General features: G+C 39.9%; 1 protein-coding gene and 1 long non-coding RNA gene across 2 annotated transcripts; one reads left to right on the forward strand and one right to left on the reverse strand.

Moving 5' to 3' along the window:
- Positions 1-6,272: 6,272 nt before the first annotated feature.
- LOC117826292 (vertebrate ancient opsin-like) lies at positions 6,273-100,593 on the forward strand. The gene is made up of 4 exons (XM_034702243.1): positions 6,273-6,645; positions 22,121-22,449; positions 74,886-75,119; positions 98,039-100,593. The coding sequence occupies exons 1-4, from the start codon at positions 6,273-6,275 to the stop codon at positions 98,321-98,323; spliced, it is 1,221 nt and encodes a 406-aa protein (XP_034558134.1). The 3' UTR covers positions 98,324-100,593.
- A 24,033-nt stretch (positions 100,594-124,626) lies between these two features.
- LOC117827384 lies at positions 124,627-125,533 on the reverse strand. The gene is made up of 3 exons (XR_004634200.1): positions 125,210-125,533; positions 125,006-125,109; positions 124,627-124,761 (listed from the first exon to the last, which is right to left on the reverse strand). It is a non-coding gene; the product is annotated as an uncharacterized LOC117827384 (long non-coding RNA).
- Positions 125,534-144,179: the final 18,646 nt, after the last annotated feature.

The raw sequence follows: 144,179 nt of genomic DNA on the forward strand, positions 1-144,179 counted from the left end.
AGTTTGCGGTATATCTCCTGAGTTATTATCCTCATTTTCTTTTCTTATGAATGTAACTGTTTGCAGCACTGTTAACTGAATATGGCTGTTCTTTTGAGTTTATGTGAATGTGCTGTGCATGTTGTCTCCTGTAAAAGCTGTTTGTTATCCAACTGTACTGAACACTAAAGTAGAGACACCCAGCTGCTCTGTCCAGCTGGTCAGGCCTGAGCTTCTCTTCAGTAAACTCACTTTTTAAAAACCTAAATGTCACCAGCATGCTGTTCATGTATAAATCTGTTGATGGTACTGTGTGTGACGTTAGTGGAGATGTGTTCCTGCCAGTTATATATAACAAAGGATTAGAGGGGGATTTCATTCTTTAACATCTGTGTTCATCCCTCTAATGGCTACTTTCTTCACAATTTAGTAGATTGACCTCGTTTTGCCTCTCAATTGTGGTTTAGAGGGAAACAATAGAGACACAGGTATAGCTGCAGTACAAAAGGGTTGGAGGGAACTCGACAAATGTGACAACATCTGCAGAATCAACATTAGATAATATTTGCTGGACCCCAACTTGTAATTATTGTCAGTAAGTCAGATAGAGTACAACATGAAATTAACTCAAATGTCTCAACACAGCAGATACTGTATACGTCTGGTTACTTGAATTCAGTGCTACATATCAAATTTAAGCAAACTAACTCATACAACTAAGAAGGTAAACATGAACCACATGTAGCATTGTAAGTGTTGGCAAGTCTGCATGCAGAAGGACAGTTATTCACAATTATCATCATTGCAAAGCAATAAGAAGAAAAGTAAACAGTCAACATGCTTAATGCTTGCCACCTAAATGTTGGGATCAGCCATGAGCATCAGGCAAAGACTTTGGGCATAGAGAAATTGTAAATCCACCTCAGTATCCCGGCATGCCTTGTTGTGGTTTACAACTAAGTGTGAAATGTTTCATTCATTGGATGAGACCTAGGGGAAACTGCAGATGGTTCCCCCGTGATGCAGACAAAGAGAAAAATACCCCTACAAATGTCTCCCTCTCCCCTTTCCAAAGCTGCTGGTGGGGCAACTGCATGCTAGAGGTACCTTCTCATAAAATAATCATGTTGATTTTCATTATTTATATTTTAATTAGTAACCCAATTCACTTCAAGAGTTCCCCAACAAAAATGAAATAATGACAAAATTAAATAGTCTGATCCCACAAGTCAAATCCAATGATTCCAGGAAAAATAACCAAGTCACATTTCATTACCGCCTTTTAACACTGTGGTAAAAACAAGTTTCAATTATCACTGTAAATTTGTAAACAACATGGAGGACATTTTTAACATTACTTGTAGTTAATTTGGAGAGCACAAAAGATTGATATGTGGTTAATAGCTGATAAGTCACCAGCAAAGAAAAGAAGAAGAGAGGAGTTAAAGCAGCACAGAATCCCTTCCAGATAGAGTGAGACAAGACCCCCCCTCACCCTATCAGTATTCTAATCAGCATTACCAGCCCATTGTGTTGTCTATAACATCGTGGGTCCATATTGAACCCCCAGGAGAAAGGCTGCTGCTGTGACCTTGGTAGCAACCGACAGATGATGTGAGGGAGTCAGTGGGGCCTGTGCCCATGGCACTGTCCACCTGGAGACAGGACACACAACAATTTTCTTTTTGATGGTAGGTCAATTGAAAGAGACTGACAAGTGATTCCAAGTGGTTCTCAAACTTTTTTTGCAGGGCCTCCCTTTGGTGGATGAAAGCATATTCAAGCCCTCCTCCTCCTCGCCATACATATCAAACACATTAACATGTATCCATACACTCAGCCCTAAGGGGGACAAAACCCTGTCACTTAAAGTTAGGGTTGGCAACTTTGGAAAACCTTTAATGAGTTAGCTAGATTTTAAAAGTATCCAATCAGAAAAAATGCATTAGCCACTTTCCCAAAATAGATGGAGGTTCATTGTTCCAGTAACACTGCTGGAGGAGAATTGTGTGTATCTGTCACTGCTTCCTTTTACTGCCATTGTTATGCAACTAGGTTGTAGCTTTATGAGCAGTAAGTGCATAGGCAAAGTGCAGGAATACAGGAAGGTAGATATGTCGAAAACCAGCTAATCCTTCATATTATTTCCCTTGGTCCAGTTCAGAGATTGTAAAAAGGATGAACGGCATCACAGCTCCCCAAAAGGGAGGCCAAAACATTCAGTGCTGGCCTTCTCCTTGTTAACATATGGGAAGTGGGCCAAACTTCAAAATCAAAATGCATGTAGAATACATTTTTTCCTCTAGGCTGGTGGCCTAGCGGTCTAAGCGCCCCACATACAGAGGCTACAGTCCTCGTTGCAGAGGTTGCCAGTTTGATTCCCAGCCGGTCGACCATTTCCTGCATGACTTCCCCCACTTTCTACTCCCCCCATTTCCTGGCTCTCTTCAGCTGTCCTATCAAATAAAGGCAAAAAAGGCCAAAAATATAACTTTAAAGAAAAAAAAATGAACTGTCACCTGAAACCCTGAGGGGGTAACAAGATGGAAGCAGCGTGAGCTGGTCCCGGAGCCGTGCATGGTGTCCTGGAAAGAAGTTGCAACAGGTAAGGTCCGCCTTTTCCCTTTGCCTTTTGCAGGACAGCCACCAGATTCCTTCCTTTATTAAGGCACGGGCAGCCAACGCTTGGATGCCCTAGACCGAGCTAGTGCCAGGGTTTTGTTGCCGTGCCACTAAATAAAAGTCTAGCCTACCCTAGCTTTAAATTAGCTAATAAAAATTTACAATTATCTTTTTCTTATTGTGGTTAAGAGTGGGCAGCTTTTTTAAGATAAAATCAAAAGCAAGTTTGCTAATATGCTAATAATGTTTCATAAGTGAACAAATAGCTGGGATAATCATCTTAGAACAGGAGTCTGGTTGCACCTTTTCTCTGAGTTACATACATCACTATGTTGGCCTTCTCACCCCGTTTGTAGTTTATATTCCTGAACATCTCCCCAGAGTGCAGCCAAAGTTGACCCAGAAATCCTCTTAAATACCAACTGCCCAGTCCCACTGAGATGATTAAATAGGGGTGGTATTCACGACAGAACCCAAGTGTCTTAATTCAACCCAATTACAGGTAGGACTGTATGTGTGGAGGGTGTCAGAGTAAATGTCACTGTACAGTTCTCACGGATAATTACCTTACTCCTGTGTGTGTATGTGAGGGTTTTTTTTTGGTGGGAAGGGATAAGACCAGAATGTGGAGGGGGAGAATAAGTTTCCCATCTTATTCTGGAACTTTACATTATCCAAGAAAGTGTCGCAGAGGGCACATTTTACCCGCTTAATTAAGATCACTGCTTTTACACCAAATGCCACTGCTTGACCACAGGGGTTGACTTTTAATCACCAAGTAATTGCTGACATTTTGAACTTGCGCTTGACTTCTTTTGGGTGGATCTCATTCAGGGCGTCTGTGTTGAGCGTGGCAGCAGTTGACACACACAGAAACCTTCCAAATAATACTTGAACTTCGGCATGTCATGTTTCCAGATGCAAACTGCTCTCCCAGGAAGTCATTAGAGCACCTTTTCATCTGCTTACTGTCACTTTAAAAATTGAACAGCATATTTTTTATTTTAGTCTGCCTAATTAAAATAAGAACATGCTGTTCTTTCCTCCAAAATCTGTAAGTGCCTCCATGTGGTAGCACTTTATCTGTCAGCCATGTAAAGCAGCTAACAGATGAGTGGATAGTTAAGCACTGCAGTGGACCTGGTAGTTGTTCCAGATTAGGTTTGTTTGACTCGGGAGGGAGTCAAGGTAGCAGAGTGTGTGCTGTCTGCAAACAAGGATCGCTGCTTCTCTCAGGCTGTGGTGGTGATGCAAACGGACATGGTGAGCAGAGATGCCTGACACTCATCATGTTTTAGCATTTTCACTGCTCCTCATTATTCCAGCCTGCAACTGCATGTCTGTGGAGGGTATGTATATGCAGAGCTGACAGGTGGAGACATAAAGGTTTAATTTCCCAGACAGAATCAAGCAAAACAGAAAGGACAGACAAAAGCCATCGGACAATGGAAATGTAGGTACATTCTATTCCTATCCAAAGATCTGAACATAAGTGACAGCCCAGAGTCTTATAGGCGTTTTTGATTCTTTACTGTGTGCCACGCACTGGTCAAAATGTGGTACCATCAACATTCACTGGTCTAGCACATCTCCACATTGAGTCACTCATGGATCTCTTCACTGGTGCAGGTCTTTTAACTTATTTTGTGCAACTAAATTAATTCATTGCTTTGTTTCCTCGTGTTTCCCTTCAGTAGAGCGACACAATGATCCCAAGACTTACTTCTGTGCTGAAACTAAAATAAGTAATTCATCAATGGAAGAATGTCAAATCTGAGGTTGTTCTCTTCGGTTTACCTAATGTCAGAGTCGCCAACAACCTACAGTGTTGAAAATGCTTTTTTAAATCTTACTGTGCAGCACTCTGGTATACATAGCTGTTATTTAATCTTAATTTTCTTCTCCTGTGTCACAATGATGAATAGACCTGATTTGTGCTTTGACCCAGCCAGTCATGGTGTCATGTATAAGCCCATGCAGGCTGGGTATGAAAATGTATGTAACACAATAATAAAATAAAAATTTACAAGTTTTACAAAATAAAGTGATGCATTTATTTCATCATGTGAGACTATTGAAATTCTCTATGCCCATCCCTTCCAAAAGTCTCCCCATTGTCTGCAACCTGTAGCTGCAGCTGTCGTTTTAACCAGTTCCACAAATTATATTAGATTAATTTAAGTTGTTTACAATTTATATGTTGTCTACTCGTGTCTGTTGAAACCATTTTGATATACTTTTAAGATCTTTATCTGTCTTTGTGTCTTTTAATCTCTCTAAGCTGCTATTTCTTTATGACTAAACACACAACAAGAGAGCAGAAAAATGTGCTACCTGGTCCAAAGTAAGGTCTAAAATCTAAAGTTGAGCAGAAATAATGTCTGCCCATTTTATATACACTTTAATAAACACCTGTATACAACTGCTATTTAATCTTGAGCCCTATGATTTTCTCTTTGATTGATTTGGTTTTTAATTTATTTGCTTTCCTCCTTTTCTTTATTGATTGCATTGTTTTTACTCTCACATTCTCCACGTCATATATCACTTTGTTCTCCTCTGTGCATACAAAACACTTTGTTTTCTTCTGAAAAAGTGCCAAATAAATAAAAGTTATTAAATTGAAGCGAGGTTGTGTGACTATAACTCAAAAGTAATCATTTTTTGTACACCTTTGTATCATTAACCCACATAATGCTTTTATTAATCACACCATGTAGTCGTTAGTATATTAAATGGTTCTGAGATCATCTTTCAGCGCTGTTTAGGGATCAATTGATGCTCGGAGCTTTCTCCTTTTAGATCAATTTGATTTACTTCCGTTTATACAAACAACAGAGCAGAGTGAACTGTTGTGAATGGAGTTTGTGCTGACGAGATGTCGCTCCTTTGAGACCTAGTTCAGGACCATGGACAGCGCCGCGCACCAGCCCGTGCTTGGACGCATGAAGAGCAGGACGAGAGAAAGGGAGAAAGAGAGAAAAAGAGAAAAAGAGAGCGAGCAGATAATGAAAGTTAAAAGTCGACTCCCCCTCTTTTATTCTTCTTCTTCTTTTTTCTTTTTAATCTTCGTTTCTTGATGATAAAGCTTTTGGAACAGTGGGGTGACTTAAGCACGGTCCTGTCTTTGAACCGCACTATTGCCGTCTGCTCGATCTGCATGCTGCTCGTGCTCCGCCTTCATCCTCCTCCTCCTCCTCCTCCTCCTCCTCCTCACCCCCTTACTCCCCCCTCCGCTCAGACGTCAGCCGCTGGAGAGTGGGCTTCAGTGATTTAAATCCGGACAGAGAGGGAAGGTGTCTGTGAGAGAGGCAGGAGCGTCTCCGGAAACAGTTAGAGTGTGCATTACGAGCTGCCACACGGTGGAGCAAAGACTATCTAAACTTTATTTTTACATTTTCAAACACCCCCCTCCCCTTGAACTGAGACACAAAGTTTGACATCCCGAACAAACAAACTTTTTAAATATCCCTCATTTTTGTTTGGTTCAACTTTTTTGACATGACATTTCTTTTCCAGCAACAAGTGCTGCTCCTGGTCACCAGGCACAGCATGTCTATATGATATTTTTCCACACACAGAGGAAAAAAAGACAGATGCCAACGACACATTAGCCGCCGCTCAGTGCACCGTGGCCGCCCAGTGTGCCACTGCCGTGACACCGGACTGCGATGATCGTGTCCAACGTGAGCCTGAGCGGCTGCGCGGGGGTCAACAGCGCTCTGTGTGCCGGAGCCGGGGAAGGGCACCCGGGGGGCGGCTCGTACCGGACCACCCTCACCCCGACGGGGAACGTGGTGGTGGCCGTGTGCCTCGGCTTCATCGGCACGTTCGGACTTTTGAACAACCTGCTGGTGCTCGTGCTCTTCTGCCGTTACAAAATGCTGCGGTCTCCCATCAACCTGCTGCTGATTAACATTTCCATCAGCGACCTGCTGGTGTGCGTACTGGGGACTCCGTTCAGCTTCGCGGCCAGCACGCAGGGACGGTGGCTCATAGGAGATGGGGGCTGCGTGTGGTACGGATTCGCAAACTCGCTCTTTGGTGAGTAGGAATGTAAAAATCTGAGAGTGAAGATTCATTTGTTTGATTCGATGGTATGTCTGTGTTCCAGATGTAGACTTGAGTGTATTTTATTTTAGATCTGGCTGAGTGTCGGTTTGCTGCGTGTTTGGATCGCTGCGCTCGTTTGATTCGATGTTAAGCTTCATATGGGGAAAAGTAATGTTTTTGCAAAACTAGATGATTATTCGGCTCCATTTTTGGTGATTGCAGTGATTTGCATGTTCATCTTTAATTTCATACTGAACTCATACAAAAAGCCTATATAGGCTTTGTTATAACAATCCGCGTAACATGTATTCGTGGAAAAGATTGGAGAAAATGCTTTTGCACCAACTTGTGTGAGACCTTTTATTTGGCAAATTATGTCATAGGTTCCCTGCCTCCGTATCAATGCAAAAATAATGCAAAAGTGTAGATTGTCAAAGAAAGCAAGATATAGAAAATAATTCAGCAGAGAAAGTAGTGCGTTGCAACGGATCAAAGCGTGCATGTCTACTATCAATGTCTCAGATAATGCCTTCACGTGCGGTTAGAAGTGAGTCAGATCATGAGTTCTTAAAAGCAGTCTTGCGTGGCTCATCATGCCGCGCAAGACCACACACGGTGCCATTTCAATCATTATTTCTAACTGGAGCTGCAACATATGTGCACATGTATGCATTTCCATTGCATCGGTGTATATACATCGGAGAGTATTTGGTGCATCCCAGTCATTTGCACAAATCTCATCACATATACCCGAAAACCTGTCACACAGGATGTCAGAGGGTTATATGAGCTATGCGCGCTGTATTCTGCATGAAGCAGTGTGCAGCCTGCTATTAAGTGGTCGTTAAACGCCTGTTAGCGTACAGTGTCGATGCCGTGCCTGAGGCGAGGGAAGCCTCATCACTGTTCATTTAGCTGCAAGAAGAGCAGGTCCACGCGGGAATGTGTCCGCGAGCCAGACTGTGGCAGATGCATCACCAGCATTTGTGGTAGAGTAAAGTCACCCGTGGGAAATCTGTTTCGTGAAAGTGTAACGCTGGTCTAGTTTTGCTCAGGAGGGCTCATATTGATGCAAATGGGGCACAATGATGCAACTGAGGATAAGGCAGTTACTCACACACCTGGAGCTCGGCCAGGCAGGAGGCTGAACCAAAAGTAGGCTTAGTGTTCATCTCTCTACACGCAAGGGGTGCTGTGGAAGAGTTGCAGCGCAGTTTGTTTTAAACTAAGGGAGCACAGATGATCAATTTGTCCTGACTGATACATCAATACAATATCTGGCGTATAGCATATGTTTGAGCTCTTTGGATAAAATTGCTTTGATAGTATGTAAAAAAGAAGACCAAAAACTGCTCTTCTGTCATTAGTTGTTACCCTGATGTCTGATTTTAAAGGTCTTTAATGAACAGGCTTTCTTGCTATCAGTCCCACTAATTGCTCTAAAAGCTTTCCAAGCCTTCCAAACAACCTTTGAAGACCACACAGCTGCTGTTATTGGGTAGTAAAAACACTCATTTCTCTGCTCTTTGACATGATCACCACTAGTGCTCCGCTGGATATAACACAAGTCCCCTTTCACTGTCCAATCAAAGCATGTTTCAGAATAAATGTGCATGCTGCCTTGCCTTTTTGAATAAAATTTGCAGAACTTTGGTATAGACAGCAGACAAGAAAAGAGATATAGCTGTAACGAATCATTTCAGATCTTTGACTTTTGTTTGCATTCTGGCTCAGAAGCCCTCAGAGGACCAACCATCCTGCCTGACTGAACAATCGGATATGAAAAAACTCCATCTATATGCATATCATATTGAATCTATTGCATTCAAAGTAGTTCAATTTGTCAAAATCTATCCAATAACTGTCACTCCTCTCGTCATGTTTGAATAATTGATCATGTTTTCATTACTTTTTCGATCAATACAGCCCTCATCAATTAATCATCGCCACTTATATACATTCATGGTCCGCTTCTTTTAGAAACAAATTCCAAAAGTTCATTGGTCAGTGGATTCAAATAATGCAAACATTGAAAAAGGCATTTCATATGATTGAAAAAATAGTGTTATGAAATATTGACAGCTTTCTGGAATATAGACCTCCGCCCTCCTCCTTTTCCACATTGACTGCATATTGCATCCTGAACCTCCTCAGTCCGCTGCTATAGTCTAAGTCTGATGAGGTTCGACAGAAAAGCTCATAAATCTTTCAAAAAAGGCCTCTCCTCATTCACCTCTGTGCATCTGATCTCCTGATGTAAAGTCCTTCTTAATAAAAAGAAGCCGCTATCAATATCCATCCATAATCTGACAAACACACCCACCAGAAGCCAGAGCTTCTCTTTCCTCTTTTGGCAAAAGAATTCAGATGTTTTCCTCTTTCTCCATTGGGATATTCATCTGCTCAGCCACCTCCTTGACAGCCGCATTAATGTTACGCAACAAAGAGGTGTAGCAATAAATCATCTGAGATTGAAAATGTGGCTGAATTCATGTTATTGTTAATTGTCTGCACCTCTGTGACTCGTGGGACTGTGTATTTTCACACTGAGGAAAGCGCACGGATGGATTGTGAGACAACAATAGTGTCCTGAACAAAGACATGTAAATTTACCTCCATCGCATGCATACAGGAGCAAGACGACCAGACTGAGGAGGGAAAATGACTCTGTGTCTTTGTAGTAATTTTGTGTCTTTTTTGTGTTGATTACGCAACTCTTAGGGCCCGATCTACTAAAGGTTTGCGTGTATAAAAACACGTGCAAACTTGATAGCGCACGCAAAGCTGACGTACTAACCGGGAGCACCGAGGATTGCGTCTTTCAAATGAGCAAAATAGCACTCGCAAAACATTTAGCGTGTTTGCCTTCATGAATATGCACAATACATGTAGATCATCAGAACGCGCAAAATACTGGGAGGAGGAGATGCAAATGTAATCAATTAGCACACGCAATGTGATCTATCAAACCTGAAGCAGATAGCGCGCGCTGTATTTGCGTCTATATTTAGCACGTTTGAAAGGCAGGTGCAAAATGGCACAGCGTTACGCACGCATGGCTGCGGTCACTGTAACGCTCATCATACCATCGCTTTACAACATGCCCGCAAAAGCTGGGCTTACAAGCATTACTACATGTTTTAGTCAATCAAACCAAGAGTACACAAAAATAATAATAATAAAACAACACAAATTCAAAGCAGTTCAGCACCACGGATAGCGACCGCATCATTCTGACACCCACTTTAACTTTTCCATATAATGAGAGCACAGTAGGTCACTGTATCAACAGATATAAAGTTTAGTAAAATTGGCACAGCGGCCCACATGTTCACATACAAACAAAAAAATCAATATGAAGTACTCGGCCTACTCACCACTGTCTGGACGAGCCTTAAGCTCCGCGGACTTGTCCACGATGCACTGTATGTCCATTTTCTTTGATCTGTCATTCTCAATAGATAACATGACATGTCCACTCAGTCTATTCTGTCCCATCGTGCTCATCAAGGGGTTTTTAGTTAGTTTTAACTTGGAGAATGAGCGCTCACTGAGCTGTGCTAGGCAGCTCTGCGTAACTCCTCATCTCGTGCTTGCAGCAGTGTGTTGGGGTGAATTGCCTTAAACATGTTCACAGTTGCATTTAAGCTGGTGAATCTTTGGGACAGTTGCTGGATGATGATATCAGGCATTAAAAACGTTCACCCGAAAGTTGCTCCCTGGGACAGTGAGGCGACTGTCTTCATCCAAGTAACGCATAACTTTTCTTGAGCAAGAGTGGCAGACTAAGCCTCATCAAATCGCTCTCTAAACTCCATCAAAACACTGATTGCGTTTTGGAGTAGAGTAGATGCGTTTATTTCATCGGCAGATCTTCTGTTTTTTCTCACATCATTCACCCTTTCACAGATGGCCTCCCAAATCGTGTTTCTAACGCTGAGATGTCTCTGCTGGAGTTCACCGATTTGTTTATTTCCCTCCTCCACAAAGACCTCCAACTCCATGGCTTCAAACTTCATTTATCGCTTAAGACCACTCTGCTCTCTCAAACTCTCCATGGGGACAGCCGATAGGACACGCGAAATCCTCGTAAAATAGGGCGGTCCACTTTTGCACTCGTTATCATTTGCGCACGCAGTCAGTAGATCACCCGCAACACGCCCAGAAATAGTACGTGCAAAATTATTATTGGCACACGCGCTCGTTATTTGGGATCTTAGTAGATCAGGCCCTTATTGCCTCGTGTTGTGGTGTCTTTGAAATATGTCTATCAATTTGAGCCATGACCATTTTCATCTTCAAGAATTTTCCACTACTTGTCATCTGTTAAATTCATTAAATCTGGGTTTTGTGAAACTCCAACACAGATTTTGAGCATTCATCACCAAATTTTGAATAGAACTACTCCGTCTAATCAAATCAACGAATAAACCTGCTTGGATAGGATAATGCATGGTAAGCAGGACCCTGATGTGAAGCAGAAAGGTTTTGTCTTTTTGAATTCTAATTTGCATAGCCACCTGCTCACTACATTACCCTGTTTATAACTTAAATACCAACAAAAAACCCCCATGTTGATTCAAATCAGATCAGATCATTTCATTAATTGAAATAATATTTCTGTATCTTTAAAGCTTAAAAGAAATGTCTTTCTGATTCCAAGGTCACATTAAGTCACTTGGTGTTACTTTAATTCACATCAAACTGAACATTTCTATTGACGATAAAGCTAAACAAGGTGAGCAGGACTTCTGCAGGAATTTAGGATTTTCCGTCCCCTTTCAGCTCTCCTTTTTCTGGGGCTTTGCTGTTGACACATATTTAAATATAAATATGTCAGATTTCACAACTTTTAACACTTCCTCTGATAGTTTACGTTACTTTGTAGAGTACTGCAACTTTGAGAAGGTCTAACTAGCTCTGCTGCTGTTGCCTGGATTGCAGGACAGGATGTTTCTCCACTCTTTTCTATCATCTATGCTGAGGTCCAATATTTCCTATGGCTGCTCTCACATCTGTGTCCAGTATCTGTCATTATTTTCCGACTTGCAAGACTCTCTGAGACGAGACCATAGACTGTATAAAATATGGACGTAGTATCCGTGACGTCACCCATCTGTTTCTGAAGCACTGTTTTGAGGCCAATCGGCGGCGGCAGCCATATTGCTGCTGTCGAGTGATTGTGACGTAAAGAGGCGGGCTTTGAGCCTCCTAGCCAACAGCTACAGTGTTCCCGCCTGTCAATCAAGTCAGCTGTGCCTCTCATTGGAAGACTCGTAATCTCAATATGTTCAAAATTGCAGCGTTAGAAAAAAAATTCACCCCCCGTACAGTGTGTGCCGATCAAGAAATGAGCTATCCAGACTACACTCGTCTTTTGTACCAGGCTGTAAACATGTTTATTTCTGCTGTAAAGAACGTTTTTTTTAAATTGGTGTGTATGTGGTTTTCGAACTGCAGTTTTAAGCACTTCTGCATTGGACTCATATCTTTAGACCGGAGGTTGCTGCTTGGCAAACTCAAGTTTTTACCATAGCGTCAACAGGCAGAGGTGAAATGTGCCGGACTCCTCTCAACAGATTGCTTTAATATAACATGTGGGGTCAGGTTGTGCTTGGTGTTGTATTAAAACATCTTTAAATTATGGTTGATTCGGTAGTGACCAATCAGGTTAAAGTATTTAACACTGTCTGGTGATGAGTAAAAAAAGCCGGTAATTGTAGACGTCTAATGTCCTGAGCACTTGTTGCATTAGCAACCACATTTGGTTAACATATGTCAGTATGCTATCTGACACAATGTTCACACATATACAATCTGCTCTATGTACATTCAACGGCTTGCATTTACACTCAGAGAACAGATGATATAAAGGAAATTAAAGAAGAGGACTTGGTCTATTTGTATGCATATGTCAGTTCACGTATGATAAGAAATGTTGAACCAGTCTGATTCATAATTGGGTGTATTGCTGGGGACTCGGAGAGTGTACTGTCATATGTAAAAAATAATTGAATGGTTCTCAAGAAAGCTGCAAGCAACACTTCCAGCATTGCACATCCCTCCTGCTCCAAACATGAGCTGCACTTGTAACATTCAATACATCAGGTTTATGCAGCACGGAAGAATCGGCAGGCTCTTCTCTTCTCCCGGGGCTTTTGTCATCATGCTGCCTTGAAACTTTCCCCAATCTACTTCGAAAAGTTCGGTTAACTTAACTAAATTGAATCTTCCTTCGCTGAAGAGCCACTTGAATCTATCAAACTTTGAAATTGAAAACAGACTTCTGAACACTGGTTCCACTTCCTCTAGGACAAAAGTTGGCAATTGACTTTAATCTAGTCATATTGTGTAGAACAAAGTGAGCCTGCAATGCTTCTCAGCATGTGGATGTACCCTGATTGTATCCCTTGTTTCGCTAACACGAGTGTTATAGTGAGATTAAGCACCATGTGAAGATGTGTAGCGCTGACATCTACGAGGAGCCAATTTATTAAAATGTGCCTGACAGGCGTTTGGCTTTACAAGCTAAAACAGAGTGGAGAGGAAGGCAGTCCGTGTGGGTGTGGGTGTGTGTGTCTGTGTGTGTGTGAGGGAGAGGGATGGCTCGCAGACATCATTAGAGCTCCATTGGATATGGATGAGTGATTCCTCAACGGCCTCATAAAAACAGAGTGAAGGAAAGAGTGAGGGAGGGTCAGAGAGAGGAAAAGTGAAATTGATTGTTTGGATGAATAACGTTGCATGCTGCTTTGACAAAGGGACTGTGTCTGTCTTCACCAAATCTGGGTAAAGCTCCTCTGAATGATCCATACCCATTAAAATTAGAAGGCGTCACTATGAATGACAAGAGACATGTTTAGCTTGGCGTGCGCACGTTGAGTTCCTGCTCCCTTTTCGCATTGATTTCTACTTTTTACTCGCTTGTATTTCGCCTGAAACATCTCTAAGAACTTTGAGTGACTGCACAGCTGAAATTCCTATGCTTTGACTTTACGCCAAGAGCACCAAGTGAAGACAATTTGTGGAGACGCATGCGTGTGTGTGCATGAAACACACTCACACTCTGTACTTTGTCCTTTGCCATCAGCCTCCTGGCACCCATTTAGCCGCTTCACCTCTTCTGCCCAGCTTTTTTGCGTCTTCTTCTCTTTTTTACTGAACTTTTATTGTCTGCTGTGGTGCACTGGAGGAAGACGACTGGATCTTTGTTTGCCACAAGGCCTGCATACTGCATACTGCTTCTGCCGCAAGCAGACTCTTCACACAGTCACTGGATTAACCTTGCACTCCCTGCATACTTAAGTCAGAAGTCCTTCCTGCAGACACATACAAAGCAGCAGATATATGTTGTGAGGAAGATAAATGGACGAACATGTAGGCAAAAGTGGAACTGCATGTGAATGCGCATCCCAGGCACAGACGATACCTGACATGAGTGATGGTAATTTGTGCGAGAGGTAAGAAGAAAGTCTCAGCAGGGAGAAAACAAAGCAGAACAATGCTGCTCCGCCATAAAGGTTACAGAGGCAGCTAATGAGCCTCTGTGATAAATAGTGAATCAAGGAATCTAAAGCAGACACAAAATGAGAATTGTGGGTGACAGATGTCTGGTTTGACTCAGAGATTACTGTGAACAGCAAGAGAAAAACAGACACTCTTTCCTGATAGAAGTACAGATACGTGTTTAAGCACACCACTTTAAAGTACACATACTCATCATGTGACAGGTTGTTGTGTCAGATAGGACTAATCTATTTGACTTAATTCTCCCGTATTGCAACATTTACATGTGGTTCTTTTCCTTAAAGAATGTTTAATTATCTGTTATTAATATGCACTAGCATTTTTTTCTGTTAAAAGAGTTTTGGCTAATTCAGCCAGCCTCAAGCGGATCCTCAATGAACTACAGTTTTTAGCACTTCCGCATTGAACTCATATTTTTAGACCGGAGGTTGCCGCTTTTTCTCAACACAGGATCATGTGCTGGTAATCAATGTCAAATTGGTTTGCTGAGTGTGGATAATGCTAGCCGAGTCAGCATCACCAGCCTTCTGCCCACATGCCTGTGCTGGCTTCAGTTGCTCCAGTTAAGTGGTGTCAGGTCAACCAGATACAATCTACATGCAACTTTATCTCCATTTCCTAGATCAAAATACTGACAAACAATGCCATGTTAGGAGATGCCATCTGTGCCTATTTACACTCAGACGGGGGAAACAACCTTCATTGCTTGATAATGTTCACCTCCTCTGCTTCAGGCATCTTTGAAAAAACAGTTTCAATAAGGCAGTATGTTGCCACCTTTTTATGGACATTAATTATTCATACCCTGGTGTTTCATGATATGATTGTCTTGCAATTAATCAACTATAGAAGAATTGCTTAATCCTGATATAATCATTATCATGGTCCATGTATCATGTATCTAAACCAGTCTCTGCAATCTGAATACAAATAACACAACATTGCACTTTCAAATTATCTGCACTGCATGCATCCAAATTATGTGATGCAAAACACTGAAAACAACTAAACCCAACCTAACTACGCCATGATTTAAATTTTCAAAGGACTGTTTCTCATGCTTACTGGTTTGGAGATTTTTTGCACAGCAGAACTGAACATGCCCCTGGTGACATCACGATGGTTTAAGGTGACGTGTGTATTTGAAGAGAAGTTGCTGAGAGGAAATTGGTGTATTAACTGCACGACAAATTGTAATTTGGTATATGCATTTATTAGAAAGTGTAATGTCTTGCAGCTGTTTGAATGAAGAGACCAGGTTGCAGATGTTGTATTGTGGGTTACCCTGCATTTCTAACCTCCATGCTGACACAATAGATCCCTCTCCATCACAATAAAGCATCTTTTGCAACATATGCAATGCCTCCTCATATCGAGGTGACGATGAGTTTTCCAATGACTGTGCTGCCCCTGTAAGAAATCTAAAGTACATGTATTTGGAAAAAAAAAAGGGGGTAGAAGTAAAAAGTTGACCGAAAATAAATACTCAAGCTCTTACAAAGTGTCACCTCTCAGTTTGGATCATCATATTTGTTCACAGTGACATCTGCATTCTGATGTTCTTGTGATTTCTGTTCCACGAAGATGTGTCACGGTAGACCCGTACACCTGTGCTGACTGAGAGAAGAGACACCAGGATGAGATTTGTGAAGCAAAAACAGCTTTATCATATCCTATGTTTTTCATTCAAACTGCCTTTTCCTGGATATCCGGACAGGTGATACGGATTCAGACACTTCTAACAGACATATAAGACAGATGCTGTGAGGGAGCGGTGCACAGACAGCAGCAGCAGAGATTTGTTTTATTACAGACATTATCAGATCAGGGGATGTTTCATTTTGGAATATTAGATTCTGCTGCTGTCATTGATCCTGACGGAGAACATGGAGATGGATGGGGGGGGGGGGGGGGGGGGGTGATTTCAGATGCTATGAAGTTACAAAGTTGTTTGGGTGTCTCTAAATGTGATGTTACATGAACATGAATAAAGATCTCCCTGTCATCCATTTACTGTGTGATGAGAGACAGGGCTGCTTTCCTGTGATGGGATCAGCTGATTTCATCACGATATTATAATCACAGTCGACAAAAGTTTTGTAGGTCTTAGGGTAAAGCGTTGCTGTGTCTTTGCTCATCCTGTTCTAAATTTAAAGTGAGTCATGGAGCAAAGCTGCTAATTGGCCTTTGCATTTTGAGAAAGTGTGATGTGATTTGGCTCCTCATTTAAAGCTGGTTAATGGGCTTTAGCAACACTGACAATAGATATGTTTCTTATTTCAAGGATGTCCTACAACATTAGCTCCAAACTCAGCATTTGGAATTTAAGGTCTCACTGAGGTAACTGTGAAGAGCTTGAATCAGGCTCTATTTGTTGTGGTATTTCTCATTTGTTCTATCAGCATATCTAGTGTGTATTATCTTGCTAGCACCACTACAAAGCTAAAGACATAATCAAGTTAACTGATACTTGATGATGGAAACACCACCAGTGTTGGGGTAGTATTGTACGTACAAAACCATAGACTATATAAAACATGGACATAGTCTCCGTGACATCACACGTTGGTTTCTGAAGGAGAGTTTTGCTTATTGTTGGCAGTCGCCATATTGGAAATGCTGACTCAACCTAACGTTTGATCAACCTAAAAAGAGGCAGAGGTGGACTTTAGAATAACTTTTAGCCTCCTCACTAACATCTGGACTTCCCACCTGTTAGTTAAGTCAGACATGCCCCTCATTATGCAAACTCATAACCTTGCCGTGTCCACTGCTGCCGTTTTTTTGCGCTGGGAGTGCCCATGACCTAAATTTTTCAGAGCACTTCTCACCAGTATTTACTGTTGCTATGTTATTAAAGTAGTCATGGGGTACTTCCGCTTCCCTAAGAAGTGACTGTTGGGTCTGTTTTAAAATGCTCTGTATGCTTGATACTTTCTTTCATCAATGGCAATTCATCAATAAACTGTAAAAACTATTGATAGAAATCATATCATCGCATTAGCAGCAGCTCTAAACTTGGAAACTGTACCTTCAAAAACGAGTGTGATAATTTTTCTCCTATGCACAGACCTCCGCCGTTGTTGTTGACAAAGTTGATTTCATAAGTCCACCCCCCTTCTTGATTCTGATTGGCAAGGGATCAAGAATTGACATTGATGAGTGCGACTGTGTTTGAAAAGTTGAACTGTTTTCAACTGAGAGAGCTGCGACAAAAGTCAGCTGAATTGCACTGGGTTCGAATGGAAAATAGGCGCTACCAGCACAAAAAACGGCAGCAATGTACATGGCACCTAATACCTTAAAAACTAAAATTACAAAACATTCACCCCATGTACAGTGTGAGTGAATAGAAAAATCAGCTATTTACATGAAAGTAGAACCAGGCTGTAAGCATGTTTACTCTTGCTGTATAGATTGGCTGTGTTGAATGGGTGTGTATGTGGTTTCTGGTGCTTTTGGAGCCAGCCTCAAGCTGACGCTCAATAAACCACAATTTTTAAGCACATCTGCATCAGCTTAATTTCTTAACTTGTACAAAACATGAATACGATATAGTATATAAGGTTGTGTAGCTTGACAATTGGCAAACAAATATACAGTACTTCACTCATGATTGACCAGTACACCTGAAATCACAACAGACCCCTCTGGTCTCAATATACACTTTGAACTTCAGAGTGCACATAATACCCAGGATGCAATATTCAGCTGGTTGACAAGCTCTCTGGACTTTTCCACTCTGCACTTTATTGAGCTTTGTACTTGATATTCCTCGTACGTATAAATGCAACGCTTTAATAATGTATTTTTAATGACTGTATTCTGTTTATTATGCACTGTCCTGTCTAGTTGTTGATATCTCTGTCGTTTATGTTTTTATGATCTTGGTGCAAAGCAAGTTCCCTTAAGGGAAAAAAAGGTTTCATCCATTCCTTCAAATACCAGAGCATCCAATAATGAGCATAAGAAAAGATTCTGATATCAGCAAAAATTAATGATCCATTTTGTATAGAGTTTTTCCTGATATACAATCAATCTCATTTTCAAATGTTAGTTTATTGGCTCTCTCACATACAGTCCTACAGTTATGTCAGGGTGCCAACAGAAAGTAAGCCTCTGAGACTCACTTTACAGGAAAACTAACCCAAAGAGATGAGGAGTAACTAGAGATTTTACATTTAGCAAACAGTACTTATATCAGCCTTGTTTTGGTATCAAGCAAAGTAGTGGTTGAGGTATCTGTATCTGTATCAAGAGAGAGAACATTTGATAAATCACTCTGTGCCACGGCAGCTTATCACAGGCGGACTCAGAAACTGTATCGATCCATTTTCACAAACCTATCTACATTCAATAACAAAACACGTCAGTTTTCTTTCTCTCTAAAAACAACACACAAATCATCATAACATCAGATATCCCTATCAGCTGAAAGACATCCTTTGAGAGTTCAAACAAAAAACTTAACAAATCACTGGGAATACAAATTCATACTTTATGACCCTTTGATCAGCTGCAGTCACTGCTGTGAAGGTTTGATATATGTGACGCTACATTTAGATAACAAATGATTGTTATTTCTGTCACGGGGAGAAACGTTCAGACAGTTCTGAAGGCTCATGACTGGCAGGGGACCTGAAATATATTAGAACATTTGTGGTAATGAGATGGTAAGGCCCGATGCGATACATTTTCACTTCCTTGGCCACAACCCTGGTTTCTTTAGACAAAAATTATATTAAGGGGTCAGTCGCCACTTAAGGACCCTTGTGTAGAGCTTTTGATAATGTCACAAAGTACCAGGGTCTCTGAAGATTTAGTTTTCAGATTTAGTTTAGATCTTTAGATATAGCGACCACTTTAAAGGAAAACAATTAGTTAGCCAACAAGGATGGACAAACTTAATCTGTACAGCAAATATGTTGATCATGATTGACAGCTCTTTTGACTAAAACAGCAATATGTACAAACTACAATCTTTTCTTTCACAGCAATGCAATTTTGTAGCTTTAACTTTGTTTGACTGCAGATTATGAAGTGGAGAATCAGCTTTAAGATGTTCTTTTAGGGTTTGTGAAAGTCCAGGTCATGGTTAAAGGATGAATATTTGGCTGATAAGATGCAGCATACTAACAGACTTTTCATTTACCCACTTCACCGACTTTCTTGACCCTCCATTAACCCTGTCCTCCTCTCCAAGATGTCATGATGCTTCAACTTTTGCTCCAAAGAGATACCAATTATAACCATCTCTTTTAGAGTCTGTCTTTAAAACTTTCTTTTATTTTAGATTATCTAATTCTCAAGTCCACTGAATTAGGGAAATAAGATAAGATAAGATAAGATATTACTTTAATGATCCCCCGGGGGGGAAATTCAGTTGTTACAGCAACCCAGACTTGGTACCTATAACCTCCTTGCAAGTTAACTGTAGAGTTAAAGTGAGCAGTGGTTTAAGGTTACAAGTTTTGCCATGGCACTAAACCAGTGTACACTTATGACACCTGGCTGTAAATCATGGATGGTATAAATAATGGACATAGACACGTGACATCATCTGTTGGTTTCTCAACTGGGTTTATAGAGCCTCAGGTTCAGCAAATGGCTTCTGTCATGTTGGTTTTCTGGAATCAGAAATCACCATATCTGTAGGAGAAAGAGCTGGAGAGGAGGATGGGGTGGCAAATATGACATTATCAAAGCTAAACAGTTAACATCTTGTCTCTTTCTAGTCAATGCTCATAATTACACAGGGAGTGCGTCTCAGCTCTGTCTCAGGAGCGTACCCCAACGCTTCTCTGCTAAAGATACGCACCAAGTCTATTTTCGACACAGCCCGTGCCCAGCAGGCGTCAAGCTCAACAGAGAAGATCGACTTGGACAGGAAGTCAGGCATGAGGATCGCATGTAACATCTGCTCAATTTCAAAATGAAACACCACATATGAACTCCACACCGTTTAAAAGATCATATAGGTCAGAAATACTAATCGATTATGGCTGTAATTGTTAACTGTTGTAAACTTAAAGCTAGGGTTGGTAGTCACGGAAAACTAGCATGAATTTGAATATAGCGTTTCCTCAGGACTCCATCTAACCCCTCCCCCCATCCCCTCGGAGCTTCTCCAAAATGACGCCCCCGCTCACATGCACGAGCGCCGCTGCAGATCGTGACTGATTCAGAACCGGTCCTCAGCACATCGTTGGTGTTTTGCACTACGTCAACTCATGTCTCACTCAGCGGTAAGAAAACACCAAAACATTACCATAGTGAAAGTTAAAAACACAAACGAACATGAAATGTACGCGCAGGAGGCGGGCAGAACGGCAGGACGGGATTTGATTGGTTTCATCATATGGCTCCTGATGGCTGGGATTGGTTAGTGTTTTCCTCGGTTTACTCTGGCTGTAGATAGCAGCTTGTTTCCGCTCTTTTTAAAGAACACATTTTGTATTGATTGCCATCGGGACATAAAGATCATTTTAACCAGTATAACAAAAAGTGTATCTAAATCTGACTACCAACCCCAGCTTTAAAGTCCTGTGGGAACACTGTTCACAAAAACAGTTTGCAAAATATCAGTTCATTCTTTTTTAAATGTGTGTGCACAGACTTTCAGTTTGCCAGTTATCCTATTTTAATTGTAGCTTAACAGGAGTTGGACAAAGCAAAGTGATTATGACTTGCAGAATGAGATAGGGTGGAAATGAACAGTGTTTAAAGCCTCTTTAGTCAGAATATACCCTAAGTCTGTTTGGGATTGGTTGTTATGAGTCATGAGCCCCAGTCAAACAGAATTATGGGTGGGTTGTTGTAAAACTGTGTTGACTTTGTAATATTGCTGTTGCAGAGCTAATAAAAGTGCAGGAAAAGCAACATGAGCACTTTATCTGGGGGGAACAGATGTGCATCATGCCTGGCTGTGCCAAAGAGACTGTGCAGGCAGGGGTATATGCAGTTCAGTGGATGTATTCACACACTGATAGACACAAACATATTCTGTCAAACTATCATCCTCAATCAAAGAGATGCAACGTGTATCTATCTGTTTCTATAACTTTTCCCCCTCCTACTCTCCCCTCCTCACTTTTCCCCTTCATTTAATAACACTGCTGCTTTCGGAGAACCGTGAAAGGCCTGGACTGCCTTTTTCGAAGAAGAAGCAACGAGGGAAACTCTGCTTCACAGCCAGTGGAATCAATGGGCATGAAGGATGGCCTCGTGGATCATAACAGCTTAAAAACAAATACCGAACAGGATAAAAAGGCTAAAGGGTCAGACTCTAACACTGAGCTTCAAACTCCTGCTGCTCTGCCTGGAAAACTTTGACAGAGCGATGAAGACATATTAAGATAAAGCGTGGGTGTGTGTGTGTTTGAAGGTTACAGAAGGATAAGAAAGCTTCTTAAAGTCTTTTGTAATGCATTTCACTGCGGAGGCACCACAGGTACTGCTGCTGTTACTGATGTACAGCAGTGTGGATCTGCTGCAGGACCCGGCATGAGAGCCATAAATTAGCTGAATCCACAACCACATCGTTTTTATTATGCTGCACTTTTCACTCTGGCAATTATTTTTTAAAGGCAGAACTCGCTGTCCCTCTGAGGCTGTAAACCATAAAGCTCATTTTAGCTGCACTTTTGATTTCAGAGAGAGCTGCAAAGCTTTAAATCACGACGACTCTGGATGTTTTCCTCTAGAGTAGATAACGTTTGGACAGGCGCTGTGTTTCTGTCTTTATGTGATGGCCCCATTAAATGTGAAGTACAATAACCAGGTTGTGAAAAGGAACAACACACCTGTGCATGCTGTCTGCAGTGTTATCATACTTCAATATGGGACTTAACTCCTTGTGTTAGCTGTGATTTGTTCCTATATGACGCTTCTTAATATGTCAGGTTTACCTTTGTATTTATGTGTCCAATTTTCCCTGTAGGCATCGTCTCCCTGATCTCCCTGGCTGTCCTCTCCTATGAGCGCTACAGCACCATGATGACCCCCACGGAGGCAGACTCCTCCAACTACTGTAAGATCTCCTTGGGCATCACCCTGTCATGGGTCTACTCCCTCATCTGGACCTTGCCGCCACTCTTTGGCTGGAGCAGCTACGGCCCCGAGGGTCCCGGGACCACCTGCTCTGTTGACTGGTCAGCCAAGTCGGCCAACAACATCTCTTACATAATCTGCCTGTTTGTGTTCTGCCTCATCGTGCCCTTCCTGGTCATCGTGTTCTGCTATGGGAAACTCCTGTGTGCCATCAGACAGGTGAGTGAAAAAGGGGAGTGGGGAGAATTCCACTGAATCTGTGACACCATGAGACAGAGCCAAGGTGCACCCTCAACATATCCACATCCCATAAGCCCTTATATTTTAGGAGACAGAATGATAAGTTATTGGTGTCACTAGCTCACACAGAGTCTGTCAAGGTAAGTAGACAGATAGGACATTAGAAATGAAAATGTATTCCCTGTATTTACTTCTGCAGCCTCATAAAAAGTAGTCTCCTTTTTCAAAAACTATCCCTCTTTTGCCATGAAGAAACTCAGAGTGATGAATGGTTGAAAGATGCTTTTATATGACGGCCCGAAAGCATCAGTTTTTCACCATTTACTTCAGTCTGGCTGTGAACCCTAGGACACTTTGACATGTGGACAGAAGGAGGTATTTATCAAACCAATGACACTGTGAACAACATCCACCCAGTGGAACATCACACAATTAAATGTGTCTTTGTTTACTGTAATGATATTGACAGCACATCAAATGACTGTGTTCTTGAAAGGTTTTGCGACCCAAGAGATTGATGACCCAGCTGTTCAGCTTCCCTCTTTGTATTGTTTTGGTTTGAAACTAGACATGCACAGTGTGGGTTTTTTTGAACCAATACCAATAACCGATAATAACCTGCTCCAGACGGCTGATACCTGTAAGATCACAGATAGTTTTTTTCCTAACTCTTACCTAAGGGTAAGATAGGCTAAGATCTAGTGAGAAAGGATGCACTTAAAATTTAATTAAATAAACATTCTAGCTGGAAACACATACCAATAACAACAAAAAACACAACAGTTCAGATCTTACTTTTTCAGTCCTCAGCCAGACACTGGGCCTTTAAACTAAGCATCCTCACTGGACTAACATCAGAAGTTTATTTATTCATTGTAAAACTGTTGTTGTTGTCAATGAGACTGTAAATATGTGTAGAAAACATATCATACAGGGCAGTCATGAATTGTTGGCGACTCAGGATACTGTTTTGTTCCAAATTCTTGGTCTTCTACATCAGAGAGGTGGCTCATTAACAGCTGTACACGCTTTGGGTTGACTTCAAGCGGCAACCTCCAGTCTCAAACAATGAAGCCCATGCAGAAGTGTTATAAACTGCAATTCATTGAGAATTAGCTTGAAGCTGGCTGCAGAAAGACCGGAAACCACGTAGACCCCAATTAAAAATAAGACGATATTTGCAGCATTAATAAACATGTTTAAAGCCTGGTTCAAAAAACGGCTTGGCTCTACGTAGCTAATCTCTCTATCAGCACACACTGTACGGGGATGATTCTTTTTCTAACGCAACGGATCAGAAAATATTAAGATTATGAGTTTTTGCCCAAATAAGGACATGACTGACTTGACTCCCGGACAGGAACACATAGCTGTTGGCTAAGAGGCTCAAACTACGCCCCTTTACGTCATACTGTGCCTGTTTGAGTTCCGTATTTCCAATATAGCTGCCACCGTCGATTGGCTTCAAAACAGCGCTCAGGAACAGATGGGCGCTGTCACGGATACTACGTCCATATTTTATACAGTCTATGGTTGTCTCTGGTGATTTTCTACAGTTCTCAAATAAGCAATCCAGCCCTTGCCATTTTATTGATTGTCTGTACTTGTGTTCCAGTAAAGACAGGTGCTTTAGACCGCCTGATAAAGAGTGCTGCTTGAGCAGTTATCATTAAACATTATCATTACAGTCAAGTTGCTCCTGTGAGAAAAACTGACTTCAAACTGAGAACCAAAAACTGTAATAGAATTTTTCAGGGTATTCATTAAAACTAGATCTGCTGCTGCTTTGCCCATCTCTCTAAACAGACTGACTAATATTTACAGAGGTGAGTACACGCTTATCTAAAGTCTCTGTTGCGTAAATCTATCATCTAAAAATCCATAGTGTTTTCGTCACTCTGTTATTCAGCCATTTTCAGGCAGTTGATCAAATAGTTTTCACAGCTTTCTCCCAGAGCTGCGAGCCAGGGAGCTAAAATCTGCTGCTTAACTTCATGAACCCTTTTTTATTCCAGCTGGGTTGAGACTTTATTACACTATTCCTTAACAACCTTCGGTTCCAATGACTGTTTTAAAGCAGAGATAATTAGGAATCACAAATTGTAGTAGAAATACTGCGATGCTGTCAATGTTAGTCCATAAAGTCCACCTCTGGGTCTTTTACACCAGAGCTGCATTTCATTGGGTCACACGTCATTTAGCTTACACATTGAAATATAACACCTCAAGCAACACTGAAGGGACTGATGTGTTTAATAGACTGGGTTCATATTCAGAATGAGATAAGCAGAGCACTTGTCTAAAAAGCCTCTGAGTAGGAAGTCAGTTTTACCTGCTCAAATTGACATCATTTGAGTTCTACTTTATGAGCTCGGAGTCAACACTTTTATAAGTTAGTATATCAGCTGTATATATGATAACATTCAGGAAAGTTCTGGAGGTTTCCTGACAAGACAGGAGACACCAGGAGACGGAGACAGAGTTAAGGCAGAGACATGTAATTACTGAAGCGTTGTTCATTGTTCACCGAGAACTTATTAAATAAAGTTTCTGTAAAAATCAAATATTTTTGACAGACCTGACAACCAAGTGGTGACGGGTAAATGTAACTTTGAAAAAGTAATGGTTTGAGTCTGTTATAGCTGACTGTTTCTACAGTAACAAATTTTACTTTGGACACACCAGCAACCCTCACATAATGCACGTCATTCACTTTGCACCATGCAGTGTGAAGGTGTGTGAGCTTTTACATAACAAGTCTTTTGTTTTCTTTCACATAACTGGGAAACATAATAGAAACAACCTGTTTTTCAGGAGATGCAGTTAGACAGATAGTTGAACAGCTGACACTGTTTACGTTCAGCCCGTTCACATACCCAAGTCAATGGCCCAAAATATGACTCTGTAGGTACCACAGTTAGTGAGGTGTCATAAACTGCCTTGTTTCATACCAATGTGACCTCCAGCCAGGAGAAAACAAGGCTAAGATCCAGAAAATGTTGTGCTGTTTAAGAGGGCTGCACGGACATGCAGTGGTTAGCGCTGTTCTCTGGCTTTATACAACAGTCCAAAGACATGCTTGCAAGGCAGTGGTGACTCAATAATGCATGAGTGGCTATTTGCGGTGGCTATGGCTCATTTGAAGAGTCGGTCATCTCTCAATTGGAAGGTCAGGAGTTCGATCCAAGGTCCCACTGTGCACATGCTGAAATTATTTGGTAAGACACTTGACCCCAGTGGTCATTGGTGTGTGAATGGGGTGAGTTAATACTGAGCAGCCTCTGCCATCAGTGGGTGAATGTGGTGTAAATGAATGAACGTGACTAGCAATGTAAAAGCACTTTGAGTGGCCAGAAGACCAGTGAAAGTGCTACATAAACACTTTGCATTTGTCTCAATTTGTCGGCTCTGTGATTCACTAGTGAGCAGTAGTACAGGTTGTACTCTGTCTCTCACCCTGAGACAGCTGGGATTGGCTTTAGGCTGCCTGTTACCCTAATTGTGATATGTGGTACTGATAATGGATACATGGATGGATGGATGTACATCTTTAGGTTACGTAACATATTTATATACGATGTGTCCTTAATGTGTGTAAATTAGAGGTATAGCCAAACATAAACCATCATGTTGTTCACAACTTACATCCAGATATTTTGACACCTTGACATAACTAAATTTGAACTGAATTTAAGATCTATCATTGGGGAAGTAATAATAACAGTATCTTGTGTTATGATTATATTGCAATATCAAATCCACAGTACAATATTTATTGAAAACAAAGACAAATAAAGGTTTGGGGGAAAAATAATTATTTCTTTAGCACTGAGTAGCTTGTGATGTCCACTCATCCATGGAGAGTGAGATGCACTCTGCTTGGTTGAGGCTTTGTGTAACTTTGGCCTTCATCTCTTTGTAAGAGATGGTAATGGGGAAGTACAGGAATCAAACGTTGGCTTTACCATTTCCATGAAACTTGTATGTCCGTCAGTTTTACTCCTTTCTCATTTCTTGACACGAGGAAACTGACAATACTTCCTCATATCAGATTTAAAAGCTGGAGGATCCACAATTTCAAGATTTTCATTCTCATAAAAAAATATATATTGTAAAGGCAGCCTTTTATTGGTAAACGCCTAATTGTATGATTTTTAAAGACAATTTGTTGCTGTTTTCTTAGTTGGACATATTTACGTTTTTACAAAATTCCACTACACGAGAAATACGACTCATCACGACCGTAACACAGCCACAAAGGGATCTATCCGTCGCTTCAATCCTGACATGCATAAGAAATACAGGTTCTGATAACCTTCATTGAGTATTCAACATGAGACATCAACAGGGAGGTGAAGAGGAGAGCGGATCATCAGGAGAGTTCTTCAGCCCAAAGCTGTGAACTGTGACATGATGTAACCCAGGTTTGGGTTTCCACACACTGTCCTACACTGACTGACTGGAGGGATATTGGTGGAGACAGTGTGGAAGGCAGCGCTCTCTTTCTCTCCAGGGAGGCCGAACACATACACACACACGCACGCACACACACACACACACACATACACAGACACACACACATGATAATACAGAGTTGAACGGTTTGCTATGACAGGTCCCAGAGCAATTTTTCAGTGTTACAACTCACTCAGACTGTGTAAGCATCATGACTTCTCAGATAAACAATGAATGCTCTCTCTCTCTCTCTCTCTCTCTCTCTCTCTCTCTCTCTCTCTCTCTCTCTCTCTCTCTCTCTCTCTCTCTCTCTCTGTGTGTGTCTGCTTTGTCTTCCCTCATAAACTGTTCTATAGTCTGTTTGTGGCATTGATAGACAGCATGAATGACAATCACACAACAACACAGTGATCCTTCTTTCTTCGTTGAGATATAGTGTGAGTTTTTTTGTACTTTGCCTTTTCAATTCTGCATTAACGTCTTTGCTTTTGTTCTGATTCATTTGTCCCTTTTCACATCTGCTCGCCAGCCTCCCTCATCAGAAAACACACACACACACACACACAAACATCTTTGTATGGATGAAGAAGAAGGATGGGGAAAGTGATACTGTTTTGTTCTTTTTCTCTCTCTGTCTTTGTCAGCCTTTCACTGGTCTGAAATAAATATGTGAAATAACCTAAACCTCATTACACAGTACAATGGTAGCAATGAAGGAGTAAAAAAGTGTCTGCTGGAAACACAGAAGCCATGCCATTGAAAGTCTGATTGGGACTCCTTGTCATGTTGTAAACACAAACCCCTTAATTTAACAATGTCAGCTTGGCAGTCGGTGTGGATAGTTACAAACTATAATCAATATGTACATTTAAGAGCCTGTGTATGTCAGACGGAGACATTACCAGACATAAATATGAATAAATACTAGTTTTGCCTGCAGCAAGTTTCAAAAACCCAAGAAAGCTTTTAGTGAGTTGACTTGGCGTTCAAAGTGAGGAAGTGGAGAGATGATTCAAGCTTCCACTTAATGCAGTCATAACCAAAATATAGAAGCTTTATAAAAGAACAAGTTGCGGTTGAGCTGTAGATAACATAGGTAGTCCTAATGTTATGTCTTATTGATGTGTATCTTTGTGAATTTCAATTTTCCACATCACACGGTGTGTCGCCATGGTGCTTTCAAAGACCGTCTGCATGGGAGCAATCAGACAAAACAGTCAGAAGTTGGGGAATCAGCTTCTTCATCAGACTGGTCTGGAGCTGCTGATCGGGCTGTGATTGGCCATTGTGCCCTGTTTAAGACTAGAAGGGCCGGAATACCATTTCTACTAGAAAGGCCATGAGATGTAATTTTGACTAACAGATTTCAGATTTCAACTTGTAACTGTCAGGCTTCCTCAGCAGTCATCTGTCTCTTATAGCTTTTCCTTGCTATAATTGCCTATAATAAAAAAGTGTAATTTTGTTAGTTTCAATTCAAAACCTTTCAAAGTAAGTTTTATAGAGACAATGGGCCTCATTCACTAATAAATGTGTAGAAATGTTCTTACTCTGCGCATAAAATAAGTGATTACGCAAAATCGCCGTCGGATTCATGACACGTGCGTACCAGCCAATTTTGTTCTCACCACCGTGTGTATATTAGTGAATCAGAATCATTCTAAATTGACAGGCGCGTGCCCCGCAACCTGCAATCAGCATACTACCACGCCCCAATTCATCCATATAAGGACATCTGTTTGATGCATCAGGACGCTGAATTTCACCTTGGCAGAAATAGAGGTGATTGTTGTGGAAGTTGAGGCAAGAAAACCAACACTTTTCCAATGCGTATCAAAAAAATGAAGCCTGGGTTTCTTACTGAGGCTGTTAATGCTGTGTCTCCTGAGGTTTGCACCGTGGCTCAGGTTAAGAAAAAAATGTTTGATATTAAAGTGGACCCAAAAAATATAAAATAAAAGACTAGCAGAACAGAAAAGGAGGAAGGAAACTGGAGGAGGACAAGGACCCTAGTACACTAGAGACTTAATCTAAATAAAACAAAAAAAATATGCTCACCAACTAGCCATCAGTTTCTTAGAGCAGGGGTTCCCAAAGTGGTGGTCGCAAGACACAAATGGGGGGTCATTAGATTTTTTTTTTAAAGTTATCTAAAAATAGTACATTTTACCTATTATAATAAAAAAATAGAAAACGTGATGAGTTTTCTGCCATTCTTTTTTATATATGCAATCATCTGGCTTTTTTCTTTTACTTAAAGTAGTTTGAATATGTCATGCAGTTAAAAGAGTATGTGTTTATATTTTCTGAGAAAGATGGTCTTCATCATTTGTGCGTACCCATAGTCTGAGGAAGTTCTATTTTTGTTCGTAGAGTAAGAACAAATTCAAGTAAGAATATATTGATGAATCCCATATTTGTGCTTCGCACAGTTTAAGCACGTATTTGTGCGTACGCACTTTTAGTGAATGAGGCCCAATGAAAGTTGCCAAGCAACTAAGAGGCATATGCCCAGTGTGAAAATGTATCAATCTAATCCCAGCAATCATTGTGACTGCATGTGGCCGAAGTAAACTTGATCATATAATTGTTGCCTTTTGTGCAATTTTTATAAATTACATTTTAATACATAAACACACAACTTTAGGAAAAGTCAGGAATAGGCAGCACTGTAATCTGTCATTCAAAAAAATTACATAACACAAGTGTGAAAACAGTCAAAATGATCCCCATGGCTGTTTTAGTGTTAAAATTGCACGACAAACAACTTGCTATCAAGTATAAAAAATTGACCCAAGATCAAAATCAGTCATGAAACTCAAAGATCAGGTCAGAACTGGCCTCAATACACACCGTGTATGCCCGGCTTAAAGTGACCCAGTTTTAAAGTTTTCTGTCCTGCCCCCCTTACATGAATCGGTTTTTGCAGTAAAACTGATTCGCAATCATTGTGGTTTCTTCAAAGTATTAAACAAGCAGCTTTGCCTCGTGTTGACAAATGAAGCCAATGCTGAAGTGATAAAAACTGCAGTTCCTTGAGTTTCCACTTGAGGTTGAGTCTAAGGGCTAAGTCAGGAATAAATGTGTTTACAGCCTGGTACAAAAAACTGTCTTGGTCCAAGTAGCCCATTTCTCTATTTGCACAGGCTGGATGGGTGTATATTTTAGAATTCTTTTTGAGGATTTTAAGGTTATGAGTTTTGCATAATTAAAGGCCTGGCTGACTTGACTGACGGGTGGGAAGATTTTAGCTTTTAGGGTGACTGAAAGTTAGGTTGAGTCAGAATTCCCAATATGCAGCTGCCATTGCTGGCATTCAAAACTCCTCTTCAGAAACTAATGGATGATGTCACTCAAAATTGGCCACATTTATTGAAGTCAATGGTATTTTAATAACACGCCCCCACTGAGTTACAGGTTTTCTGTCAGCACTGTGAGAGCACTGAGGATCATTTTTCTAAACATCCAAATCAAGGATAGGTTCTTATTTTTCATTGTTCCAAAACACCACCAACATTTCAGCTGCTTTTGAAGTTTTCAAGAGTTATCTCAAAGCACACTTAATTAATTAGACTTCGGCTGAACTTACCCGCTTCTGTTTTTGTTTTGAAGACTGTGAAGGTCTTAGTTGTTTGTTGGAACTCTTTGTAACCAATTGCTTTACTTGTTTCAGATTACCCTTGAAGGGTTTTTAGGGAGTCATTGGAATTGGTCCACCTAGTCTACAAGTGTTATGAGGACATGGAGAAGCTACAACCTACAACTGTCCTTCAGGAAACATATCAGGAAAGTTAAATAAACTGGCTCTGCTCCAAACTTTCAAGATCACCACACACTCCAAAAAACACTTTTCTCTATCCCACTGAAGATGTGTGAATATTCTATTGGATATTAGTTTTGAATTGAATACCCAATAGGATCGTCAAGTTGTTTGTCTCCATGTTTTACAAGTGTCTGAGAGGAGACAGCTGAAGTAGCGTGGAGTCTGGGATGAAGTGCAGCCTATTTATCTCAGATGCTGGTTTCCTGGGAGACGGAGCGAGTCCAGTGCTATCAGGGCGGCTGTGGATTCTTAATAGTAAATCTTAAGAGGCTAGAGAGCTGATCCACTACTCTGAAAGAGACAGACTGTGACCTTCTGTTATTAGGTCTGAGACTGACCTGAACCTTACCTGGGTTTCCACTGTGTTTAATAACTTAAAATGTCCCTATGAAAAACATGTTCCATTAACACACCACAGAAAAAACTATTTTAGCGTCCAATACAAAATCAAAAGATTCATTCACACCCATCAGTTTTCCATAAACCTAATCCAGCTAATTTGTTGCCCAAAGTTACCAAACTAAATGTGAAACCTGAATGACATGGTAGCAGGGGCATGTCCAAAAGAGAGGCCACAGGTGACATGGACCCCCTTTGAAACTGATTGGCCACCACAAAATTCTTGACTATGATTGGCTGTTTGGCTGGTCAGAGGCAGGGCTTTGACATCTTCTTTTTGAGTCCTTCAAGACTTAAGCATCAGATTTTTTTGAGATGCAACTCCTTTATTTTACTATTTAAATTAAAAACCTACAAAGTGCTATAACATCTATGCATCTTAGTTAACCTAGGTATAATTCACGCAGTCAGAAAGAGTAAAAACTAAATGTTATACTCCCATCTATGTGCACATAGATACTTTATCTCACTACTACTTAAGTCAGTGCCCAAGTCCAGCTACCCCACCCTGATGTTTCTTCTTCTTCTTCTTCTTCTTCTTCTTCTTCTTCTTCTTCTTCTTCTTCTTCTTCTTCTTCTTCTTCTTCTTCTTCTTCTTCAACTCTTTACTTTGTTTCTTAGCTGGCAGGATGTTATAGGTACATTTTCACCACCCTTGTGTTTTGCAATATAAGGACGCTGAGTTCATTGCATGTATATCTGTAGCACTCTGCTTACTTTATCTGTACATATCCTTGTCAGCCAAGCTTCTTGTCTTTTTCTACTCCTTTGTGTCTTTTTGAGCAGGACTACATAAGCATTTATCTTTACTCACTGCGCTGTTTCTAGGTTATTCTTTTCCCTTGTGCAATATTGTGTAACGGCTATAGTCCTCCTGTCAGTTCATATTGGGTAACACCAGCTGGGGCAGATAAAAGTTGTTCAGCACTTTGTCCACTGAGTTGAATTCCCCTATCTAATAATGGGGCGCTCAACGGAGCGGTCCATATGGGAGGACTAAATCAAGATTGGGCTCTTTCCAAAGCTGATATGGATTCACTGCCTCAGTCCCATTCAATGAAAGAGCTGAAATATGTGCAGGAGGATGTGACTTTTTGTATCATATATGAAAGGAATGGTCAATGGTAATAAAGAGTTGAATTACTGTGAAAAAAAGCGAAACGCAAAAAGGATACAAGCTTTAAATTGCTGGCTACTCTCTACCACTTAGTGATCAGATGAACTGATGTAGAGGAGGAGAAGAACATGCATGCTCGTGAAACTTCACAGCAAAACATTGCTTTTACAAAAAAGATACCTCTTTCCAACCATAGTAAGTAGGCTGTGAGGTATAACTTGATTTCTACCAGTACGAGCTGTTCTGCAAACTGGACAATTCATAGTGAACTCTTTGCACAGGAGGCCGTGACTTGATGCAGGAGAACCTTCTGCAAAGTGTAAAAACAGAGATGCAATGAAAATATGCAATATTTTCAACCTAGATAGATGCAGTATCAACAAAATCTCTCCTTAAGTTAATAGCCTCCTGTTGATTCAACAGTCATTGTTGGAATATATGCTTTGACATAACTCAGGTCATGTCTTATATCTTTTCAGTCCCCCTAACTCTGCACCACAGATTTAAAAGTATTCAGTACTCAGCACCTAAGTGGATTTGCAGACGGGTACTTTAACTTCTACTTAAGTCAAATTTCTTTTTTTTTAAGTTATATTTTTTGGCATTTTTGCTTTTATTCGATAGGACAGCTGAAGAGAGACAGGAAACGTGGAGAGTGGAGAGTGGGGGAAGACATGTAGGAAATGGTCTCGGCCGGGAATCGAAACCTGCGACCCCTGCGACGAGGACTGTAGCCTCTGTATGTGGGGCGCTTAGACCGCTAGGCCACCAGCGCCCCACTTAAGTCAAATTTCATAAAAGTAATTGTACTCGTACTTGAGTAAAATATTTCAGTGCTCTTTCCACCACTGGTAAGAGGTCAGATTGTTGTAAGTGATTGTTTAATGTGTTGTCTTAGCAGACTGTCTAATATGCTGATAAGATAAAATGTCATAGTCAAAACCACCTCAAACTGAATGTAATGAGCTTTACATGAAATATCAGAAAAATAAGTCAAATACAATGCTGACATAATAAAATAGATGTAGCTGTAGGTTGTGATTATATCAGGATATTCAATAGAAACTAAATGAGAAAAATTATGCATGCAGGATTGTTCACACTTAAAATGAGAAGTTAGGGCACGAGTATTTCAGAACGAGCAAATGATCATTTTCTTGTGCATACAAATTAGTGGCAACATTCTTATGTAATATATTATTGGCAGGCAACACTGAATTATAGCGACTGTAGCAAACTCTGGCTTTGGCCTAACTGCTCCTGCAGACACACAAAATGTGTTGCTCCAGTGTCCCTAGAAAAGTCTTTAGAATCACAGAACTGGATTATGATGCACACAGATGGGCTTCAGTGATTATATATTTACATAGAATGTGTTATTAGAATTTAACTTCAAGGTCTTGATATTATAGTTAATTCTACTTTGTTGAAACCCTTTTCTGCTTTAGTAGAAGTATTTATCTTGTGTGGGTACTGTTGGGGCTTTATTTTGGCACTGAAACTGCAACATGCAAATGTAAGAAGAAAACTGGACTCTCTCACGATGACTGATGGAGAGGCGTTTTTAATCAGCCAAAAACACAATCAAACCCAGAAGTATTGAGGGCTGTGCAATTTGCTGGAGCTACATGTTATCTTGTTAATTAAACATAAATTAATTAAAAGGGTTATCGTCAGTTGTCCTTTCTGGATAAGTAAGATTGGCTAAATCTTGAAGGCTCTGTGTGTGTATTTTGTAAAAGATTTTGGACTGAGCCCAAACTGAGGGGCACAGTGACAGAGATGTGGTATATATCAGCAGAGAAAAACACCTCCTTCAAAAAGAAAACTTTGTGGGCCTGGACCAGGTCACTCCATCAATTTTAGCAGGGGCAATGTAGCGTTTAAGGCATTTTACTTTTCACATTTTGCTGGCACCAGCTAACCAAATAAATTGTATATATTTCTTGTCTCTTTAAACTTGATATTATATTGTATCATCAACATTTAAAGAATTCAATTGTATGCATTCATTCAGGGTTACAATGTGTCACCATAAAAGCTGTTGTGCTGCACAAGTAAATGTTGAAATTTCCACATAGTGTATTTAACTCATTATTTAAAGACAGGCAGACTTTTTCATCTTGATTTATAATCCTGAATGAAAGCACAGCACTGAACCATCCATTCATTCCTCTCTACTTTCGACTTGCCTCTTATTGGCAACGTGCTGAGCAAGGTATACCAGACATCCCTCCCTGAAGAATCATTTTCCAGCTACTCATCAGGGATCCTGTTCATCTCCTCCCAAAGCAGCCATCCAAATCTAATGTCCATCCAACCTTGACTGGTTCCTTTTGACCTCAAGGAGCTTTGACTGCACTGAGAGGCTCCTTTGGGTTTCCAAGCTCCTTACCCTTCCTCTAAAGCAGAGCCCACTAACACCGCTGAAGGTAGTCATTTTGTGCTTGCTTGCTCCTGTGATCTCTGTGTTTCCTGAAGTTTATCAGGAGGAGTGTGGAGTGGATTATAGATTCACCTTCTTGATCACAAAGGTCTGGTCCAATACCTGCATCATTGCTAATTCCAATACAATTCTACTTCCTCTTCTTTCACTGCACAAACTTGGAAGTTCTTTGCAAGTAGCCACAATCCCAACCAGAGAAAGTAAGTAACCATTATAATGACAAAAAAAGGGATATTATCCTTGTTGCTTCACACTTGGCTGAAAATAGCCACAGTGCATCTTAGGCTACTCTGTCTGATAATGCCAAGAGTAGGGATGGGTACCTTTCACATTTGAACCGATACAGTACCGATGCCCGGTACCTTGGAAGTGGAAGACGGGAAAAAGTCAGTTCTTCATCTCTTTATAATAACAGGACACACAACTTGCTTGTGGGGCATTCACGCACACAGGAACGGTGATAAACAGGGCAGGTAGTCGGAGCGAGAGAGTCCGTCTCAACTTAATCTTCCTGCAGCTCTGCCTCGCGGTGAGTGCTCACGCCCGTCAGTTGCAGGCTCCATTTGTCGCGCTCCTGCGAAGATGCAGAGAGCAGAGACGTCCACCCGATCAGTCTCAAACTTTATTACAGGGCGAAAGTATGGAAAATCGCCTGCTATTCCACTTCCTCACAGTCACAAGGATGCGTTTAGGTATCAAAACATGGTACCGTTTGATTTTACGTGAATCGGCACTCGGTAGTACCGACGGAATTCGGTCGGTAACTATAAAAGCACCGAATTCGGTACCCATCCCTAGCCAAGAGGACTCCATCATCTGTAAATAAGTGGATATTCTGCGGTTCCCAAACTAGATACTGCTCTCACCCTGGCCCTTCCTTGAGACCATGTCCATTTAAATACCAAAGAGGATCAGTGACAAGGGGCAGCTTGGTAAGTGAATCTACTAAAAATTTGTTCGACATACCTCTTACTTTGGTTATTCAAGGATCACACAGCTAGTAGCAACTGCCCTGTTATAACCCATTACCCCTACAACCTCTCCAAGTCACCAAAACCAAAGCAGATTGGATGGACAAACTTTTGTTCCATTAAGAACCTTTCGAAGGTAGGAGCACTGTTCAAGGTGCCGTCCAAATCCAAGGTTTGTCATCAGTCAGCTTCTCCTTTCCAGCACTTGAGAATCACCTTGATGAACCGCTGATTGTCTGTCTCCCCATTTAGTGCACTCAAAGAAGCCAGAATACTTAAATGCCAAAGATAAGGCAAATAAAAACACCATGTTGGTTACCACAAAGGCAGAGTGAGCCACACAAACTGGACTCTTTACTCTGACCTCAACATAAAAGACAGAAAATACAAGGCATAATTTTGCAGAGTGATTATCTTTCACCTAATTAGGCATAATTTGATGACTCACATGATATTTCAGATACTATCAAGATAATTATCATCAAATTAGACAAGTATAACTTGATTTAGGTAAACTTGTATTCCACTGCTTTGTTGCCAGGAAACTGTGAGCCCATCTAGGCGGTTTAATTGTTGACCCTTTGCCCTGATTCATGATTCAGCCTAGCCAAGTTTGTCATAGCTATTAGATCCCCCGACTAAAAATTACTGTCCAATACATTTCCTTCAATTAGTCATAGCAATAATAATCCCGTCAAAAGAATTGAGAGACCTTCAAGAGGGGGACTTGAATGAATTATATCCATGGTACTTGTATAATTGGAAACAAAGCACATGAACACACAAATATCTTCTTTGGAGTTATTGGTTAGAAAAATGGGATTTCAAGATCTATACCTTTGGCCTTTATCTTTACAAGACTCATATATCCCTTTAAAAAATGTAGCCATACACTCAAGTATTGCGGTATTTCTCCAACATGCTGTACACCATGTGACGCTGAGGGAAATGGAGATATCAAGAGGCAGTGAACAAGGTGGAGAGATTGAAAAGAAGGGGAGGAGGGGAGCGAGTGACTGACTGTGACTGCTGAAGTCCTAATTTTATGCTGGCCTACATCAGATGTAGTGACCTTGCACTGGTCATGAGATAATTTCATTGCCCGCAAGCACATTTTTTTTCTCCCTATGCCTGTTTTGTAACTTCGTGACCTGCAATCATATCAAACTGAAATGGGCAGGGAGTGCACCGGAGGGAAATTTTAATGCAAATTGGGTGGTGGCGTTTGGATTAAGAAATTACACTTACGCCTCTACTTAATTTGCAGACGGCACTGTAAAAAAAAAAAAAGTTTCTTAAAGGAATCTCTACCAACTTCATAGCAGGCATTCCTATGTTGCAGGCTTTTAAAACAATAGGCAAACCAGGTTAGAGGGAAGCTATTGAGGGATCATGCAGGTGTTGCTGCACTGCAGATTGTTTGAGTCCTTATATATTAGATGTCAAGAGGGTGTCCTTGTGGATTAGTGGCTGCAGTCCAAGAGAATAAGTGCCACAGTATGGCTCCTGTTTTAGGATTATTAATGCACAGTTTGGCTTAAATGGCCTGAGTTTTCTTCCACTGGGGGTGGCACACAGCGAGGTGAGGTTTTGCAACACAAAGATAATCAAACATTGACAAAAGCAGTGATAAATAATGAAGTTTCAGTCAGACAACTCACGTTTACTTAAGATAAAGTTTATTGCAGTATACAATATTTAGTTTTTGGCATATGTGCTCCGAACCTCATTACTCCTCATAGATTATTTAAATGCAGACATTTAGGAGTAATGAGATAGGATTAACCTGCTTCGGAGCCCGCAGGTGGGTGCCGGCGAGGAGGTGGGTACAAAGTTTGCACCCAGCACTGAGCAGGACAGCAGGAGCACTTGCAAAGGGCAGAGACGGAGATTTGCAGCTTAAATAGACCGCCAAATGAGAGGATGTTGAGATCAGCTGATAGGCATGATGATGAAGTGTCAGTATGAATGAGCGCAGCTCGAGTTGTCTGCCTGAACTAGCTTGCAGGCGGCGCTCCATAAATGGTAATACAGTCAACAGTCCCTAACACCCAAATTGTTCTTAAGAGCATCAGATTTTGGAAAACATGTACTGTATGTTATTACTTGACAAAGTTACCACTGGGTGCCCCTCTCATTGATGCTTTAAATGGATAAAAAATGTCTCTCCTCTTTCCCTTACATTCCTGCGATTGCAATGACCTCTGCGTTAGACTTGGCTGTTCTGTTAGTAGGCTCGCTCCTTGTGTTTTAAGATGCTGCAAGAGAAGGAGAGAGAGCAGTGGGGAAATAAGGAGTTTTCTGCTGCTACCAACTAATGTCTGCAATCATTTCGTTGTTCACATCAAGGACACTCATGTCCCCTGCCACAAATACAATAGCGACCAAAATGAAGTTACAATGCAAAACACACCAACCTTGAAAAACAAAGAGGTCGAAAAGAAGAGACACCGCTGTGAAAACACTTCTTGTCAAACCAGAAAATTACCAAGACTCAGTGAGGAAGTGGTGAGATGCTTGAAGGCACTGCTGCTTTGCTACAGTGTGGGGTGCATGCTTGAAACATAGATTAGTTCTCTGTCATATTGTCTCAAGAATGACACTCATTGTATCATACTGGAGTGCTTTGTCTTTGCTCATTGTATTGCTGGGTGATTGATTCTTTTCTTCCTTTTGTCCCCTCTGCCCGAGCAGCATCTATATCAAACCCTTCCTCTGTCTTCTGACATGTGTTTGGACTGGTACATCCATCCTTCATGTGTGTTCTTCATTCTCCTCACATTCACATTCTGATTGTCCCTGTCAGCGGCTTACTTTTCTGAATCTGTGTGCACAAGTACCTGCGATGATGGCTCATTTCATTTTCTGCAGTGACTGCTCCGATCCGCGCTTTCGCACTTGCTATTTCACTCTTTTCCAGTCTCTCTCTTTCTCCATCTCCCAGCTCTTTGTCTGCCCTCTTCACATATTCTCTCCCCTTTTCACTGTTCCATTATCATCCATCTTCTTCTCCATGGTTGTCTTGGTGGCCATTATCACTGCCATCCCATCTATACCCCTCATCGGCTCTCCAGAATGCAACCCCTGAAACGTGGCTTTTTTTTGTGTAACAATGAGACAGATGTTGACTTCTGAGAGCATGTTGAACTTGTGCATACTAAACAAGCAACACAGAATGAGGTTGTGTGCTTGAATGCTCTGTTACTACGTGTTTCCACCCCGAAACAAACCCTGGATAAGGGAACTTCTTCACTCAGTCCATCTAAGTGAACTTTTTTTCTACCAATATTTAGTAGGGGTGCAACGGATCAAAAAACTCACGGTTCGGATCGTATCACGGATTTGAGTCACGGATCGGATCATTTTCGGATCAACAAAAAAAAAAAAAAAAGAAAGAAGACAAGACAAATACAACTTTGTCCCTCTATTTATTTTGTAAAACACTTTGCCCATTAAATAAAAACAACATTCAACTCAAAATGTAGTGCATGTGCAAAGCATCTGTGGGCCCAGTCCTGCCTCATTCACTGCATTTCATGGCATGGCAAGTGAAGGAGAAGAGGAACTTCAAAAGTTTCACTCTATTCTTCTTTCATTTGCTGATTTTCACCGTCCACTTTTCTTTGAGCAGCAAACTGTGAACACACCATTTTATTCTAGGGTCCTACAGTTGGCAAAGTGCCAACATGCAAACTGCTCCATAAACGAAAGTGAAAGTTAAAAATTGCAGCATTGGACTCTAAGTGACCCAGTAACAGCCTGTCTGCGTATCGTTGACATGGAGAAAAAAATCCTGGTAAACATGCGGTGACCCGACCAAAACACAGAGTGAAGGAGTAACAGTTCGGGGGCCACAAATAGGCGGCCGGATGCGGCCCGCGGGCCGTGTATTGACGGCCTCTGGTCTAGTGGGTGCACGACGGAATTTCATAACGTGGCTCAAGCACATTCAGCATTCACTGTATTTCACAGGGAAACCAAAATGCTCCAATACATGTGACTTCCAAGATGCAGGAGGGTTATAATGTTCCTCTGCTCCTTCACTTGCCATGACTACCACTGCGCTTGACGAGTGAGTTGACGCGCAACCTTTTTTTTTCATCAACCGATCCGCGGACCACGTCCGTGCCGAACCGTGGAGAGGCATCCGTACGGATCACGGATCAACGATGATCCGTTGCACCACTAATATTTAGTGACAAGTATCCACACTCTCTTTTGGAGGCTGTTTCTATGAAGAACAAACCCTGATCATAGATACCCTCTCACTTTATATGTCAGATGGCCTTCCTCTGCAGTGGCTGTGTAAACTGCTGTTATGAACTTTTAACTGTCTCATGTAAAGATTTCTCCTGTAAGCAACTACCAGTCAGAGAGAGCAAAGATGACAGAGCAGATCATATATAGCCCGAGCCTGTAAAGACTTTATGGATGGACAGATGGAGTGATGGAGTGGTTAGTATAAGGGCCTGTTCGGTACCATTATCTCAAAGTGTGTCAGAAGATCCAGTCAAGGATGAAAGGGCACAAAAGAGGCACCTTTATCCTGACTGAACAGTCTGGTTAAAAAGTGCGAAACCAGGGGGAGAAGAGATGGAAGGATTGTAGGGGCCCATGATGGCCATAAAACACCATAACTTTACTTTATTTTCAAATGTCAAATTATGAACCTGCGACAATAAGAGAATACTGTAATAAGTTATTTTTACTAGACCAGTGTGTTTATCGTTTTTACCTTGACATCTTTCGACTACAAGCTTCCTGCAGTCTTCTTCAGAAAGAGTCACGTGGTGTTGTTGTGACATTGTCTGTCAGCTGATTCATAGAAGTTTTGGTTGTCCTACCTGAAATGACAGGACGACCATGCCTCCTGTTGTTCAGCAGTCTTACGACAGCATCCAAGGTGTGTGACAGACTGTCGGACAACGGGGGACATGGTCCTCCTGCGGTTTCAGGTAGGACGATCAAACCTCTATGAATCAGCTCACAGAGAACGCCACAACAACACCACATGACTCTTCTGAAGACGACTGATGGAAGATTGTAGTCGAAACACTGGTTTCTCAAAAATAACTGTCTAATAACAGTATGCTGTGTCAGACCTAATGAATTAATTGTGTACTATTAACAAGGACTGTTTCTTTGTCTGTTCCAGTTTGTGGCAAAAAAAAGGGAACAGCCTCCATAGTGCTAATCTCCACCCTCTTTTTTACATGAAATGGTTCAATCCTACCTGAAAACCTGGTGTGGGCACCACTACCTATCTGTGAGGAAGGGATGCAAAGGAGTCATAATATTATGTCTTAACTTCTCAAAGGAAAGTCAGGGTTCCAGAAAAGAGAGGACAGAAAAAGTAGACAGGAGAATATATCCGAGACAGGTTGGTCTAGTTCATGAGTGCTGGAAATTAAGCCCACTAAGCTATGAGGTTGTCTTGGAGGATTCTGGAGAGGATCTGCGTATTGTTAAAACTGCCCAGATCAAGCCATGCTCTCCGACAGCTGCAGAGTGGGATAAGCAACAGCTTTGTCGTGTTTTGGATATCTTTGGGGAAGAATCTGATGATGAGAAGTTTCATGGATTTTACTGACATTCTAATGTTGGTATGATGTGATCGCCTGGTCAGGCTTTTTTCAATGGAAAGGGGATGTTATGAGTTGACTAGTTCAGCTCCTCCCTCCTTGTTTTTATTGGATCAGAGATTTGATACTGGGAGCTGTGGCGCATATAGGATAACGTCAAACTCATCATAGAGGCGCTAGTTTTGAATGCCAGTCCAGGAAGAGGAAAAGGAAAAAGTGACCGCAGTAGATAAATGCTGAAGTAAGGATAGTTTTTTAGTCCCTCGTTGTGTGTCCTCCCAACTCTGTGTAGCCACGTTGGATGCCAACTCCAGTTTGGCTTGGAAGGCTAAAAGTAGCTGCTGTTTCTGATCTACTGATCTTACCCGCTGACTGACAGACTGTATGACGTGACTGACTGGGAGGTTGCGATTCACCTCTGTGAGTATTTAACTGAGTATTAACAGGACGTGGTTATTATTATGTGAACTGTTTGGATTTTGTGTTTTCCTCAAAAAAGAGTGAACACCCCACTAAACTAAAATAACTAAAGGAAAAAATAAAATGTCCTATACCTTGGAAAACCATCACAACATGTAACAAACCACTTCTGCTCCTAGTGACTTCACTTATGGCAGAATCCCAGCAAAGTTGATCTAAACACTAAAGTGATGTCACACCTGAAAACAGCACGGCTTGGTTTGCAGTAGTGACGCAGTGGGACCCATGTGTTATTTGTTCATGGGGTCCTAAATCCCAGCTGGCACCTCTGTCGCAGACAGAAACGGGGTCTGCACTGTTCGACCTCTAAGCCTTCAGAGTGGAAAGCAGAGTAGAAGTCTGTGTAAAAAGAGGGAAGAGGAAGGAGAGGAGAGGGCTATGACATTCTCAGGATGTTTCAGTCATGTTGGCTAACTGCCTCTTAGAAAATACAAAAATACAAGACTTGGATTGAAAGTCACACTAGTCTGCACCTGACTTTGTTTGCTTTCATGAAGACATGTCTCACCTTTTGAATCACAAGCAGACAAACAGATAAAATGTACTTAAACACTTTAGTATGAATGTGTGGATATACAGTAATTCTACTATTTAATCTCCAAAAAGGATTCAGGCAGCGTTTCTTACATTCAGAAGTTGCAACAGCTGATAACATCAGGGACTCACATGCACTTCAGCTTTGAGATCCTTGATATCTGCCAACCTCTCACTACAAATCTGTGGACATATGGAGAGCACATGCAAGCTGCACTTACGTCCAAGCTGTGAGATGCCATTAACCCGAACCTGCTGCTGCTTTAATTGATAACCTGACATACATCAAGATCATGGTCAAAAGTGCAGGACCTTGAAAATCAATTAGAAACCTTAGCCCTGGTATGAAGCCTTGCAAGCCACGTGATTTGAAAAAAATCATTTCAGAGTAAAAGCATGGAGCAAATGAAAGGTGTCTTGACGGACTTGGTAGATCAGGCTTTTACTACAAAAGCAAACTAGAAGTGTTAAAAACACATTTTTTTTTATCCCCATGATATTCAATAGTCAATATTGCTGTCTACAGGTCTGTTTTAGAGCCTTTTTAGACAGCAAACCATGCACTTTCGGTAAAAATAAGCTACCCAAGCAGTGTGGAAGCTCTGACCCGTGTACATGTATGCTGAAATGAAAGTAAAGAGCTTCCCCAGCCATTACAAGCTGCACATGTGGGTGTGGAAAGCTGCTGTTAGAGAGTTTGCTTCCAGTGTTAGGTCTAACCTCTGAGCTGTAAAACTGCTAATGTGCTGATCAGCAGCTACTGTCCAGTTTAATATATGTTTAAAGGTGACATATTACGCTTTTTTCATCAATATATATTGGTCTAAGAGGTCCCCGAAACATGTCTTTAAAGTTTATGCTCAAAAAAACACTTTGAAATCAGATTTTGGCATGCCTGAAAAACCCTCTGCTTCAGCCGTGTTCAGAACGGTCTGTTTTCCCTCTGACCACGCCCCCTCAGGAACTGGATGTGGCTCTAATGTGTTCATATTGGCTGAATATACACACTGCTTACAGACCGCGCTACTTCAACCCTCTGAATCTGATCCAGAATCTGATCCTGACGGAGAGGCGCCTGCAGCAGGACCTTTCTGAAGGATTGGTCATAGATTTAGTGTTTCTTGTTGTTTTATTTGTCAGTATGTAGACATGTGTCTTGGTACATAGCTACTAACATGTAGCTATGTGGCTATGCTAACTAGCGCTAGCACTTATCCATGATAAATAAAAATCACCCACTAGATCTTCAAATCTGCAGACGTGGGGAGTAAAACCGACCTCTGCCAGAAAGACAGCAGGACCTTTCTGAATGATTGGTCACAGATTTTGTGTTTCTTGCTGTTTTATTTGTCAGTATGTCCACGTGTGTCTTGGTACACAGCTACGACATGTAGCTATGTGGCTATGCTAACTAGCGCTATATTTCCATGAAAACTAAAAATCATCCACTAGATCTTCAAATCTGCAGACGTGGGTAGTAAAACCGACCTTTGTGTTTATTAAGACAGCCTACAACTAGCATGCCTCCCTCCTAAGCTCCTTGTTAGCACACATTTGTGCAGGGAATGAAAAACGAAGGAGAAGTTGAGTTGTTTTTTTTACAGTCTATGGGCTGAACAAGCTCCGAGCTCTGACTGACCGGATATTGTTATGACGTAACAAACATGCGGAAGTCTGAAACGGCTCGTTTCACACACATTTACAGAAAGGTGGAGAAATCAGAACAGAGGCAGAATGGATTTTTTTCATTTTCGGGGGGTTTGTAGACATGCCAGGGAAACATATTTCAGGTAGAGAACCATTAAAGAGTCGATTTTGCATGATATGTCATCTTTAAGCCAGTCCAGTGTGGCCACCATATCTGTCCCTGTCAAACCAGGAGTGGAATCTGTGCATCAGCAGACGTTAATTGATGTTCAGTGTCAGAGACACCCTCACAGGGTCGGTTATAGAGTCCCATCCAGTTACACAGAGGTCACTGAGTTCAGGCCACACAGTGTCTGAGCACCAAAGCCACCGAAGAGTCTTGGTCCATTTTTGTCTTAGAAAGCAAAGGAAGCCTCCCACAAGCCCCCAGTACACCCATATGTCAACATATCCTTTATATGTTACCTAATGTCAAATTATATGATAGTTTATTCTCTTTTATTCAAGCTTCCTGAGCCTCCTTCCTGTTTACAATCTTATCAGTCGGAATGATTTCCCTTTGCTGATTTGTACTGCATAAAGCAAAAATAGACACTGGAATAAGTATTGAATGCTTGACACAGCAACCCTCAAATTACCTTTCATTTTTCAGCACTGTTAGTTGTGAGCTGTTCATCATGTTCAGCCCAAAAAATATGCCTTAAACTGTTCATTATCCTCAGCTCTGTAAAATTGAAATTCCCTTATTTTCCAGCTGCACACTGCGGCTTCACATTCAGTATGTTTTAGACTTCAGAGCTGAGCTCAATTTTTTTTTTTCTCTCTGCAAGACAGTGATTTTCAAATAACTGTGAATCCACTAAACACATTACCAATTCTGAAGCTACAATCACTTTCAAATTTGCATGTAACTGCATCAACTCTGTGCACTTTCACCAAATTACATTCATGAAATTGGGTGTCTGTGTGTAACCAAGGCTGTAATTAAACTTCAACTTTGGCCTCTGTATACACAGATTAGCGACGATAACTGAATATGACAGAGTATTTCTTTCTAGTATTTAACAGTGACAACATCTGCTAAAAGAGGATAAAACCACAGACATACTTTAGATGTTTAATACTCCTCTTAAAGCCGGCAGGAGGATGTATCATTAGTTTGATTCACAGCTGAGATGTGCAGACCTTGAGGTATTATTTTACTTCAGTTATTAAAACTGATGAAGGATTTGAAAGGGCCTAAGTTTTTAACGGCTGTCAGAAGTACAGTAATACAGGTAGATAATTTACAACACTTACTTGAGTTAGGTGGTATTTAAGTACCGGCGTATTATAGTATGACCCTCATATATCTTAAAGGCACTCTTATGCTAAGACACTATCCTGAGTCCATGTTTGGCAGTCATCCTCAAGTGTCTCTGTTTAAAGCTCAACTGGGAAAGTTTTGCTGTGAGAAGTAAGTTACCAAACAGGAAGAGAATTTTTGTCATCAATGTTTTGTCCTAATGGCTGATACTGGAGCAGAGTTAACAGAAAGATGTACGTTTTTTAGGTATTGTTATCGAAGGAGAAACTTTACAACCAGGGCTTTGCTTGGTGAAAGAGCAAAATGGCTATGAGCAGGATTTACTGTTGATGCTTGGGTGTGAACATTTATTGCTCTTTAAGGACACAAGAATTGAACCGTGCCCATATTTATGCCATACTGACATTAATTAGCACACTGGAGCACATAATATGACACCAGGGCTGTGACAAGTAATGCTAAACTGGTATGTCCACTCACCTTTTGTAAGCTTACAAACAGTAATAAATCAGAGTTAACAAATTGTAGTAGTTGTTACATTCCAGTACATTAATTTTACGTAGCTACAAACCAACACAAAACCTCATCACTCTGCATCCTGCTTAAAGTTGTCTTTAACAAAGAAAGGTAGTTAAACGAAGATCTGTGTTCAATTCATTTGCTTCCACACCAAATGAACACTTTAGCAGGAGCCACATCTTTATAATAGTGGGTGATAGTGCTCATGGGAAATTTAAATTCAAAACTGTTATTTATTCTCAAAAAGATATTGAGGATTCCCTCATTTCCAATGTCGTTGAGATCACAGGCACATAAGAAACAAAAACAAACATGCATAATCATTCACAAAACAACGGATTAATTAAAACATACATTTTGAGACACAGTGGCCAGAGATCAAAGTCTTAAACTCTGCAAAAGAGGGAATAGATATCATCTTCAAAGTCTGTTGGAAGGTATTCCATGAGTTAAGGGCATCGATGGATATTGCTGACCAACCAAGTTCAGTGTGAACTTGAGAGGCTTTCAAAACGAGCCAATCAGAAGAGCGAGTCATGTAGGATCTATAATGCCATTTCAACAGGTTTTTAATGTAGGAGGGTAGCTTTACACTAAGGGCCTTAAAAATATACAAATACTAGTATTTGTTTGGCCTCTGCTCAAGAGAGCAAAAAACCAACCTTCTCATCAAGGACAGTGATGAGTGTCATATCCGTCACCAGTGATGAATCGGAGAGCAGAGTGGTAAACAGAGTCCAAGAGTTTAAGCGTTGAAGCTGCAGCATGTCTATCGATCACATCAGCATAATCAAAAACAGATAAAAACACTGCTTCATCAACTTTCTTTCAACAAGATAATGCAGTCTCTATCCCGAGAAAACATTACCCATTTCTTCTGAATCGGTCACCAGAATTAACACATGAAAACTCCTCATGGTGCCTTTAAGTCCCAGGTCTTGAGGCGATCGGATTTGTGTCAACCTTTTGCTGCAACTTTTAGTGTTTTAACTGTAATAGAAAAACCTGTGTATGAATATAACATAAATTGAGTCACTTCAAACAACAGTTATGACAGATTTTTCTACTGAAACATCAGCATTCCTGCGTGTATTACTGTACTAGTCCCTAAAACCTAAACACCATCATATTCATCAATGTTTGAGCCATAAAACTGCTGAGTTTAAATGGCCATCACTGAAATGTTACTACCTGTACAGTAAGTGTGCATCACCCATTCAATTTGCCTCCATAGACAGCTGTGATGGAAAGAGCTGAAAATATAAACCCCTGTTCCCTAATCACTCGTGAGGACATGAAAGATACTGAAAACTGTGAAGCTACTAAAATACTTGAACTCCTGTTATATCAAACAGGACTGATTACCCTGACACTTTTCTCATTCCAATGTCAATGAAACAAAGCTGGCTGTCATCAAATCAATGAAATGTGTATTGGGATCATACACCTCACTGAAGCTCTTCAGCATTTTGGTTTAACTTAATTTGTCATTTAGTATCAAATTGACAGTCCAGTGAGTTAAAAGCTGTTGATAGATTGTGCAGGACTTCTTATTAATTTCCACTGGCAGCACTCAAGGCTAATACAGGAGGCCAGTTTATTCACCTACAATGAAATATTTATGGTCTGTCTTATGGCAGCCAGTCATGGCAATTTTAAGTATATAAAGAACATGAACAGTATCTTAAAGTGACTGAGTATAACCACTGTCATTGTTATGTACACTACAGAATACATGAATTGGTTAACTGATGGATTTCTGAACACAACGGTAAAAAATAGAGTCTGCCGTAGACAAACACAAAAATGGAGCGACGCCTGCGAGCTAGTTCAGGCAGACAACTCGAGCTGCAATGCCATACACGTCACATGTCCCACTCTCTTATCCATCATCCAATCCTGCCCTCTGCCTCTCAAATTGGCGGTCTATTTAAACTGGGAAAAATCTCCCATCTCTCCCTCTGCCTGTCAACGACTCTGCTGCTGCATGCCATTGCTGATATTTCTTCTTCCCCGCCGCCTCCCCAGCTTCCACCTGCAGGCTCCGGTGGTGTTTAGTATGTTTTGCTCATCACTCCTCAAAGTCTGCATGTAAACTTTCTGCAGGGAGTGATGAGGCCGGAGCCTGGGCGCCAAACATGAATATATTTTTGCTGCTACAATAAACAATTTAAACGCGAGTTGTCTGACTGAACTAACCTACATGGAGAAACAGAAGAAAAGAGGTGAAATTCCTAACATTTGTTGTGAATAGAAAAAACATGATTATAGAATGTCTTATTTTCAGAAACTATTTATTTATCTGTATTGTGAGCCCACTGACAATGTTAATAATCTTTAAAAAAAAAAAAAAAAAAGGACTTTTGGGAAAAAAAATTAACACATATTGGTAGTTTCCCAACAGTGAGGTCTCATTGTTGAGGCCTGTGGATGTACATTATCAGTTGGCTATGTTATGGTGGAAAGAGTGATTTTGCTGGAGGATTAGCGTACAGAGACTATCTAATTGTCCCTAACAATGTCCGCTAAATATATATTGTTATCTAAGTGTTTAAGAGTCTTCTTTGAAGCTAGACTCAGACAATAAAAGAGTTATTTTGGCGGACAAGTGAACAAACAACAGCGAGCTCACAGCTCCAATCAAACAGCCTGAGTAAGGAAGTGAGTGATTCAAAGACGAGTGTAAGCATGTTATCAACAGAGCACAGTTCCATTGCCACCTCATGTGAATATGTAATTAATGTCTTTTTTACTTATCTCTCCCAACATGAGGATGATGCCTGAAACCATGGCAGCTGTACCAGACAAAGATGGTGACAGCTTTTTTTGCTGAGGAGATACACATATAAAAAAAAAAGCGCAATCTAAATGAGATCAGATCCAATCTAACTTTGGAAGATTTTTTGCCAAATCCTGGAGATTTTAACATGTTTAGAATCAGTTATAAGATTAAAAAGCATAAAATCCATCATCTTCATAGAAATGATGATTGTAATCACTGATGAAAACACACAAGGTCAAACGTATTGAAATGATGTTCAGGGACAGCTGGTTTTTGTTTTGCCAATAGTTTTTGTAGAAAGACATCAATCATATAAATGAAAGTGAATGTTAAAAATGTTGTCATTTCCAGGGTCACACAAAATACATATGCCTCATAATGAAGATGTGTGTAAGATCAGCATCTGGAAGGACACTTGAAACAAGACGACCTTGTTGAACCATTAAAATCTCTTCTGTCATGAAAATGTGGAGTTTAAATAAAAACTTGATGTTATTTTCTCATTAAACTCCTGAGCCGAGCCAAGGCTCACCTCTGTCCGTCTTTCCAAAAACACAGCAAACTTTTGTAGTTCTCTTGCACACGGCCGTGTCTCTTCAAGATGTCTTTGTTTGATCCTGAATTGTATGGACTCTGGCATGCAGACAACAACCATTGATTCAATTTAAAAAACTCATAATGCCCTTGGTAACTATTGCAGGCTTACCAGGCTTCCCTTCGAGTGTAGCCAGCAGTTAAATCAAAGACTTCCTTTCCCATGCGCTGCTTTGTTTACAGTGCAACTCGAGAAGCAATCATGTTCAGATCAAGTCAAAGTGAAGCAACATGATCTGAATACACCTCCAGATAAGTATCTCTGCTGTCATGTCTTGCTTCACCACACCCTTTTTCTGTTTTCATCCGTTTCTGGTGAGTCCCAGTTTCACTGTAATACTAAGATACTCAGACACTGGGAAAAGAAACACATTTCTTGTGATGTTCTTGCAAATAACAACAACTAAAGGTGCATTTCGACCAAGAGTTCTGGGGTCTTTTAGCCCCCAGAATTACTTTACCCTGAACTGAAAGGTTCCTGTGCCCCAATTGTTGTCTGCGTTTGGACCGCAGGCCGAAGTCCTGGGTAGATTGTGCAAATCAGGTCAGTGACATATGGAGAAAAAAAATTATATTGAATAGTATTTTGAAATCTTAATAAAAAACTAAATTAGTATGCATTCCCAGGAACTCCCTCTGTGTTTCAACAACTGTGTAAACTCCATAAACACAGTAACGATTAACCGAAAGTCCCAGGACCTTTGAAAAGTACTACCCCCTAAGCAGGGGCTTTTCAGGGGGAGATTATGTACCCCTGAACTAAATTTAGACCCTGGGTCAACCGGTCGAAATGCACGTAGTTCTGGGGTAAAGTCCCTAGTTCCGGGCTAAAGTTCTTGAAAAATGCCTTATGTTTGACTAAATAAAATGATGATGCAGATATGTAAGAGTAAAAACACTAGCTCTGACAGGTTTATCCTCAAGAGGGGAAGAAACCGTGAAAAGACTTGCTTGTCAAATGGAGGTTTGAATGATAATTTCTCATGCATTCCTTGAAGTTGAGAAATCTAAACGCCAAGGGAAGTTCACAACCAAATTTATCTCACAAACTTTTAAAATCTACGTACAACAGATTATTGAAATACATGTGTGCAATCTGGTTATAGATGCGTCTAGATGGCAAGTATTTAATTGTTGTCAGATTACCACTGATGGGAGCCAGAGTGTCATTGTGGCAGATTGTGTTCCGCATGCTTTTGCTCTCTATACAGACTGTTTTTCCATCATACGCCAAAGCCTGTGGTAAAGTGATTGGTTAATGTCTTGGGCTACAAATTAAAACCCAAACTCTTCCCATGGTGAAAATCCAGCCTGTTGCCAGCAGATTCTACATGTTCATGCTCTCACCAAAGTAAGATGTTTTAATTGATGTATTTATGAAACGCTGAATGTGCTAAATTATTATATTTGCATCTCCTCTTCTCAGTATTTTGCGCGTTCTGATAATCTGCATGTATCCTGCATAGTCATAGAGGCAAACACACTAAATGGATTACGAGTGCTATTTTGCTCATTTGACAGACGCAATCCTCTGTGCTCCCGGTTAGTACATCTGCTTTGTGTGTGCTATCAAGTTTGCATAGTAGATCAGGCCCTGTGTGTTTTAAGAACAGGCACTGCTCTGTCTGTATGGTGGCCATTATTTTACTCTTTCCACATATCTTGGGCTCCCTGCCTACCCTGACCTACTAAGTCATGGCCTAATTGGAGTATCTGAATGTGTTGCAGCCTCTCGTCTGGCACTGCCAGCCTCTGTAGCCATCTGTCTGTAGGACGTAGCAGCATTTCTCTTTTGGCTGACACACTAATAGTTGAATCGAATCATTCATTAAATAAGTGATGAACAGAAATGTGTTCCTTGAAATATATCTGTAAAAGGCAGTGAGTTTATTGAAGATGGCTGCCCGCTGTTCAGACAGTGTGGGCCTCTCCTGGCTGCACCCCATACATGTTTCTCCCAAGGATATAAATCTAACATACCTCTTGAGGATTCTGTGCAGGAATTGGAGCAGCGGTCACAGATATATTATCACTTTGATTGGGTTCCTACTGACCTATTTTCATGTGTTCACTTGTTCCTTCGCCCTGCTCTAAGAGGAGCTCTAATGTTGACTTTTGGTGAATATTGAAATTCCCAAGTGATTTATCCATCTTAAAATAAAAGGTTTGTAAGTGGAAGCTTTTTGATTTTGTAGTGAATTTAAGCAAATACATTTCTATGCAGGAATTTGTATCAACTTTTTGTGACATGTCTATATCTGTAGGATAATCCGTATAGACCAAGCGGCAACCTCCAGTCCAATGCGGAAGTGCTAAAAACTGCAGTTCATCAAGGATCCGCTTGAGGCTGGCTCCGGAAGTACTGGAAACCACATACACACCAATTCAACAGCAGAAATAAACATGTTTACAGCCTGGTACAAAAGACGAGTGTAGTCTGGATAGCTTATTTCTCTATCGGCACACTATTCGGGGGGTGAATTTTTTTCTAACGTGGTACTTTCAAAGATATTGAGATTACGAGTCTTCCAATGAGAGGCACAGCTGACTAGATTGACAGGCGGGAACACTGTAGATGTTGGCTAGGAGGCTCAAACTCTGCCTCTTTATGTCACAATCGCTCGACAGCAACAATATGGCTCCTGCTGATGATTGGCCTCAAAACAGAGCTTCAGAAACAGATGGGTGACGTCATGGATACTACATCCATATTTGATACAGTCTGTTGTCTAGACTTGGGTCATATGCAAAGTCTAAGTATGTCTTAGGAGGAACTCTTGGGGACTTTAAGGGAAGAAGGAGTCATACTATAATCAATGCTATTTTGTAATTACAGCCCCATGTTGAGATGTTATTGTCAACTGAACAGCATGCTTTTAAATTATTCAGCTCATAGACGGTGCACTTTTATATCACTCTTTCAAGTTCACTTGATTGAAGATATCAAAGCGGTACAGGACCGGGCACATGGGCAGCATACATTTTCAGCACACTGTTGATAAGAACCAACATTGAAAATCTTTTGTTCAGCCCCAAACAGTAAATCTTCTCATCTGTGTTCTTGTACCTTGGCTAATTACCTTTTCTTCTACCTTACAGAATAAAATATTCATGTGGATAATTAATTTGCTGTTGGATTTCAATGTCCCCCCGGATGTATTAGACTAGAGCCATGCTGGGACAATCAATAATATTCACACTGAATGTGTTTAAAAACATATGGAGGGAAATCCTCCTGGAAGGTGTTTGTGTGTGGACCTGTGTGTGTGTGTAATGATGTTTTAGGCAGTTCCAGGACAAAATGAGCGATGAGCTGTTTGCCCCCTGCTACTAATTGATGAAACAAAAGGACAAAGAAAATAGTCTTATTGTGTGACTGTGTGTGTGCTCGTACACAGGTAGGCGAATGAAGGAATAACATTTACAGCATGTGGTGTCTGTGAGAGCTTCATTGTACATATTCATCAAAGGGACACCCCCACACATACACATCAAGTTTTACTCCTAGTCTCACCGTCCTGTTATTACTTTTTATTTAAGTAATGTCCAAATTTGGTATCATATCCTCTGTTTTAAAGTCCTAACAATAAGACCTAATGATGTAATCATGTCCTTTTGACTTGAATGTTAGGATTATACAAGTGAAGGCTTTCTCAGATTGACTAATCTCATCAAAAAAAGGGGTAGATGTGACCTCTTGGTTTCATGATTATACCTATAGTGGAGTTGCCTAAACCTGAAGTCTTTCCATTGACCAGCAGGGATCAAGCTCACTGACTATAAAAAGAAGTCCAGGTTAAGATGACCAACTCACTTCAGTTATTAATTCAGAAAACTTTCAGTCACCAGTTTCAAGTCTCTTTGATGCAGCATGATGCCTTTTATGTAAATGATGGTCTCTTTTGGACTTGTAATTAGGACATGGCTACATGGAATTGGCAAGTCCCTGCCACAACCACCTGTTCAGAAGGACAAAGTAATGTGTATCCACCTTTATGTCCTTCATCCGGCAAACCTTTGCCTGGTTAAGGTCGCAGAATGAAGTGTTGCGCTAATATATGTATTTTTTGAAGTTAGATGGTGTGCAGGAGTTCTGCCTTTTTCTGATAATCTCACTCCTCTCCAACACACTTGTCCAAGATAACAGATGTGTGAAGCCTTTTTTCTCTCCAACTGTGTGTGGCTTGTGTTCGTGAATAAGATGTCTTTTGCACTAAGGCTCATTTGCACAGAAAGGGGTCAGTTTTGCCCCAGATGAATGCATAATGGCTCTAATGTATGCAACACTGGCACACAGACACCATTAGTTCTGTCGCAATATTTGAGTGCACTTTCTGAATTCAACACTGACTTTTTGTCTCATCTGCACAGCGCAACAGCTGTGCAATCTTTTGGTGGATCAGGTCTTGGAAGTCATTTTTCCTCAAGGTGCAGCAATTGGTCTGTATTGTGTACCCTGGGCAGTCTTGGAGTAGTTATAACCCCCCCCAAAAAAGGGTCAGAGAAAGCTTGTAATGTAACATTTTTTTCCTCATCTGCGCTTATTTTCTGATTTCCACTTTTCACACCACTGTTGTGTCAGGAATGTCAACGTTCAGGTTGCACAAATGGGGATTCAGTGCAATATGAAGCTTTAACTATTGAGGGGTTTCTCCAGCATTCCACTTACCGTGAGTGAATATTTCCATTACCCTTTACTTGGTTTTAAATCAGATGTTGTGGTCACAGATCCCTGAAGTTTAACATGAAATCTGGATAAATTAAAATCCTTAGGTGTCCGTCTTATGTCCAGTTTGATTTTTTAGATTATTTCGTTAAAATGGTGTTGGTAGGTTTCTAATAAAATGTTTACATCAGGATGCAAGTTGTACTCACTGTCAAAGACATCATCCTTCATTCCTTCCCCCCAGCAAGAGGTTACACCCTCTTTGTTCTCTCTGCTTGGTGAACTCTATCAGGACTTCTGACATTCAGACTGAACAAAGGTCCCCTGACTCTCTCTCTCTCTCTCTCTCAATCTAGCGTCCCTTTGGAGCTCCACAAGGTATGATAAGAGGCAGGAACTCCAGATGCATCAAAAGCAATCTAGCAGTAGAAAAGAGTCCTTTAGGTGCACAATCCAATTGGTCGGTTTTCTTGTACAGTGCTCCCCTCAGTCTCAGGTCATCCAAGTGTTAGTATCCCAAATGAAAATGAATGTCCTGGCACATTCACACACACACACATGCACCTCACCAACTTTACAATCTCTTCCCCTGCCCCTGAATTCCCAGAGCAGCCCAACGAGCCTCACCCTCAATTCAATTCTTAATTCCCTCTCTTACAAGTGGTTTGTCTGCAGAAAGCAGCTGGCGATGTTTATTCCCCAGCGCCCTGCAGATTTACTTGACTCTCCCTTATTCAATAAAAGTTACAATCATGCTCTTTTTTTCACCGCAACCTTGCAGACACCTCGACGTGATGGCAAAGGGGGAGAGGATAAAGCAGGTAGAGGGGAGGAAAACAGAACAGGAGGCCAGTGAGTGTTTGCAAAGGGACTCAGTGAAGCGTTGAGGATTCTTGCTGAGGGAGGCCCTTTGATGGGCGACAGGCAGCCGTAGTGTTTGGCAGGCCACAGGAGGCTGCTGGTGTACCGGACTAATGCAGCCGACACAAATCCTGCGATCAATCATGTTTAGCAGCCAACAACTTCTCTGGCAGAACAACGGGGCCGACTCAGGAGCTGGAATGCTGAGGCAAAACAAGCCGGCAAAAGTGCTGCCACTGTGTCTTTTCCTCCTTTGGGAGATGGATGTTTGTGTGTGTTTTTGCCCTGTCTGAGTATTTGTCTGGGTGCCCAGGTGTGTGTTGAAAAAACTTGGTTGACTTCACTGACTTATGTTTGTGTTTATATCTGGGAATCTATTTTGGTATAATGAAGTTCTTGAGACTACACTTGCATGCAGAATAGTTTACATTTAACAGCTGCCAAAAACACAATAATGTAGACTAATGAATTGATGAAAAAAACAAACATTTAAAAGATAAATTACACTCTGACATCATCGACAGCAGTTTTATAAACATACTATCACTGGTTTAATTGGCTTTTAGTTATTCTGTTTTTATCAATCTGATAGAACACTGTGAAGTATTAAGAAGAGGGCAATCTCCCCTCGCTTTAATTCAACATTTAAAGGACAGTGCAGTTTTAATGAAGTTGGTCTGTATGCGGTACTTGTCAATTGTAAGTTTATAAGCCACAGGGGATCCAGGTCAAACTGTCCCCTTTGCTGAGAAAACAGCCAGAGAAACGATAAGCTAGGCTATTAACTGTTGGAGACAGGGCCAATGTAACCATGTAAAGGCAACATGAACATAGTACAACCTCGTGTCCTCAAAAATCTGGACGCTAGCACAAAGACAACATGACAAATATTGAAACCGAGAAATCTCATTGTTTTGTATAAATTATATACCTATTTCAATTTGATGCCAGCATCATGTCCCAAAAAGTTGGGAGTAAAGGTAAGTTGAGATTCATCGCTCTGTTTAACACTTTGCTTGCAAATAGTGCAACACTTAAATAATGATGCTTTTCAACTTGCTTCTCAAAGAATCTGGGGTTTTAATCAGCCATAGTACATAATATTATTACAGGACTAAGAGAATCTGAAGAAACCTCTGTACCCAAGTGACAAAGCCTAAAAACAATATGGCAGGGATTTTTGGGATCACTGTATGAGCTTAGGAATACTTCCAAAAACCATCCATTGACGTTGTCTCTACTGTGCCTAGCCCTTTAAAGATGAACTGCAGTGAAGTGGAATTCTTTCCTATGGCCTGACAAATCAAAAATGGACAGTGTATTTGGAAATCATGGATGCCACGTCCTCCAAGCACACAGCTTAAAATCCGGCAAAAGCCAGGTTTGGGGTGCAGTAGTGCAGATGGCATTGATAACTTGCACATTTGTGAAGGCGCAATTGAAATACTCTAAACAATGTATACAGGTTTTGGAGCAACAAATTTTGCCAAGAAGACATGTTTTTCATTGCAGGAATCACTTATTTCAGCAACACAATGCTAGACCAACTTCTAACAAAGTAACAAAGAACCCTTAACACAACCCTGTTCCAACTTTATTCAAAACCTGTCCCTGGCATTGTCATGTGTAGTAATGTTACACGAAAAAGTGAGACTCCACTGACAGTTGAACACACTATTTACTCGAGCACACACACGTAACGGCTAACTTGCTAAAGCTACTCGTGATAACAGATGATGACGTTTAACTCTTGCAGGACTACGGTGTCCTGTAAGGCACACATAATGACATATCATATCATGACAGGCATCAAATTCAATTTGGGCATATCACTGTCAAAAAACAATACATTTATCGATTTCAAAATATAATCTGTTGTCTTTGTGCTATTTTCCAGGAGCTCCAATGATTTGCAATCATTACATTACTTATTACATCTAAACATATTTTGGAAACAGGGCTGTAGTTGTTGAAGCAACTCTTTGTGACATAAAAGACTGAGTACATTTAAAATGTGGAAGTTAGAAATAACCAAGTAGAAATAGGATAATGCAAAAAGTCCACCAGTGATGCTCATGCCAATAATATCTGTATTCTAATATCTAATAATAATCCCATCAATGTCTCAAGTTGATGGGATTCTTATTTTTCAATACCTTGACAGCACCAATACATTTCTGTACAGCATGATTGACTTTAGGACTCATTCCTTTCACTGTCACACAGTTTAGGAAAGTAATTCCAGATGAGGGATGTCACACAAGTGATCACTGACATGTTTTAATGTAACTCTCAGCATTACTTGAACGTCTCGTCTCGGTGACTGCACTTCCCCCCTCTCTGGCAGAGGAGGGAAAGATGATGGAAGGGCTAAAAGTGGGATCAGATTGGTGAGGATGTAGCCTTCCGAGGCGTTCATGTTCTGATGCTGTCAAAGCCTCGCCGACGGGAGAATAATGGGTTTTTTTTTCAAGAAACCCCAGCAAGGTTTTACTTTGTAACTTGTGAATATAACAGCAACATTTTAATGAAAGTAAGCTTCTTTTGGATACTGTACTCTTTGTCTTGTAAAAGTCACCACTTCAGTCAGGAGCAAAGAGTTTGAAGTGTTTTGAAAGCCACAAAAGACTTCTGGTGCTAAATGTGTTTTAAAAGTCAGTTACAAGGAATTTATCTTTAACGAGTGCAAGTTGCCGGAACCAATTTTCCTCCTCATTCATTGAACTTTAAGTGAGTTGCTGTTAAAGATCCTATATCTCTTCTATTTTGTTCCGCTACACAGAATTGCTGTCACGTTCTTCTGTCACAGCTTTCTCATCTCTGCTTTTCAAGGTAGTATAACGCTGATTTTCAGAATTGCAAATGGGAAAAAGGTTTTAATCAAAGATGGAAGGAGATGCAGAGTCTGAATTTCCAGTAAAGGCACTCTTTCTTTCCTGGTTTAAGTGGTGTAGTGTTGCAAAGCGGCTTCGGCTGACCTCTCTCTGGAGGTTGTCCAATGTTGACGCTGCATTCTCTCAGAATTATTCAGGCATGTTAGACACTAATTGTTTCAAAAGATTTGTCTTGGGTCTACTTTCCCCTGATAAGTCCCTGGAGTTATGTGGTTTCACTGAAGAAGGCCGTAGGAAGCTGTTTTTCTTGGCCTGATTGGATCAATCCCCTCAGATGAGAGGTTTAGGGCTGTACGTGTAGGTTTGACTTACAGGTGAAGTATGGATGGCATGCTATGGTGACTCCCTAGTCCAAAAAAGAACAACAGCATTTAACATAATAAAATAAAAAAAACTTTCACTAAAAAAAATGTAATTTTGAAAGGTTGTTTCTTGTGAAATGTTTGTGTTCTGTGACCTGTTGTGTGTTTGGTTGTTTTGTATGATTGGATAGAGTCATACAGCAATTCATTAATTATAGGAAATGTTAGGTTGTTATGGAATATGGTTGATATGATATCACATATTTTATTAGATGTGCACCAAAAAAATGCTTCATTGATTTTTTTAAACATTGGAGCCTTGCTTGTTTTGATGTTTTTAGGGATGCATGGGTCCTTTAGGTGCACAATCCATATCAGGTCAAAAAGGAGCATTGTATTATTATTTATCAATCCAATAAAACAATTTTAATCCAATAAAAACAACACATATTAGTTTATTTCATTCATTATTTACAAGCCTACACATTAACACACACAAATGTGGTGGTATGCCATCAAGCATTACATACAGAGAAGAGCAGACTTACCAAGCTAACGAGAGTATAAATGGCGTCCCTTGTGTATGTGTTAGAGAATAACACGAACCCAACTTCTAAACATGTGCTGTGAGTATCCTGTGAGGACGCAAAAGTCTTCCATTTTAAACATGATGAATCTGTAAAGTCACCTGAAAAGTCCCGATTGCAAAGAAGATGTATTGAGGCTATACAAAGCAGTAGTAGGTGTAGCTAGCATGAGCACCAATATAGCCAAAGTGCTGATTTAACAAATGCAGAAAGTTCAGCAGAGAGAAGCTAATGCTGAACTAATTAATGACAAAATCATTTACTTTACAGCACTGACTAACCCATCTTTTTCAAGGTAGAAGACTTAAGATTCACCAGCCAATGGCATATTTGGAGCAGTATCCAGAGTTTCTGCTGCTTTATAGAAGTGTCCCTATCTGTATGATGTGATGTGATGTGATGTGATCTCTACACACATCACATCAGTCTAGTCCACAACAATGGCGGTGACATTAGTTGTACCACCATGTGAACTTCTGGAATTAGTCCAGGAGTACGCTGAGCTTGATGGCCCAGAGGCAGAATGAAGACTTTAACATAACGAATACATTATTGCATGTACAAGACAGAATTGAGAAGTATAAAAATATGAATGTATATGCAGCTTTGCTCCATAACCTTTGAATGTCTTACTCAGGTGTTCAGAAACAACACATTATGAAAATGTCATAATTGTATTTAATACAAAATTGTAAAACAATGTGTTTATTGATAATCGGATTTGTATTGGCCAAAACGACCAGGTTATCTTTTGGTTCAAAATATCATATCGTGCATTCCTGATTGTTTTTGTGCATAGTGAAACTTTTTCTTTGTGCTGTGAACTCTCTCTGTGAAATAAATCTTTGCAAAAGCAGGGAACCTTACCAGCTGATCGTTGCATGGAGACCTACCATAACTACCATCCAAGATGAGGGTAGAAAGACAAAATCACTCGAGAAGGAAATTTATTGCACAAGTCTCTGCTGATTTGTCGTTAACAATCAGACTCAGAGCAGCCTCCATCAACAGAAATCACATATAAATCTACCTGCATGCAGCATTTCCCTCCATGTTCTATTTCCACCCTCCTCTCTGTCATTTTCTTTGCCGCACCAATTCCACCACTTCCTCCTTGATGCTTTTACCTCCCAAACAACCTCTCTCTGCTCTGTCTCCCTCTCTCCACTCCCCCTCCATCTCACATCATGTCTGCTTCCTACCGCCGACTTTCTGTTGCACCGTCGCCACCACCAACCTCACAGTCTAATAGCCAGTGTCTGGTGCTGCTGTGGGTGGGGAGGAGGGCAGGCAGTAGCTGGGGAAAGCACAAGAGGTACTGACTGCCTCCAGACTCCCACGGCGGAGTTTGATATTCAGCAGACTGTCTGGCAGCTGCCCGCTCCATGCATGTAATCCAGTTAGTGGACCCGTAGACGCCACATTTACAGATAATTTGGATTAATTAAGAACACTCAAGGTGCAATTATGTTGTTGAGCTTGCGAGGTTGGAGGAGTTGGGGTGTAATTATGGGGTAATTCTGTCAGTATTTAAGTCATTAGGAACAAGGCCTTTTTTCTGTTGTCTATGATCAAACCATGGCAACGAATTCCTTTTGTTTGAATTTCACTATTGTTGTACTTTAATCGTAAACCGTTATTAATATAAGTGAATGAATTCAGCTTTACTTTTGTGACATGGCTAATTCAGAAAGAAAAGACAAAAGAAGACATTTCTAGAAAACCTTATGACAAAGAGAAAATGAAATACAACATGTACATCTGGACTTGAAACTGTGAGGATTAGCCCAACAGATAGGTGAGCCAATTACAAAAGAGTCAGGTTGAAAGGTAAATCTGCCTTCAGTTATTCACAAAATGATCATTTTCAGCCAAACTTAGCTTTTTTACAGTCACTAATACTTTGGTGCTAATAGTTTAGAGTGTGGCTGTATTAATTGTACTCTAAGCAAGCCTGACATAAACAACTCAACATCTTTACTATGACCACACACCAAGCAGTAACCTCTGTTGTTGAAAAGAGAAGCCATTCAGGTGCACAGAAAACTGCAGTTCCTCTAGTGTCCACTTGAGGCAGGCTGCAAAAGCAAAGGAATCCCTTTGCTTTTGCAAATAATTCCACTAATATATATTTTTTTCCATTCTCCCAAATCGCGTTTCTATTGGCAACGCTGAGATGTCTCTGCTGGAGTTCACCAGTGTGTTTATTTGCCTCCTCCACCAAGACCTCCAACTCCATGGCTTTAAACTTCATTTTTTGTTTATGGACACTCTGCTCTACCAAACTATCCATGGTGACAGCCAGTAGCACACGCAAAATCCACATTTAAGGGCGGTCCACGCTACTTTTGCACCTGTTATCATTTGCGCAGCCATAACATAGTAGATCACCCGCAACACGCCCAGAAATAGCACGTGCAATTGTTTTGTTTGCACACGCAATTTAGCACTGGTTATTTGGGATCTTAGTAGATCAGGCCCTTGGTGTGCTACACTACTCACACATGTACATGGTGAACTCATCAAACAGATGAGCGGTGTCTCTTTGTCTAGGAGCTGCCAAAATGAACACAAAACAAAACTTCCTAAAAAAGAGCTTTAAATGTTACTGTAAAAACAAAAAAAGTTGTAAGTTGTTACTCACTCACACACTCAAGCTAATTTGTTCATCATGGAATTTCAAGACGGCTCACTAACATGACCACTTTGATAACAGTTTTAAAAGTAACGTGGCTTTTGCTTGAAGAAAAGCATCAAGTTTGTAGCACCAGGAGACCATAACCTGCCCTTTAACTGGGGATCTTCAATAAAGTGAGGAAAGTGAATTGCTTGTACTTTTCAGACTGAAGGGCACAAAGGGAATGATTGGCTGTGTTGATGTGCTTCACTAAATGGGCTTTGTTTTCAGTGTTTCCTGTTTGTTTCGTAAAAACTGATATCAGGATAACTGTGTGCACAGCATGAATCATTGGCAAGAGATGTTTCACATGTTGAATACAAACATTGTTCTGATATTCTGCTCTCTCTGTCCTACTCCAGACTCTTTTGCTGCACCTTTCACTCTCTTTCATTGGCTCCCTTTCCTCACCCTCTTTCTTCAACACTACACTGCGATATTATAGGATGAACCCTGTCAGGAGAGTCAATCAGTCCATAAGTTTTTATAACATGGCACCACAACACTACAAAAGTTAACTCATGACACTTAACGGAGCAGGTCTGGCGTATACTCTGATAGAAACACCTAAATCCAGGATGATCAATCAGAGGGTAAAAGTGGCTGAGAGACTTTCTTTCCATGCTGAAACATGAATTTAAATCAATACAGGAAGAGAAGAGTGAAAGAAAGAGAGTGGTGGAATATGTAATATTGAAATATTCATCCTCAAGGGGAACAAGACCCTGGAAAGATTCAAATTTGCATAACCACCTGTTCATTCTACTTTATCCTGCACATGCAGTGCAAAATAACATTAGACTGAACATCTGAATTCCCTGGTCAAGTTAAAACATTAGCCTTCTTATCTGTCACAGCTCACATTAAAGTCAACATTTATAATAAAGGTAACATTAAACGAGGGGAACGATACTTCTCCATCCTCACTCAGCTCAGTGCCAACAGGCAGAGATGATATGAGCTGGAGTCCTTTCTGCAGATCGATTTGATAAGATGTGTGTGGTCAGGTTGACCCTGGCATTGCTTTTGCTGTTGAGAGCTAATTACTATTGATTGTGGTTTTGACCAATCAGGATCATGTATTTGTATAAGTATATGAGGTCTTTGTTTTTAGACTGATGAAAGTATTCTCCAACTCTGATTTTTATGATTCTCTTTGCAAGTATTTGGCACTGGGCAGAACGGTGATACAGTTGGTAGCGCTGTTGCCTCACTGCAAGAGGGTTACTGGTTTGAATCCCGGCTAGGCAGGTGCCTTTCTGATCAGAGTTTGCATGTTCTCCCCGTGCATGCATGGGCTCTCTCCGGGTACTCCGGCTTCCTCCCACAGTCCAAAACATTCTTATCAGGTTCATTGATCACTCTAAATTATTCATAGGTGTGAGTGTGTGCGTAAAAGGTTGTCTGTCTTTCATTGTTTGCCCTGTGAAAGGGTTGGTGACCTGTCCAGGGTGTACCCTTCCTTCCGCCCAATGTCAGCTGGGATAGGCTCCATACCCCCGTGATCCCGAACGGGACAAGCGGTCAAGATAACGGCTGGATGGAAGTATTCGGCACTAGTCTACAGTCACAAGTACAACACTTAACCTTTTGTTACCCCCTGAGATGCTCTATATTAGAACTCCACAGTTATTTTCTAAAAATAGAAACACAGTCTGAGTTGTGTCTCAGTTGATTTCTGTTGTACCTGATGACTGTGGTCTGGCCATATGGCCGTCAGTCAGCTTTTCTATCCACCTGTCGACCTTTTTTTTTTTTTGAATGTGTGTGTGTGTGTGTGTGTGTGTGTGTGTGTGTTGGAACATGCTGGAGGTGACTTATCATCCACACTGGGGATCTCACACATGCTCGCTGGCCTCACATCAAACAAAGAATTAGGCTTTGCCCTGATCCTTCTCCAAAAACACCAAAACAAATCAGCCTTGGCTAAGATGAGGGGGAAGATTTGCTCTGAACCAAGGTTACATTTTTCTTTTTAAATTGGTGAGGCAGCGAACAGTCCACCCTTTGTAGGACTGAAAGATATCAGATATCATTAAAACAATTATGTGATTAAAACAGCATAACACAATATAAATCTAAAATCCATCTTGGCAGATATTGGATGACTGTAAGGGGAAACAAAAGCTGATTCTACTTTATTAAAGTCTCACATGGCCTCTTTCAGATCTACTTACAAGTATTAAGCTGATGAGACTATTTGATTACATTTATATCAAAAGCAGCTGATCCAAACAGTGTTGTATAAGGCTACATGGAGGGCAGCCACAGAGAAACAATTGAATAATGGGACTGAAGTCTCAAATATTACACATACCACAATTTAAACTGTCAATGCATACTTTGATATACACTGCAGAAAATGGGAATTTTTAACCAAACTTAAGGGATTGAGACACAAATGCAAATTAGGAAGTGAGTTTGCTGAAAAACAGGAAAGAGTTCCAAAACTTAAGAAGTGGAATAATTGAAGAGAAAGTGCTTAATGTATAGGAATTTCAACTTCAAGTACTGTCAAGAGTCACTGGTAAAAGTGTGAATGATGATGAGCTTGAGGACTCCATTAGGGTGAATGTCGTGTTAGATCAAGTGCAAACTGAAAGGTTCAATTATTGGCATATGCTGCAGAGTAAGGGCAGAACAGGGTGGAGGTGGAAGTGTTAGGTTGATATGGAAGTCCCTGGAATTACAAACAAATCTACCCCAGCCTGATCGAGGGGTCTGATGTAGATCATTTGGAGAAGTTTCAGTAAAGTTTTCTCACAGTGGGTTTGATTTGGGCTTGATTAAACCCAGTTAAATATTCACAAAATGATAAGTCACTCTTACATTTCTCATAAAGATGCACAACACACATTAATGTTTGTGCAGACAGATCAGCAGCTGAGGAGGATGACAGAAGTGTCACCTGGGCGTTATGTCTTCTTTAAATTCCATACCTGCAGACTGACAGCTTGGAGATCTGCACCACTGCATGATGACTGACACTCAGATATGCTCCAAACACTGCAAAAAATAAATATATATATATATATATATATTTATATATATGTATAATTTCTATGTATAGACAGAGGGCATGTTATAAACAGATAGACACCACCATGCACTTCTTTAATGGCAAATAAGAGATGTTTGAGAGGGAATATTAATATGTGTCTACATGTTACAATTCTACTCATTATGCATTTAATGACTTAGCAGGTGGGCAAATGTGTTAGTATATGTTCAGTGACTCTTCATTTACCAGCACTGTGAGCAGGTTATGGATAAAAACAAGAGAAAAAGCATATATTGGATGCCAAAGAGTAAATTTTTTGTTGCAGGGGCATCAAAAGAGGTATCGATATCAGGGTTTCTTTTATTAGTATTGTATAAATCTACAACTCTGATTTCATGTGTGCCTTAGGCCATGTATTTATAAAGATAACTTCACAATTAATTCTACATATTAGTCAGAAGATTAGAAACATGTTAGCCCTCTGACCATGACCACTAGGTGTTGGGCTGTACAGTACTATGCTGATTCACATGTGACTGTGTGCAGAGTCAGCTGGCAATCAACATGTGATCAACCACGCAGAAACAGTCTTGTGTTTTGGTCTGGGCAGCAAAATGAGCTTTTTTTAAACTCTGTGTTCTAAAATTAATGCATGTTTGATTTTACTTAAACTTACCTTTCACACATGTTTGTTTTTTCCTATTTCAAGCCAAATTTCCAGAGGCTTTAGAGACAGCTGAAAGGTTCAAACTAGGGCTAAAATATAAATCAATAATGATGATTATCGTGATGTATCGTGATGTTGCCTCAGCGCTAACTATTGAGTTAATACACTTAATTAAATATACTTTCAGGATGTGGGTAAAGGAAGAACATGAAGACAACTTCTGCATTTCAGACACGTTTAAAGTCCACTGCAACCGTAGTACAAGTGAACACTGAATAACCATGCTGCATTCACTGTACTTTGGGAAACAATATCATTCAGCTCGTAACCCTTAGTAACCTTCAAGCGGAGTTCACTTGTCAAACAGTACTCTACTAAGCTGATACACAGAATACAATTTGTTATATCTTTGTTCTAAATTTAAATAAACTCAGGCAAATTATCTCAACCTGAGAAAAATAAGAATCTACAAACTAAGACTTCACAAAAATCTCATCTTACACAAAAGACCTGCTTCTTGTTAGCACTGTTAAAAATGAGGGATTCAAGAAGCTCATCAGAGTACTAAATCCAAGATACTAGCTAACAAACCATCTGTTTTTTTCAACTTTCTCTCAGGACCCAAAATCTGCCTTTACATTTAAATGAAATAATGATTTTATCGCAGTAATTATCGATATCGACTGATATGAAAGCTGTGACACTAATAACACCTTTTTCAATATCGCCCAACTCTACTTCAAACTGACAAAGATGTCATCTGAAGTCTCAACCAAGGTGTAAGCACTGATTTTATCCTTAGAATTTCTGTTCCTTAAGACCAGTTGAAAATCATTGAGTGAGGATCTGACACAAGATACAGTTTGGGACAAGCATTAAAGGGAGTTGGGATGCAAGTTGAAGAGACAGAAATGAAAAGAGTTAGCATTACATTACTCCTTTGTAAGTTGTTCATGTTGAGCTTTGATAACAAATAGCAAAAGCCAATTACAGCCAACTTCAGAGGAAATAGTTTTCAATAAAGATGTGTTTCTGTGACCCAGCCTGTCCTCGAGCCCTGTCCTAGTAAACCAAAGTTTTATGGCCGACTGCAGAACAGTGGCAGCGAAAGCAGACAAGCAATCCAAATTGAGTCAACATTTTCTGTTATTGATTTTGTTTTCTGGCAACTAAGTACAAATATAAATGTGCTCCTTTTGATTTTCCTATGTGTTCCCTTCTATTTGGATTCACAGAATGAAAACACTCTGGAATTTAAGAAATATGTGTGTCATTCGGAGACTGCAAAAGCAAAAATCTTGTATTTGAGGTCCTTCCATCAAAACACTCAAGTCATCTAAAGTAATTTTTTTCTATTCTTCTTTTTACCCATGTGTGTATAACACCTTGCAAAAAACAATCCTAAAAACTTCCTTAGGAGGGATGTATGGACTCTTCTGTACTTTACCCCACCACTACACTTCTCCATCATCACTGACAACACTATAATGACACCTGCCCTGAAGCCTGCTGGAGCTCCAACTTTATCCTAGACAAGGACCTGTCACATAGAGTCCACAATAAAGAGAGAATCCAACTATGTGGGTTTGCTTTCCAGAAAAAAATCCATAAAATCTCATCTTTCCTCAGCCAGGACTCAGCTCGGCTCTTTGCTCAAACTTTAATCATCCCCTGCTCCGTCCACTGCAGCACCGACTGCTCAGGCTGCTGAAGAATTCTCTTAAACTCATCTGTGATTCCACCGACTCATGCATCCCTCTCATCTATTCCCCTCTTTAAGCTAAGCTAATAATAATGCAGTGGGAATAAAGGCCTTCATATTGCAGCTCACCCTGTAAATTCTGCCACATTGCCCTCCAGAGACGGCCTGGTCATCACTTATTTTGGCTTAGTTTTTCGCCACCTCTTTAGTGTGAAATAACTTTCTATCTACATTCAGCAAAACTAAACAGCCTCTCACTTTTGAAAATCTCTTCAAAAAAGTACGGCATGTGCCTCATTGAGTGCTCAATTTATATCTGTCCAGTGCTTGATTTTAAAAGGCTTGTATAGAAAGTGATTTTACCGTTCTCTCTCATTGTAAGATCCTCTCATAAACATGAAGTATGAACAGCAAAATGCCTAGGGGAAAGAATGACTGTCAAATTTCTCAAGATACACGCCACACAACCCAGTTTATCTGTCTCTGTCGCTTCATACACCGTTATCCATCCTCTTACAGGAGGCACACTGTGATTAGAATAGATGTCTTTGCCTGCAGACAAGACATTTCCAAAGAAGATGTCAGAATGACAGCGCAGGACCACAGAGTGTCTGCCTTTCCCCTTAGAGGGACGACGTGCCCGACACATATTGAAAGCAGGTTCTTAATGTCAACTTCAGTGTCATCTAGAGGAGCAAGTGTCTGTGAAGCAGAAAACACATGTTTTGGCAGGCAGGAAGAAGTCATCCAAACACGCAATCATAGTTAGACACATCTTTCTTTTTCATGTTGGCGCACTCAAACAGCCTTACATGCAGGATAGTAAATATAAGAAGTTAGCAGGAAACAGAAGCATTTTTTTTTTTACTGTCTCCTCATCTGATACTTCCGGCAATCTGTGTCTTTTAATAGAAACGCTAATGTTGGTGTCTGTTCAGTAGCCAAACCCCATAATTGCAGGTCACATAGGTTACTGGGCATCTGAGAGAGAGAGCCGTGAGACTGCTGCGTCACACATATAGAGAACCAATCATTAAATCATCACAATGTTAGCTAGCACGAGAGGCGGTGTTATTTCCATGTCAATCATGTTGATCAGCAGAGATCACAAAGTGAGAGAAAGTTAAAACAAGTGTTGGATGCTGTCCACCAAACTGCCGTGTGATGATGCAAGGTCATAGAGTGGATAAAAACACGGACAGCACAACAGCTCCCCTGAAGTGAAGAAAATGCTTAGATCTCACCCTGGTGACTGGTTTCTGTAAGTCGCAGGTCATTATACCCTGCCTCCTCCTTGTATGTTAACAGATGGAACATGGGTCAAACTACAAAATTAAAATACACTTCAAATAAATTGTTCTCAAACATGGACTGTATAAAATATGGATGTAGGATCCGTGACGTCACCCATCTGTTTCTGAAGCACTGTTTTGAGGCCAATCGTCGAGCCATATTGAGCCATATTGCTGCTGTCGAGCCAGTGTGATGTAAAGAGGCGGGCTTTGCACCTCCTAGCCAACAGCTACAGTGTTCCCGCAGTCAGCTGTGCCTCTCATTGGAGGACTCCTAATCTCAATATCTTCAAAATTGCTGCGTTAGAAAAAAATTCACCCCCCCTCACAGTGTGTGCCGATCGAGAAATGAGCTATCCAGACTACACTCGTCTTTTGTACCAGGCTGTAAACATGTTTATTTCTGATGTGAAGATCGTCTTTTCCCCATTCATGTGTACGTGACTTCTGGTACTTCCGGAGCCAGCCTCAAGCGGATCCTTGATGAACTGCAGTTTTTAACACTTCCGCATTGGACTCATATTTCTAGACTGGAGGTTGCCGCTTGGTTAAAACCTAACTTCTAAGAAAAAAATACTTGGACATACAGTTGTGCTCATAAGTTTACATACCCTGGCAGAATTTATGATTTGTTGTGTAGTTTCTGTTGTCATTATGATATAAGAAGAGTATACACAGTTGTTTGATAAAAATTTTGCTTAACCCAACCACTAACCATGAGTGAAAAAAAAGTTTTTCTCTTATCTTTTATATTCTCTGAGAAATGGCCAAAAAAAATCACACATTCTGCCAGGGTATGTAAACTTATAAGCACAACTGTAAATCGTCATGATAAGAACCAACTTGAATGACAGACATGTTTCAACTGTTAACATTACAGAGGCGGGGTTTACGACCTATACTGCAGCCATTCAGCAGAGGGAGCTCTAAATGTTTCACTCTCAAAGTAAAAACACGTGGTGTCCATTTTAATATACAGTCTATGGTTACAACATCCAGTTATTATTTCAATCAGGAGAGACACAATTTGAATATTAAAGATTATTTATTAAAACTGAATGAATGATGAAACTTGACAGAAATCTTTGGCGTAAGGACTCTATGGGGATAATGTTGTGAGCGTAGGATGCATGAATTTGGCAGCTGAAGAAATCCCCCTAGAGTCCAGACACTGGTGGTGGTGGTTGATGATCCTAGGAATTGAAGACTTGCAGAGACCAGGTGGAGATGGGGAGGTGGAGGGGTGCGCACCATCAATGCAAGAAGGAACTAGCTGGAGAGAGAGACGCATTTAAAAAGACAGCAGAAAGTTGATAGGCTGACGATAAGGGCGTGCCACTGAGCTATTGGATGACGCAGCTGCTGATTAACCAATGACAGCTCCGGAGCATGCAGCTGGAAGCGGGTGAGCTATTGAACGAGGGAGAGGAGAGTTAAACAACTGCTGTGATTGCTTTATAGTCTTCCTGTCTGAACTTTCGCTAGAGCTAAATTTCATGTGAGGCTGACCTAATTCGGCGTTTTCTTGGCTGAAATTTTGACTTGAGTTTCAAAAAACACAAATTTGATAAAATTAGGATGGTGTAATTTGATTTAGCAGATTTAGTTTCAGCATCGTGAATCCTGGCTCACTGTCTCACTGTCATTGCTTACAGAGGCACTTCAGCCACTAATCTGATCAAGTTTACGAAAAACAATGCTTTGCCTTGGCGAGACATGCAGGCCTTGTATATTTGAAATCTAAATATGTTGTTTATATGATTGAACAAGACAAGCAGCTTATGAACGACCATGTGAAAGTGTGTTTGTGACAGTATGAAGCCAACACGCTGGCCAGATGATCTGTCTGAATAACTGACAGCCCACCAGGGACTCAAGAGGAGACAATGCTCCTTCTGTCATCGCAGATCAAAATTAGCCTTCCGATATTTAATTTAGTCAGTGAACGCTGTAAGATATTCTTTTTTGACAAAGATTTCCCATCATAACTGTACTTGACAAATAATTTCCCACTTGTACATCCTCTCTGTGAGCGTCGGTGCCACATTGGACCACTGCCCATAATCTACAACTCTATTTCAAACTGTCATGATGCTCAGCTGAGAAAAAATAAGGAGCTGCTGTTCTCAGTTCACGGCGTACTCAGTGTAACATCATGTTGTCCATCATAAAAACCTCACTGTTGTTTGGATGTTTATTACCAAGCTTGTATCTTCAACGATGTGACAAAACGCTGCGACAGATTTAGCTGACACATAAATATTAATTACAGGACTTTGGGGATTGCTGTTTAGCATATGAAACAGTTTCTGTGTTAGGGCAGTCAATTAGTAAGCTAGCTCCTTTCACCAGCCACCCATCCTTTGATTGCAATCACTCTGCACTTACTCCTCATTTCCTCAATATGTCTGTGGTCTCCGCCACTTAATTTATTTAATCAAAGCGAAGATTGAAGCTATTAGACGGCTGTTCTCCAGAGCTGACAATGTGAGAATGTCTGCAGCGTGGGGACAGAGCCAGGAAGAGGATCTCAAACTTATACAAGCTGAAACTTTATCTGACTGAATACATTCTAGTCTTAATTGTTATAGGAAGATGGTAAAAACACAAAACATGTCAAGTCTTACAGATTCAATGTGTCATTAGAGCTACAGTTTGCATCTTAATGTCACTTTTGGCAGTATAGCTAGCAGGTTGTAGACATATTGTGTGACAACTATAGTTATCTTTTATTTGTTTGTGTGACTTTACTATGGAATTTTCCAAACAAACACGACAAAACATCAAATCCTCTCCTCAGGAGATTGTTTATTGGACCTTTTCCAATTTTGTCCTGCCAAGTTAGATGTGATAGCAAAGGGAGTCAAAACAAATTCAGTTAGTCCCAGTGGCTTCAGTGTGATGGACCTGTCTGTGCTCTTTGGTGCAATTGACCGCTCACTGAACCCCTCCCCAACACACTATTTGTCCAATCATGGCTGTGGCATCTAGGCACAGCAGACCTGTCGAGCTATGGATTTTCCTCTGGTTGAAACATCATGTATGAGAGCATACAGAGAGAAACTGGGTAGATGTACAGGTTCTGTACAAAAACAGAAGTGTATGGAACAGATACAGGAGTTTACTTTTGGCCTCAAGCATAACTGCAAATGTGAGTCTGTCTTGAACATTACCACTCATGGAGTAATCCCATTTACCCACGGTGCAGTATTTACCCATTATTTAGATCCTGGTCCTGAGTGCTATCTAATCAAAGTTCCGGCAGCCCAACTTTTTGGACTGAGGGAAATTCAATTTCCAGCACCAAGAACCAGGTTCCTAATCATGGGCAAATCCCAACTCTCTACAAGGATGAAAATATGACCATTGTTCACCGAACACATTGTTTGGTTCTCATTCCTCACTCATTTCTGGCTTAACCAAGAACCCTTCAGTTCAAGAAGGTGGCTGGCTCTATTTCTAAAGACAGCTGGTATCCTTTAAATGTTGATGTCCAACCTCTTTCATCTGGACTAAGGTATACTGGTCTGTAAAGTCAAACAATAAAGAGACAGCTCTGTCCCAGTCTGATCATTATGATCAATAAGTAATGGCAATACAGGACTGATGCTGTGTAAAATTCTGTATTATTTATTGACTATCTATGGATCTATTTTATCTTGTTTTCCTTTATCTTGAGGGCACATTTTAACCTTACCATGCTTGTGTCGATTGGTGGTAGATTTTCATTTCCATCTCATTTTCATTCACCGTGCTCCAACTGATGGCTTATTTGTATCTGTTTTTACAAAGGGTTACACCTTTGTGTTTACGTGTTTCTCAGTCTTGAGAAATGTAATTGCTCTGTCTGTACTGTTTGTTTCTGTAAAAGGAGGCCAACTCACTCAGTGTAAAACAGATCTACCTACAGGTATAAATAAAATAACCTAACCTAACGTTACAGATTTTCTCTTGATGATACATAATACAGTGCACTTTAATCAGGATTTGTGCTAACTTGGTTATTAGACCCATGGCCACAAAAAGCTACTGTGGACTTCAAATATTACATTTAATTGGCCTGCTGTGGACACCAGTCTTGTCTTCAGACCTTCAAACCTGAACTTATCATAACAGTTTTACATAATTAACTTTCCCTCCATCCTTGTTACCCGGTCCATTCATTTGAATCCACAAACTTTAGCAAAATCACTCATGATGGAAACTGGGGTCACTTTTTTTGACCAATCGCGCGCTATCAGAGACTGCAGTTCTAGCTCTTTAACTTCCAGCAGAGTATAAAGTGGGTGCAGGAGATAAACACCTCATACTTGTATTAAGTTAATCTTTTGGTTGTTTTTAAGCTTTTGCACAAACTAAATATATCCTTTATTACCCTTGGAACACTGATATCACATAATGTCATATCAATCTGCCTCTCTGCCTGTTGACACTATGGCAAAAATGGTTCTTTCAGTTAGCATCCAAAACCGATAAACTCTGTAGGGGAAAAGTCATGAAAAAAGTTAAATGTACTAAATTGTCTAAATGTATTAAGGAGTGCTAATTCACTAGTCTTTTCGGCATTTTTAATGTCAGCTTGAAACATTTCTTGCTGCATCTGCGAACCACAGCACGTACAATCTGCAATAAGAAGCCTGAATCATATTACTGTCTAAATTTGAGGACCTGTTGTTTGAAGAAAGACCAGCTGTTTTCTCCTGACACAGTTTGCCTGAGAAAAAAAGCTAAACCAAGAGTGAAACCTCTCCAGAGTTTGAATAAAACCATCCAAACATGTTTTTGTCTGAGCACACCCTAAATTTCCATTAGCAGAGTTGTGGGAGCCTCTTGGGGGTAAATGAGCTGAATGTAAAGAGTCTGTCAATCATCCGCATGGCTTGATTAGTCTGCCACAATAGAAATCAGTTATATGCTCAGTGTCATATTGTGGCAGTAATGCGAACGCTCTGCTAGTCTGGAAGCTGAGTTCTATATTAATGTGTTTATATTAATGCAAATGTTGCAGTTTGAGTGGCAGCACAGGAGTCTACAGGAATACAGCATGGGCAGCATAATGTGAGCTGATGAATGCAGGAGAAGAGCTCTTAAGCATATTGTGTCGTACAGTATTCTATAGGGCCTCACAGCATATTTAAACATGTCTGTATCCATACATGTAGTGTGTGAAAAAGGAGAATCTTTCTGTATAGAAGAGACTTGTGCAAAATGGCAGTTTCATTAAGGAGCCAGCAGAAGCTGGGATAGAGTGATGAATATATTTTCTGCAAGATGAGCTGTGATGATGACTGATCACTGGACACTCATGTGTTGTTCTGTTTCCGTCACGGCATTTTTCTGCTGTGAGTGATTGACTTGTATTTGTGCACAGTGTATACTTTCTCAGAGTGGCTCCACCTCACTTCACCTTCCCTATCACAACACATAAAAAAGAAAAAGAAAACCTGCCTCTGCCAAAGGAAAGTGCCTCCATGTCAGTGAGTGTTCCCATGGCGATGAAATTGAGTGACAGCTGCTGACATGTGGCCGTCAGGTAAAAGCACAAATGGAGGCTTGCTCAAGTTGGTAGAGAGTTGGAAGTTTGTCCATGTGAAGGTGTTAGTGTATGTGTTAGCCTTTCAGTGTCAATATCTTTGTGTATAAATGTTAAAACACAGCTGCGTGAGTGTCTAAGCACAGTGTGCATCCAAAGTCATTTTGCCATATTTATATCACAACTCTGGTTATTTTCACAGTTTTCTCATCATTTCTATCAGTTATAATAACAGTCAAGAGGCACGAGCTGCCAGACAGTCACACAGATTTTAAATGAGATGACACCTTGGCCAGGAAATCTTACTTATTTCAGTTGACAAAACTTGCACAATTTAATTTGAACCTGAATATGTAATCTTCATGAAATTTGTCCTGCCAAACTTCACTTTAGTGGTGTTGTAGTGTTCACTGTAGTTGGTAAACACATTATTTGTTTAATTGCTCCTGTTATTACAGCCCACAGAAAGTCAGGTGTTGTAGTTCAGCAAATTCAAGCCAATTCAACGAAACATCCTTTTCATGACCATGCCATTTGGCCAATCTCTGACAAAACACCCTACAGTATGTCTTCTCTAGATGTCAGCATGTGTGTCACAAACTCAACTTCTTGATATTTAAAGTATTGATCCATGATTGCAGCATGCTTGAGACTCTTTTTGCTGTTAAGCTGACCTGAGCTCTGATATGATCAAGAGTTTCCTAATCAAGCCTCCAGCTTCCTATGTTTTAGAATAGAGCAGTACTTGAAGTAACAACAAGAGCAGCTTAAATCTACAAACAGAAGTTTATATATACAGTATATAATATTTATATATATATGTATAAATCAACCTTTTTAATTATGTTATATTTTGCCTTTGTAGATTATAAAGAGGCATCAGAATTATTTTTGGTTCTTTTCATAACTAGCTAAAATTCTAGAAAATAGCTGCAATTAAGCTATTAAAAAAAACATATTAGCTGGTTCGCACATTTTCTGTTCTTTGTGCTAAGCTAACAATCTGCTCTGTTAACAAATAAAATACAATTATAGAAATTGATTTATCCTAAGTGTCAGTTGATGTAATTGTCAAGTGTTATTATGGAAAAAGTGTTGAAAAACTACTTTTAAAAAGACGATGACAGTGACAGAGTGTGTGTGTCATAGTCCATGAGTGTTGCAGGACAGAGTCATAAGTGGGAGTTCAATTGCACTAAAAAGTTATTATTTGAGGTCAAGATTTTCTTTTACTACAGTAATCAGAGATAAATGTCCTCCTTCCTCTGTCTCTTCACTGATTAGAGTCCTTCTGTAGATGTTGAGATGAGTTACTTTTCCCCCTCTACAACCCTCAATCTCTCACTTCACCCCGTCGGACCTCCACTCTTTCAATCTCTCTCTTCACCCAGTCTGACCTGTACTCTATTTTGTCGCTCTTGCGTCTTTCTTTTCTCCCTTTAGAGAAAACTCAAACGCCCTGTGGCAGCAAAAGTCAAGCACCTTTATGTCTGAACACAGTGACAGAAGATTGCTCTTTAACTGAAGTCTTATTTCTCATTCTTCTCTCCTTTTTCTCTTTTCTCTGCTGTCCCCCAGGTGAGCGGGATTAATGCTTCGATGAGCAGGAAACGTGAGCAGCGAGTCTTGTTCATGGTGGTGATCATGGTGATCTGCTACTTGCTGTGCTGGCTGCCGTATGGCATCATGGCGCTGCTCGCCACCTTCGGGCCGCCAGGCTTAGTCACGCCTGAGGCCAGCATCATCCCCTCAGTCCTGGCTAAGACGAGCACGGTCATCAACCCAGTCATCTATGTCTTCATGAATAAACAGGTGAGGGAGGGAGGGTGGGAGGGAGGTCTGTGTCTGAGGTCACTGCCTTGTTATCTTTCACTATCACAGAGCAGAAGGCTGAGGTCGTCTCGCCATCTGAGGCCGGTCGTCTAGATTGTTTTCACCGTGCTTTGATATTATGGAAATGAGTCATTGTTTTGTATTCCAATCGGATGTTATTATGATGCCTGCTTGACACTGAGTTATCTAAATGATGTACTTGTTTGCAGGTGATGAATAGGAAGGTGCTTTTTCTCATTTGAATATAGATATTTATGATGCATTTGGGAAAAGGCACAAGCTTTCTCTTTGATTTCACACTGAGAAGATGATACGTTGCTCTCGGAAAAGATGCTAAGTGTATCAAAAACATCACAGAATCCAATAATAAGATGTCTAATGACACTAATTCAATATGGAGAGATAACACGGGTCCACCCTTACTGCTTCTTGTTGATGTTAGCATTTGAGTGCATGTCAGGTCACGTTGGGCAAAATCTAATATTGTCTGTAATCACCTGACTCAAGCTTTTCATGTGATTCTGACTAACTCCTGGGGATCGTACTTCAAACCGGAGGGAATGTAAGCAATGTCCTGAAGGCACCCATCGTCTGAAGTGTTTATAATTACACTCACACTCAATCGACCTTGGCCCGTGTCCACTTTAGACAATATGATGAATCACTTCGGAGGTGATTATCTTTAATTGGGAGCTCCTATTCAGAGATTGTTACGGTGGCCTGGGACTATTATCAGGCTTATTTACTCCACTCGTTTGTTGTTCTTAATTAAAACATCCTGTGAGGACGTGAATAAACACAGACACAATGAGCCCATGACGCATGCCCATTGAGTTTGCTATGTTTCATAAACTTCTATCACAGTTACTTATTTGACATGATTTATATGTTTTTCAGTTTCCTCTTTAAGCAGACATGCATCAATACAATTCACTTCCTCTGGTTTCCCATGATAAAGAGTTATTTCAGTTTTTGGGATCCCAAGTGATTTGAACTCATCATCTTCAGACCAAAGAGCTGGTTTTAAAATCATATGGCAATCATAGATTCTTATTAGCCCCGAGAAGAATTACCATTACACTGAATGTTTTCATTGATAGTAAAGTCAAAATATTACATATTAAAAAAACTGCTAGCCTGAGATGATGAGATGAAAATGTTAAGATCTCACTAACAACCTGAAATTAATAGATTTCAGAAAACTGAGTGAATAAAATGTGTGCGTGTCCAATAAGAGCTCCCGTAATCATGTGAAATTTGTTTAAAGCTCCTGCAAGGAACTTTCAAATACTGTTGACTTATTGCCCCCTGTGGACAGACCAGTACATGCTGATCTTGTCCTGGATATGAGCTAGTAATGTTTAGAGAAGAAAATCTTGAGGTGCGGCCTTAGCCTAATGGTTAAGTTGCACGCCTATGTAACAGGCGGCCCGGGCTCTAATCCAACCTGCGGCCTTCTTCCTGTATTTCGTTCCTCCACTCTCTCCCAGTTTCCTATGCTATCCACTGTTCTCTCCTCTATAAAATAAAGGTGTAAAAGCCCCAAAAGTGTAACTTTAGAAAATAAAATCTCATATTGATATCTTCTAACGAACAGGCGTATCATTCACTGTGAATATTTCTGTGTGTTTTCAATCGTGGGGTCTGTTTTGCTCGAGGCATAAAAATACACATCTTAGAAAGAAGAAAGAAATCTTCATGTGGGAAATTCAATTTTTCCACTTGTGTTATTTTGATCATGCTACACACATAGTTTGATATATTCATACATTTTATGCACAAACATGCTATAGACATGCACTTAGGGAGAGATGTCAGAGTGAGGATGCTGCCATCAACCAGTGAACCCCGAGCAGTTGGGGGTTCAGTGCCTTGCTCAAGGGCACTTCAGCCTTCAGTGCCCAGGCAAGTGAACCAGCAGTACTTGGACCAATCAGAATGCAGTAAAGGAACAAAAATGTAAAGCTCTGTTAAGGACTTTTCAGCTGGTTATGAAAGAGACTCAAACTGAAAGTGACAGACCATAAACTTGAAGATTGATTATTTCCATAGAGTTATTTTAATGCCTGAAACTGCTGTGGCGAGGCAGGTGCCAACCTTTGATTTATAATTTACATGGCACAGATTGCTGATGGGTGATATATGTGACTTTTAAAAGACAGCAGGGTTTATTAAAAACACTACTTCCAAATGTATCGGAAAGGCCCTTTCATCCACAGGGGGCACCAAAATCAACAAAAAAACAAGTTCCTCACAAGATAATTGTAAAATATAAATAACCATTGCTGTTCCAGCCTTGAAAAAATCTAATGTGTAATGTGCATCTGTTACTTTTAGAGTAACAAGCAAGAAAAAAGTTTTCTTTACATTTTTGGTCTCAGACACCTAAAAATTTGATGCAGCAGAGAAAGTAATGTTGAAACTTGTGGCTGTCCATCCATCACTCATTGAAGAGAAACACAGTCAACCTCTGGAGCCCTGAGATACCAAACTAGACAGTGCTGGCCCTGCTTGTGATTTCTGGCTGGAGGGCCAGAGAGACAGGAGACAGGATGAAAGCCAACAGGCAGTCAGGGCTGGGAAGTGAACTCCAACATCACACGTGTTACATCAGTCATTCTGCATGTTATGCCTCTTGTGGCCAGCATGTGGAGAACCACATCTGATTATAAACTAGCTTAGCATACACACTAAATTATGGATTAAAGACGAGGGGACACAAAGCCTTTGACTCCAAATAATTAATCACAGCAAACCTCAAAGTTGTGTCATTTATCATGCAACTCTCACATGATTGTGTTATTTCATTGAATCCACAGACCAGCGAAGGAAACAACACGTGTTTGGTCAAAGTTTCAGGTACAACTGAGACAGAGCTCAGAGTCCAAAACAACGCTCCAAATGGATGTGAAATTCTCTTTCCTGAAAATTAGATTATAGGCTATTTCCAGCTCAGGACTTTGGTGAATTTAAATCAGGTTTAATGAGACACATTGCCGAAGTTCAGAGGGCAGCTAGTGTTTAATGGATAATTCAGTTTTCTTTTATCATGGCCCTTATGTCCTGGTGCCTTTTATCAAAATGATGGATTGCCTTTAAATCACTTTGTCAACTTCAAACACATGATCACAGTTTTCTGCTGGAGCAGCTATAGTGGAATCGTAAAGGGGATTATTTTGTACCATGACTTTAACCGATGAATTATTGCAAGCCTCCAGCTTTAACTGCTCATTTAATATTCAGTAACATTATTTACTGTGGCATGATAACCTGCTGGGGAGTGTAGGCATTTGACCCATGAACTTAGACCCTTGTAGTTATTGGATATGGAGAAAAATATGAGAGTACCTTGGCTGTTTTCTTTTGTTCTTGATCTTATTTTTGATCTTATTTTTTTACCTTTTCAATATCTTGAAAAAATTAGAAGAACAACCTTTAACGGGGGAAAAATACTTTTGTTTAAGTGCTGTACACTAAAGTCTGAACTGAGGCTATCAGCTGCATTAAGGGGTCCCATAAGGACTGTTTTGTTTTAAGAGACCAATAATCTTAAAGGTAGGCAACCACTCCTTTGTAAGGCCTGAAGAGCTCAAGTGTGCTGTGGCAAGTTGTTTGAGAATATCTGCTAAATTGATGCGTGGAGTAAAATATAAGCTGGAACACAGAAATTCAAAGCCACTTAAAAAAGTTTAAGCCAATAAAAAAGTAACACTTTTGGCTATTTCTGTGAAACCTCAGCAAAATAAAGACTTCAGTTTGACCATTATCACAGATGATAAGCAGCTGAAGAAATGTCTAGATGTTAATTGAAATGTAGGAAACATGAACCTCTCATTCCTGACAGTTTGTAATTACTTGAAACACGCTTTAACTTGATGACATCACCAGCAGACTGAGTAAACACAACGTTTTATGTTTGACTGTTAAAATGTTCTCACTCACTTCCTCTTAATGATAGGGAAGGAAAGCTTGAAAAATGTCACAGTGCTTGGTTCAAACTTTCTTTGTGACCTTTAAAGACACAGTGAGGAGTTTTTGAAATGTTCTCACTGTCATACTGATGTCTCTGTAAGTGCGACAGAGTCTAATGAGATTATCAGCAATGAGTTTGGTTATTTCTTTGCACTGAATTTTAGTGTCTGTGTTCAGGTAGATTTGCGTTGAAAAAAAGCGGAGTCATTTTTAGGCACTCACCTAGAAGTGACATTGTTTATAACTCTGCTTGTAAAGTTTGCCAGTAAGAAATTGGTTATCTGGCAGTAGGAGTTTAATTGGTGTTTTTCTTTTTTAGATTGTGTTCTGTACTCTGGAGCAAGATAAGGAAAAAGTTTCCTTTTTAGTATTGTTTTAGACGGAGAAACTCTATAACCAAGGCTTTGCTCGGTACAAGAGCAAAAATGAACAGGAATTAATGTTTATAAAAGCCTGTGAATGCTTCAATGCTCATTGGGAGACAATTGGGACACTGGAACACACTTTGTGACACAAGGGCTGTGACTGTAAACTGGCACACCTGCTTACTTTCTGTAAGCTAACTAACAGTAATAAATCAGAATTTGCTAATTTCAGCTGTTGTGACTGGTGGCACCATAGAGTAATTCAAGTATATTTGCATTATTTATATCATCTATAGAAATAAGAGACATGGTCATTACTATTGGTCTGAACTATTTTGAATACATGTTGTTTATATTCTCTATTTAATGTATTTAAAGGGTATCTGTGCCTTTAATTGTCCTGCTGTAATTAATTGGTGCTGCTGTTGGGCACAGCTGATTGGAGCAAATTTGCAACTGAGCATGTGCAAGGCGGAGGAGCAACAGATTTTCTGACTTATGGAGTGGCAGTAAACAATTTCATTGAGACCAAAGAGGAGATTTTTGTTTGTTAGCTGTCAATATTTTAAATACATTCTCAGTTTGTTTCATTTTTCGAATACATTCACGTAAACCTGTTTTGGAAAGCACGAGTCAGAAACATGACATCCTGCAGAAGTGGCAAAGAAGATTTTTGCTTAAAGTTACCACTACAGTGACATTACAGTTGATAATTTAACTTTGCTAGAAATCAAGACACTACCTCATTACTCTGCATCCTGCACATTGCTTTTGAAATGTGCTTATTCCATCCCGTCTTATTTCAGGATCAAAACCAGTGTCATGCTTTTATTATCCTTAGAGGAAATATGGCCCTGACAGTTGTTCTTATACACAATATAGCACTGAGAACATTGGAAAATTAATAAAAATAGAAATATAGATAAGGAATAAAGCAATAAGCACAAGAAGAACACCGTTTTTAATAAATAAAGCTTTGCACAGGGAGAGATATTGCAGAGTGTTGCACAGCATTCTCAGTGAAAGACTGTGTACTATCAGTATTGCTTACTTGCAGGATTTGGAACATCCAACTAAAAGAAGAGTCCATAAACTAATAACTGCATGCAGTCAGGCATTAACTATGTGATTTGTTTCTACCTAGTGTTGTAAGTTTTCCGCTGACACACAACTTCTGAGTGTTACTTTTCAGAAAGGGAGACCAAAATTGTCAGAAGGAATATACAAGCACTCTCAGTGAGATATGAAAAACCTGTTATAAAATGTTTAATTACAAGAATCCAAAGATAACAGTGCCAAAGATAACAGTGCATAAGTGAATTTGATTCCTTCCAAAACATTTAATGCATGTTATTTGGATTTAGGATTATGGGACATATATTGGTGCGATTCCAAGCTCCGGCTTTGTATATATACTTCCGCTCCCCTCTCAAGTAAGGCTCTTTGTACGAGACAATGCACTTAGACTGAAGATTTAAGATGTTTTGTTCCTTTTTGAAACACAGTTCATCATAGTGAGAAAAATAACAGAAGGTAACCATAACTCTCCCACTGGAGCAGGCAGATAAAACTACTGTTCTTACTGTAATCTTTATCATCTCACTCTGTTCCATTAAAGAGAGGCACAAAATGCTGCATAAGCTCGGGGATGTTTTCTCTTCAGGTTCAGTCTGAAAGCTTTCACAAACTATACAGAGAATTATGTAAACTGCTTAATATCAGAGGGCATTTCTTATCTGTGTCCAAAGCCATTCAAGTGTAATAGTTTGCTCTGAAGTTAAACTTTCCCCACAGAGTAACTGTCAAGAGTTATATATGTCTGTGATGCTGGAAATCAATAGAAAATTACACCCTGTCATGTGGAGGCAGCAGAGCCTCCCGTCTGCTCCTCCTCGCCCTCCCTTCCTGCTCCAGAGCTCGCTGCAGCTAACTGACCTTACAGGGACGTTTTAGCCCACACATCATCTTCTTCATGACAGCGTGAGAGCGAAAAAAGTGGGAGAGAGGGACACCAAATGTCCTGTATGTCTTTTTCAGTCTTCAATTCCTCCCAGCCCGTTGCTATGGAAACTGTGAGTTGAGGCGAGTTGAAGACTAAAAATGCTGTACAGATACAAGTAGCAGCTGGTGTGTGTTTGTCCCATCGATGATCAGCGGCATGCACAGACAAGAGGTCTAGGTGGATGGGATGAACCTGCACAGAAAAACTGAAGGATTATGGGTAAGTTTATGTTGACATGTCTATCTTGTGTGAATATGTTTGTATACTTGTGGGGGTTTCAATGTCTGGGAACACTGTGTTTGAAATGTAACCAAAATGACATAAAACATTACAAATGTTTAATAAACTAAGACTTTTTGGCCTTTTGAGATAATTTCTTGAACAGTTCGCTCTCTACTATCACACACAAACACAATAATCTCAGGATGGTGGGATCAAAAGTGGCCTGAATGACGTTTTCCTGTTTTGTACTGGATGAATTTATGCCATTTACCACAGTAGGGCTGTTATGGTATCAGATGGTACGATATTGTCGTGATATTTATGGAAAACAATCAATCAACCTTTATTTGTATAGCGCCAAATCGACAAACGTTATCTCAAGACACTTTTACAAACAGAGCAGGTCTGGAACATACTCTATGTTAAATTATTAACAAAGACCCAATATCAAAACAGGGTAAGATTCAGTCTTATCTCTCTTTAATCTACCATGAGTAGCGCACTTTGAGCAAGTTACAGCAGCAAGGAAAAACTTTCTTTAACTTGCAGAAACCTTGAGCAGAACCAGACTCATGATAGACAGACATCAACCTCAACCCACAATACTACCCGTCAGTGGAGTTGAATTGAAAAAGGACCGTAGGGACGTGTCCCTACCAATCTCAAGCGATGGCTGAAATGTTCCCACCAATATTAAAGGTGACAAATCATGCAAAATCGACTTTTTAATGGTTCTCTACCTGAAATATGTGTCCCTGGCATGTCTACAAACCCTCCGAAAATGAAAAAAAATCCATTCTGCCCCTGTTTTGATTTCTCCACCTTTCTGTAAATGTGTGTGAAACGAGCCGTTTTAGTTTTCAGTGTTTTTCATACGTCACAACGACATCCTGTCTGTAACAGAAGACAGAGCTCGGAGCTTGTTCAGCACATAGACTGTATAAAATACAACTCAACTCCTCCTCCGTTTTTCATTACCTTCACACGTGTGCTAACAAGAATTTAGGAGGGAGGCATGCTAGTTTTAGGCTGTCTTAATAAACACAAAGGTCGTTTTTACCCCCCACGTCTGCAGATTTGAAGATCTAGTGGATGATTTTTATTTTTCATAGAAAAGCGCTAGCGCTAGTTAGCATAGCCACATAGCTACATGTTAGTAGCTGTGTACCAAGACACACGTCGACATACTGACAAATAAAACAACAAGAAACACAAAATCTGTGACCAATCGTTCAGAAAGGTCCTGCTGCAGGCGCCTCTCCGTCAGGATCAGATTCTGGATCAGATTCAGAGGGTTGAAGTAACGCGGGTCTGTGAGCAGCCGTGTATATTCAGCCAACATGTAAACATTAGATCAACGTGCTGGAGAGCCGAGGCCACATCCACTTCCTGAGGGGGCGTGGTCAGAGAGCTCATTCTCATTAAAGGCACAGACACAGAAAACAGCCTGTTCTGATCAGGGCTGAAAAAGAGGGGCTTACAGGCATGCCAAAATCTGATTTCAAAGTGTTTTTGAGCATAAACTTTAAAGACATGTTTTGGGGACCTCTTAGACCAATATATGTTGACGAAAAAGAGCATAATATGTCACCTTTAAGGTTGAAGGCTTCCCAAACTGTGAGGCAGCGCAAAGGCTTGACACTTCAGGAGGGCAGAGCCACGCTAATCAAACAGAAGCAGAGCTCTGCAGCTCGTGCTGCAGGTATTTTCATCTGATACCCCAGTTCTTCCTGCTTCAAAGTGTGTTAACACTCGGTTTTCTAAAGTCAAAAACGTGTTGGATTGATGGCTGTAGCTGTGACTTGAGGCAAGATGAAGAAATGTAAATAATAAAACTCCTGCAGGCCACCGCTAGTCGAAGTTAAGCTACTTCAATGATTAACATTTCATTTCCAAAAAAATGTTTCACAATAAAAGTCCCTTGATGTTACGTAGTCCAAAAAACTTTACTTTGAAATGGCTTTGACAGGAAGCAGCATGTTGTCAGGTGCAGTAACTTGACACTTTGAATAAAGTACCTGTCAGTGTCTAAATTATATGAACTGGAAAGGAAAGTCAGATAATACAGATTTAATAAGAAGCTACAAAAAGAGGATTATAAAATAATCTTTCTGTGGTCACATACTTTTTACATGAGCTGGGTTCCCGACCAATGTCAAAATCAAACCTACGCCCTTGCTACCAGTCAAATAAGGAAAAGGCAAGACAAGGGTGGAGTGACACATCACTTAATAAACCTCACTAATAAACCCAAATGACTGACTTACATATCATCTTCTATTTCTAATGATGTTCAAAGTTACGTTTTATCTGCGTCACTGGCCCTGGGAAAGAAATTCTAAATCGAACAAACATTCACCGTCTTCATCTTCATGTGATTCTGTGTTACACATTTTAATGAATTTCCCTGTAATGGTGGCCCCTTAGCATTGTTGTGGTTCTGGTATTCCTTGAAAAAGCATTTTCATTTCTGTTTTGATAACATAAATTTCTTATTTCAAAATAACTCTCAAATCCATCTCATCCCACTTTCTATCCATTGTCTTATCCAATCATTTGGGGTTTGGTTGTGGTAGTCCACACTACTCTTGTGGCAGTTTTTTCAAGTACTCCTCTGGGAATGCCAGGACTTCTAATGACAGGTGACTCATATAATTCCTCTAGCACGTTCAGAGTGTATCCTGGGGTCTACTTGCATTAGCTACCAAATGGTGAGCGACCAAATGGGCATCTAATTCAACCATATCAAGGTTCCTTCAATGCTACGAAACCGCAACCCTACTTCGAGTTCCCTGCAGATATCCAAGCTCCCTCTGCAATACCCCAGGGCCAGATGAAATTCACACAAATCCTTGTAAATCTGAGGTTCAGCAAATAGTCAGAGCCTCCTCTCCAGCTCCCTGGAGTAAGCCTCTCATGGAGATAGAGTAGTTTGATACCAAAATAATTGGATTCTGTACCCTTTACTGAAAATGGGAACCATTACTCTGTTTTACCAGCCTAGACACCCCAACAATATCCAGAGCCTATCAAATTGCTTTGGGAATTCCCATCCATGGGTGGGAACAGTAGTGTTCAAGAGCCTTCCCTTTCACAGAAGATGTGTTGCTCAGGTCCAGGAACTCCTGAAAGCCCCTTTTCTCACAGCTTGAGCTCTGTCTTGGTCAACAGCAGTTCCTCTGTTAAACACAGTCTGAGTGACACCATGCGTGCCGTAACTGTGTTGTCAAAGGTACAGCACAGAGTTCCCCGAGGCCAACCAAAAGTCCTTCTTCATAGCTTCCCCAAACTATCCCCACACCTTATTTCTCAGTTAGGGAACTTCAGGAGCCTCCGCCGCAGCTGTTCTGGTCTCCCAGGACCTTTCTGCTGTCTAGCGCCCACCAGTGCATTCCCAGATTGCTACAAGCACTGATGACCTTAAGAACTCTGCCTAAGCCCTTTATTTACATTTCCGTACCAACAGTTGTTGATTCGTGCTATCTTGAAAATGTAGCAGATACTCATTTTCAGAACTTAATTTTTCAATGACCTAAATTTTAGTTGCATTTGTGACATTATTTTAGAGGCCTTCAGGCCGACTCACCACTCACAGTAGGGATGCTTTATATCATTGTTAGGTTGTTATCTTTTTAATTGGAAAATTTTAAATAGAAACATTTGAATTCACCCCTTTGGCATTAAGAATAATACTGTGCTTGGACTTCAGTTTAAATTGCTTTTCAACTTGTATGTTCTTTATAAAGTGATGATTGGATAAGATTTAGATCATTTCAGTGGTTTCAACTGATGGTCTGGAACTACTATTTAGTGTCTTGGTGTTGCGTTGAAGCCAGTCCAGCATTATTTGTTCTAACCTGTCATGTAAGGGATAATGCATAGTAAACGGGTGGTGATGGGAAACAGAATGGTGACCGGGTGAGACAAGACTATGCGAAAAGTATATAGCTAAAAATGTCACTCAGATTGAATGGTTGGTGGCACCTCCATGGTTGTTATCAGCCTGCTAAGTCGAATTAACATTAAACTCAACATTTTAATTCACATTACATTACCTCACTTCATAAATTGTTCATGTTTAAGTCAAAACTTCAGCTCTTTTCTGTTGGTATTCTTCATAATTTCAGACAATAACAACAAGGACGCCTTCCACATACCTTCTGACTCTGCCTAAGCTCATATTGGCTATGTTTACATGAGACTTTTAATTCCTCTTTAATTTAGAAAAAAAAAACGATATCCTCTTTATAAAGATTAAAAATGACCTTGTAAACACCTAATTCAGAATGAAAATGACCATTCCGAATTAAACTTAAATCCGAAGTAAGTGTCTTGTTTATTCTGATTTTAAATCCGAATTGAATAATTCCTCGATCATGCATATGTTCATTCCACTTTAAATGAATTCTGGTCGTTCTGCGCATACTCGTTCCCTTGTCCTGTCGCGATGACGCACATATTTCGTGCTGAGGTAGAGCAGCTGTTGCACTAACCAGCTTTGATTCACCAAAGTACGGTCTTCTGCCTCCCTTCTCTGGTTCTTTATCTCTCTTCTCTTCCTCAGCTGACGAAAGTGAAGCAGTATGTTTGGGTCGAGCTGCTTATTCAAAACTATAATCAAAATCAAAGCGAAAATTGTACTTATGGTGTGTTCTTCCATGTTTTAACCGAAAATAAAAAAAAGCAGGAACTGGAGTCGCCCCTGTCCAATCAGAACCCTAGTGGAATTGAATAAAGACGATTAAGCGTGTTTCCATGTAAATCTCAATTTGAAATTACTATTATACTTAAATACTTAAATTTCAAATTATTTAAAAACATCATGTAACCTTTGCCAGTGTATTGTACTTTAAGGTTGCTTTGTGTCAGTCTTCTTCATTTTGGTTGACATCTCTACTATCACTCACCTCCTTGTGTATTAACCTTCCTCGCTAGTTTCTGCTCTTTTTCCCTCCACTTGTCTTCATTTCTTTGATGTTTTTCAGCCATTGACTACAAATCATAAGTTTCATGTTCCCTGAATAAATCAGAGGCACAAATAAAAGTATCATTCATGTTGTTTAGAGTATCGATTCAAAATGCCAACCAAAGACAAACAGAATGTTTTATACCATACAAATAATGGAACAAATATTGCTTCAGTGTCAACAGGGAGAGATAAAGCGTGCCTTTTTCCGGAGATTGAGTTGATATGACGTGTGTGATCTGGTTGCCCCCTGCATCACTCTTGCTATTCAGAATTAATGACTGTTGTTACAATGTTTTTGTCCAATCAGAATCAAGCATTTAACACAGCCGAGTGAGGATTAAGAGAGCGGTGTAGTAACAAGTTATAATTCATCGTAAAGTTCAGGAATCTGTTTCTGCAGATGGGTATTTCATGAATGACTGTCTTTACAAGGCAGTGCAACAGTTTTATGATACATTTATTGGCTGTACGACTTAATTTCTCCCTAACAAGAACTCATAACACTGTTGAACGCTGCCTTTAAAATATCTGGGATATCACAAGCAGGGAAATGTTTCAAGTTTAAATGTGCTCTTTATCTGAAATAAATGTCATAAAACCCAGATCAAGATAGAGTTTGCACAATTTGCACAGTTTTTGTTGCAATTAAATCAACTTCAAGACAGAAAGCTCATATTTGGCAGGCGAAACTTATTGTTTGTTACTGGACACTGCACCTGGATAATGAAGGCATACTTTGTAGCTTATATACATATGGACAATGTTACTTGCTATCGTAGCTTCCTATAAATCGGGTGTCTTGGAGAAGTTGGTGCAGCAGACCATGAAGACACGTTTTAATGTTCAGCTTTTGTTTGGTGTCAGCCATCAGACCACTTCAACAACAATTTTAGTTTAAAAACAAAATATGAGCTATAAGACCGATCGGTAAGAAAATATGAAGACAGTGGCTCCCCCCAATCTCAGAGATAGCATGCCGCAGGAAATTTTAGCTGTGAGACTGATAAGGTGAGCAACTGAATGGTACACGCAAGATAAACACACCCCAAGCCTTTTGCTGAATTGAGAGTGTGCCAGGAAATCCCAAGAGGAAATCAGCCGATTGTCATTCTGTTCACACGTTCCCGAGTGGCACTCATTATTTTTCCGGCTATAGCTCTCAGATCATTTCATTTTGTTTTATATTGTGTAGTCTGCAGAGCACCTCACAGCAGATGGGAGTTTACTAGATCACATTAAGTCACACGATTGTCAGACGAAGTAGTGGGTTATCTGCGTTAAATGCTTCCTGACATTGACCCATTTCATTTAAATCAAATAAACTGCAGTTATGTACTTAAGCGATCTGTGAATGAAAGTATCCTCATATACAGTCTTCTTGAAACAGGTAAACACCGACTGAGCAAAACATCAAATGCTTTACAAAAAAATGTAACACTTTGGGTGTATTGATTCAGTGATCCAGATAAGGTTTTGGTTTTGAGGGTAAAATGTGACTACATTACATTGATCTGCTCAAATCTGGATGAGCATCCTCATGAAACCTGTGCTAGGATACTGACATTAACATTCATTAGTTACAATGTTACAATGTCATTTAGCAGATGCTTTTATCCAAAGCAACGTGCGTACATGGACAAGAACAACACAAGCAAAGATCTAGACAAGAGGAAATTAGATCAGTAAAAGTAACAGAGTGCTTCAAGTCCATTTGGTTGCAGATACTGCCAAGCAGTGTAAAGGCAATGCACAAAAGTAACAAAGTTTTTTTTTTTTTGTAAAATAAGGAATATCTACAATGAAGCAACCAAATAATTTAAGACCTTCCATTATCATCATCAACAATTAACTTGTCATTACCACAATAATTCCCAATGTACTAAGTGCTGGGTCACTCAAGAGCTGAACACAGATTCCCAGAGTAGAACAGGACAGTGCGAGTCAACTGTAGCTGGAAGACAGGCAGATTTAAATATACAACACTTCCAGCAACAATTTGGCAAACTCTATACCTATCACAGCACCTCTAGCAAGTGTCGGATCTCTAATCCACAAGATGACAGGTCTGAATTTAAGCCAAGGCTAATTTCTGAAGTTGATTTATTAAAATGCATGCATGCATGAGGTGGTGTTTCAGCACGAGGCACTGTTCACTGTCTGCATTGCTGCTCGAATCATCCTTAAATAGGATCTTAGACTTGATTTCTGGGCACCAGTTTGGCACAGTTGGTAGAGCGGGCACCGCACATACATAAGCTACAGGCTTTGTTCCACTATTCCTAGGATTGATTTCCGCTTGTGATATGATATGATGCGTGTCAAACCCTCTCTCTTCTCACATTACCTGTTTCTCTCGGCCTGTCCTTTGAAATAGGGGTAAAAAGCACCCAAAATAAACTAAATGCACAGATTTTTTTATTAGATTTCAAGGATTTTTTAAATGTGAGGCACTCACACCTTATAAATCCCTTATTATCTGAGATCACATCTGACAGATGACCTTCTTGTTTGCTCAGCTTGTTTAAGAAACCACCCAGAGCTGCACTATAAGAGTCTGATGGAACCCTTCCTGAATCTGCTAAACACTTTCTCTCAAAAATAAGTACTCGCTCCCTCAGTCCCCTGCCATACTTTATCCATTTATCTGTCATTGCCTTCACCTTCTTCTTGACCTCAGCCTCAATGTCTCTGTGTTTTTATCAACTTCACCCTCCATCATTTGTATTTTGTCCCCATCCCTCTCTTCCATCTCTGTACAACTCTTTTAGTGTGTTGTTCGGATAGCTGAGGGATGTTGATCTTGCCGCTTCTTTACATACCCCTGCCAGCCTTCACTGTCAGATGACCTGATGGTTATGAGCAGACTTACGATGGAGACAAATGTGTAACAAAGATACAATGTGAGCAGAATTTTTGATGGTGTCCTGAGGCATTTCTCTGTGTCTCTGTTCTTCTCTGCATGTCTTTATACCAAGCCAACATTTGATTGACAGTGATGTGCAGTAAAAGTTCAGTGTCAAGTCAAATGACTATAACGTTCTCCTGAGATGAGTTTGTGGTGTTAAAGAGAAAAAAAAGTCACATTTAAGGCGTACTTTAAGCACAAGGCACTTGTGCTTTAAGAAAGGATGAGTGTTAGTGAAAAAACCCACCAGTTAAGTTTTAGTAGCCTACCACATTGCTCCTTTTGTCCCCTAAAGCCCAAGATAGATTAGACAGGTGGGCAGCGGGAGCCAGCACATCACTGGGGTTATCAAATGGGCACCTGCCTTCACTGATGTTTCATTCAGTTAGGCCCTTGGCACCTCTGAGAAGCTTAAGAGTTAGATGCCAGCTCCCACTGTCCACCATATTCACTAGCTGAACACCCCAATTTAATAACCTCACCCATACAGTGTTGCCACGCTCAACAAACCCAGGTCTTGTATACATGCAAGCTCCAGGTAGTGACAAGGCCGGATCAGTATTTTCTTATTTCCCACAACTGATCTTATTCCTTCTCATCCAGATCCACTGACTTGTCTTGACTACTTCGCAAGACATTTCTTTTACCATCTTTTGCAAATTCTGTCGGCACACTCCCAATTCTCCCAGTAGTGAGAAAGTTGATCATGCTACAAACCGTCTACACCCACTTCTACTGGACAAACCTTAACTTACCAATCCCCCTGTTCTGTTCCTGCTGCGTATTTTAAGCTTTTTCCTTTCCATACTTTCTGCTGACGGCCTCTCACCTCCTGTGGCACTACAAGTCTTACTCCCAAATCTACCTTTCGATCCTTTAAAATCCTGTATCCAATGCTATGTTCTTTAAAGCATTTAGTTCATGCACCATCTTCAATTTTGTAGATCTCTCTGTCGTAGACTACAGTTTGTGTCTGTAGCCCATCCTGCATTACCTCACTTTTTTCATGTGTTTTCTTTTTAAAACAAACTCGAACAAACAACGTCAAAGTAACCAAGCTTCTTTCAAAAAAGTTGATATGATAGGTTAGTCCACACAAGACTGTGATTGGTGCTGTATCTGGTGCATGGTTGAAAAATAACTGACCTGGAAAAACATCAAAAATACTGGTTGGACTCCAAGAAGGGGTCAGTTCACCAGCCAAAAGTAATATGCACTTTGAATCAAGCACAATTAAAATACCAAGTACTCCAACAAGCTGAGCATACAGGTGCAGCTACTCAAACTGATGTCAGTGAGAAACCACATCACAAATGCCAGTTGTGCTCTATTGTGTGAGAAAATCACCACTGACCTGTGTATGAAACTACATCGCACTTGCTAAATGGTTGGCAACTGACAGCAGACCATTGCTGAGACTGTGATTGTAAGATGATCTCATGTTGGCATGTTGTGATATGCCTTACTGTCACAGGGAACAATATTTTCATGCATACATGACCTGATGAAACTGAGAAAGCAACTATACTGGAACTCCAGGACAGTGCAGATGTAATCACATTAAGTAGGCATCACTGGACAGCATCTAGTGATCAAAATGATCTCTGAACAACTGCACAGCATATTGACACTGACTGGACCTTCTGTATGCACTCCTGCATATTTAATATGTAGCAGAGTTATCATTGAGAATAAAATGAAACACTGTATTTCACAGAATAAGCTCTTTAAAGTTTTTTCCTTCCTCTAATTAATGGTTTCCAGACCACAGCAATGTAGCGGTGCAACATCTATTTTAATACTGAATCAAAAAGTCAAGATCATAAAGTTTATTTCACTGCATTCATTTGATTCCAAATTCGATATACTGGTAAAAATGTTTTACAATGTTAAAATGGACTTACTACTGTTTTGAAATCTTAAATGGTGATATTTCAAACATGAATAAAAACACTGTTATATAAAAAAAAATGTACATCAATTCCATGTATTGTTAAGTTTTCTTCCTGTGTATTGTCTTAGTGTGTTTTGATCAACTAATTCACCCAAAATCCCCTTCTTTTGTCAAAGTCTCTCTTAATATGTAAATATGTAATATTTGGTACTCACAGCTAAAATACTTGCAATGTGTGTATTTTACTTTCTGGGATCTCTACCCTCACCCAATGTTGTAAAAGACATTCATCATATTTTGGCACTCATGAGAAAATGTAGTAGACTATAAGTATACATGGAATTCAGAAAGTATACTAAGTATACTACGTTTACTTAAGAGCTGCATCTTAACAGGAGCTGTGGAAGAAGACTTGAAATGGTTTTAATTGTGCTCCAGTACCTGTTTGAGTGGAGTATATCTCCAGGTTAAGGTTGGAAATGTCTGGAATTTTAAGTACAGCCAAATACCCTGAATGCATTGTTATGCTCTGAACCTGCAGCCCTGGTCCTCTATTATTCAGAATCTCTCCATCTGTCCATCAGCAGATCTTTGGGCTGGGCAGCACAGGGGCTCTGTTACGTGTAGAGGTCGGTGTAAAACAGGAAGATCTGCATGAAATCACAATCATCCTGAGACTTTCAGGTCTGTGTCTTCAATTGAAACATGTTTCCAGGGGTCCATTCACTATTTATTACACCTTGACATAAGGTGTATACATTTCAATACATTTCTTTTGTAGCTCAGAGATTGACAGTCCACTCTCTCTATTGTGGTCTGTTTTGATTCTCAGAGTACAATATCTGCGGAGATGCAGCCCTTGCAGCTCGAGTGAAATGTCAGTCTGAGAGACAGTGTTTCAAGTTATATCTTATCTTAACACACCTAAAATCATTGTCACATTAAATCCTTCATATTAGAATTTCAAATGATAGACTCCTCTTTGTGGCTGTGATCATAATCATTTACCATTGTTACCACATGATAATAAACGTCTTATAATACTGCTGAGGTCACATTTAAGGAGGTCATTAGAATTTACTCTTCAGCTAATTAAAATAGTGACACTGATATCTCATCATTTTATTAATGATTGTTGTATTCAGTTAACAAGCACTTCAAAGCACTGTCATTTTTTTAACTGTGTAAATGTTACAATTGTATTCTCTGGGTAAAATAAATTTATTCTGCTAATTATGACCAGAGAGCCTCAAAATCTAATAAAAAAATAGGCTCAACTTCAGTACAAGAGTTAATATCTATCATTGCAACAGTGAAGTTTAAGTAATGATAACAGAAACAGTAACAGTAATACTGATCATCATAATAAACACTATGATACTCAGGATATGATACTGCACGATTCAATAAAGTAAGATAACACGTTATATGATATATTATATGACGTGCGTGTAGTCAGCATTCAGTAGTTGTACGATTGTAATTAAGAAGATTGAGAATTGGATTCCAGGTGTTGGTGAAAGCAGGTATATATTATTTTTGTGAGATGCAGCAATTTTGCTATTGAGGTGAATTCTGTGAGAAGGTTAAGCCAGTGGTTCATGGAAAGTGAGTGCTTTGTTTTCAAGTTTTGCCGGATTGTTTTCTTGCCGATAGTTAAAGATATGAGTAACGGGTTACTCAGAGAAGCAGAGAAGAAAATGAAAAATTGGAGAAAGCGTTAAAGATGACAAACAGATTAAAAAATATATATCTAAGCCCGAGGATTCAGCTGCTTCAATCTGACAAGAATTACCAATACAGAGCTAAACAGGTATCTCAAGGTTTGGCGGTTCAGTGTTACATCAAAGGAACGAAAATACTGCACACTGGTTACTTGATGCAAATCAAGGCCTGCCGAGCTCAAACGAGGAACAAGAACAAACCTAGCCTTACCTTTCTTCAGATAACACTTGACCAGCAGAGGCAGTATCGGATGCTTTGGAAAAATCATAAGAAGCCAGAGAATAAAGATGGAGACTGAGAAGCTAAGAGACATGCCAGAGTGTTGGGCAGATGATGCAATACAGAGGCTCCAAAGGTATGGAGAAACAAGGAGCACCAGAAAGAGGCAATGGCGTGTAAAAATGTCTTCCATGGAAGCCAACTTGGATGGTAGACATTTTTGATACCCAACAGTGTCAAGATATACAGGAAGAAAACAGAGGGTGGTCACGTGAGAGTAGTAGTTTTAATGAGCAGATCAATGGGATTGAACTTTACACCACTGCCAACATATAGGTGAACACAAACACCCTGGTTTAAAGTCAAAGGCTAGCATAGGTAACTAGGTCAATTGTTGTTCAGAGCCCTAGTGAGACAATGAATGTTTGTAAGCTTATAAATCTAGAGTAAATTAATGATGTCCTGTTCTGGCCCTGAGTTTTGTACCTCTGGTCTGCCTTCACCAATGTTATCTGTTGTTGTGAAACATTAAACAGTTGGAAATGACCTCCTCTTGTTGATGATGCAGTACTATAACCAAATTCCCAAATATTGCCTTACCAGTCAGAAAAAAACAGCCAATGAAAGGGGCTAACTATGATTAGGGGATGCAGTACAGTGCAGGATACGACAGAGGGGCGGGGAGGGGGATTTTCTGTCAATCAATAATCCCTTTAATCAAACAAGGAGAGATGCTGAAGAGATTAATCAATGCCACTTTTCCGGTGGGATGCAATGTCAGTCTTCAAGGTGCCTCATTAAGGCCTTAAGAGAACCATGGAGACACTCAGAGCTGCTCACAACAAATCCACAGTTATCACAAAGAGGTCTTCCATGAGATCTGCCATTCCTTTACTCAGTCTGTGTTTGAAAGACTTTTTAAGGTTCATTGATGCGGACAACAGATCAGGAAGATAATCGCTAAAGCCACCGGCTATCATGCTTAAACCCCAAGGGGCAACAGCTGATAATTTGGGGCTCTTGTTGTCACCAGTGGATCTCTAAATAAATAATGAATGAGATATCCGAGCCATGACATTCTTCACAGTGTCATGGTTATTTCATACAGGAGAACACATAGGACACCCTTCATTTCTCAAGAACTTTAGATGCCAGGGGGTGTTGGAATTTGAAGATTGGATTTTTATCTGCACTTATATGGAGATCATGGATAAATAATAAGCCATTATAATGTTAAATGTTTGCAAATGGGGCTGCTCGGTGGTGCAGTGGGTGCCTTTCTGTGTGGAGTTTGCATGTTCGCCCCGTGCATGTGTGGGTTCTCTCTGGGTACTCAGGCTTCCTCTCACAGTCCAAAAACATGTTCACCAGGTTAATTGGTCACTCTAAATTGCCCGTAGGTATAAGTGTGTGTGTGAATGGTTGTCTGTCTCTACATGTTAGCTCTGTGATAGGTTGGTGACCTGTTCAGGGTGTACCCTCCCTCCACCTGATTTCAGCTGGGATAGGCTCCAGCCCTCCGCGACCCCTAACGGGATAAGCGGTCAAGATGATGGATGGATGGATGATCGCTAATGGGCGTTCAGATTGCATTTAGCCTAATCTCTAAACAGATATCTGCGTAGACGAGCAGAGTGTAGCAAGTCAAATGATTTCTGGTGATAAAGCTGTCCAATTACTTTTTTAGTCCAAGCTGTTTTTTCTACCTGCATTTCTGCAGGCATAGGTTGTATGCAGAACAACAGGAAATATAGAGAGTGAAAGACCCCAAACATGCTTGTGTAGCTTGTTTTTCCCTGACTGGCTGATTAGAAATCTAGGAAACAAGAATGGATCTGGCAAAAGCAAAGCAGGGAAAGGTAGTCTGGGCCAGATGTCCTTTACTCCTAACTGCTGACTACACCAAATAACCATTGAATAATTGGACTTCCCTGGCAGAGGCTATACATCATCAGAAGTCAGTTTCATTACCAATGGTACACCAAACCAATTCTGGATGGAGATACAGACTGACTGCAGTTGTAATTTTTGTAACAAAGTTAACTACAAACATTGAGTGTGTCAGTCAGCAAGGTCAGTGATGCCAATGTGGTGTTTTAGGAGACAAAGCAAAAAAAAATTGACACAATTGCACAAGATGATGGCTGAGATGGTACAGGTAGGAAGGAGAGAGAGCCAGAACATCACTGGGGTTGGGCTTTTATCCCTGGGAGAGCCAGGCCCAGGTGCACTGATTCTGGCTGGCTTCAGCCATCATCTTCATCAGACATCCTTTAGGCACAAGGGAGACACAGTGACAGATAAGCCAAGCCAGCACAGAAAAGGTCAGACAAAGACCGTCACATTAGCCCATGGCTCACACTGACTGTTTTCCTTCATGCAGCAAAAGCCTGTTCAAAAGTGATTTTTTCATTACTTCTTAAAAACACAAACAACAGATAGAAAACAGAGAACATCTGATAAACAAATGCCTCAAGCTAACACATTCCCCATTCAAAGTCAGATGCCTGTTTTAGGGATTGCCTGATAATGTACAGAGAGAGAAAGTCTTCTCTGGGGCTTGTTGGACAGACAAGTTGTATCAGGCTATAATAGAGCAGCAGCACAATGCAAAGAAGTAGTTTGAGTTTAGACATGTGGCTGTAAAGTTGTTTGTTAAAGTTTTTTTAGCTGTAAATCGTGTAAACTACTACAGAGCATAACACCCCCTCATTAGCTGGTTAAGCTGCAAGTGAGGTTGTTTGGTCAGTGGTGCTGTTTTTTGCTTCATAGGGTGATGTAGATAAAAGACTGCCCCAGACCCAAAGCCAGCGTTATCCACTCATACAGATACCTTGGTACAGTGTTTGACTCCAACTTAAAATTCACAGAAAACTCAGAGCTGATTGTAAAATGTGGACAACAGAGGATACATCTGGTGTGAAATCTTAATTATTTTAGTGTCCCAGAGAACATTTTATCCAGTTTTTATCATGCTTTTATTGAAAGTCTTCTAACATTTTCTAATATCTTTGGGTTTTATGGTCTCTTAGTGAAAGACAAGAACAGTCTGAATTCAATTGTTAAAGTCTGTTCCAAAATCATTGGAGTCCAGCAGCAAAATGTAATACAATCGTCAATAAAGCTAAAGGGATACCAGGCCTATGTGGACACATCCTAGCCAAGGAGTTCTCTTTAATGCCCTCAGGGCGGCACTATCTCACCCCTCCAGGGAGAAAGAACAGATACGCAAAATTATTTTATTCAGACTGCTAAATGCTGATAGCAATTCTTAACAGACAGTCCATGTGAAGTTGTGAATCTATAAGATGGTTCTTAGTATTTATTCCTTGCAACTGTGCTTTTAAATGTATTTAAATTAATTATTTTACTTCTTCAGGATAAGCCCCTTCTTGCATTGTTGTTGTCACTGACATGTTGACTGTTGTTGTGACGATTAGTGTTGTTTAGTGTTGTTTAGTATTGTTTATTTGACAAAAAAGGTAAGGGCAGATCCCCTTCTGGGATCTATAAAGTTCTCTGAATCAGAATCTGAGTGTTGTGATCAAAACGTGGTGGTACCATGTGAATTATGCTTAAGGGTAACTAAACCCCAGAGTTTTGGCTGAAGAACATCTACCCAGAAATTTCAAAAATTGCCATTGGAACGTCAATGTATACATTTGGACAGGACTGGAGTTTGTGGAATGTGGTGAGGAAGTTTATATAGGGTACGATGACAAACGCAAGTACCGAATGATGTCACCATGAACTCAGCCAGCCATTAGAAAAACTCAATTGCAGTAGTCAGGTTTCGACCTGCAGATGGCAGTTGCTACACACATTTTCAACTCTATTTGAGGAATTTTAATACTTTATGCTCAACTACTGGGATCAAGACCCACATTGATTAACAGCACTACTAAATCCCTATATAAATATGTTCTTAGCTAAAAAAAAAAAAAAGTGGTTTGGGGTTTAGTTACACTTTAAAAATATATATATGATGTTATAATGACGTTAAGTTGGGGGCAGAAATAAATTATATATTCAACAAACTTATTTTGTTTTATTTTTATTTTTTTTTCCAACAGCCAGTATACATTTGACAACTATAGTCTTTACTCTTACTGAGCTTAACTAGAAAAGAAGGATTGCATCTTCTTAAAAGCAAAATTACTCATCCAGTTGGAAATAAAGATATGGTTCACACTTACCATTGAGAGGGTAATTAGTTGAGTTTGTCATACTTTGGAAACTTTGCTAATAATTGGTGTCCTTGTTGTATTGTTCCACATGAAGAGGCAGGCAACACAATAACTGCGATGAAAGAATAGCGCCATGGGTACAGATGAGGGAACAGAGAGAGGAGTCTGATCACTCATAATTATTAGTAATTTGCCTAAAGGTTCACCAGAGAGAGGGGCGGATGTAAATTATGATTGAAATTAACTTCCCATTAGAAACTCTATTGAAAAAATCTGATGCTGTGTGTTCAATGTAACATTTATATTAATTGTATTCAGGGCCATGTAATTAGAAGGTCTAGTATCATATTACAGCAGTCCTCTGATCAGTCTGTCATTTCATCCTCAGTGGCCTTTGCAGTCCTTTTTTCATCACGTGTTGTTGTGTGCTTGCTCCAGTTTTTCAGATGTTTCCAGGCCCTGCTGAACTGTGAGACTCCTCGACGAGGCTCCAGCGTTAGAAACTCCTCCAAGGTCGCCACCAAGGCCATGAGGGGTGTTGCAGTCACTAGTCCCCCCCGGCGCACCAACGACCTCCTATTTATGGTAGCCTCTCTGGGTCAACCTGCCACTACCATACCCCAACTGGGATCCTATGAACCCACCATTGATGTGACCAGACCGCCCTCTTCAGACATACACAAACCTGTCGTAGTATCGCTAGTGACCCACTTTGATGGCTGATGATTGGCTATAACGATGAACTCTCAAAGTCCCCTGCCAGGAAATCATTAATAATGAGAGAGGCAGTGTTACCAATGCCTGGAGAGCAGTGGCCTGCCAGTCCAAGTGGATTTAACGCAGCTGTTCCATCAGCTCAGCCCTGACTAGATGATGGGCTGGTAACAAAGGCAAACTCTTGGACTGTCTCTAGACAGTGTGAGCAGAAAGTAGAGGCATTCAACCTGCAGAAGCTAGCAGTCTGTGTTTTCCTGCAGAAACAAGTGTAAATCTGTCATGCTTGAAATGAACATTTGAGGGAAGTTCTTAACAGAGTTTTGGACAAAGCACTGTCAGACTGTTATGGTAACAGAGGAGGAATGATATGGATCATTTATTTTGTGCAATGTCTTATTTTGGGTATTCACTCATTAACTCATAATTGAAGTGAAGTGTTCAGAGAGCCTGAAGAGGGATTATATGTATATTTGTGCTGAATAGTTACAAACTGGCATTACAAAGTTAGGTTATAGAACAACTGTTGTTTATTAGCTAATATATTTTGATGTTTTTCTTTGAGATAAAATAGACAAGGACAAAAGAGAATGTACTGGAAATTATTTCTAGAATACCAGTCATTTGAGCTATTAGTGTTTTTTTGATCTATTTATCACTCGTCACTTTGAAATGCATCAATGGTTTGACAATAGGAGTTTTTGCAAAGTTTTGAAGGACATGTAGCATTGCTAGTATCCTAGCAACATTTAAGTCTTTTCAGGAATAGTGAATTTAAGCTTGAAGGAATAGGTGCATGTTCAAGATTACTGCAGAGTTCATTCGATAATGACTGTGCATGTGCGATGTTGCAGTAAAATGGTAATTAGCTCTGGGAAAAAACACAATTTGTTAATATTCAATGAATATAAGATACTTGTTATCTACAAAAATGTTGTACATTTGTGCCTCTTGACTGTATTTTTGTGAGTTTTAATTGGGCATTGCCAAATCTACCTCCAGCTGTTAAGTCAGACCGTACTCCCATGGCGGCCATATTCCTATGACATCATGCTTAGGGTGGGAAGCTCAAATATTATAATATTATTTCACTGCTATATTCCAGGTTGTGAGTCATTTAAATGTTAAGAATTTGAAAAACTGAACACAGAGACACATTTGGCTGCATTTCAAGTTAAAACATATTAGAGTTACCATCAGAGCACAGCATATGATAGCATTCAGCAGCTTCCTAGCTAACATTTACGTCCAACAGAGCAGGTGTGCACTAATTCCGATATTGTTCATCTTGAATCAATTGTACAAGCCTGAAGTTTAACACATTTATACCCAGCATGTGATGTTAACTGTGTAGCTTTCTCTCCAAGCTTTACTGTTGACTTTACTTGTATGTATCATCAATATAGGCTTTAGTAAAAAACATAATGCAAATGTGTTATTACATAAGCAGACTACTTTATTAATGATCAAACTGGTGTTACTATTTTTAGTTAGTTTGCCAAAAAAAAAAACACAATTTCAAATTAGTATGGGCAAACACCAGCACTGTATTAAATGGTGCTTCCTATTGAGATATGCTCTTAAGTAGCTCTGCATATAGCACAACCACAATTGCAGGCGCTTGTCACCACAGAAAGCATTATTTGACAGAGGGCAATATGTCGCGTTCACACCAAATGTGAACAAGCGCTTAATTCAGGCAAATTCTAATGCCAGAATATTTCCTGTTTACTCGCTTAATTAAAAAAAACTGATCAAAGTCGCGTTCACATGAGTGCCCAAAACTCACATTTTTGGATTCCCTTCAAACGCCACTTCAGTCTGTTGTCATCAAACAAGGTTGGGCTCGACTACATTGAATGGTGAAGCCAGTTATGCTAAAGGGGGCAATGCTAACTTCCACGAACAACTTATAAAGGTTTTCACAATTTACCAGATAATCCGACCTCCTCACTCTCTTTCCTCCAAGTGAGGTCCTGTTTATTCCTGCTCCCATAAAAAGTATGAATTGAACCTCCGCTAATCAATAAATCACACCATATGTCACGAAAGGATCTGCATGCTGATTGGCTGTCACAGCGCAAATGATTTGCTTGAGTTCAGATTTTTAAACTCTCGCAAATAAGGGGCTAAAGCTAATTTGCTTCATTTGCTCATATAATTCACTACGTACATGCCACCCAATTACCCAACACCCAACAAAAACTTGTCAACTCACATCTTTACATTTACTTTACTTGTAGTGCTAACATCAGACATTTCATAGATAGATAGATAGATAGATAGATAGATAGATAGATAGATAGATAGATAGATAGATAGATAGATAGATAGATAACATTAGCTGTGCTGGGATGGTAGCTAATTGGCCAATAAGACTCAATGTCTCTTAAGCTTTCTATAGGCTTTGAAGCTGGTAAGTTGGGAAGCAGTAAATTGCTGGTAAGTTGGGAAGCAGTAAATTTAAACAATGTTCTAGATTCTCCACTGTTATTTCTCTAAATTAACATTTCAGCTTCCCACTGTGAGAGTGACACCACAGGCACATGGCTGGAATATGGTCTGATGTATTTAACCTGTGCTGGATTTTGTTAAACCCTAAAGTGTCCTATGTACCCTAAAGGGACTGAGGTCACACGCCCTAATAACAATATTAAATATAGAGTTGGGTAAGTTTAATCTGTTAAACAGTTTTGGAAAAAAACGTACAACACTAAAATGGTATTACAAGTGCTTAAAGCATTCAAAGATCAAAACCAAGGTATGTAACTGAGGCACCAAAGATCTTTGGGAAGGAAAACGTTGTTCTGTATATATTGTTTGCCATGTGCTCGTCTGCATCTTGCTCAATCTTTTGATAACTAATTTGACAAGTTTTTTTTCTTGCAACACAAAGAAGCAGGGGTTTCTGAGAGCAGAGCATCAATGCCGTGTTGTCAGTGAATGTCTAATCAATAGGTGGTGTACTACTTTTTGCTATATTGCATACAACAACGGAGCGTGAAGATTTTGTAATCCACTTTCAGCAAACTGTTTTCTATGTGCTGTTAAAATCTTGTATACATTCATGTACAGTTGATACCAAAGTTGAAAATTTTTTCATATTTTTTGAGGGGTGCTGTTCAATAAAGTTTTTGTATCTAATTAAACATATCATGTTTTATTTGTTTAAAAGAGGAGTTAAATTTAAAGCTTAAAGGTCAGTATAAAGAAGATGGATGTGTGATTTAAATCCAAAGAGACAAGACAGATAATGAGAACGTGTTTCCCAGTTACCTCTCCTGAGGCTGATGACACTACAAAGACTGAGGTCAACGATGACCAGTTGCAGCATTGCAGTACATAACACATGTTAAATATCACATTTGCAAAGAATAAACAGCATGAAAAGAATATCTAAGCACTTTACATTTGCTATGAAAATGACCTGCTTGAAATGAGCATTGACTTAACAAGGACATAACATCAGTAACTACCACAGTCTTTATCTGGGCTGAGGAACTGAACTCAGTTACGAAATGCAGGAATGATATGCCTATGATTAATAATGAGAGTGCAGTAGTGCTATTTAGAGAATGTCGACAGTTGATAAAATCACCTGATGACTGCAGGAAGACAGGAGTGAACATAAGAGAGGCGAGTGCTTGCAGAATTTGCAAAATATATTCCTCTAAACAGAACTTTAGGTAGAGCTTCAAATGTAAAGTAACAGCATAACTAAATGTAATTGGCCATTTCCTTTACTATTATTGGTCAATAACTTTGGGAGGGCACCACACACTGAACAGCACAACTGACAATCAGCATAATTTAGCCCTTTATGTTCAAGCTGTCTGATCCACAAGCAGAGGAGGAGGGAGAGGGACTGCCATCTGGACATTATTCATTTAAGGTGGGACACAGATTGCTTTCCATATTACTCCTGAGTGGAATATCAAGCAAACACATGTAACTTTAACTTAGCTGTCTCTTTTTTATTAAAGCTTTGAATGCAATTTTGCCACGGTAAATTGAGCTTTTGCTATAATCTAAATGAACTCCCTTCACAGAGAGTCAACACCTGCCGCAGAATAAGAGATGAAAGATTGATTACTCTGAAAGAAAAATAGACAACTGGGCCATAAATTGAGCAATCACCCAATCTATGATTACACAATACTCACACTGCTGGTAAACAGCCAAACAACTGCCGTTTGACTTTTCTGAGGAATAATTTTTGGACTTAATCATGCTGGGATTATTATTACAAAATGACATAAGACCACTAGTATAGTATCCAGTGTTCAGAACGTTTTCAAAGCTTTACTGTAATTTTTGTATTTTTGATTGAAATCATGCCCAATATATTGTAAATGTTTACCATTCTGTTTGGAACACCCCTGAGGTTCAAGGTCACGGTTGGTTCGGGTTCCAGAGGCCTTACAGAACCTTGATCGGAGCTTTCACAGACCTCTCCTAAGCTCTGTCAAGCAGATACCTAAATCTAGAAGACCTGTGTTTCAAAGTGTGGAAAGTGTTTAGTGGTACTTTTTTTTTTTTTGTTAACTTAATTTTGTATCCCTGTGTAAAGAGAGTTAGCAGTAGAAGGAACAGCGAAGGGTAGAAGGGTGGGAGCAGGTCATACAGAATTACTATTTACCATCAGTGTTTCCCACAGAATGATGCTTTACATGTGGTTCGGAGATGGCAGCAGATTCTATCATACAGTCAATCTATAGTTGTAAGTTAATTGTGCCTTGTTAATCTGATTATTTTAGCCTGTGTTCATAGTCAACTTTAGTTAGCTTATCTTATATTTTTCAGTTCTGTTATCATCAACACACACCCACACACTGCATCAACAGTTAACCTCTCTTTCTACAAACAACTGGTTGTCCTACCTCCCCTCCACCTGTTTCTCTTTTCTGTATGCGTCTGATCTTTTGTCAATATTCATACAGAACACATTTTACCCAGGAAACATCACTTGAATTTTAAAATTGTTCCCTTGATATTCTTTTTAGGGATAGGGCATGATTTTCAAATGCTTGAATATTCGTTGTTAATGTAAATATTACTTCATTTTAAAAGTACAGTTTTTCATCGTTTTCACCGGTCCCTGGATGTAATATGGCATACCTGCCACACGGTGGCTATAGGGCGTTTTAAAACTGTTTGCTAACTGCATTAAGTATCAGGAGGAGAAGAATGCTAACTGCAATATACCGCAAAGGAAGAAGAAAACTTTAGCGACAGTTGCTGGAAATATGTGTGTAGTGTTAGATTCAGAAACAAAGAAAATAGCAGAAGTTGAGCATGGCTGTAAAATGTAAACATACACGCCATGCCAGGTTGAGAAAAACGCTGCCAGTGCCCGCTTCTCGCAGCACCTTGTCCCTGTGCTGGTTAACGTGACTGCAACACAAACGGTCCATTAAAGGGACAAGCATCCCTGTTGTCTCAACTTAACATTTTAAACCTGCTGTCAGAGGACTGGACCCAACATGATGCAGACTTAAATATCTGATTACATTTAGCAAAATGAAGGAAAAATTGAAATACCAGTTTTTATATTGATTATCCCAAGTCTGTGTGTGTCTGTTTTTTTGGGGGGGGGTTTTGTGGGGGGGGGCTTGATTACGAATAGTCACCTAACAGATGCCGGTGATAATCGAATAGTAATTTGGCTTCAAATGCCCATCCCTAATTCTGTTGTCACATCTGGTGATCCGTGTGTCCATGAGGCTGGTTAATGACAAAGCGTTTGACTCATACGAGAGTGCAGAATGGTAATGGCAGCAACTGGCTGAACATAACTTTTCGGTATGAAAAACTTCATATTTAACACAAAATGTCTCAATTTAAAGCATTAACAGGAGGGGCATACTGGAAAAACTCTCTCTCTCTCTCTCTCTCTCTCTCTCTCTCTCTCTCTCTGATCACCTGAAGAGCATGTTTCAGAGGCAGCATGTTTCAGAGGCAGCATGTTTCAGAGGCAGCAGGTTATCAGGTAGGAGGGGCAGAAAGCAATGAGAGATTGTCTGAATTATGATGGTGGATAGCGATCTAATTCAGTCACAAAAAAAACAAGACAAAATGTAAAACTGTCATGATTATTCAAGCAGCCAAAAATGTACCTGGGCGGCCCATCACAGCATGAGAAACACTGCATCACCATTAGTGAACTAAAATGTAAACAATGGAAATTCCTAGATCAAAATGTTACTTAAACAGACTGACAGTATGTAAAGGTTAACTTGGTTGAACTTAGCAAGATGCTAATTAGGTTACTGTGTATAATGTAATAAACATTGACTTTTAAAACAGGATATTTCATTTTTTTACCTAAGTTTGGCCTTGTCACAAGATATACTCTTTGTTTTCTTCTTCCATGACAGCATTCTAAATATTTATGTGAGTGATCTGACGTCAAGAGGACCTGGTTTCATCTTCCACCTCATCAAAAATTTCTGATCACTTGTCACAAAAAAATGTTTACAATTGTATTGGTATACAGCCAGGATGGGAGGAGTCATGGAAAAAAAAAACTTTCGTAAACAAGTAAGTTTTCTAGGCCTGCTGGAAATTAAGCACCAACAGAACAACTGGCATCACAAAATCATTGGATCGTCCATCATGGGCACTTGGAAATTAATCAATTTGAGCAAGAATAACAAGTAAAAGTAAACTTTTTGCCCCCTCCAAATGTTCCAATAGGTAACTGAAAGCAAGTGGATTTAAATGATACACATATTTGACACTCCTGCTTTATAAACAGCTGAAGGTGATACATTATAGACTTCATGAGACACTGCCCTCATGTTACCCTTCTGTTATCAGTAAATAACATCCAACAGATTTATAAGAACTGCACCAACTAACCCATGAAGCAACGCATTAAAGACTGAATTGGTAGAGGCTCTCCAGGTTGAACAAATCTCTGTTCTCAGCACGGGTTTTAAATATCTTTCAGACTTTAGTGAGCCTTCAGGGACGTTCAGCTAATTGTTTTTGGGTCGTGCCAGCTCTATGGTCTTCACTGTTTACTACAAAGCCCCTGGGGAGCACAGATAAGGAAAATGCACCAATAAAGAACAGAGCAGTTAGACGGCATTTTGGCAATGGACTCCATTCACCAGAGGCCTTTGGAGGCAATGTCTGATTAACCAGTTGAATGAGGAGAAGACTAAACTGAACTGAAAGTAGGATAAGAAGCCTACGATCCAAATGATTGTTTCTGACCACTTGCTTTGTTTTTGTCAAAATACGACGCAGTTCTTGTCAAACAGATTCACACCAAAAGCCTGCATCACATCTGATTTCTCTCTCTTTCACTTTTAACCCACCCCTTTTTGACCGGGATACTGCCAAGAGCTTCTTTATTTAGTAAGCTGACTGCACAAAAATGTAAGGATAAAAGTTGAGATCTCGCCAAACACAGGATTTATATATCTTTTGCTGACAAAGAAAATGCACACTGTTGCTTGGACAGAGAACTGTTTGTGCATAAAACGATACAACTTGGGAGGGAGGGGAGTGAGAAGTATACAGAGCTTATTTTGTCCCATTCCACATCATCCTGTATTAAAGGAGTGGCACAAAAACTAGTGATGTTTGATACCACTGATTTCCTTTTTGATCCGATATTGAGTAAAATTCAGGCTGGTATCAGCCATATCGATCCGATACCAATCCGATACCAATACTTTTTGCAAATACACCTAATATGTCTGGTAAATCTAAAAAAAGTAGTGTATTTATGAGTAAATTATTTATTTATTTATTTTAAACTCCTAAATATATTGAGGTAGCGGCCCCATTTACAATATAGCCGAACTAATACGACAACAGAAAAACCAAACAGAGGACACAATCATACAAAATATGTGAAAATGTTTTTTTAAAACACAAAAAAAATAATTTAAGTAAAAAAATAAAACCACTAAAATAAATTATTGTTTAATTATTAACAACTAGAACTAGTCAGAGCCGTGGGAAGTGGCTTTAAATTGGGGGTGATGTAGTAAGAGGTGCAATTTATTTTTCTTTTTATATTTAGGTTATGTATGCAATTGATAGTCTTTAACACACATACATTTTATTTTTATTTATCTGGTTTGAATACAAGCTTTCGAGATAAATTTTCATTATAAATTCACATCAATAACGAATATAATACAGGATACTTTATTATGTATCAAATGCCCGACTTGCAACTTCCATACCCTGTTGTACAGCAAAGAGCATTCAAGCAAATCCTGGTAAAACAGACCCATAAGGCAGTAAAGCGCATTGAACAGAAGTTATCCAAATACGTTCTGTTTTTCAGCAGGCACACACACAGGGCCCAGGCATTGGGTTATTTTAAAATGAACAGTTATTTAAAATTGCTATAATTATTTCTCAAATCTTCCTCAGGCATTACATTTCCAGAAAATAATACAATGAAAAAAAAAAAGTCTTATTGTGTTAATTAATGTATTTATTTAAACTTATTAATGCATCCAGAAAAAAATGTGTGATGCCTTTTCCAACCGGGGGAGCTGCAGCACCTTCAGCACCCCTACTTCCCACGGCCATGGAACTAGTAGTTCCCACCAACCGTGTATCATTTGGACAAGATCTTAATGGTTTAGTTACTTTCCACTGTGTTCCTGTTAATAATATACATTGCCTCAAATGACTGAAGTATCCAAAGTATCGATATTTTGATTTGAGAATCGATTTTAGAGCATAAAGATCTGGTATCGGATGTATCAATATTTCAGTATCGATCCACACGTCACTAACAAAAACACCGATGCACAAACGGACTTATGCGCACACACGCACCGCCGCTCATAGACTGGTGCATAAACGCATGTCCCGTGACAATTATAATGTATTCTATGTAAAAGAAAAGGCGGAAGTTTCAGCTGAAAGTGAAAAAACAAGCCTGCCTACAAACACAATTATGAATGAATTACGCACTGCACAACTCAGCCAGGGCATGCATGCATCGACAAGCTACACATCCCATTTTTGCTCTGATACTAAGATCAAACAAAATCAACAGTATTCCATTCTTCATCATCTTAGTAATGAGCAACGCATAGAAATGAGTAGGCCTGTAGGAGCTCTCCAAGGTGCCTCATACACCAAATGCATTCATTTTACGCATCGCAGCGAGGAAGAAACGCACTTACCAATTGATGTCTTCATAATTAAACAGTTTCCTGTCATGGTTGACCGCGAATGTATGGCTTCGTTTGAAGAATTTGACAATGCCCTTCCACGTCCCCGGCCTAAAACTTTTCTTAATTCCGGTCAGTGACCGGAGTATTTCTGAATCTCCCTCAGCTCCATAAAAGAGCACCTGAAAAAACGTTACTTGCATCACCATCTCTCTCCTTTGCTGTTTTTAACTCACGGACATATATGAAATATAAAACGATCCACTGTGATACACTGCTAAACAAGCGAAAACTGGCGCTCAAACACAAAGTAAATGTACGTAAGGTCAAAGGTTTAGTGCGTGCTGCGCCATTGGCTGAAATGATCATCTGATTCTGCCTATCTTTTTTCTCTTTTCAGGGGAAAATATAGGTATTTATGATTTCTTGTCTTAAATTGAAATAGGACTCACATATAAAGAAAACCATGGAGAAAAAAATCATTATACCTCAGAAATGTTTGGGGATTTCTGTGAGGGTAGCTTGAGCACACCCAAGTGTTCTGGGTTTCCTCCCTCAGGGGACTGTAAAATAAAAGAAGACCTTCATCCAGAGTTTAACAATAAATCACATATCTTTCTTTCCTAGGATGAGTTCTCAGATTAAATAAAACCAAATCAAGTGAGACCTCCTTAAAGCAAATATTCTTAAAAAGGTGGAGGGTAGTCTAATAAAACCTGAGACTGAAAATCATTAAAAAAGAGTAGGTCTTTCCTTGGATTCGCCAATCAATGATCATCACTGCATCATCGTTTTCAAATATGGGAAGTGATCATTATGAAAGAATCATGAAACCTTTTTGATCTCTATCTAAACATCAACACGATTCTTGAAATGATGCTCAGTTGACTGAAATCATATTCTGATAAGGAATTAAACAGGTGATGGATGCATGTGCTAATCTGTTCTGCTGGTCCCCAAATGCGCCACTGTTCCAGGTGACACTTTGTGACCTGGCAGCATCAGGGTTAATTAATGTATCCAACTTTTAAACTCAGGTGACAGTTTGGTTTATAAGAGTTTCATTAATCAAATCAAATATTAACTGAGTGGGGATTTCTCTGCCAAGGTGGCACACAACTGAGACCTGCGTGCAGTCAATTGCTACAGCATGCATTGCTGGATTGAATAAAGGATCACATGCTTTAGGGGGATGAATAAAGAGCTGCATTGTTTTCATTGATGGTTAAAGCCAGACATTATTGCTGCAAGGTGAATTGAAAACCATTTACATATTTTTTTTTTCCTTTCTGTAAATTATTTTTTGTGTAAGGTAGTCTACACCGGATAACTTTATTTGATTATTGCTTTCAAAAACTGTCTTTTCTTTTCTTCAATGTTCTGTTTAATATTGAGCACTTTTATGTATTTGCACTGTTGCATATACAATGAAAAAAAAGGGAAAAAAAGGAATAAAAAAACAAAACATTTGAAAGAACGTTAAGGTGTTACCAAGTGAAATAATGGCATACATATGATCTTTTCAATGTTCAAACTGTATCCTGTAAGTTGTATATTCCAACATCTGTTGCTATAGACTGTAGGTGTACATTTTACCAGTTTTGGTCAAAGCTGTCATTGATAATTGCCTATTCTTACTCAAAAGTTGCATCAGCTTTTTCTTTAAGCTATAAGCTTAATTCAAAGAATGTTAAAGCTTCTGACTGCATCATGTTGTGTCCATTTATTGAAAACTCCTTGTCTGAGCAACACTGATGTTTTCATGAAAAGTGGTACTGATACTGTCAGATAAAGTAACTCATAGAAACATTGCTGACATGCCATAGGTGCTGTGTTACCAAATACAATTAAAATCTTAGAACAGAAAGTGTAGACCTGCAGATGGAATACAAACTGTCTGCTTACAAGGAAAAGGGCACGCAGTCAAGGAAGCTGAACTTCCATCATTGGATATAGTATGAGCCTCATATCCCTGGAATATCTGTTGGTATAAAGAGCCACATAGAATTCGTAAAATAGCTGGTCAAGCTTTCTACCTCATTAACAGATGAAATTTTTTATCTGAATGTACAAGACAACTTGTAATTGGTGAGCTTAGAGTAGGAATACTTTACATTGTTATGAAAAACAGAAAGATCTGATAATATAACTTCATAGCATTTTTCCAGAAGTAGTCAAAATGCTTAGTCACAGCTGAGTCTATGCAATCTCAAAAACCTCCATGATAGTAAACTTTAAAAAATCTGATATACTAATTTATATTAAGGGACATCCAGGTAAAGACTTTTTGGCACTGACAGTCATTGTTGGTAGTTATTGATGCTGTAATTAAGTTTGAGACCTTGTCCCAATGGTATTGTTAATACATGTATATGTAGATTTTCCTTTATCAAGATCAACAGAAGGCTGAACTGTCTGTTAATAACAGCTGATGGTTCCTTGCAGCCAGTGAGAGCCCCACTGGGGTTGCTCTCCACACAGAATGTTTCTCCTGCCTTAAACCAACGCCAGTTTATAAATGATAAGTTAACAAAACTCAAACCACAAAAAGCAAGAGCACTCATTCCAAAATTACACTGCCATCTGCACTACATTGCCACCTCAAATTAAGGCCCCTGTAATAATCTGAAATAATTATCTGCACTTGCTGTTACAGTAAATGGCAGAGGATGCTACTGAAGGGGACCATCAGTATTTACTAATTCTATTCAGACCCATTCACACACCATGTCAACAGGATTAATATGGAGTTCAGTGTCTTGCCTAAAGACACTTCAGTATGTGACTGCAGGAGCTGGTATTGAACTGCCAACCATCCAATTATCAGACAGACGCTACCACCATGCCACAGCCACCTGTTACCTACTACTACCAGTTACCTTGGGTTTCATCAACTCAAACTTTATGTAAAACTGAACTTATTGGGGAACATTTTCTTCTTTCTAGGCTTCATAGGGTCATAATTAATAATAATAAATATAGGGTCATTATCATTTCGGCTTCAATCAGACTGACTGTAGAGACCTGTTAACTGTAGAAAAGCATGCTGAAATGACATGGTCTATTCTGTAACATTTGACAAATTATCTGTCATTGGAGTACCACTGTAGATCAAAAAGCCTGAGGCACACTTAATCCCAATCATAAGGTTTTAATTGGACCCATGGGATTGTGAAGGGAGGCCAAGTGGACTGTATCAAATCATCACCTGTTAATATAAGGAAATAAATCCCACACTGAGGTCTCTCTGTGTTAATCATAGCGAATTGAAATGAAACAAATACCCTCTATCTCAACTTTAACAATCCAGAACAGTTCTTATTTATTCCACTGATACACTAACACTACAACTCACATCAAGATAATTCTCAAATTTGTGTCTTCTCCAACTATGTATCTTAATGACATAGTCAGCTTGATTAATACAAGAATAGGTCAGGCATTTGGAGACCGAGGAAATGTTTGAAACTAAATCCATTTAAAATGTAAAAGGAAAATAAGCGAGTCAGCTTCCTTTGTGTGCCTGTCACAGTGATTTATGTTGAGGTTGCACTGTCTCTGTAATCACCCACAAGCACAGGCCAAGCTCCTTTATAGACTTTAATTACTCAGAAGGCGGCTGATGGGGATTAACTGAGAAGAAGTGACAAAAATGGAAGGGTTATTATGCCAGGTCACAGTAATTGTCCCATCTGGTATTATAGAAATCCACAAGTAAATCCAAACTAAGGAGGAAAATAAGGCTCTAATTAAACTACAGGGAAGTGTGAGTTTCCCTCTAAACTCTCACTCCTACCCTGAAAATACTGGGTGGATGGATGGATGGATGGATGGATGGATGGATGGATGGATGGATGGATAGATCACTGATGGATAGATGGATGGATGGATGGATGGATGGATGGATGGATGGATGGATGGATGGATGGATGGATGGATAGATGGATGGATGGATGGATGGATGGATGGATGATAGATGGATGGATGGATGGATGGATGGACGTATAATTTGATGGATGGATAATGGACAGATAGATGGAAGGTGGGGCAATAAATGGATGGATGGTTGGTTAGACTGATGGATGGAGAGGTGGATGGACTGGTGAATAGATGGATGGATGGCTGAATTATGGATAATGGATAGACCAATAGAAGGGGTGATAATAAATGGATGGATAAATGGTTGGATGATGGATGGATGGATGGATGGATAATGTACAGAAGGATGAAAGGGCGAATAATAAATGGATGGATGGATGGTTGGACTGACGGATGGATAGGTGGATGGACTGACGAATAGATGGATGGGTGGATGTATGATGGATAACGGACAGACCGATAGAAGGGGGTGATAATAAATGGATGGATAGATGGACGGATGGATGGAATGGTGTATAATAAATGGATGGATGGATAATTTTAATGGATGGATGGATGGATGGATGGATGGATGGATGGATGGATGGACAGATGGATGGAAAGGTGTATAATAGATGGATGGATGGATGGACAGATGGATGGAAGGGTGTATAATAGATGGATTGATTGATGGATGGATAGAAGGGTTTATAATAGATGGATGGTTGGACAGATGTATACATTATTGATGTATGGATATACTAATAGATGGATGGATGGACAAGTGTGAGGCCCAAAGATGTAAATGATATGACTAATGAATAGATATGAATTGATGGGTTATTTGGGATAAAAACTTTAAACTGGGATTCATTGTCTTAAAGTATATCTAAGAAACAATTAAAGGCAGTTCATCAAACAATGGGAACTTCCTGTATTTGACCCCCTGCCTGTTCAAGCTCCCCTAAGGATGGAGTGTGAAACTTGGAAGGAAACAGAATGACAAACTCTCATTTGAAAGTCCTTGTGTATTAAATTAACCCAGAAGAATTTGCTAAAATAAACAGACTTTCTTTTGTTGAATTTAAGTGAATAATACCAATCACAACAATCCAGATGAAAGTTGAGAAACAAGCCTCCAGTTATGCTCCCTCCACATTTGTAGTCATTCTTGACATAAGCACGCCAACAAACTTGAACAACCAGAACCCAACCAATTTCAGGGATCATTTCATTCAATTTCAGACCTACCAGTTTTACTTTATCTTTGATCATAACACTCAATATTTAAGTTGTGTGCAATATATCCAAGATTGTATGAAATTATTTGGAATTTCGATTGGTGAAGTATCAAACTTTATAAAATCAGAGAAAAAAGGGTTACAAAAAGTTCATACTTGTTAAAAGTGTTGCTTTTTCTAAGATTCACAGTGGATAATCAGATTAGTTTGTTGTAAACATGGTAAGGTAAGAGAACACTTCCTCCAAGGCTTCAACGATAAAAAGGTTCCTCATGCTGGAATTATGTTGACTGCACGACACACTACAGGCAAGGTGCATGTGAACCCAAACAGTTGAATCTGTTTAACCCAATATATATGGACTTTATCCTGCCAGTCCACAAGTAATAAAGCCTCACTGGTAAAAAGTATTTGCCAAGTCCGGGTGAGTCCTTGTGTGAATACAGCTAGTAATAGTCTGGGGCATTCATCAAAAGCAAGTGATAGGGCGATTAGGTTATTCAAATTAAATTGAGTTTCATGTCTTTATACTTAGAATGCTCCTTGTAGTTGCCAGTACATATTTTCCTACTGTTGCAGAAATTACCTTATACATAATTTAGTGGTTTTAATTCAGAAAAAGAGAAAACTTTGGAAGACTCCTCTTCCTGAATGTCTTGAAACTGGAGTTCATGTGTGAGAGGGGCACATAAAAAATGGCAGGAACTAGACCTTCTCTTGTACCAAGTGCTGGGCAACTAACATATCACCATTAAAAATAATGCGTTGAAGTCATGTTATTCAGTTATAATTTATGGTTCATCTTCTTTTTATTACAAATCATTTGACAATATACTTCCATTTAATAATAAATTCTCCTCTGAGAATCATATTCATGAGTGTTTAAGTGGGGATTATTTATTAACTTTGACTGGTAAATGAAGCAAATTTCACAGTTAATTTTGAAATTGGTTTCAGGTTATGATGCCCAGTCCAAACCCATGCCATCATTTGACTTTCACACTATCCTCCTTGGCTGCAGAAAAGCTTCTCATTGGTTGATGTCCACACTGAATAAAAAGAGTCCATGCCATCATTTGAAAGGGTCACTAGTCCTGCCAAACCCACTGAGAATTAACAGCAACTCTATATTTCCAGACAACTGTTACACTTTCCTCTTTGTGTCTGCCATCATCGGATTTCACCTGCCAACACAGAAACTCAATGCTCTCACCAACTCTTACATGCAACTATTTAAAGCAAACCAGCTCTGAAAGGTGAAGTGAAGCTACCCCACAAATACCAAAAAAGGGTAGATGTTAGCTAACAGCAGGTGTAGAACGCTAAGCATATCTTAACTTGAGGGGCACATTAAAAGTTTTACAGGAGGACATGGTAGCCGCCAGTGGTACAGTATAATCCACATATTACAGAGCATTACACAGCTAATTCTCCAACACAAATGCCTTGAATTAATTTAACACGCCCATTAGGCAGAAGGGATTGGCCATTGCCTCAGAAGCCCCCCTTTCAAGGAGCTTTAATATCCACTCTTGGCAGTCTTTTTTTCACGGTGATACAGCTCGAGGTTATAAGGTAACATCTTTTTTTTTTATATAACAGCATCTCTGTGGGACATTTTTTGACAACCTAATCCAAGGTGTATTGGAGCAAGTCTGCTGTTTGGACTGTTTTAACACAGAAGCAGTGTGAAACTTCCAGTTTTACAGCAGAAACCAGATTCTCTCATCAACACAACAACTCAATTACTGCTCGCTCTCCCTAAACCCTGCTGAAACTGTTCCTACCAAAGATAACAGAAACAGTGTGAAGTAGTCGGATAATGCAATTTTTTTCACACAACAATAAGCATTGATCCCAAAATTGGGTATAATAAACAGGAAAACACCTGTTAATACTTTGGCAACCATTGGAGTCTCTTAGAAGAGGCATTACAAAGATTGGATGTAATGCCTCCTCGTCAACAAGCTACTTAAAACTGCGGCTGAGATAAAGCACAAATGAGGATGTTGGTTTGTGGTAAAAGCATGGCTGGAAAGCTAGCTAGTTCTGTTAAATAATGAAAATTATAATGTACTGTATATTCATTAATTACAACTGTAATCCAAGTTGATGATGACTACAACCTGATGTATATAATCCCAAATGACAGCAGGCATCATGGTAGCCAGGCGCCAGAGGTAATCGTCTATTCTGAATTTTAATTTCTGTTGAATTGACTTGCAAATTAGCTGCTTCAGAGCATCCCTTGTGCCAAGTCATAGTGACGACCTATTTTATTCGCTGGAGTCGTGAACCATACTCTTGCTTTTTATTGCATTCCAAGGTCTGCTATTTCTCCATAGCAGACCATTGCTGTATAATATAGCCTATTTCTAGGAATGCAGCTCTTATCACAATCTCACTGGCCTAACTGTAAGTGCATGTATCCACAGACAGAAGTCAAGTAAATTTAGCCTGGGTCTGTTAACTGAAAAAAAAAAAAGAAAAGATTCATGGGCTTGATTAAATCTGGACCATGCATTCAACTTGAACCTTCTGCACAAGCCCAGTTTACAGCCATTCATCTTTGGTGGGTTGGTGTCTTTTACAGGTAGGCCTGATGACCAGGGCTTGGTGCACATTTTGGGAGATGCTGGTGGTTTGTTTGTGATACTGGTCAATGCATTGTCTTTTTTAAGGGTTAGTGCTATAGTCTGCCTTTAGCTGTGGAAGTCTCTGGGGCACCTTTGGCCTAGTGGTTTAAGTGTTTGCCAAATATACAGAGGATACAGTCCTTATCATGGTGGTCGTGGGTTCGACTCCCAGCCTCAACCATTTGCTGCATGTACTCCCCCACTCTCTGCTCCCCACATTTCCTGTCTCTTTTCGGGTGTCCTGTCAAATAAAGGCAAAAATGCCCAAAAATATGTTTTAAAAACAGCTGTCAGTCTCAAGCATCACAGATTCCCAATTACCCATCCCGATTACCATTAAGGCTCTTTGCCAATTCCTGGCATGACAAGCTATTATTAGAGTTTTCGCAGTGAATGTTTCATTGTTATCCGTATTGATGAGTCCCAGTAATTAGTTTTCATGTGCTTCTGAAAGACAACAGAGTGCCAAGTCCCTCCTTATCCTCCCCCTGTTCTGGCTGTTCATGATGCCTTGGATGCCTCCACTGTAGGAGTAAGTGCTGTCCTATTATAGGAGGATGTGGGTGGAGTTGACTGCACCACCCAGTCTGTAATTTCTCCAAGAAGTTTAACAAGCACCAGGTTATGAACAAAAGTGAAGAAACCCTTTCTTTGTTGTTTGCACTCCAACACTTTGAGTATATAGTTTGCACTTACCTGAGGCCTTTTACAATGCTATGGTCAATCAGTCAAAGGAAAGTTTATTTCATAGAACTGACAGTGCCCTGCAAAGACTCAGGGGAGTCTTTCTCCTCTGAGACATCAAGAGCTAACTGTTAAGCCTCTCCTAGGGATGTGGGCTTAGCGTAATGAAAGATTGGTGAAGGGAGGTGCCCACTTGATAACTCCAGTGATGTGCTAGCTTGCACCAACTGTATGTTCCATCTTTCTTGGGCTGTGGGGGACAGGTGTTTTTTTTTAGTGTTGTTAGTGAGTGGTGCACCTCCAACCTTAATGACATGTGCAGCTGCAGGCACATGGTTTTAAACAAAAAAAAACATATAAATACAGGCAGTTTTTTTAAGTGTACTAAATCAACAGAGTCCTAGAAGGACAGTGCCCCTTAAAATCTAAATAATCAGGAATTTGTATCAATGACCTCTATTAAAACCTGATAATGGATATCATCAGGCATTATCACTGACATGAAACAGTGCCTTTGGTCACTCAATATAAAGGCCTTTGGAGCACTGTAAATGGAGTATTTCAATACTTACAAGTCTTAACAAATAGGCTAAAGATGACATTAGACACTTAGAAGTTGTGGTATGGCTTTATCTGCATATTTTCTCAGTATACTACCATCAAGACAAAGGCAGATGAGTTTCCCCTTGGGCATTAGATGTGCTTTATAAATAAAAAGGTTGCCCTGTCTTTGTCTTAATTGCCATGCCTGTTGTGCAGCCACACCTCCAGAGGACTGAGCTTGCATGCCAGATGGTGGTCCCCACCCTTACAGCCATAGGCCACCCAATGCTCATGCAAACAAGTGAGAAGGATGATGCTGGACCCACCTGCTGGGTTTGCAAAGTGCAAACAAAGCAGGTCACTTTGACAGTGGGGTTTCTGCCTCTTTTCTCCTTATAAATGTTCAGTGTTGTCACCAGACAAAACTTTTAAGCATTTCGCCGCTCTGCAGAAACCAAGAAAGTTGGATGAAAGGCGGAGAGATGTAAAGCCAAACAGCTATCATTCCTGGAAATGTCAGGGCATGGTAAATCATTGGTGGCCACATTCATAAAGCTTCATATTACAGAGAGATGCTCCTAGTGACAAAAAATATATGAATCATTAGTCATGACAAATTTTACCTAAAAGTTAAGTCTAGATTCTCTTAAGATTAAACTTACTTACAAAGCATCTTATCTCTTAAGAGAGCACATTAGGTGAAAAACTGGGGCATGCACCCCAAAAAATGAATGCCCATGAGTTAAAAGTAAAAAGTAAAGTGATCCTTATACTGAGATATTTAGCAGCTGAAAAACTCATATTCAATAAGAGGAAGTCATATAACATGCTGTTTGGAACTAGATCCAATGTTTCTAATATAAGTAAATAGTTTATTTATTATCTTGGCTGAACTCAAATTGAAGAGGTTTAGGTCAAATTTAAATACTGGGGTGTCTGGCCAATTGTAATGACAGTTAACAGCAGTTTAAGCTTATCATATCATTCTGTCAACTGTTTCACTCTACAGATCAAGAAAGGATTGAGACTATGCCAGACTTCTTCCAGATTTGTGTCTGATCGGTCTCCTCTCAGACACCTCAAACCGAGGATTTCTAGCTGAAATTACTGAATCAACGGTTTTCTGACTCCCCGATGAACCTCTCTTCATCCATGTGGTATTTATAGGCCTCAGAACATCTCTGACCTGTTGACTCCATGACTGGCTCTGCTCATTAGGACGTATGTTGTTGTAGTTAAGTACAATAAGATCTGGCAAAGAGATGACATGTTTGATGACATAACGCAATGGAGCAGGGCCAGTAAAGTAAAGACATATTGACTAGAATCGAAGCCCATCTCCTGTAACGGAGCGAAGATGGACCAAACATGGATTGTCGGAATTTAGCTTTAAGCTGATCTTACCAATACTTGATTCAGTCAATATTAGATACATTAGCCTTTGATGTCTGTTTGATTAAGATGTCCGTACAGAACACATCACTCTTTCATGGATGATTCTCTAACTTGTTTAACACTTGCACGAGTGCAAAAGACAATTTCAGTGGCTGCTGTTATTTTCCAAATGTATCTTTAATAATTATCCTCTCTATCTATATTACATTAAACAACATTTAATTTCTTATAGTTTGCAGTACAATCTACAACACACTGTTCATTATTTTTCCCTTGTTCCAAGAAGCTGTTAAGAAAATGGAAAATCTGCCCAATTCCTTCCGATTCATCTCTACTTTTCAGCTCTTAAAGACCCTCTCTTCACTTATCCACAAAAACTTTGCTCCTACTTTAAATTCTATTGAAGCTAATGTGGGAAAATGTTTGTCCTTGTTGAACTGTATGTAAGAGCATATACTTAAATATATGAAGCTATATTATCATGGATCTGTACATCTATATATTTATTAAATATAACTATCCATCCATCCATCCATCCATCCATCCATCCATCCATCCATCCATCCATCCATCCATCCATCCATCCATCCATCCAGCATGCCAGCCAGCCAGCTAGCCCTAAGGTTCAAGGTTACTTTTATTCGTACCAGTAGGTAGATTTTATTTTCAGTGTGTCAGCCTAGTAAGAGGTAACCCTGAATAAAAACAATAAAAACAGGAAATGAGCAATCAATAAGAACAAAATCAATAAAAACAAGATAGACATAAAATCAACAATTGGTCAATAAAAACAAGATACAAACAAGATAAAAGAAAGAAAGTGCCACCAGTAAAATACAAGATTAAAAAGGCCCATAAATACTAAATAAATAGTGGAGAACTTGCTTATAGATAACTAGTGTATATATTTTTTGCATTTCTAGCTGGGTTGCTGGGTGGGGGAGTGGTAAGGTTGTGTCTGGTCTTGTAAGTTTTTCTAATGTCTTTCTTGAAGTGTACTAGCAGAATAACATCGACAGCAAGCTGCACAAATCAGTTAAGTGCACAGCAATGAAAACCTGTTTATCTATCATAGATGACCATAGAAGGTTAAAAAAGATGCATAAATGGTCTGCTTACACAGGTGTAGTACACTTAGGTGTTAAAAACACTGCTTTACCAGCATGTGAAGAGGCTACAATGCATGGAAGAATGGAAAAAAATATGTGATCAGGAAACTTCTATGATTCCTCTTTGCTGTTTATCACTGAGAGGGATTTTTTTTTAATATGTTATTTTCTTATCGTGGATCATCCTTCCAGAGCTTTGAAAAATGTGTCATAGCAATGCAGTCAACCACGTCTCCTCACTGAGATCACAGTTGCTATCCCCTCTTTTCACAGGAGGGCTGAACAGAAAGTGCGTTAAGTTTAGCTCACATGCTTATCCACTTTTAGAGCCAAAGGTAGAGCAGTAACAGGGCATCACAAAGTGCCCCACTCAATGGAATAGTCCAGCACAGTTGTTCCAAATGATCAGCCTTAACAGTTGTAGGCTCTTACAAAAGTCATATCAGGAAAGCCCATCAAGTGGTATGAGAAGACAGATAAATGTACACTGAGGGTGGAATAAAACTTTCCCTGGTCAAGCAAACAAATCCTGAAGGGATGCAAAGACATCTGCAGCGAAGCACTTTCATGTCATTTGGTCATCTGACTCCGTACCAAGTATCTAATGCATTTAACTTCAGGGCACACACTGAACTACTTTATGTAATCCTCTGTCTTAGAAATGCTCCAAACTGAATTGCATGGCAGTCTCCCATAAATGAAACACATGCTCCAAGCATTTTGTCTGAGTCCTGTTTGCAGTAAAAATTTGATTCCACCTTAGAGTTATCTCTGTGTTACAAGTAGATACTACTTTTATTTACTGTGTAAGTGAATAATAAAAGATAACATCTACTTCTGATCTGAGACCAGTTTCTTCTACAGGGATGGCTAGCTGGCAGCCTGCGGGCCTCATGAGACCCCCTTCCACACACAATATGGCCCTCAATTATGTATCCAATACTCAACAAACTGCAAACATGTATGAACAGTGAACAGTTTGTCCACATCTTTACTTGAGGGGGTTGGATAAAGATCCTTGATCATTCAGAGGTGTATTTTGGGTAGTATATGACTCATATCAGTCACAGTGTCAACTCTCACTCCTTTATGAGTGCTAGGCCCGCTGCAGGCATTTACTGTAGATAATTACACAGCTGATGTCAAGCAAGCATTATTTCTGAACAGATGAGAGTTGCGATGTAATTTTTAACTCATGTCCTTCCACTGTAAGTAAAGTAAAGTATATTACATAGAATACGATTTCTAAAAAACATAAAGGGCTGCTAGTGTGAAAATTTTGAAAATTTCAAGGGGCATGAATACTTTTGCAAAGCACTGTAAATAGGCAGCACGTTCTTAATTGATGCATTTGTTTTGGCTCTTTGCAGCACAGTTTTAATTTAGATTTTTCCATAATTTGATTTATTTTGGATTCTCATATAAATTGTGTGTTGTTCTAATTTCTTTATCAGCAGCTCATTTAAATGTCTTTTTTGGAGCTGCTGTAGCTTCTCAGCCCTTGTTGACCCTGTATGTGATGGTCCAGGACGTTGTAATTACATTCTAGCAGAAATCTCAGAATCAGTCCAAAAAATCTAGGAAATCCGCTCTCTTCCCTAAGAGAAGAGAGAAAGACGTGATGACAAGGACAATAACCGAATGCCTATTCTCTATGGGAAAAATTCTCAAGGTAAGATGTTCAAAGCAACATGTTGCAGAGCTTAATGTCCATATATTATCTGTGAAAAAGTCACCTCCCTCAGGACTTACCTATGAACCAGTTGGTGGGATAAAAAATGGACTAGGTAATTGTAATCGTACAAGGCTGCACAACATTTCAGTACTGCTGGCAGGTGTTCCTTCCACATGCCCCGCTACATGTCAAAATCCACTGACAAAATGTCTGCGCAAATCAATAAATGGGAGCTCTGCATCAACTGAGGGAAGCGTCAAGGCTAAATACATGAGGTTCTAAATAATTCTGAGGGTCAGGACTTGGGGGAAGGGTGGACGTTGGGTCCAACACCAACTAAACAGTCTACTGTACATCATTTTTTTCCCCAGTCTCTTCTGTGTGTAGCACATACTACAGTGTGCAAAGACTGCAATAACATTAAAAAGCTGACTGAAATGCGTTCATGTGATGTGATTAAAGTGGGAACCATGTAAAAAAAAAAACAGATAATTTATGATTTGTGTTGTCACCATCTTTAACCCCCATTGTAGAATTCTTCAAACACCTGGCAGCTGACAGTATAGTTCTGCTGGCTACATGCATTGCATTGCTTTGCCAAATGCCCCTTGTGAAGAACTATAAAGATTTAGAACTAATTAGCTCTATAAAGACAAAATTACATGTAGTATTGCCAATTAGGTAAAAGGTAGAAGTGCATGGTGTGACAGGCATGCATGTCTCTGTGTATTGTGTCAATTGTGACCTGCCCGCCTTTGTGAAGTATTTTGGATTTTGAAAATTGACTGTGTGAGCTGTGTAAGTCTAAGAAAGACATTTTGGTGAATACCTAAAAAAGCTGGTCAAATTACCACCTCATTCACTTAAGGAACACTATTAAGGCTAAAAGCTGCTAAAACCTTATAATAGATGTAGTTATCTGAATAGAATCGAGCCACTGTTGGCAACTCAATGAACATTGAGCCCCTGAGTCGTTTTTATGCTGTGAGTGCCCTCAAAGATTGATTGAGGGCTCTAGAAATTCAGTGCAAGGAGTATAAATTGAGAAGGTCTATTTTTCATATTTAAGTGGAAGTTTAATTTTTTTAGTAATATTTCTATTAAAGCAAAATTACAAAACAAAATCATTTTTCTTTTCCAAACCACAAGATGAATTCCCCAAAAGGCCTTGAAAACAGTTTCCCCGTTGTCCAACACTTCACTGCTCAAGTTATCCCTGTGGACGGTGATGCCAGTAAGGTTTACCACAGATAGCAATCTTCCCAGCTTCTCCCTCGTGACCAGTGGTCCTCAACCTTGTGTGATAACACTTCATCAATGGTCCCTCTTTACCTCAGTATCTTCCCCGCTCCTGTCCTCCACCCTTCCAGGTTTCTCTCTCTCTCTTGCTCTGTGAACTGCCTCCAGTTTCTCATTAACCACCACAGTTGTTACAGCAGCGATTGGGCTATCCCAAATTACCACTGCCGCCTCGCGAGGTACAGTGGAGTGAGACAAAGGCCGAATCAGAGGGAGTATCACAGAGGGCAATCTCTGAGGCTGCAGAGGAGAAATTCCCAGGGAAAACAGATGGCGCTCCATACTTCATTAATCATGAGCTGGGATGACAGTAGGACTAAATTGGAAAGGCAGGGACCCCTATTCAGTCTCCATCAGCCAGCCCCTCTTTTCTTCTTCTCCTTTTCTTTTGTGCACCTTCCTCTGTCTTCGTCAGTTGTACCTTTCACTCTCCTTTTCCCCCGACCCCTTCCATGCCCACTTTGTCATTGATTGTCTTTACTGTAACTTCAACAGATAATGTTTCTGTATGTGGTGGAAAAAAATACTCATTTTGGCCAAATGGCAAAGGTCGATAGTATATTAAATATTTTTGACATTGTTTTTAAAATGCAACCACTTGTCCACTGAGCTCTTCATGTGGCATCATCAGCTTAATTTACCCTCAAATCTATCTCCCTCCATGTTTAAATGCATTTTCAAAATGTTGGCCTTGGTAGACAAACAAGTGAGAACATGTACAAAAGGATATAAAAAGATGGACAATGCACTTCTATGTTCTCAAGAATGGAGCCAAAATACCCCTTCATGACAGGGGCTGATACCTTGGGCCAGAGTCAGAGTTGGGGATTGGCTCTTGGTAGGTTAGGTTATCTTAGGTCATTTAATTTATACCTGTAGGTAGATTTCTTTTGTAACAAGACGATGACATCAAGTTACAAAACAACATTAACACGAAACCACACAAACCAATCAGAATTGACAAACTATCAAAAAAAAAACATGATATAAAACGACTCCAGCTCCACCAACAAAAATTTACAGGAGAGAGAAGAATATCATAGAATAAGATATATGGATAAAAGTAGCTCTGGTAAAAAATAAAAAGCTAAAAAATAAATCCAAGATAAACTAAACTATAGAACCAAATAAATAATGCTAATAAATAAGTATGTGCATATATCACAACAACAGAACACCTGCCAGGAACTAGACTAACTTAGGACTAACTTACTTGGGACCCTATTGCGACTACCTGGACTCACCCACGACTGTTAGAGGCTTATATTTTCTAGCTCTTCCCCAGTCTGGTCAGAACTGAAGAAGCCTTTCGGAGGAGAGGTGAAATGTCTTCAAGAATTTCTACCAGTCCAGATGCCTTACAGATCAAGCTTTGGATTATCATGACCTGGATGACTGAGAACCTTCAGAGACATCACATCTTGTTCAGCTCAGTGATAGCAGTAGGAACAAAGCTGTTTTTTTTTTTTCCTCTTTGTTCTGCACCTTGGGACTGCAAAGCTCCATCCAGAGAAGAGGGTGAACTCGTGCACAGGGTGGAAGTCATTATTTAAATTTGCAGTAGCTTTCCACTGTACCCCTCTGGTGCACAGGGATGCTGGGTAAGGCTGTGACAAACCAATCAGCCGACTAGACCATTTAATAATTTTCTGAGATTTGAACAGTAACCTGTGAGACAGGTATCGCCTCTGTAGTGACTGGAAGTGACAAGATTTGCTGTGTTTCTTTTGCATTACTTCACAGTAAATGTTACAAACCGTTAAACGTTAGTGTTGTAGATTTGGTAACAGCTGTGGTCCACACTCCAACACAGGGAGACTGATCTGTTGCATACTGAGAAATTTTCCTGAATCAGTATGACATCCAGGTATTTTTGGTATATCACAGATTTTGCTCTTGTTCACATTCTGCATATTACATACAACATTTTGGCCAAATCAGTACGTGCTGCTAATTTAGTAGGTGTTTTCAAAAACAGCCCATGAATAATACAGACAGTTAGGAAAAAGGGCATTAACACAAGGAAGATCTACAAAATAAAACAGGAAATCAATGCCAGAATATAACATAAAGAAATTACTAAACTAAACAAAAACAACTCATGACAAGATATTTCAAAGGAAGGCAGCTCCCTCTGATGTTAAAAAAGTGTATCAGTATACATTTTTTGTCTTTTTGATTTGACTGATAACTGATTTTCAACTGTCTCATAGAGTACCATTACCTCCCTTAACAATCTGAAAAGTAATCTATGAACTTAATGTCAAAGGTTGAAGGAAAAACATGTTCTGCTCCATTTTGATATTCTGCCAAATTACAGCTTCTTACTCTATAACTTTTTCATGAGCTGCATACTCCCTCTCTCTCTCTCCCCATGTCTTCTCCCCTTTGACCCTGGCCTGTAACACAGATGTGCTCATCTCCAGTGCACAACAGTGAGGGCTGTTTGATGGATTAACACAGGGATTTTGGGAGACCCTTGAACCTGAGCTCCTTCATCATCCAGAAATCATTACCTCTTAAGAGACCATGGAAATCGCATCATTCGAGTTTAGTTAGCGGTTCTGAAGGTGTTGAAGACTGTCCTGACAGCTGATACTGAAGGCACGAAGCCCGACTCATACTGACACATTTGTTTCAAGTTGATGATCAGATGATGTCCTGCTTAATGCTTCTTATCACAATTCAATGCAAGTTTTTATTGAAAGGGATTTTATTTTCTAAAGTGGGGTTGCGTGAGTCACTTGTCAATAGTAAATGTATTAGCCACAGGGGATCCTGGTCAACTCCCGGCCTCGACCATTTGCTTCATGTCTTCCCTTACTCCCCACGTTTCCTGTCTCTCCTCAGCTGTCCTATCAATAAAGACAAAAATGCTGAAAAAAAAAACATAACTTTAAAACATGCAACTGTGAACCCCCAATTAATCCTGACCCCCTCACACTCAGCAATTATCGACCAATCTCTAAATTGTCTTAGCTTTGCAACAGTCCAAAAGAAAGTTATTGCCTCAAAAAGTGATGGCTCATATTGATCAGAACAACATATTTATCAGTCTGGCTTTAGAGCATTTCACAGTTAAAGTGACAAACGACTTACTCCTTGCAGCTGATTAGAGGAGAAAGTTCTTTCTTGGCTTCACTGGATCTGACTGCAGCATTTGGCACTGTTGATCACCCCGTCCTCCTTCAATGTCTAGAATCCTGGGTTGGCATTAAAGGGGCTGCACTCAGTTTGCTACAATCCTACTTGTCTAACAGATATTTTCCAGTTATCTGCAATTCCACATTATCTCTCACTAACCTCAGACAAGTTGTTCCTCAAGGGCCGATTCCAGGTCCATTACTGTTCTCTGTTTACATGCTTCCCCTGGGTCAAATCATCAGTAACCATAACGTACAATACCACTATTACGCCGACGACACCCAAATATATCTCCCTTTATGTTCCACCGATAATAACAATTTAAATCAACTTACCACCTGCCTTTCAGGTTAAGAATGTTGTTAAGGCATGTTTCTTTTAACTTAAACAGAAAAAAGCAATAGCTGACAGGCCGCTCTGTGGTGTTGTGGATATGACTACTGCCTTACAGTCTGATGGTTCAGGTTTCAAATCCCACTAAGGGCTTCCAGTGAGAGATTTAAATTAAACAATTCCCTCACAATGTTGTTGAGCTGTGCTTTTAAACAAATACAACAAATTGGTGGAATAAAAAGACCTAAAAAGGTGATCACTGACAGGCAGCTCTGGGGTGTTTTGGACATGACCGCTGTCTTTCCATGCAAGGATCCTTAGTTTAAATCCCCAACATAAACTTCCATGGGAGATGGTAATAAAACACTTTCCTCACACTGCAATAAGAAACGTTCTTTTGAAGTACAGTATACAAATGGTAGAATGAAAAGACCTACAAAAGTATCATTCAAGCAGCCCTGTGGTGTTGAAAATAGACCAGCTATCTTTCAATCTGATGGTTCTGGGTTCAAAACCCACTATGGGCTTCTAATACGAGATGGAAATGAAACACTTTCCTCACATGAGCTGTGCTTTTAAACTACTACAAAAAATTGTGAAACGAAAAGACCTAAAGAGGCTAGCACTGCAAAGCTGCCCTGTGGTGTGGTAGACAAGGCTGCTGCCTTCAATTCAAGGGTCCTGGGTTTGAATCCTGTCAGTTTGAACTGTGCTTTTGAAGTACAATATCCAAATGGTGTAATGAAAAGACTTCCAGAAGAGAGCTCATCGAAGAAGCCCTGTGGTGTTGAGGATAGGCAACATGATGTTATGTTTTATCAAATGTTGTATTTTCTGAATTGTTTTATGTTTTACCCTTCAGGGCCACTGTATAAGTGTGAGCTACAGACTATTTCTGTGTCCCCTTTTAAATAGGGAGAACAAATTGCATGGATTCTAGCTGAGAGCACAAGAGTGAATGTGAAAGTGAAAATGTTTCCTTCAAGCCTTGAATACCACTGAGCAGAGGATGGAGGAGCATGAAGATCAGAACACAGGGTCACAGATTTTGTCGTGATCCCAAAGTGTACCAATTACCCGCTGACATGTTCTCTCCCGCCTGGTATTGGATGACGTAAGCAAGTGATGTGCCATTATTCCAGGGTCTTCTCGAGGTCGTTGAGAGCTAATTAAGGAAATAAATGGTTAATTATATGCTCTGTTTACCTCTGAATGGGGATCTGTTAATGTTGTTGTGCTTCAGCGAGCTGCTTAAAATGCTACTGATGGACGTGCCATTTCGATAACAGTGTAAAAAGATCAAAAAGTCACCATAATGCAAATTAATCTAAATTAAATTAAATTAGTTGCGGCTGAAATATGTGTGTGCAGGAGTATGCATTTTTAGTGTACATAAAACTGCTGTTTGGCATAAAAGGGCAAATTTATCAGAAAGGTATAAAGTCAATGGCAAGATGCAAGACATGCAACATGGATTATAAAATCCAACCAAGTGAAAACCTGTGAAGTGAGAATTTCCTGAGATTGCTTTAGAAGAATGTTGATGGTTATTACTCTTACATGTAAACCAAAGAATACATGAGATACAGATTAAATATTGCAGTACCACTAGGGACAATAGAGGCAGTGTATCCAACAGTTCAAGCCACATCAGTGAAACACAAAGAAGAAGGATACGGAGAACCACTTTGTCGTGGAATTTTCATAATCTTATATATATGTATGTAAGAATGTTTAACTATTGTATTCTTTCAGTCTCAATGTCAAGTTAGAGTAACTTGATTCCTATGTCATCTGTGACGGGCGAGATAGTGTCAGGGCAGTAGTCAAGGTCTCTCCCCCTGCTCCCGTCTTTATCTATGTTTCATGGCCGACTTACTGTCTCCAGAAGTTATCTAACTTTAGTGTCGTCTTCAGAGGGAATACCATGCCAAGGGTTTTGTCTGGCAGAACTGACTTGGCATTGCACTGCACTCTCCTGCCTGTGTACTGTTATGATATTTCTCCTTGATCAAGTTCTACATAAACTATTTCAACGTAAGCCGTCCGGGTCTCCTGAGTCTTCTGTGTCCAGTGTCCAGTTTGTTGCTGAATTCCATCACACACTTTTAGGGAGCTTATGTGAATTGGTTAGAAGCTATAAATATATGATGTTACCTCACATGAGCACAGGGACAGACAACTAGTTGTTGTTTTTTTTTTTGAGAAAAACATGCCGAGTAATATAAAGAATAGAGGAAAGAGAAAAACAAAAACAGACAAAAACAATAAAAGACAGACAGTATACAGAAATACAAACATTAACAGATAATGCATGGGTCATGTATGATTGGTCTTAGGGTGGATATTTGGATTGATGAAAAATGGGAAGTGATATCATTTCTTGTTTTATGATTTATAATGTATTTTGGTGGGCAAGTATCTCAAGAGTTATTTGTGAGGGAGAGAGGAGTGATAAGAAAGAAGACACGGGGAAAAGAAGAAGATGTGCAGAATACAGTACATACATCAAAAATAATTTGTGTGATTATGCAAATGTAGTAGGGCTAGCCAACGACTATGTAATAAAACCATAAGAGCAGCTTTCCACAGTCAGAATGGATTCATTTCACTGCAGCCACCACAGTACCTATCCATACAACAGTACAGCAGGACCCCCATCAGCATCATCAAGCAACACCGTTATAACAGGGTGGGACGATGCCCTCCGGTTAAAACACCTTCCTATTATTTTAATATTTAAGTGTTTCTTTTTTCTTTTTAGTTTGGACAGACAACTATAACAGAACAGCTAGGTGGAGCAGACAGGAAGTGAATGTCAGTTGGACGTCAGAAAAGGACAAGTGGAGATTTGTGGAAGGCCGGTTTGTTCGAGGACCCTCTTCTGGATGCATTGTTTAACCTCCACCCTGACGTACAGGGTACACGCATGAAGGTTATATCATTAAAAACATACTCATCTATTTTTCTTTGTGAAGGAAGCTAAATTTAGTATTAAGTCTGAGGGAAAATTAATCATTTTTGGATTCAAACCTCTGTTTTTAGTTTCAAGAAAACTAAAAGTGAATTCCCTTCTGTTAGCTTTCAGTACATACCTCGCAAATGTTAAAGCCTGGTTTATACTTCAGTGTAGGATGGTCAACGTGGGGTCTGCGTAGCCCTACAAAATGTAACTACGCGTCAAATCGATCTGGGATTGGTCCACACAACGGCATTGAATTTCATGTATTTACAGTACTTCCAGAATCGCGCATTTCATTTCCTTTGACGTCCCTTCTTTCTTCTTCTGTGTAAACATTTCTGTATGATAAACAGCAACATGTGTCAGTTAAAAAGATGAAACCCTACTTTCAGAGAGACCTCAACGCCCTGATGCGTTTCAGTGGAGTATTGCTGCACAACACAGACACATCGACACACATGTATGTGGTGCTCATGTCCACGTCAACCTTGACTTAGGGTGTAGGGCTAACGCAGAAGTATAAACCAGGCTTACACATACAGAAATGCATGAGACAGCATGGTTAAGTGTACTTGTTGGGTAGAAACTGAAATTCTGTCGTCTTTGGAGTTTATAAAGAGCAGAGTTCAACATACGGTGCATCACACCAACATGTTCACTTTCACTGCCATGAAACACACACAGGCTGGAGATTCAGATAATTCAGATAATGTTTTAGTATAAATCAACTTTTAATATGAGACTGTGTGGGTGTGCTAACATGCTCACTCTGAGTAATAACTGAATGCTCCTGCCAAGCCTGACTGTCTGCTCACCTCCCTGCTCAGACGTAAATATTGTCAACAGACCATTTGATAACAATTTGAACAGCTGAATAGGAATTTGCATTGAATGTGACATTCCTGAGCAGTGGAGAACTCACCATCTGAATTGGATAAATAAATTGCATGTTTACCTGCTTCTGAAGAGTGGAATCTCTTCTGCTTCTAAATCACAGCTCAGGCCTTCAGCTCATTCAATCAACATTTTTAAACCTCCACGATAAAATCTTTCCATTTAACTACCGACTGCGGTGACAGGCGGGGGGACATTTTCTTCAATTGAGATGGATTTGCCAAGTGTTCAGTGCCATGATTACAGCTGAAGTTAAGGCCATTTCCAAGGGAGAAAAAATAGTCCCCTGCTTTTGTGAATAAGTGCAGGGTTGTAACTTTGTCCTGTTTGCTGAAGGAAACAAACCAATTATCAATGCTGTTCATGCAATTTGTGTCAAAGAAGCACAGGCTGTTCATTGGCTGACTTCTCCTTCCTCTCTGTGTGATATTTATCCTAACACTAACAGTGGCAGGAGGGACAATGGTCAAACACTCATTTATTGAGGCTGTACCTGACCGCATCACATCATCCAGCTTATTACCTGGATACCACCTAAAGATACAAAGCTGACACTTAGTTTTGATTTAAAGAGGATTTTATTGAGTCTAAAATTATTCATATATACAGCTAAAAGGTGAGTCCCTGAGATTGGACAGTTGGTTGGATTTCAATGACAACAGTAGTCTTATCAGCCTCCCTGCAGGTTTAATTAACATGGCAGTTAACATGTTCATTCACAGTTCCTCTTTACAGTAACTTTTAAATTCTGTTGGCATTTCCCTCTCACTCTACCAGTCCTGTAACTCTGCCAAAGCCCGTACCATGTTGCAGTTTGTGATTGCTTCCTGTCTGTTTCATTCAGTTTGTTCTCTGTCATTCAGCTCCTCGTGTGTCTAAATGCCTCTCACTGTTTCTGCGCTGTTTTCTTCCTCTCATCTTCTCTTCTCTGCTGGAAGCTATTAACCAAAAGTTTTGTGCTCTACAAATAAGTTGAAACTTCTATTAATAACACCCTCCATGTTGTCTACTGATGTTATTGGAAACTCACAATTTGACCACGTTGTCAACAGGACGAGGGGAAATCATAAACTAGGTGAATGTAAATGTGCTAGACTCTTTTTCACTGATATATTTAATATGACATGTGGGGTTCATTCCTGTTGATGATTAATGGCCTTTATTATGGAGTTTTGACCAATTGGAATGAAGTTTTAATACAGCCGGGGAATAAAATGTTATATCAGCTTGCATGAGACTTTGGTTACATTTTGCAGACAGGTTCATTAGAATTTGTGCAGAAAAGACGAAAACTTTGTAAATGAGAAATTCTAAGAGCAAGCTGAGCACAAAGTTAAAGCTAGGTGCAGCTCTCTTCACAAACAGGGAAATAACAGACTTTAATCAGCCTTTATCCACCATGTCTCAACACATTGTTCTTTGACTAAGTTTCGTGTTCAGCATGTCAGTCAGGATTACATGCATCATTTTTTTAATATGCATTTGTCATTCACTGACCATCGTAAAAATGACATTTTATGGGCAGCTTTTGCAATGAAAATATTTTTGTAAAGGTAAATATATTGTTCTGGAAGTTTGCATACATTGCAGTCAGTCAGTCAGTGAGTCAGTCAGTGAGTCAGTCAGTCAGTCAATCAATCAATCATCAATCAGACTTATTGGTAAATCACTTTTCATACAGTAATATTGTAAAACAAAGTGCTGCACATACAAATTATAATGGTAATAATAAATAATAAGAGTAATTCAAAGTCCAATAAAGAGACCCCCCCATCTCACCACCTCAGTCCTACCCCACAATTTATATGCAAGGTTTAGAACATGATATAAAAATAATAAAAAAAAGAAGTTCCTGATGGACTAAGGGAACACTGTCATGACATCTTAATGAGGAAAAACTGGAGGTAAAATAAGACAGCCTAGCAGGCAAAGAAAGCCTCAAGTGAAAAACCCAAAAAACTAAATTCAATTCCATTTTATGGTCCTTTAAATTGCTCAGTGAAGTAGTCTTCTGAGCCCTCTGTTAACATCAAGCCTGAAACCATCTCAGGCTTGTCTTAACTAGGTTATAAAGAATGGATGTGCTCTACCCCTTAAACTTTGAGGTTGTGATCACCTTCTAAGCTAAAGGAGCAGCAGTAACTCAGCCTGCAAAGACTTCAGTTGGGAAACAGGAGGGTTGCCTGTTCATGTCCTGGAAGGGACCAAGATTGGAATTGCACTGGTAGCTGGAGTTTATTTCTGGGGCACTCCTAAAGTGTCCTTGAGCAAGGCACCGAAACCCCTTAACTGCTCTTCTTTGTGCAAGCCCCTGCATTTACATACCTTCATAAGTGCATGTTCACAGGGTCCTGTTTGCGCAGGTTTGAATCAATTTCAGTCTGTGTGTGTAACATGTTTCAACAGAGTGAAAAGATGTATTTTCCACTTGGGGATTAATGAAGTGCATACAATGAAATAAGAATAAATACAGAGTAAAATGCCAATACAAACAGATGCTTCTTATGAAAGTAATAACTCTACCAAAGGACAACCAAATGTTTTTGCTTTTTTTGCTTTTCTCAGTTAAATCAAAGAAAAAAATTAAAATCTCAGAGTCATTTTGCATAGATTGCTAATAATAATAATAATAATAATAATAATAATAATAATAATAATAATAATAATAATAATAATAATAATAATAATATAAATCAGCTCTGCAGTTGACAAAAAACAATCTGTCCATAACCACACATCAGATTTACTTCTTATGTGGGCTATTTTTGAGATAAATCTTAACATTTCAATGAAAACATTAAATTGTGTAAAAAAACAGTAATTTGATTTGAGATTTCAGGACAGGAGTTCTATATTTAACCATGTCATTCTCCTGGTAATTCTGGAAGATGGGAAAGCTGAAAGCACTGCTGCTGCCAACAAAAGTGTCCAACAAAAGAAGGGAGTCCTGAGTCACAGGCAGACAGTGATACAGCTATGTGCATTCCCTGCACTGTCCTCCACTATTGTGTCTCAGGCTCTGCAGGTGATAATAAGTATTCTGTGAAGTGCACCTGGTCTTGAAAACTACAGCCCTGACTACGGAAGAAAGAAGTGTCTGGAGTCAGGGATTTTTGTGTTGCTATGTTGTTTTTTTCTCTCCCATTGTTGGTTTTTCTGTAATGAATTTGCTGTTTGTGTGTCTAATATCAAATCCCATGGCTCTGACTGTTTGAGGGTGTTTTCTTTAATTAATTTAGGTCACAGTATGTGCTTGATCCTATTTTAATTCTAGTATAAGCTGTTTTCTGTAGAATGTGCCACTCACAGGTTAGAACTGGTATGCAAAGATGCTGCAAATGCACAATCAAACAGTCAAACACATGGCTTCATTCAGAAACAGTATTGGGAACTGCACCTTTTCCCATAAACAGTGCAACAGATCATCCAGACTAGATCCACTGCCCTGTTTTTTTAATTGGGGGTTACTGAGAAGTTGGCATACAAGACACTGTTGTCTCCATCAAAGATCCTGAACACAATGTTGGAACTTGGCCTGCAATCTGCCTTCTACAATGTATAGTTGGCCTTGGGGACTCGCTCACTTTATCGGTGACAAACTGTGAAGAGCAGCGTTTCTCTTCCCGAATGGCAAGGTTAAAAAATGGACTGAAGATGAAGATCAGTCAACAACACTTTAGCTCTTTAGGAATATTGGCCATAAAGTCAGGACTTGTCAGACCTTCACTTCGGTGATGTGTTAGAGGAGTTTTCAAAGAGAAAGGCCAGAAAGAGGATAAAAGCATAAGGTAAGCTCTCATTCACATTATTCACACGTTATGGTTTATCAAACTTTTAGGTTTATAAATCTGTGTTTGAGAAGTAGTTTGTTTTAGAAAACCATCAGGCTGTTCAGTCTTTCTATTCAACCTTTGAATCACCCAGTGTGACATAGTGGAAACAGTGGAAAGTGTGATCGAAGAATCTAAATCACTGACCTTTATTGTAGGAGGCTAGGCAGGATGTGCTTGCATATACAGTTTAGCTACACACTATAGGCTACAATGTATTAATATTATTACTGTTAGCCAAGGAAAGTATAGCTGCAACCATGCTCTATAAATCCTGTATGACAGATGATATCTGGTGATGTTGCTCAAGTTGTGATCAGGCCGCAGCTTATGATTACCTAACGTTGTCCTCTAAGATCTGCCGCATTGGTTTTATTGGAAACACATTATTAGTTATGGCTGTAATTATGCAATCAAGCTGTTTCAAACTATCTTGCCTTCGTTTTGGCTGACCAGTGTTTCACAGGAAGTAAAGATGTGAAAGACATCAGGTTGTTATCTTAGCATTGAGTCACCAGCCATGCTGCTTGCTCTTGCAGATGAGGTGAGCACTAAGAGGTCCTCAGTTGACGGAGGCCCCTACGCTATCTGTGCCACAAATATGCACTTGCTATGCTGAGGAATATTATAAAGGACGGCAGGACCTTACTTCGCAGGCCAACTCTAACATGGTATTATCATTACCCAGACAGATTGAGGCATTCAGTATTTTCATTGAAAAGGGGAGGATCAGGAGAGGACACGAAAATGACAAATACCCCTGAAGAGCGATGGGCTTGATGTGTAAATGACTGAAGTACAGCCATTCTTATTGTAGAACTTTAAGGTACTTATTCATCTATTTGTTACATTGAAAATTGCTCAATTTCAGGTCCTGGAACCATACATCTGCAGCTTGGAAACATAATACAGATGGGGGCACTCAGTATCCTGCTCTAAGCGCTGTTACCTCTAATAAAATGACCAGCATTGAATCTGATCTCAGTACAAATCCAAAGTTCTGCAATTGTAGACCTCTTAAGGTTGGAAACTTGAGTTCTAAATCAATTAATACTGTTGCTTCTGAAAACAATGGATGTACAGCGATATACACAACTCTGTTTTCTTTTTGCGGCAGTGTTGTGCACTGCATCTCCAGGTGAAACCGGGACGAGGTTTTTCAGCCTTGAACAGGATTTGCGAGTTTTTCTGTTTTTTGGTATTGATAAAAATACATCACATTAAACTTCTCAATGCTTTATCTAGAGCTGTGTCCTTCTTTTTAATCCAACTTTGGGATCAAAAGTGACCTGAGAAACGGTCTAAAAGTAGAGCACCTGGTCGCATGTCCTGATTATCAATAAATGGACCAACACCTGAGGAGTCACCATATGTTCAGGGATTCAAGCTGTTATTTGAAATACCTAGAAAGATGAAGTGCTCCGACGAATTTTGCTATTTTTGCAGGAATGAAAGAGAATGGATGCTGTAAGAAATCATGCAGGTACTCAAGGCTCATCAGGAGGCCAACTGAAAGGATGTTTGTCTTTTACTCACCAATGACACTGAAACCTTTCAGTTTGTATCAAAAATCATTAAGAATCAAATAGAGTTCCAAACATTTCAAGCTCCCAACTTCATTTTCTTATCCTGGGTTGTTCCTGGCTTGTGGGGCATTATCCCCATAAGGACTGGTCCACAGGGGGAAGTTAAAGGTTAGGGTGAACAAAGCTCACACACCTGCTCTCCATCAGCTCCTGCCTCGGAGCTCTCTCAACTCCCACTTCACCCTCTGTAGACTGAGTGTTTTCTGAGTCTCTTTGTTATTTACTCCCCGTGGGTTTGTGTCCATGACACTTTATCCTTCCCAATGCCTCAGCTGAGTTTCAAACCCTTGTGATCACTCATCAAGACACCCCCTATCAATTTCTATTTGTCTACATTAAGATGTATTAAGTTGCTTCTGTCCGGCCGCAGATACAGCAGGACAAATGCATTAAAAAATATTTTGATGCTGTTGCCATTAATGTCCTAAATGAATGATGTTCATATGTTTATATAGTTTAATGTGAATTGTGTTTTCTTCTTTTGTGTGAGCTTGCTGCTTCAGCTGTACAACAAATTACTGCTCAGGAATAATGCGGATTACCTAGAACATTGAACCTGAAATGTGCACACGTGGATCAGCCTGGAAGCGAATCCCCTGTTCAACCCATAGACTGTATAAAATATGGATGTAGTATCCGTGACGTCACCCATCTGTTCCTGAGAGCTGTTTTGAAGCAAATCGACGGCAGCAGCCATATTGGAAAGGCGGAACTCAACCAGGCAGAGTGTGACGTAAAGGGGTGGAGTTTGAGCCTCTTAGCCAACCGTTATGTATTCCCGACCGGGAGTCAAGTCAGTCATGTCCTTATTTGGGCAAAAACTTGTAATATTAATATCTTCTGATCCGTCACGTTACAAAAAAATTCACCCTCAAATTAGCTTCGTAGAGCCAAGCTGTTTTTTGAACCAGGCTGTAAACATGTTTATTAATGCTGCAAAGATCATCTTTTTTGAATTGCTGTCTATGTGGTTTCCGGTGTTTCTGCAGCCAGCCTCAAGTGGATTCTCGATGAACTGCAGTTTATAACACTTCCACGTGGGCTTCATAGTTTGAGACCGGAGGTTGCTGCTTGGTTCAACCATAAAGAGTCAACACAAATCAACTCATGAATATTTATGGACATGAGCCAACAGATCAAACACCTTCCACGAATCCTGTCAACAATGTGGACAAAGATGAGAAAAGTAACACCAAAATCAAGGTGCTTGTGAACTCAGAGTATGTTACAGAGTGCATCTTGTTTGCTATAGCAGGAGGATCATAATCAACAAAGGAGAGTGAGACCGCGCGACTGCTACATGTACGCATTGACGCAGCTACCCATCATGTTGGTTTCATCATGAGGACCTTGGCCTGTGACTGATTGGAAGGATTTGTAATGATTGTGTGAAAGCTGTCACTGACTATTTCTACACCTTGCTCATTTATTCTATAAATACACACGTGTTGAAGATGTGTTGAATGGCAAAAAGGCAGTGTGTGTGAAGCAGACACGGCTGTGACTCCAATTAACTTTGTGTGCTCAACATAAGTAATCTGTATCAAAACTTTAATAAACACTTTTTGAACAATATCAAAAGATACCACTGCAAGCTACTGACACTTTTTGATATTCATTTGCATTCCTACATTTGAAATGAAGCCAGGATACAGTCTGGACCTCTCCTCTTTGCTTCATTGGAATGTGAAGGTGAGACATTCATTAGGCAGACATTAAGGTATGCTGTTCTCTTGTAATTCACATGAAAGGTATTTGCGTAAAACTGCTCTCTGAAGTCAACCTTACAAATACATTCTGCTAGTTTTTGGATCATGTGCATAAATTAAACGTGTAGAAGGCATTCACCTACATTCTGGCTCTAATTTACTACCTTGTCTGCGTCTCTGAATTCCCCTGCCTCCAAAATGTCTGCATGGTTCAGAATTTCCTTACAGACATGCACATTTTCCAGCATGGCTTATTTAGTAGTCCTTGTGGAGGTCTGGTGCATGATTCACTGTTGTACTAATGGGGCGATCACACCAAACATGAATAAAATGATTTGTGCAAGTGAATTACATGTAAAGTCAATGTAAAGATGCGGATAGATGCAAGTTCTGGTTGGGTGGCGCAAATGGGGTGACACGTGAATGACCGGTTATTTGCGCAAGTGAAGCAGATTCTTACGTGAGAGTTCAAACATTTGAACTCCAGTAAATCTTTTGAGCAGCAACCAGTGTGCAGATCCCCCGATGACATATGATATGACAACAGACTAAAAAATATGGACGTAGCATCCGTAACGTCATCCATCTGTTTCTGAAGTGCTGTTTTGAGGCAAATCGGCGGCGGTGGCGGCAGACATATCGATGCTATCAAGCGATTGTGACGTAAAGAGGCAGGCTTTGAGTCTTCTAGCCAACAGACAGTGTTCCCGCCTGTCAATCAAGTCAGCTGTGCCTCTCATTGGAAGACTTGTAATCTCAATATCTTCGAAATTGCCATGTTACAAAAAAAATCACCCCTTGTACAGTGTGTGCCGATCGAGAAATGAGCTATCCAGACTACACTCGTCTTTTGTACCAGGCTCTAAACATGTTTATTTCTGCTGTAAAGATCGTCTTTTTTGAATTGGTGTGTAGTTTTCGGTACTTCCAGAGCCAGCCTCAAGCGGATCCTCGATGAACTGCAGTTTTTAGCACTTCCGCATTGGACTCATATTTTTAGACCAGAGGTTGCCGCTTGGATGTGACGTACGGATTAGCAGAGGTTCACTCATCTGGAATACATTCAATTAATTGATAATATCTCTGTGGGTCTTCCCAAAACTTTGTGACCTACTTTTATGGGATCAGGAACAAGAGCTTACTTTGAGGGAAGTGAGTGAGGACGTTGGCTCATCTGTTAAGTTGTGAGAACCTTGGCTCTCACTTGATTCCAGCTACCAGTTATCCTAGGAAGTTAGTACTGTCCCCCTTAACATAACCGACTTCCCCATTCAATGTAGTTGAGCTCAACCTTGTTTCATGACAACAGACTGGTGTGGCGTTTTTGCAAAGATCTTTCTTGTTGACTCTCATACACGCGATTTGACATGCGAATTGCGCAGTTAACACAAAACATTATTTTGTTTGTATTCGCATAGCCCGATTGTTCATGTTTGGTGTTGACACAACATAATACTCAGAGGAATTTGTGGGTTGAACTGCAGATAATTGATCCCCTGAGACATGGTTAAATTTTCTTCCACCAAGTTGATGTGCAGGCTATTTTGTGGCAGGGATTGCAGGGTGGTATGAACAAAGGATAGTTTTGAGTATAACTATCTGTGTCGGTAAAAAGAATCCCTGATGCATTAAAAAAAAGGTCAGGTATTTTCACAGATGTTCTCAGAAACTAAAGCAAAAATATACACACACACACACACACACACGCACGCACGCACGCACGCACACACACACACACACACACACACACACACACACAAGTACGCACATATTACACAAAATTAAGTCAGAGCTGTGATGATCTCATGCTCTGATGAACACTCAGGTGAGCTTGATGAGAATAAGATGGACCTTACTATGATGGAAATCCTTCTATCCCTTGATAGTAGATGGCAGAGGAATGATCACATTATCCTGCTCAAGGTGTAACAGATGATGTTCTCATTTTTTAATCTCTGAATCACTCTTTATTATCAGGATAAGTGTCCCGTTGCTTTGGGAAATGCCAGTTCTGTGTTAAGTGGGTGAATGCACTGGAAGTCACACCCATAACTCACATTGCTAGATACCAAGGGGGTTTGGAATGAGGAGGATGAATGAGATCCTAAATTGCTTGGAATCTTAAAGGCATCAGTCTGTGTTTCAGGTGGACTGAGTGAAACCTATATAAAATAATCCATTAGTTTCCTTTCTCTCTTTCACTTGGGTAATTGATGTTGTGATAATTCATTGCTCTCTCTACATCCAAACGTTACGATAAAATGTAGCTCCTCCTTAACTCTTTGTTGTCTGACCTCCAGAGGTTAACCTTGACATCTTACCAAAGCTATCTTTGACGGTAATCAAGAACGGAAAAACATCACTTCTGGATAGTGCTGACTGAAGAGAAAACAAGGGAGAACAAACTTTAATTTTTCAAATCAGAAAAACCAGCAGCCAAACATTGCTTTCATACCATTGCTAACTTTCTCATTAACCAGGGTAAAAACCACTGCAGGCTCTGTATTATAAAATGTTAATGAGAGTTGTAAAGATTAAGTTATTTATTTAATTGTTTTTTCATGAGTGGCTTGTGTTTAACTCTTTCTCTGTGCTTCATTTCCTGTTGTATTTTGTAATTCTTACCTTGTGTTTTTTGTGTTGTCATATGTTCTTTTCTTTTACAGTTATGTCACTAACAAGACATAGCCCTTGTATGTTATAATAAGATATTTGTAATGAAACCCACTGTAGTGCATAAATAAAACCACATCATAAAACATCAACGAGAACTGAGACGAGCAAGAGTGAATGAGTTACGCTGAATTCCACCAGATCTGTGTCCGGGCCGTCTCTGATCGGATCTGATAGGTTTCTATTCTAGTCGATGTGTTGACTCCCACTGGATCTGATTTTGCAGGTGGGAGCCCTCCAGATCTCAACATATTTAGATCGAGTGGGACAGGAAGTCAGGCACCAAAACAAATTAAAACATCTGGTTAATTTTCAGAATAAATCACTGTGTTATCACCAGATCGTTTTTCATTTGACTACAACAAAAAAACTGTCATAATGAGCGCAGCCAGGCCTGGAGTCAACATATCAGAGGTTTTCATAGGACAATAAAGACAACGTGGATGAGGAGAGGGGTCAGCTATTCATGTCCTCTCCAGCTTACATTGGCTGCCAGTTTTTCATCGTGTCTATTTTAAGATCTTATTGATAACTTTAAAAATTCTACATGGACAGGCCCCAAACTATTTAAGCAATCTTTTAACCCCCTATATGCCCGGGCGGCCCCTCTGGTCTGTGGATGCAGCTCTGCTGGTTGTGCCAAGATGCTGCCTTAAAACAAAAGGTGACTAGGCCTTTTCAATCAGAGCTCCAAGTGAATGGAGCTCCCTGCCACTGATAATTAGACAGTCCACAACCTTAACTGCTTTTAAATCCTCACTTTTATATAAGAATGCATTTCTCCACCCCTAATTCATGAATCTGCTCTGCATTCAGATGTCTTGTTTTGCTTCTGTCATTTTTCTCCCCCATGTTGGCACCGTTTTTTATGCTTTGTAATTCTCTGCTTTTTTGTTGTGAAGCACTTTGTAACCTTGTTAAGAAAAGTGTCATATGAATAAAATTTATTATTATTTATTATTAATGCACTAATTACCACGGGAAAACCTTGGTCCCATGACTCCAGCTGTGCGGCGGTCCTGCTCCGCGCTGCGTTCTGAAAACTCAACCAATGGGTGTTGACGGACGAGAGAGCACAGCAGCTCAGAGACAGACCGGACACAGACCTGGTGGAAAACCCGGGTTAGGGAAGGCTTATATACACAGGTGCAGATAATTGCACAGGTGAAAGAGATAACGAGCTGCTGATCTCATTGGGTTATTGAGGTGTGGTCCTGTTCCTGAAGTTGCATTATACCAACTTCATTAGTAGTTCTAGTTTACTCTTGCTCCTCAGTTACAGTTATTTTATGAGCCAGCACCCAGGTTCCTTTTTCTCCTTGTGAGTTTCATGTTTCCTGTTTTATTTTTGTAGTGTTTTCCTAATGTGTCCAACCTATTAGTTTGACTGCCTGTGTTTTCCCTCCAGTTTGATTACTTCTAATTGGTTTCACCTGTGGCTCATTGTCACACCTGTGTTTGATTGCCCAGTGTGTGTGTGTGTGTGTGTAGTTTCCCTGCATTCTTCTCTCTTTGTCTCTTCATTCGTTCTCTTCCTTCTTGTATTCCCTAGTGTGTTTTCTGTTGAACCTTTTGGATTTAATTAGCTTGGACTTTTTGAAGTAAGCTTTTGTTTAATCTTTTTGTTGTTTTAATAAATATTCTTTCTCTGCACATGGGTCCCCCTCCTTGTTTTTACTGCATGTGAGAAGTTTACATTAAAATATGCCCTGAGTTAAACTGTTGGTGAATATTATTACATTTAAACAGATCACTGATTTATTAGTTTGCATATAAACTTTACTTCATCAGTGTGTCTGTTAGTATTTGGTAGCCTATATAGATAAAATATGTCACATCTAGTTTTAGATACATGCACTCAGAGGACAGTGTAACTAGTCACGGAATCATGATGCTATGCTAATGAGGTCTCCATGGGATGCTTCCCTCCACTGAGTGACCTTCCTGTCTGAACTGGACTCATCCAACAAAACCCAGAGCAGGAAGGGGAGGGGACACCATGGCAACAGAGCAGAAAGTTAATGAACAGCTTACACAATTGATGGGGACTGTTTGTAGAGGCTGACACAAGCATGTGGTGTAAATAAATGGATGTATAACCGTACCAATGACACCTGATGACCCAAAGCGTCCACACATTTGCGCTGCCCTCTGTGCCATCCCATCCTGCTCATTTTTTAACTTCACCACTTCGTCCACCAAAAAAACAATCCAAAGCAGACATGGCTTGAGAGAATTAGACAGCAGGGAAATCAATGTGTTGTCTCTTAAGTCCTGTGAAAAGAAGGGCTCTGTGGCTGTCACAAGTGGCAGAAAGAGAGCTCGTCATTTTCAGACATTTAATTAATTTCCAAGGTCCCCGAGGTTGAAGGCTTTGGGATTTAAAGGAAGGGCAGAAGTGAGGGAGGGATGGATGAACCAAAGTGAACAAGTGCAAAGGTAAGGTTTGAAAAGTGATCCTCTCCTACCTTTATTTGTTGTATTTTAAAAATCACACAGTTTTCAGCTACTTTAATAACTCTTCTATCTCTCTTCTGTCATTTTTAAAAGTCAACAAGCTATTTCACAATGAAGAAATTACTTATTTAACTTTTAGTGACATCAGCGTGCTTACCTCTAGACTGAAGGTGATTCCATCTATGTGGAGAAACATACTTAATTACATACACACACATTCCCACACTTTATACCCAATGTGAAACCTGATAATCGCTTTCTAGGAAAACATGGTAGAAATACAAAGCGGTGTTTCTTTCACTGCACTTTAATTCGTGGAAAACTATTAATTACAGAGTTAGCATGCAGAGAACAATACTTTGTTATACAATAAGTTTGTCCCATTGTACCACTGTTGACATCACCTCCAAGGGCTCCAGACTAACTTTTTTCATAATGGTCCTGCAAAACTGTTTTAACCGTGCAATTAAAATGTGGTTCCTTTACTTTCTTATCATCTAATCGTTTTTTTTGTTGGTGGTGGCAAAACAAAAACGTTGATTGCACTTATTTTGTTCCTGGAAGCTTTAACATTTTTTTAATCTTACCTTTTAAATGTGCAAAACTGTAGAACTTATGTAATTACTTGAAAGACACAATGGCGGTGCCAGAGCCGGAGGAGTAGAGTAATTATCTGGGATTAAACTCACAAATCTGTGCGATAAAAGTGTCAAAATTTGCCCTCATTGTTCACTCATAAAATGCTGTGGTCCTGGTGATTGATGATCATGATCAAATGCTTAATCCGATTGAAATTTAACAATTTAATGAGGTTGAGGACAGAAAGCATGATGCAAGGCAGCACCGTCTGATGTGTGAAAGTGGGAAGGGATGAGGTTCTCTTTCAAACTTTTCTGTTTCTTCTAGCAGATTTGTGGCTTTATAAGACAGGCTCACAAAATCATGCATTCTTTTCTCACAAATTCGCAACTTTAAAATCTCTTTAAATGTTTAATCTCAGAATATTACTCTTCTCCTCCAGCTCTTTTCTTTTCCTACAATGGCCCTAATATGCTGTTGTGGAATGAACATTCAGTACAAAGTATTTTGATGATTGATGAATTGTTTCACAGTTTTTTTAAGTAAAACTTATCAAAAAGAAATCTGGTGCCGGGTGCTTAAATGTGAGGATTTGCTAGAGTCCGTTGTATCTCAAGCTGCAGGTCAGGGGTGTCATCCAAGGTCCTCCTGCTCACATGCAGAAGTATCCTTGACACTTAAGGCTGATTTATACTTCTGCGTCGAATCGACGGCGTAGCCTACGCCGTAGGTCCGCGTAGCTCCCGTACCTACGCAGAGGCCTACGCACGTAGCTGACGTGCACCTCCTCCAAAATGTAACTACCCGTAGAGCCGACGCAGACCGCAAGCTCTGTGATTGGTCCGCTCGACGGCTTTGTCTTTCCCGCATTCACAGCACTTCCGGGATCCCGCACATCGGCCACACATCGGCCGTGTATTTCATCTCCTCCTCTCTGTTCTTCATGTAATCATGTCTGTATGATAAACAGCAACATGTATCAGCTGTAGATTAACATAACACGCTCTGAATCGATGTGGAAAAGTAAACAGAGATTGTAGCAGGACCGGAAGCAGGCGACCGGCTATCAGAGAGACCACACTGCCCTCAAGCGTTTCGGAGGAGAATTGCTGCGCGACACAGACACACCAACGCACAAGTATGTGGGGCTTATGTCCGCGTCAGCACCTGCTGCGTAGGGGTGACGCAGAAGTATAAATCTGCCTTTACACTTAACCCCAAACTGCCCCTGTGGCTGTGCCATTGGTGTGTCAGAAACCTTCAGTGCTCTGTTTGTGGCTTGAGATTAACCAAAGGACTCCATATACAACTTACTGATTAAATAGTGAGTGCAGGTGTGTGTGAACTGTGAGCACATGCCCACTGAAGGTGTTAAAGCTGCCATGAGTGGGACTTTGTAACAAAAACAAGATCTTTCTGAATCCGAGGACACCAGCAGCTCACATATGTCAGCGATCTGCAGAATTCTCAGCCTGTCTGAACCACACAGATTGCCCCAGTATTGCAATTTGATATTTTTGACATTCTGTATAAGCCTATATAAGACTATAAGCCTGACTGGTTAAACACAGTTAGCATAACACACCTATATGGCACTACACAATTTTTCCATTCACCTATAGTGGTTTGCTTCCATGCAGGTTTTTCCACAAACAGCAGTTTTTCCTCTCAGTCAACTGCTTTACTGACGTGCAATAAAAACTGTTCACAGTGACATCTCTGGTTTATCACAAGTTACCAAAATTCTGCTGTTAAGGTTTTGAGCATATCATTTATTACAGACCTTGAAACCCTTAAAGTATTTTGTTCTACCATCAGATGGTTTAGAAATGACTTAGTAACCTCAGCACAGTAAAAATCTAAACTATCTGACTTTCTGTAACCGTAAGGAATTTGTTGTTGTGTGGGCTGAGCTAGCTTGAACTAGCTGAAGCTTGTTGACACCATAGACCGTAAGATGAGGTAAAACTTCTTAGTTTCTATTCCCATCAAATAGCAGCAGTGATAAAAGTTGCGATATTTGCCTTGTTTATTTTTAAAGGTGTATCAACTGCAGAGCTCAGAGAAGAAGGAGAGCTGAATGAGGACAGTTTCATGTTAAATTGA

This window comes from Notolabrus celidotus, chromosome 15 (genome assembly GCF_009762535.1).
Source record: "Notolabrus celidotus isolate fNotCel1 chromosome 15, fNotCel1.pri, whole genome shotgun sequence".
Classification (NCBI taxonomy): Eukaryota; Metazoa; Chordata; class Actinopteri; order Labriformes; family Labridae; genus Notolabrus; species Notolabrus celidotus.

Excerpts from the sequence above, each read along its gene's own strand:
- LOC117826292 (XM_034702243.1), top strand. The coding sequence starts at position 6,273 with ATGATCGTGTCCAACGTGAGCCTGAGCGGCTGCGCGGGGGTCAACAGC. Across the intron at positions 22,450-74,885 it reads TCCTGTGTGCCATCAGACAG|GTGAGCGGGATTAATGCTTC; the intron begins GTGAGTGAAAAA and ends GCTGTCCCCCAG. Across the intron at positions 75,120-98,038 it reads ATGTCTTCATGAATAAACAG|TTTTTCAGATGTTTCCAGGC; the intron begins GTGAGGGAGGGA and ends TGCTTGCTCCAG.